Below are 121,896 nucleotides of genomic sequence, written 5' to 3'. Positions count from 1 at the left end.
CCCAAAATATGTCCCCCTCTGTCTCCCCGGCAAACATGCACACTTGTGGGGCTGCACTGCTCACAACCCCCTTGCCAAGGGGGGGGCTGTGCCACATAGAGGCCACAGGCGATGAACCCCCCTGTCCTTGGGGCCATACCGTGACACACTTGCCCTGGTTTTCCTCTCCACAGGCATCTGCCGCCGGCTGCCGTGGGATTCCTCTCTGCTGCCTTTCTCAGGGCTGAGTGGCTGCGGGCGAATGCTCAGCCAAGTGGAGGAAACAAATGAGCCCACCCTCTGCTCAGCCCGTGGAGCCGGAGCGTGGCCACCCCCAGCACGCGGGGGGTTCTCAGCTGCTGGGGTTCCCTGCAGCAGGGCTGCGGTGCTGAGCTGCCCAGGAGGGCTGTGTCCCGTGGGAATGCTGCCCGTGCTTCCTTGCTCGCCCAGCTGCAGCACAGTTAAACGTGATGCTGGTTGCCCATAGGACCTTTGCCAGGCCCTGAAGCCCAGCAGTGAGAAACACCGATGGCACCTCTGTGCCACGCTCCCCGGGATGATCCTGGGAGCTGGCTCTGCCCAGCACCAGCAGCCCTGCTGCAATGCTGGAACAACCCAGGCCTGCAGCTGCCCTGCCCTGGCTGACCCGCACCCTCAGGCTCTCACCCTCCCATAACCCTGTGGCCACTTCTGCTCCCCAGGCCCTGAGCAGCACCGTGGGGCTGGGGCAGAGCAAATCCCCCGGGGTTTCCTCCATCTCCCACGCTCTTGTCCCCCAGCTCCAGGGTGCTGAGCAGGGGCTGGGGGTGGCTCAGGGACACAGGGCTCCTCTCCTTTCCACCGCACAGTGGGTCACTTTGGGGTTTTTATTTCACTTTTGAAGGTGTCCCCCCCCCCCCCCCCTTCCCCCAGTCCCTTGCCTCCCAGCATTGGGCGAGGGGACAAGGAGGGTCGCAGCCCGAAGATGCCAAGGTGTGCCACACCAGCTGTTTCCCGGGAGGAGCGGGGAGCGTCTCGCTGGGCACCGGGCACCTCGGGCTGTCTGTGGTGACCCCGTGGGAGGCAGAGCCGGCTGGGTGGGGAGCGGGGCTGGCTGGCAGGCGGAAGGCAGAGGTGGCCCCGGGGGAGCGGTGTGGCCCATGCGGCAGGGCCCAGGCGGGAGGCCCCGGCCCCAGGCGGGAGAGTCCATGCGGCAGGGTCCATGCGGAAGGCCCCGGCCCCAGGGGGCGCGGAGGGCACCGGCAGCTACACGTCGGGGCAGCCCCAGCGGAACGAGGGAATATTTGCATAGCCCCACCCCCTGGGTGATGATTTGCATAATAACACCCCCTAGCAATACAGGCTCCGCCCCGCCGGGCTCCTTGTTTGGCGGGTCTCCCCCCGCCCCTCTCTCTGATTGGCCGTCGCTCCTGCCGCGCCCCGCCCTTTGGTATAAGATCGACGCTGGGGGCCGCCGCGCAGAGGCGCTCAGCGCGGGCGGCGGGGACGGGCGGCGGAGCCGCTCCCGCCCCTCCCGCCATGAGCAACAGCGCGGGCCCCGCGGCGCGGCTGTGCCGCCTGGAGCGGGGGCCGGACGGCTACGGCTTCCACCTGCACGGCGAGAAGGGCAAGCCGGGCCAGTTCATCCGGCTGGTGGAGGCCGGCTCGCCGGCCGAGCGCTCGGGGCTGCGGGCCGGGGACCGGCTGCTGGAGGTGGATGGCGAGAACGTGGAGCGGGAGAGCCATCAGCAGGTGGTGGAGCGCATCCGTGCCGCTGCCGGGGCCGTCAGCCTCCTCGTCGTGGACCCGGTGGCCGACGAGCAGCTGCAGAAGCGGGGCGGGGCGGGTGCCGAGCCCCCCGTGGGCGGCGGGCAGGCGGCGCCGGAGCCGGCGGAGCCCGCGGCGCGGGAGCCCAGCGGCGGCGGCCAGAGGGTAAAAGGGCGGCCGGGGGCAGCCGAGTTTTGGAGGGGGGGTGGGAGTGGCGTCCGGAGCGGGAGGGGGTCAGCGCCTTCCGGGACAGGCCCTGGTGGTCGCCTTCCAGCCGAGCGGGCGGGAGCAGCAGCCGCCTCGTCTGCCCCAGCCTCCCCCAGCGTGGTTTCGCTCTCGGTTCTTTCTTTTTCGCTTCGCTTTAAAAGCGGCTCCCCATGAGCACCGGGCGCCGCCGCGCCTTGCTGCTTTTCCTTTTTTATTTTAATTTTTCAATATTTCTTCCTTCTCTAATACTTTCCTATCCCAGCCGCCTCGGGCGAGGAGCGGCGGCTGGCAGGCACCGGTCTGCCGGGGCCCCTAACGGAGCAGCCCGGTGTCCCGGAGCCCTTCGGCCCATCCCTGTGATGCAGGGCTGGTAAAACGCGGTGAGAAAAGCACCAGGGAGTGTGGGAGATGCCCGGGGCTGGGCTGGCATCAACCGCTCCAAAATACAACAATAAAAGCTGTGGCAGAGGGTAGGTTTTGTCACTGCAGGTGTTGTTGGTGGTCACTCGTGTCCTGAGCGTGTCTGGTCTCTGCTGCGGAGCAGTGATGGTGGATCCCTTCCTGGGCAGGGGGGACTGATCCGGTTGGTCCCCTGAGTACAGACACACACTAATGCAGGAAGGCGTGGGAGTTGGCAGTTGAAACAAAGTGATGTAAAAAGGTGAGGAATTGAGAAATAGCTGACCTTTCCTGTCCGGAGCGGTTCCTAAGAGACGCTCTGGGCTGCTGAAGATAATACTGGGTTTTATTTATCTAGCAAAGACGTGTTTGTTGCTACAACAGAAATGCGGATGGTCTTCCCGGGAAGCAGGCTTCTGGTGTCCCTGAGGTGGGGGTCCCTCTCAGGACCTGCTCCCAAAGGCCAGCTGTGAGGGGTTGGGGCCATGGGCCCTTCCAGCACTGATGCTGAGCCCCGGGCAGGCCTTGGTGCCTTGCTGTGCCATTGTCACGCAGGGCTTTGCTGAGGATCTGGTGCTTTTTTGCTGTGTCTCCTGCTGGACTTCAGCCTCATGCTGGCTGCCCATTGCCCCTGGTGAGGCTGATCCGCTGCAGGGTGCTGGTGTCCTCCCTGCCTGGCACCTTGAAGATGGGCTTGTTCAGGTGGGAATAACCAGGTTCTGCCCCTGTTGCTGGCTCGCTGTCCCCCATGGCATCTCTGGTCCCTCAGGTCTGGCCCCATGCCGGTCTGCGGTGCTGGCCCACACCGGGGAAGCATGCTCTCTGTATGTCACGGTGCCAGTGTTCCCTCGGGTCGGTGAGACAGTCTGTGCTGTGCTTTCCACTCCCAGATCTCTCTGTGGGCTGGGAAAAAATAAAGGGATGTAGTTAATGAAGCTCGGGCAAGTCACCTGCCAGGCTTGGGGGGGCTGAGGGTGTGCAGTTCCTGGGGGCGATGGAGCCCCAAGACGCTGTGGGGTGGTTGCTTGCTCACAGGGGCTGTGCAAAGGGCTTGTGAAGCTGGAGATGCTTTTGTGGGGGGCCAGCCCTGGCTGGAGCTGCCCCGTGGCTCTGGGGGGACAGGCTCAGGGCGCAGCTGGTGCAGTTACCACAGGTGGTTTCTCTCTGCACGGGAGCAGGAAGTGGGTGGTGCGGGTGACATGGGGTGACGTTGCCACACAGCCCTGGACGGTTTGTCAACAGGTAGCAGGAAATCTTGTGGCTAGGAGCAGGGCCCAGTGCTCAGGGTGGGAGAGCAAAGACAAGCGGGTTTGGAGACACCCCACCAAGCAGGGTGGGAAGATGCTGGGCGGGATGCCAAGCCAGAGCAGGCAGAAAGGGATTTCTCTCTGGTGAGCCAGGAACACACTGGTGTGCCTGTTCTCTGTCTGCTGGCGGGCAGCCGGTGCCTGCCGCCCCATCCCCCCAGCAGCCCATCCCAGCCCCAGGGTTGGTGGGATTCCCCAGGGATCGCTGTGGTGGGGAGCGGGAGGTTTGCATGTGTCAGAGTCCTGTTTGCTTTATTGGGCTAGACTTGTATTTATTTGCTTAACGAGCCTGGAGACGCTTGGTGCACAGCACCCACACCCTGCCTGGGGCCAAGCTAGGCTTTAACATCTCCCACGGTCAGGCAGGATCTCTCCAAACTTTGCTGGGTTCTGTGCAGTCAGGACCCTCCCTGTGCCGGGGGGCTTGGGCACCCCCATGGCCCCCAGTGCTGGGCATGGGCTGAGAAGTTTTTGGAGGGGTCTTCATGGGCTCCCTTCTCATTCCTATAAAACCCTGGGCTTGCAGATCCCCCTGATGCTGGGGTAGAAGTGTTGGCTCCCCCTGAGGGCATGTGGGGAGCTGATCCATTCACCCTTCTTCTGCTGTGCTGAGCCAGCAAGGCAATGGTTTGACACCCCCAAGGCCAGCCCTGCTTCTGGGGGCCCTGTGCTGCAGGGACTGTCCCCAGCGCTCAGTGCAGAGCTGTGACAGTTTGTCCTCCCCCGCCTGTGTTTCCGGAGGCTTCAGCTGCTCAGGAGTGTCTTCAGAAAGCTTCATGCAAACCACACGGTGTTAGCGGAGCAGCACCGGCAGCTGCCAGCCCAGCACCCTGGTGTGGGCTGGGGCTGCTTTTACCAGGGTAAGACTTTTGCTGACAGTCCCAGGCTTCCCTCTAGCAAATTTAGTGCTAAATTAGAGCCCTCCCTGCCAGCAATGCTCGTTCTTTCTTGTAAAATCCACGTAAGCCTTCCAAAGCTGGGTTTGGGGGCGTAACAGGGGGCATATCCCCCTGCGTTTGGGAGCATTGCACTGGGGGTAGCTGGTGTTTAATTGGGAAGTGAATTAAATTTCCTCTCAAGGCAGCTGCATGAAAAGCAGCTCCAGTCAAACGGGACGTGACGGGGATGCTGCAAGGAGGCTGCTTTGCATCCCCTTTGTATGAAGCCCGAATGCGTGCGCCAGATTTCAGGATCCGTGTGAATTTGCTGGCCCAGGCGTTCTGGGAGCCGTTGTGTTTCTCTTTGAGTAACCAGGAATGCTGCTACTGAGGGCTTGTTGCTGCTTGCAGGGCTGTGGGGAGTTTCCTGGGACTTGGGGCTTCCAAAACTGTCCTGAATTTGCTGCTGGGGAGCTGGGAGCCAGGGAGTGGGTCCTGGCATATGTCCCCATGACCCTGGGGCCACTAGTCCTGCCAGGTGGCTGAAGGTGCTGGGAAGGGATGGTTTCGCCCACTTCTGGAAGGAGAAGGGTCTGGAGGTGTCCCAAGTCCTGTTCCAGGGCAGGATCAGGGGGATGCAATGCTGCCAAGCATCCCATCCCAAGTGGGCATCTCCGGGGGGAAGGAGATGTCCCTCTGCCACCCTGGAAGCAGAGGAGGGGGTTGGCACAGCGTGCCCATGCTGGGGGCTGTGTCCAGCTTCCCCCACCGGAGGTTGTAATTGCCTGGAACAAGGCTCTGCCGGCTAATCTGTGCCCCAGCACAGCAGGAGGGCGGCTGGCGCTGGAGGAGAGGATGCAAAAGCTTATAGAAATCAGGGGCAGTTCCGTTTTCCTGTGTTCCAGCTCCTGTCCCCACAGCTGTGGGGCTCTCTGCATCCTGGGTGTTGACCCCAAACCCTCTCACCTCGGGTCCCTTCTGACCAGGGGGACCTTGGGCTGGAGGGGTGCAGGGTATTCCCCCTGTGGACTGGCAGGATGAGGGTCAGATGCATTTATATTTTGCTTTTGGGTAGCAGAATGGTGGCTACCCATAGGGTTTCTGCTGGCATGGTGTGGGGGTGGGGGAGGGCAAAGGCAGACTGGCATGCTGGGCTGGGGGGGCTACCAGCCACTGGGGGAGCATGCGGGAGAGGCCAGGTCATGGCTTGGCTGGGCTGCTCTGGCACTGGGTGCTCCTGCCTTTGCCTTGGTGCTTCCCTGTTGCTGTGACCTGTCCCCCCTGCCCCGGGGCATCTACAGGGCTGTTGTGTGTCCTACACCCCCCCCCCCCCCCCCTCTTTATGGAGCCTGGGTGCCAGGGCTTTGTTGGTGCGGGTGGGAGTGAAGTCCTCCCTCCTCCTCCTCACCCGGGAGCACTGCCAGTGCCACTTGCTCCCTCTGGCTTTGTCCCAGGCTGCTGGCATGGAGCAGCCCCGTGGTGCTGCCATGGGTGCTGGGAGTGTGGGTGCTCACAGACCCTGAATCCCCTTCCCAGGGCCAGGCTGGGGCAGGCACCTGGGGAGATGCTGCCTTCCTCCAGGCTCCAGCAGCTCCCCTTCCTTGGCTTTGGTGCAGGTCTTCCCTGTCCGCAGTGTCACTAGGGATTGCTGCCGGCGTGGAGGGTGCAATCACAGCAGCCTGGGCACCCTGTGAGCCTGCTGCCACCTGGGACTGGGGCAGAGCCCACAGCTCAGCCCCTGGCATGGGGGACCAAAGGGTGGCTGGGGTGAAGTCGAGGTGTTGCAATCTTCCACCCAGGCAGGGAACCTGTGGGTGTGCCAGGGAGACACCGCTGGCTTGGGGTGCAGCCGGACTGTTGCACCAGGCATTGCTCATGCTGTGCCATCCTGGGCTGGCCTTCGCTTCCCGGCTGGGTGCTTACCTGCACCTGGGGTGCTGGTGAGTGGTGCTGGGTGGCAGCCGGCCTTGACTCTGCAGGAAGGCATTTGTGCAGGAGGATGGGATTTCATCACAGCGTTTGGCTTGGCGATTGCAAATGCATCACCTTGGCCCATGTGGGACCTGTGCCACTGCGGTGTTGCTGGATGAGGGGTGCCAGCACCCTGAGGACCAGGCTTTCCTGGCAGGGGTCAAAGAGGATTCTGTAGCACCAGGTGAGGGGTGCCAGCACCTTGAGGACCAGGCTTTCCTGGCAGGGGTCAAAGAGGATTCCATAGCAAGAAGTGATGGCGCTGTACAGGACGTAAAGAGCAGGAAGGTGGAGGCATGGTAGGGGAAATTCCTGCATTGTGTGCCCCTGGTGACACTATGGGTACCAAGGGAGAAAAAACAATCTTGGAAGGAAGAATAAATACTAAACCTCCTGGTGAGGGATATTTCAAGAGTTGGAATGTGGCTTGGCTGCTGGGAGAGCCCTACCAAAGCCCAGAGCTGGTGATCAAGGCAGAATCAAACCATTTTGTATATAAATACGTGAAGTGGTGGTTGGGTGCTGGGGTCAGAGCAGTTCTGTGCTGTGTGCAGGTGGCTGGCTCTTGTCACCTGGTTCCTGGGATGCTTCCTGGGCATCCCACTCCCCACTGGGCAAGCGAAGACAGCTCCTATTTGCCATGCTCCTGGGGATGCTCCTGCTTCTCCCTGCTGCTTGCAGTGTGGGCAGCTGTGCTCTTAAAGGACTCCTGGGGGCCACGGGCTTGGGGCTGTGGCTGCTGTTGTTTCCTGGCTCCGGGTGCTGGCAGATCCGTGGGTCAGGGTGAAACCGGGTACAGATGAGCTGGGTGTTGCCTCCTGGAGAGATGAACATCCCATGTCGTGCTGCCCCGGTCGAACTGGTTTCTCTTTTGCAATCATGGAGGGTTGTGCTGGGACATTGGAGCTTCTCTGCATCGGGGCTGCTCCGTCTGGATCCTGGCTCCCTGCCCAAGCCCTGTGTGCCCCTTTGCTGCTGGCAATGGCTGCAGGTTGCTTTGGGGTGGGGGGTCCCGCTGGTCTCACGGTTGGGTTTGCTGTTGAGGGGGTGATGGAGGGGGTGATGGAGGGGACAGGTGGGGTGGGGGTGCTTCCCAGCAGCCTGGGCTCCGTTTCCTCTTCCACCTTCATGTGGCAGTTGCAGCCCTGATGCCAAAAGGAAGAGCGTGGTCTGGGGACACACATAATAACAAGTTTCTTGAACGGTTTGTTGCAATTAGTGTGCCCTGCACCTAATTAGTTAAGTACAGCCTGGGTTCGTAGGGTGTTCTGACACCCTGTATCCCAGCTTGAGGTGTCTGGGGTGCAGGTGGCCACCTGAGCATGGTGCCCCTGCTACCTGAACGGATGCCTGGTGGTCCTGGTGCTGCCCCTGGGTATTTGGGGAGGGGGTCCAGGAGCAGCTCTCCCACAGGCTGTCCCCATTACAGGTGGAGCTGCGGCCTCGGCTGTGCCACATGAAGAAGGGTCCCAATGGCTACGGCTTCAACCTGCACAGTGACAAGAGCCGCCTGGGGCAGTACGTGCGTGCTGTGGACCCTGAGTCGCCAGCTGAGGCAGCAGGGCTGTCCCCCCAGGACCGCATCATTGAGGTATGCTTGGGCGGCAGGGGGTCTCACCAAAAATCAAGGTGCTCCCTTGCATGCCGGTGCCCAGGAGGGAGCTGCCCTTTGCTGGGAAGGTGTATGGTGTCCCTGGCACCACTGGTGACTCATACTTGCTGGTCCTCACCCAGGGACACAGCACCACGGAGGGGCTGGGGCTGGGCACTAAGTAGCTGGCTGTGGGTTGAGTGGTGGTAGCACTGTCCCCTGCCAGGAGCAGGAGTGTCCCTGAGCTGTCTCTGGGGTGGGGCAGGCTGAGGACAAGGTGCACCATGGCCCAAGTCCTGCTGCCAGCCATGACCAGGGTGGGGACAGGGACAGGGTTTGTGCCAGGCAGGATGATGACCTGTGAGCACAAAGAATGGCTGAGCCCCAGCCCTGCTGCTCACCAGGGTGTGGGGCTGCTGCCACATTTGGGGCAAAGCTTTGGGGTCTGTGGGGACTGTGGCATGGTGCCAGGGCTTCGTGGCTTGCCCATGCTGCCCATCTCCTGTGCCAGCCTGGGGTCCCTGCCCTGCTGGGTGCTTCCTGCCAGCTTTGCCTGTACGATCCTGTGCTAATCACTGAGAGGAAAATCTGCTTTTAATGAGGTTTTCCTGGCTTCACCGCTAATCCCTGCAAGGCTGCAGATACCTGCAGGGTGGCCGTGCTGGGGGTGTGACTGGTACCAAGGCTGGTACCCACCCCTTTGGCAGAGCTTCCAAGGGGCAGATGTCCCCTGGCCCCCGCAGTGACATGGTGCCATGCCCACAGGTGAACGGGGTGTGCATGGAGGGCAAGCAGCATGCTGATGTGGTGGCAGCCATCAAGGCGAGCGGTGACGAGACCAGGCTGCTGGTGGTGGATGTCCTCACAGATGAGTTCTTCAAGAAGTGCAAGGTGGTGCCATCAGAGGAGCACCTGACAGGTGGGCTGAGGGTTGTGCCACCTCTGCTGGCTCTGTGTCACTTTGTCACCAAACCTGGGGGTGCTTGGGGAGTCCCCAAGCCCTGGGAGGTGGAGGTCTCATCACCCTGGGGCCAAGCAAGGTCACCCGGCTTTGGCATCTCTCTGCCTGGCTGTGAGCCCTGTGCCCGGGTGGTGGGGCTGGCGTGGGCTCTGCATGAGGGCGGGTTTATGGCCCTGGTTGCACTTTGGCAGGGTTTATGGCTTGGGGAGTGAACAGGCAGCAGCCACCCTTCACTCTCCTCCACAATTTTGGCTCAGCTGTGGCCCCCCTCCCTGCTCTCCCAGTGGGGGACGAGGTGCGTCTCACTGGGCTCCACATCATGGCTGTCATTGTGGGGATGTGCCTGGTGCCTGGCAGCATCTCCCCATGCTGTGGGGTTGGTGGTGAGGGGTCGGTTAAAAAATCTGGGAGCCGGCTGGACCCTGGGTAGTGTCGGGTGAGCACTGGGCTCTGCTGTGCCGATGGTGAGGGGACAGAGGAAATGCATCCTCACCCAGTGCCTGTGTCCTCGCCCTGCAGGTCCCTTGCCAGAACCAGTTGCCAATGGTGATATAGGGAAGGTAAGAGAGCCTCATCTTGCTTTTAATTCCATCTATGCCAGTCTCCAGCCAGGGATCCTCCCTGTTCAGGTGTCCCCCCTGCCCATGGGTGGGTGGTGCCACCAGGGACTGCAATGCTCTGAGGGTGCCACACAAGAGCAGGTGCTACTGGGAAGGGGACTGGGAGCTGGTCCAACCCCCAGGAAGGGGATTGCTTGGAGTGCTGGATGTCATGGAGGTGGCTGCAGTGCCTGCCTTCCTCCTCTTCCTCCTCCATCCTCATGATGCTGCAGGGCCGGCAGCCCTTGTGCTGCTGCAGGGAAGTGGCATCCAGCCCTGCAGCCGCCCTCCTCCTCCTGTAAAGCTGGGGCAGTCAGGCTGGGGTTTAATCCTTCCCTGCCTCGGATGGGCAGCCCTGGAGGTATTTCTGAGCCTGGAGTTCATGGAGGATTATGTGTTGGGAGGACAGATTTCACAGCCCCCCAGGTGGGACTTGCAACTCTGGGGGCTGTTCCCAAACTCCAGGGCTGGAGCCCCCTGCTCACACTGAGTCCCTGCTCCCCGGCAGGAGAACAGCGGAGAGCTGCGGTCCAATTCGGTGTCTGAGAGCCCATCCAGCCCCGGGCTGCTGGCCGTGTCCCCTGACTCCGGCGAGACCCACAGCGAGGTAGGGCTGGGGGTGCAGGGTGGGGGGGGAAGCAGTGGCTGGGAAGCAGGGTCTGGGCTGAGCCCCCACCGTGGGGCTGTCCTGGGGGGCACAGTGGGGCTGACACAGCCTCTTGCCCTCCAGCCTGACACGCAGGAGGGTGACAAGCGCCATTCGGCATCTGGCTCCCTCCTGGACCTTGACATCCCGCTGGCAGTGGCCAAGGAGCGAGCGCACCAGAAGCGCACCAGTAAGCGGGCACCCCAGATGGACTGGAGCAAGAAAAACGAACTGTTCAGCAACCTGTGAAGACCCCAAGGCAGGGTGAGGGTCTGCTGGCCCCCCAGCCTCATACACCCCCCCCGCACCCCCCTCCTCCCTGCCATAGGCTCCTGGCAGGGATGCAGAGCTGCTCCCCACCACCCTGACCTAAGTGACGGGGCTCAGTGGCCAGCGAGCATCCCTGCAGCGGGGTCCTGGGCAGTGGTTTTAGGCTAAAGAGGGCCGGGGGGTGCCCCCTCCTCTGAGCCCAGCCCTGAGGTGCTCCTCCAGCCCTGCCATGAAGCCCTGCACAAGGGGGGGATCAAGGATTTGGGGTGGCCCAATGCTCAACACTTTTTGATCCCTGCTGTTCCCTGGTCCTTCCCCCACCCCAAACCCCATCTCCATTTAAGCTCCACCCCCCACCCCCCACCCCCCCCTTGCCCTTTAACTGCAAAACCTGAGGCTTCTAGTGACTTAGCAAACCCCACCTGCCTGGCCACTGACCACAGCGATTCCCCCCGGGGGTATTTGCCCCTGCCTGGCAAGCTCCGTCCATGATGACCCTGTCCTCAGGGTGCCCAGCATGGTGGGGAGCCCCCTGCCCCCGGGGCTATTTTGGGAGAGGAGAGGGTGTCTGGAGCCAGTGCAGCAGCAATAATCATCTCCTTTGCTCCCGCTCACTCCTGGAGACAGAGCCGATCAGGGTTTGAATCTGATACTGTTTAATTTAAAGGCTTCTCAATAGACTTTTTTCCAAAATATAAGAGTTTTCCAATCACACTGTTTATTTTTTTAATGTATTTTGTGGAAATTCTTCCTGTGGATGTTTTGTTTCCATGTGTTGCGATCAGGTGTTGTTGTACTGTCAAGCTCAAGAGAAATTCTGTTTACTGGAATAAACCTTCCTGACTTCATGTGTCTGGTTTAAGGCTTAAATCCTTCCCCAGCCCGCGGGCATGCGGGGGCTCGTCGGGGGGCTTGCTGTGCCATGGGGGCCGAGGGGAGAGCCAGGTAAAGCTCCCAGTGACAGGGGACACTGGGGCTGCTTGGGTTGCCCCTCGGCACTTGCTGGGGGGATCGGGGCCAGGCTGGGGGGGATCAGGGAGGGACCGGCTGGTCCCAGTATGGGTTAATGCCTTAGGGTGATTAAAGGGCTCTAATCCCCCCGGGAGTGCAGGGGGGTGATGCAAGGCTCTAATCTGTGTCTGCTGGCTGGGTGGGAGGGCGGCAGTTCTGCTGGGGGTAGCCCAAGTCTGCCCCAGCCCTTCGGGGGGGGTGGGGGGTTGGGGTGAGCCTGAGCCCCAGGGTTGCATCCTGGGTTGGGGGAAGGCAGGGGGGATGATGGGGAGAGGGTTGTTTGTCCCTCTGAATTGATGATCTTAGCCCTGCCTGGGGAGCGAGAACAGCAGGGCAGAGAGGGGTTTCAGTGTGGGGCTGGTGCAGCGGCTGGGGGCATAGTGTGGTGGGGCCAGGGCCCCCCCAGGGCTCTGCCACCCTGACGGCTGCCCAGGGCTGTTTTTAAGCCCCCACAGGGCAGCTCATACACAGCCAAGCTAGGCCTGCCTGCCACAGCAGGCGAGTGTGTGGGGGTTGTGCTGTGGCTCTGTGGCCAGGCTGGTGGCACTGGGGGGACAGTGGCTTCCTGAGGGCAAGGCAGGGCTGTGCTCTCAGCAGGGGCTAGGGAGAGCTGTGGACCCGCAGCCCTGGCCTCTGCCTGGCACCTTTGTTCTCTCCCCTTCTGCAAAGCCTTATTTCTTGCTCCAAACCCCTAGGCAAGCTCCTCTCTTTGAGCAGATGAGCGGTCAGAGGTCTGCAGCTCAACTGATAACTAAGTGACAAAGTACCACCACATCTGTGGGGGGTGTGCAGGCTCTTGCTCTCCCCTGGGAGCTGGGGGAACCCATTTCAATCTGCCTCATCCTCCAAAGTCGTGTGCTTTGTGGTAGGACTGCTGAGTAGAGTTGAGCCACTGTCCCCTTTTGTCACCCTCACCCTGCTGGGGCAAGCAGGGTGTCCCTGCCTGGGACCATGCTGTAAGCTGGGGCTGCTGTGCAGGTCAGCAGTGGGAGCAGCCAGTGGGTCCTGCAAGCATTTTTTCCCCTCTCTGCCTCATCAGAGCAGCCTGGGGACTTGGTTCCCTGTGAGAACCCTGGTTGAGCCCTGCTGGGGAGCCCTCCCACCCCCCCCAGCCCAGGGAAGGGCTGCTGCTCCAGGACAGACCCAACTTTGTTTGGGTTGCCAGGGCGAAGGCTTTTCCCAGCCGCCCATGGAGGCGGAGGACTGCAGCAGCGTTGCTGGGGGACCAGGGATGCCAAGTGGGGCGCTTACTGGCTCCGGAGCAACCAGCCGGGCATGGGGAGCTGTGGCAGGGCTGGGGAGGGCAGCGCGGTTTTGCTGTGCCCGCCTTGGCCCTGGCAGCAGAGGTTGAAAGTATTTTTTCCCACCTTAGTCACTTTTTAGGGGAGCAAATTCCACCCCAGCTACATCTCTCCTGCCAGTCTGACCTTGCCTCTTTGGAAGAGGGATGAAATGCTCTACAGAAGAAGCACAGAGCCAGCAGTTCACCCAGCAGGTTCTGCAAATCTTGTTCTGGGGGACAGAATCCATTCCTGCCTGCAGCAGGTGACGGAGAGCATGAGGATTAGTAGCCCTTGTCACGGTAATCCCAGCTGGAAGTAGAGCCGCTCTTCACTTTAGTACCACACAAAGCTTTCGCTACAACTAAATCCACATTAAATACTTGTTGTTTAAAATACCATGATACACTGTTCCCACGCTTGGTTTTAATATTGGTCAAGGAATGATGCATTTAAATTAACTAAAATTGGAAAACTAAAAACCCCAGGCCCTAAAAGTACAGGCACAGCCACACGAAAAATTCCATAGTCTACCAATTTCTGATAAAAACATCCCTGGGAAAATCTGAAAGCTGTTACCTGATACTGCCTAATTTCTGGTCTGGAATTAGCTATTATGGCTGCTATTTACAGTGGTAAAACACACAGGAGCATCAGTTATCCTCCTTGCCTTCTGTCTTCTCTTAGCAAGCTTCCCTGCTGTGGAAAGCTTGCTGTGTAGGGCAGGAAAGGTCAGGCTAAATAACTGCATTAAAAAGTCTGTCCAGTGGGAGTCAGGCAGTGCCTCTTCTTCAGCCACAGAGCTCCAACACAGCACAGCAGAGGCTGGCTGGCTAGCTCCTGCCCTAAATATATCTGCCCCCAGTTAAGAGGTATTTTTCTCCCCATTCATGTTACTGCAGAGCAGGGAACAGAGCCTCCAGGCTCAGCAGAGCAAGCCTGGAGTTCCCTGAAGACGGGGATTACTATACTGTTGTCTTTCAGTTGTGCTCTCCTCCTCCTTGCTCTCATAAAAGCAGCCTGGTAAAATGAAGTGCAATATCCCTTCAATGATGGTCTGAGGTTTCCAGGTCCAAAGCATGGCCCTGAAGCTCAGGGGGCTTTGTCTCAGCAGCCTCCTGCAGCTGCCAGCCCCTGTTACGCAGTGATCATGGCAAGGCTCTGCTCTAGTTTCAGTTTGCTGATATCAGTAATTTTTTATCATGTTAACTTGCCCTTTGGTTGTGCTCACCCACACCTGGGCCGCTCACTTCCAGCTGTACCCCCCCACAACCTGCCACACCCCGGAGAACAGGGTTCAAAGAATCACCGCTGTCCTTTACAACTTCTAACTACTCTTTCGGCAGCCAAACCAAGCAGCCGAGCCCCGCCGCTCCCAGATCGTGCTTGGGCACTTCAGATCTTTTTTTTTTTATTTAAGAGAAAACAGCCTAGCTACCAGCCTATTGACGCTGCCTCTGTTGAACTGATGAATCCTGTTCTAAAAGCAGTGGGTGCTGCTGATCCAGAAATTGGAGGCACTGCTTGTCCAGAAACTGCTGATGATTTTAAGCTCTGCTGGAACAGCTTGTTAAGGTTACAGTCATTCCTAGTCAAGCCTGTGAATCAGCAGCTGTTCTGCAGGTCCAAATTTCAGGCAGTACGGCTGGTGCAACAAGGTGCAGAGTTTACAAAATGACAAAGTAACCGAAGGGGACGAATGAAAAGTCCAGCAAAGTGTTGGCTCACCGGCATCGTCCCCATCCAGATCTCACAACAGCATCCAACTCCTCACGGGAAACCAGGCCTGCGTCTGGATGTGTCTGTCAGCTCTCCAGCACCCCAGCTGGCAGCGTCAGTTCAACATAGTTCTTCTCCTGCACGTGGTTTGTCTGTTCCAGGAGCCATCGTCTCTCCTGGTCACTGACATCCAGCCTCAGTGCCACCTCTTGGAAAACGCTGTTCACAGCAACCTGCATCACATAGAGGAAAAGCATCTCAGCCCCAGTCACAGGGCAAATGCTGCTCACGTTCTCTGGGTGTAAGATAAGTCTGTTACCACACCTCCTTAAAATGAAGCTTTTTGAACATGCAGATACTGGTTTCATTTTCCTGACCAATCTTAGCCTCAAATTTGGTGATCCCCAGGTTTCTCACTCCTGCAAAAGAAAGCAAAAAGAGAAGCATTCCTATCAGCTGCTCGGCTGCTACATCTATGAAAGCACAGGACTCCAACTTCTGGGGTTGCATCCCTTACTACTCTGTCTGTATCACTAGGAATATATGCTTCCAGATCACATCCTGACTGCTCCTGTGCATTGAGCCACCCTTACCATAGGACATCATCATCAGAGTTGCCTCCTTGCCAAACCCTCTGCCTCGGTAGCTGGGCTCTGAAAGAGACAGCCACAGAAGTCAGCATCCAGTTACACAAGACAAATTAGCTATGCCAGACACTTTTCAGAAAAGACTGTGACCTGGACCAGCAAAGGATGCTGATCAGGACTGGACAGCTATGGTAAAGCAATGAGAAAAAAAAGCTGCTGTACATAACATCTGTTTGCAGCTGGCTTTAGCCATGGTGACAAAGATCCGAGCTATGAAGCAGAACTTGACCTGCAATCATAATTTCAATCTCGGCCAAAGTCAGATCCTCAGGGTTGGTGAGGAAGAGATTCACGTCCCCCACCATGCAGTCCTCATCCGCACATGCCTGTCCAGACCACCGCTCCGTGTCCAGCACAATGAAGGTGCACTCTGGGGAAAACAAAAAGATAGTAGCATTTTCAGGGCATGCTCATAATTATTCACAGATTATTGAAGGATGAAATTAAAGGCATGCAATGGACAGAGGAACAACAGTGTGCACATTAACAGTAAGGAAGAATTAACAAGTGGGCTTCCCATGCCAAGTGTGCCTGCTCCCATCCATAGAAATCCAAGAATTATTTTTAAACATTGTGAGGGTGATGCAGACACCAAGCCTAGGAACAGCCTATTCAAGGAGCACGAAAACTTCCACCCCATGTCTGAGGTCTCCTTGCCTCGTCTCACTCAGCAGCAAGTTTGGGCAAAGAACTGTTTTATGCACAAGAGACTGAGACCTAGTGATTCACCTAGTCCACATTACTGCTGCTTTGAGTAAGGCTTTTAATGCCAGCTAAGACAAATGCTCCAGAGGTCTTTGCCAGCCTCAATATCTTCTAGCTCACTAAATTTCTACCAGGCTTTTATGGGAAGTGATTCATTACCTGTAGGAGAGCCAGGGAACCAATTCAGTCAACACACCTCAACCAGGTAATTATGAAGTCCTTTTATTTCTCAAGGAAAAATACAACCCCCTTCCACCTTTTTATGACAATCAGGCCTGGGGAGTGTTGACTGTGCAGGACCAGCTCAGCTCGTAATGCTATGGAAAGTAAATCACTGTAATCTTTGAAAAACTGCATAAAAAAGATACCAACAGCCCTGGCCACTCTCTACTTCCCTAGGCATATATCAGCTATAAATAGAAAGCCAGTCCAAAGCTACTATTACAGAAGGTCCCTCTGCTTCAACCAGTAGAGCCCACTCACCAGGCATTCTCAGGCCGCTGTGGGGTCTTTACAGGGCAGAAGGGACCTGCTCACCACTCCCACCCACCCTTAGAAAATGTTTAAGATTCTCACTGTCTGCGTCATCCCGCCAGCTGCACTGCATCTCATACTCCTGCTCCAGGCTGAGTGGTTCAGAGGCGGTCAGGCGCTGCAGCTCCTCTGACTGCATCCACTCATGGTACCTGACAAAAGGATCCAGAACCAGATCACTGCCTGAGCTATAGCATCGCAGGCTAATTTCCACAGGCACTCTAAGGATCAGGCTGTCATAAATCGGTTCCAGAAACACTAGCCTGGCATTCATGGCAACTTAAAAGTATCCACAAGCCTTTCTCCCTTACCTAAAAAAGGAATGAGTGTTCTCTGTGGAAATGTAGCAAGTTTCCAGACAAAGCCACAGCATGGACAGAGTTCCCAATGCAAACTTGGTATTTTAAAAAAGTACTGAGCATTGAGTTCCGGTGCATTTCATCCCAACTGCAAACGATACAGCATCTCCCGGACACTGACAAGAAGACCACTACTGGCATCTTTATGCTGAGGCTGCAGCTGCCCAGGCCAGCACTTTACAAACTGCCTGCTTCTAATTTATCAAACATCCATCTGGTTTTACACATCGAATTTTTGCTCTTCCACTGTTATTAGGGAAAGACATCAATAAACGAAAGTGTTGGTGGTTCACTCACAGCCAGGTATTTCCCTTTCCATGGGTACACAGTGGCACAGATGAAATTCTCTTTGTCAGCAGGCCTGGCAAAAGGCACACCTGCCATGGATGTCTGCTGCTGGGCACGGAGGACAGAACCGATTGCCTTTCTAAGAGTGCTCTTTCTGCTATGTGGTTCCCTGGGAGAAGAGGGCCCTGCTGCTGTCAAGCCAACACCCTTTCTGAACACCACACTCCGTTTAAAGAAAGTGAAATCAGATCGTGCAAGAGTATCCAGAGGACAAGAGCCACATACCGGGGCACATGTGCAGAAGTGTATGGCACCAGGGTCACCCTCTTTCCTTGCAGCACAGTGTTCTGGTTAATCTTCATGGCCTCTGCGCTGAGACCCAGCACCACACGCCGTGCCTCCAGCGAGGCTGAGGGATGGGACAGAACTCCCTGGAGCCCTTTGGGAGCCAGTGGTGGCTGCTCCCACTGTGCAGACAGACCCCAGATCACACCAATCCCCCCCAGAAACCTTCCCATCCTGCGCCTCCTGCTCCCCCACACCCCGGGCAGGCCTGTGTCGGTGCCGAGGCCCAGCAGCGGCCCGGGGAGTGCCCTAACAGGGGCCACTGAACACTTCATGACCCAGGTGGTGGTGGAGGTGCCCTGCTCCGACACAGTGCGGGCCTTGGGGCTGAGGGGAGAGCTGAAACTGAGAGGAGAACCGGGGCCTGAGGGGAGCCCCGGGGCCCGAGGGGAGATCCAGGCCTGAGGCGAGCCCGGAGGCCTGAGGGGAGCCCGGAGGCCTGAGGGGAGCCCTGGGATCTTCGGGGAGCCCCGGGACCCGAGGGGAGGCCGGGCCAGGGACTGAGGGGAGCCCCGAGCGCGGGAGGAAAGGTCTACCTGCCGCGTCGCTCTTCCGCGCATGCGCAGAGGCCCATCAACCTCCCCGCTCCGAATGGCGTCATCGCCCCGCCCCGCCCGTTCCCGCCTCCGCCCCGCCAATGCGCACGTGACTCCCGCGACCAATCGCAACCGGCGCATGCACCGCGCCCCGCCCCGCCCGCGGAGCCGGTCACGTGGGCGGAAAGTTCCCCGCGGGCGGCGCGTGCGCGGTAAGTCCCGCGATGAGGGGGCGGGACCGCCGGCACGAGCCGCCGGCGGTGAGGTCGCGGGGGTCCCGGGGGGGTCCCGCAGCGGCGGGGGGGGGCGGGCCGGGCCCGTAGGCTGCGTGTGGGGAACGGCCCAGTGAGGGAGAGCGCGTTGCGAGGCCTGGGAGGGATCCTGGTTCGGGGTGGAGCCTGCGGAGGGTCCCGGCGCGGGGCGGGGGGGAGCTGGAGCCACCAGGCCCTGGCGGGAGGAGAAGGGCCTGGGCTTCCGGGGGGCTCTCAGCGCTGTGGGGGGCTCCGTGGCGGGGGGGGCGGGCAGGGGGGTGGGCAGGCAGCGCTGCCAGCTGGGGGGCAGTCCGGGGGGTGCCGGGAGGTGGCGAGGCCGGGGGGATCTGGAGGCCCGGGCAGGCTCCGGGGCAGGGCCCCTCCTGGGCCCGATGGGTGCCCGAGGCCTGTTGGCGGGCCCGGGGTCCTGCGGCTCGCTCTGGCTGTGGTAAACTTGGCTTCAGGGCCTTGAAGTCCCTTATAAACAGATGTTTGGCCTCTTCTTCTGAGGGCCGGTCTAGTTCTGACCCCAGTGAGCTCTGCTGCCTGCTTATTTCTGTCATCTAATGTGTGTGTGAGCTTATGAACTGTTTGGTTTTTTTAGTGCTATTAGCTTGTGAAGCCTGTACTGATTTGTCCCAGTTGGGATGGCTAAGCGGGATCATATATAGAAGTATGAGGAATTTGATAAAGCTCTTAAATCAACTATGGCTAATTATTGACTCCGAAATCTTTCAGACGGCTTGGCTTCTCCCCTCCTGTAGTTTTGCAAAGACGATGTGAAGTTCCCCAAATACTTCTGCTTTGGAAGCTTTGGTATGTGTAACGGTGCGTCTCTGGGTGTTTTTCATAGGTCCAGTATCTTAATTTGCCTACTTAGGTCTGTATTTGAGATTGAGGACAGGCGGTAGGCTGTTTTTTACTGCTTTAATTTCCAGGAAGCACGTGCTTTCTAAGAGTAGTAAGTGCATGAGAAGCAGCAGTACCAGATCATCCTCAAGGCAGGCATTCTTCCTCTTGAGGTTTTAGTGTCTGAAACATCCCCTCTGGCTGTTTGGGGAAGGTGAAGTTTGGCCATCCCATGAAAGAGCAGGGCCTTTTGGTTACTTTTAAATTAGCTTGAACAGGTACATGACCTTTTCATGGAGTATTGAAACAAGTGGTGCTGGTGAGTGGGGTGTATCTGCCTGAAGCGCAAGGTCCTGCTGAAATGTTCTTTTGTCCAAATATCAGAAGACGGATGTGCAAAAGCTGACTCATGAGTTCCTCCTCTTTCTGACAAAGCTAACACAACTTTCTGGTGTTTCTCTAGGTTAAAGGCAGTAGAAGTTGAAAACACCCTCCTCACTCTGCTCTGAGCGTCCCCAGCATCTTCAACATGGCTGGTGGTATTACTGATACAGGAGAGCTTTACTCTCCCTATGTAAGTCCTGCTGTTTGTGGCTCTGCTTGCAAGTTTTTTCAAAATCCTCTTCTCTCAACGTTCTGTTTTCATTTCCTGCTTCCCCACGGACATAACATGAATGTTTCAAGAGATGATGGAGGTCAAAGGGTACTTAAAATTTCTTAGCCCTTATAGATGGGGGGTTTTTGCATCACAGATTGCTTTATATAATGTAAAGGGATGGTGTCTGCTTAAGGCATAGTTGTAAAAGTGTTAAAAAGAGCTTCATGTCCATACCAGCTAATGCATCCTTCTCCCCGCTTTCCTAAATATTTTCTTAATGTTTTCATCAATCTGAATTGTCACAGGAAGCTAGCATAAACGGGGGGAATAGTGACATTGAAACTTATCCCACTTTGCTTCTCTTTTTTTACTTTAAGGAAGTCAGGGGAAAACATTATGTAAAGTTTACTTATTTGTGGCTGTTGTAGTAATTTGTTTTAAACCACTTCATTTAAAATCAGTCATCAAGATGTTTCTTCCTTGTAATGTGGTAGCGGGTGAAACTGCAAAGCCAATTACTGCTTCCCTATGTTACTGGAAATACTGGTTTTCATAGCCACAAGTGTGTATAGTGTCAGCTCTTAAAAACGGTGCTTTGTAAACAAGGTTTAGTCTTTTTTTCTGGAATGACTAAATATAGAATCAGTCCTGAAACCTGTATGCTGGCTTTCAAATGCTTTAAAACTTTAATCCCGGTATTGACAATTGAGTTTAGAAGAACTGAATATTAGGCTGCAGAAATAGGTCACAACTGTGAAAATGGAGAACAAGACAGTAACTGGGACGTCTGGACTCTAAAGGATTAGTGTCACCTGTTCTTATGTTATTATCTTAGTGTTGCATGAATTTCCTAGAGTCTAATCTCAAAGGCTATGACTTTTTCCTCTTTCCCTGAAGATGTCTAGCCAGACTGAACACACGGGTACCATTTTCATCTCTGTCTACTTGACCAAATTCAAGGAAAATCACCTGAAGTTTTTTTTCAGCAGTCTTTCTCTGAAGAGTAAGTCATGGCCCTGGGCACTTGAGTTGTGCTCAGGGAATGACAGCTCTGCCAGGTGAATGTGAAGAACTTTCCTGCAAACTGCAATGGCTGACTTTTTTTGTTGTTGTAGGAGACTTGTTGAATAACGAGTTTTCTGTGCTTATGTCAGTGAATGAAAGGCTTGCAGGGTACCTGGGGAGCAATCCTGATATTAATTGCTCCACGCCCAGAAAAGTGTACTCAGACGCAGTTCTTTACTGGCTGTCCTCTGGAGAGACTCTGACCTATATAAAAAATAAAAAGAACTTTGGGGCAATTTTTGATCATGAATGCAGCTAAATTTATAGTCAAGGTGGGTGGGTGGGGGTTGTCTTGTCCAGGTGCACAGTTATCTTTTGCCCCTGGGTAGAAAAAAGCTTTCTGCCAGAGAGGATGAAACCCTTTCCCTTCCAGAAGTAAAATCCCTTCTTCAGAATACGCTCCGCTGCTTACTGGTAAAATGGCAAGCAGGCTTTGAATTAGAATTCCGTTTGAATGTTTCCTGCTTACGAAGAATAAAGAACAACAAGAGATTCTGAAAGGTATCTATGTACGTAGCCATAGCTACTTAAATGTTCAGGTCAGAAAAGGAGAGACCCCCAACCCACAGTGTAGACACTTCTGGTAGCAGGCAGTGGATTTGAAAACAAACAGACAAAAAGCTCGCGCGCTTTCTAATTCTAAAAGTTAGAAAGAAATACAATATTGTAAAATAAATAGAAAAATGGAGAGGAATATCAGCTTCTCCAGAAATGTTCTGACACTCACTGGGTTCTCTTTAGTTATCAGTCCCCTCCGATATTCATTTTTAGCCTGGGCTTGCTCCCGCCCTGCTTGCTCGAAGATTGCGCTTTCCATTTAAATCTGCACATGTGAGGTGTCCTGGATGATCTTTGGCACAGCTGCAAACACTCATGTTGGATTTTGTGAATGGATTGCAGGTTGGTCTGGTTTACATGTTCAACCTCATCGTTGGAACAGGAGCTCTAACCATGCCAAAGGCCTTTGCAACAGCAGGGTGGCTTGTCAGCCTTGTTCTCCTAATGTTCCTGGGATTTATGAGGTAGGACATGAGAATGTGTCTTTAGGGGGTTGTGGGGCTTGGCTGGGTGGGGCTGTAAGGACAGTGCTAAGACTTTTGGTACTTTTCTGAGTGATCCCATCCCTCTACTGCTTTGAGCGTCGATCTCTGCAGTCGTGTTGCCTGTGGACCTTATTTGGAGGGATGCATTTTCTGACTGCCTGCAGTATGGTGCTATATCCCACTCCCTGGCTGATGGGAAAGACTTTTTCTACAGTCCAGAATCTTCTGGGACCTTTCTTCCAGCTTTCTTTTTCTGCTTTGTGACTTGCATGTGTGATGCAGACCTGTTGTGTTACCTTTCTCTTGGCTTCTGGCAGTGCTCTTGGCTTCAGGAGCATCAGGAAAAATTACTGAAAAATTGTTGTATAGCTGGGCCTGTGTTATTCCTGCCCCTGCCCCATTCCTGCTTAAGACCTTGGAGCTGGTGTCTTGATTTTCACGCTGGCTGGCCATGAGCTTCTGCCCAGCTGCCTTCCTGCTGGAGCAGCAGGTGGAGCTGAAGGCTGTTGATACGGCACTGATGTCTAAGTAGTTATTAATAGAATTGCCATCTTCTGACGGGCTGTGAATCCCTGCTTTCTCCTTGCTTGGTTTTAAAATAAAATAAACCAAAATCCCCTCCTGCCATTTGTAAGAATGGAATTTAGAAGTTCCTTTCTTGTCAGTAACCAATTCTATCAGCCTGAATGTGCCTTTGATTTGGAGGCAGCACTTTTTGGATCTGTTAGGTACTGCTATACAGAGGTGCTGTATCATCAGTACTGACTGTAGTAATGCTTGTAGTTCTCCACCTCAAAGCTGTAAGCTGCAAAGGCTTGATAAAATATAAACTGTGGGAGTACAGTAACTGGAAGTTTTAGAAGCAATTCCTTTTAGATATATCAGTTTAAAAGCCTAAATTCAATGTATGAAACTCAGCGCCAGCGGACAATCCAAGGTCAGCAGAAGAGCATAAACCTCCAAACATACATACCAAAATTGCACTGGATTAATCTGAAAAGATGCAGCTCAAAGTACTACATACACGCCTTGGCAGCTGCACTGCCTTGTTGCTTTTGTTCTGGCGCTTGTGACTTCCTCGTGCCCGCTGGGGACCCTTCAGTGCAAGAAGAGTCTGGGTGGAAATTGCTACATGGGCCTTGGGACAGGCTGCTTGCTTTTATTCTTGCAAGACTAATCTCTTATTTGAGCTTGGTAAGGGAGTCCAGTTCGTGAAGCAGTGAGAAACCACTTTAAAGCCTTAAATAAGATTGATTTGAGATTGTTGGTTTGTTTTTTGGTTGGGTTTTTTTTCCATTTTTTTTTTTTATTATAGGACTGGTTTTAGCTGAGATAATGATATTCCTTCCGTCAGTGGCTCTTACTGTTTCCCTGGACAGCTTTTCCTCGGCCTCCAGCAAAGTGTATTTGCATGCCTGTGTGATCTGCTCCTTGGTCTTGTATTGCTGCTTTGCTTCTCATGCCATTTGTAAGATCCTTTAAGGGACCATAGCAGCTTTGCCACAGACCCTAATAGGTAAGCTTCAGAATAGTATTGTGTTCGTCCTAGGCTCTAAAAGGAGGAAGGAAGCTTGCTTTCTAGTAAAGGGGGAAGTCCTGTAGCCTTCTTCAACTCAGAAACAGTAAGAAGGTGCCTTCCAGATACCCTTATATTTGAAGGCATGTTATATTTTACAGCATTTTGTGGTCCACTTGAACACCTTAAGCTCAAGAACAGAAGGGAGCAGCAAACTGAGATGAAACGCTGTACCAAAACCAGCACGCGTGTGTGTAGCTGGTGAAAAGGTTGTTTTTGTTTGTTTGCTCCTACGGACAGGTGGGAATAATTCTCTGTCTCCCTTCAATGACAGTTCTTGACTATTATTGATATCAATTTAATTTCTCTAGCTATATGACTACGACCTTTGTGGTGGAAGCCATGGCTGCTGCAAATGCCCAGCTACGATGGAAGAGAATGGAAAAACGCAAGGTTCGTGTGGGGTTTAATTTTCCAGTTTCTCTTTTTCTTTTATCCTGTAGGACTTGCCTGAGATACCTCTGCATCTTGGCCTTGCCTGATTAGTAACTCTAAAGGAATAAATTTCTACTGTACTTAACTTTGCCATATAAAATATGTCTGTTAGTTCCCTGTGGGGTTGCTCATTAAAGACAGGATTTTATGCTCCTTCTTTGAAAAATCTCTTGTGCTGTTCACATTTCTTACTGATTGTGCTCTCCTTGCCCAGAAGCGCTGCTCAGTGAATGTGTAGAGGTGGCAGCCAATATATTGGTGCCATTTGGAATGTGCTGAGATCTGTAAATCCTTGCTGATCTCGGGTCACTTAACAGGGACAGGCTGAAATGTCCTTGCTGTCACTTGGGCTGTATCCCAGGGAGTGGACAGTCCTGAAGTATGTCCCTGCCGTAAAACTTACTTGTGGCTTTTTGGATCCTGTCTTTAGTGGCTTTTCTGGATCAGTGCAGGGCGTAATTGTTTGTGCTGACTTAAACCCCTGCCTGTGTGATGGGAGGTTGGAGTTAGGAGCTAGACTGTTGTGTTCCGACTAGCTAAGACTATAATGTTTGGATTTTTTTTCTACTAGTTCGGCAGCCCTGCAGATCTGGTAGTTTCTATCTTCCTTGTGCCACATATCACTACACAAATTGGACACTGTTGCTGTGTGCATGGCCGAGGCTAGGATAGCGGAGCCTGTCACTCACTTCAGCCTGCCCTGCTAGTGCTCTCCTCTGCTCCCTGCAGCACCCCAAGGCTGGGCCAAGGGCTCCCTGGTGTTGCCTTTGCTTGCATGTCCTGCCCATCCCTGTTTGACACCTACCTTTGAGTTTCTGGAAGTGAGACCACGACACTGGGTGGTGCCACAGCCTGCACTGTGGGTAGCAGACATCTCATCAGTGGTCTGGTCTTTCCTTCCAGGAGGATGACGAGGATGAGGATTCTTCCTCTGGAGTATCTGACAGTGATGTTCTCCTCCAAGATGGCTACGAGCGAGCAGAGACACGACCCATCCTGTCAGTTCGTAAGTACCTAGTTCGTGCTTTCACTCAATCCAAGATCTTTTCTCTGCGGACGGTGTTGCAGTGGGCTCCAGCAAGTGGGGCAGAACTCTTCTGTCCATTTCACCCTTAATTCCACGTGCTCACATCCCAAAGTCCTGAGCACTTGCAAGATAAGACTCATTGAGAATTCCGTTCACCTTCTACAGTCTGATAAAGATCTCTTCCTTCTAGGTCACTAAGATGAGAACATCTTATTTTCAAAACACTTTTAAACTAGCTTCGGCAGAGTAATTGGACCAGTGACTCTGCAGCTATGGAGTCATATATACTGTCCTTCAAACTGTTGCTAGAGCTTCCTGAGTGTCTTCAGATAGTCTGGCCTCTGGGTTTATTGGAGGGACTGGTTGAAATACTTCTTGTTTTCACCTTGCAGAGAGACGTGGCTCACCCAATATCTTTGAAATCACCGAGAGGGTGGAAATGGGCCAGATGGCTTCCATGTTCTTCAATAAAGGTAAGTGATTCACATTTTCAGAAGTCCTGTCTCAGTGCCTGCTTCTTGGTGTGGGTTTGCATCCTGAGTTTGTGATGATTCCACCCCAAAGTGTTGTTCCTTCTCTCTGTGTACTGTATTCATCTCCCTGTGTGGTGTTTCTACGAAGTGGATTATTTATGGACTGAGTGGGCCAGAACCTGCAAGGAGGGGAAGGTGCTGTGGTGGTGGTAGTGGAACTAGCCAAAATACTGCAGGTTATAGGCCCAGTTTCTTGAAACAGGCGAGTGTAAGTCAGTGCCTCTTCTGACTGCCCTCAACCTGACTCTGAACTGCATCTATCCTTTGTGATCTCTGCTGTCTAAAGGAGTAGAGCCCAGCTGTCGTGTTTGCCGGTTCCATCTTGGCTGTAGCATTTGAGAATGAGACTTTTTGGCTTCCCTGAACCCCATCAGTATCGGTCTGAAGGGAAGAGCTACTTCTGGGGAGAGCTGTTGCAAATTGCATGTATCTGGATAGTCACCAAGAGAGCTGCTGGGGCGTGAACTGCTGAGAGAGTCCCTGGTGTGCGTATGATTGGCAGCTGTCTTGTCTTTTTGCTTTTAAATGTCTCCTGTATGCCAGGGAACAAACTTGTAACTGTACTGCAGTAAAGCCATATCCATTGCTGCATGTGATAGAAATGCAAACTACAATGTTAGGTATCCTGAGTAAAACAGTACACTTTAACTGCTGTGCTGGGCCAGAAAATCATCAGACACAATGGTTGTGCAGTTTGGAGCCTGTCAGGCCCCATTTCTTGTGGAAAGCGACATTTTCTCTTGCTCACTGGCCACCTTACAAAGATGTGATGGGCTGGTTTTTTCCACTACCATTACATCACTTCATGCCAGTGTAAGACTGTTGCCTCTGAAGGACAGCTGGGCTTAAGGAGTGAAGATTCTTTGAACTATATTTCTAATTTTGAAGCCCAATTGAAAAAAAACCTTTTTAATTTCCCTGCATGCCTCTTCTGGGCCTTTGTAGGTTTAAATCACTTAAGACTATCAAAATAATCCACCTTGGATCAGGCTGCCACTTTTCTGGTCAGAGAAGAGGAGAGGTGACTTGAGTGCAAGTTGGGGACTCAGAATCTCCTTGTTCCAAGTCTTGCCTGTAGCACTGGGTTGCTCTGTCTTTAGGCAGGTTTTCTTGCTTGTATGCTTTGTCATCTGAAAAGCACTGCGAACGCTTCCTCATCTGTCATCCTCTGGGAAGTAATATTTGGGAAGTGCTTTGAGAAGCACCGTGTAACAGCGTAGCAGTATTGCTGATGATTCAGCTGTAGAGGCCAGTTTGGCCACAGGAGGGGTGCAGGGTCACAGGAGGCAAGAGTGCTCTCTCCCGTAAGCAAGTTCTGGAAGGCCCCAGCTGTGCTGTGCTTCACAGGGGCTGGTAAGGGCCCCCCAGGTGCCTGGGGCTGCTGCCCTTGGGCCACTCCACCTTGGTGGTAGCAAGGGCTGGGCCAGCACACTCTGCCTGCTCTGCTGTGTGCTCCCGGCAAAGGCAAGGACTGCTCTGTCCTGGCAGTCCTAATCCTGCTTCTTAACATGGCTTTAGCCAGAGCTATCTGATTTCTGTGTTAGAGATCCTCCCCAGGACCTACTCCATGCAAAGGGATGAATCCCTCTGTGGGAAGGCAGCTGGAGCAGCTGCAGGTCATAGCTTGAAACCACTTGTGACTTCCAGATGGGGTGAGATACACGCAGCAAAGGGGCTGGGGCAGCTGTAACTCGTTTGCTGCTTTCCCTTCTGTGCTCAGCGGTGAGGCTCTACCCCTGTACTGTTGCTGAGTCTTAGTTCTGAAACACTGTCTGGTCTGCTGAGCAGCTGCAGAGAAGAGACAAGCGGAGTGCCTCCCTCTGCAGAGCCTTGCTGAGGGGCTTCCTTCCGACAGTTGCACAGAAAGGCCTTCAGTTAGGGCAGTTGCTCAGTGACCAGTTGGTGCTGCCTAGTGCTGAGAAACTTGGCCACACTTGGGAAGTCCCAGCTCCAAGCACCAACTTCTGGTGGGTTCACAGCTACCAACTGTCTGGGTAGGTTTTTGCTTACAGTGTACAAAGCATGGATCCAAACCCAAGGTGTCTGAGGGCGTTACAGCCTTCAGAGGTAAGGCTGGTGAGAGCTTTGCAATAGTTCTCAAAGCCTCCGATTTCTAGCAAGTTCTCTGTTCCTTTTGACTGATTTTTATTTTCAGCAATCTGACAGGAGTTGAATCTGCAGTCCTGGGAGGTAAGCTGGGGATAAATCTCCATTTCAGACTGTCTACTTTCTTAAAGGGAGCTGACTTAGGTTTAGGCTGTGAAGGGCCTGTGTGCTCTTTTAAAAGTGCTGGCTCTGAAGCACTGCTTTTTATTTATTTATTTTGCAATGTTGGGTGCTTTCTTCTGGGACTGAGCAGTCATTTATTGCAATAATGGATTCTAGGCACATCTATCATGCTGTTTCCCCACAGGAAGTCATTGATTTTTTTTTCCCCCCCTGTTTTGTGTCCAGTAATGAAAGTATTGATTAGGGAGGGTCAGCAGCAGTTTATAAAAGAACTGATGCTAAAGTCTTTCTGTCTTCGGGAGGATGGGTTTGGGAGAGGACTGTTACCTGGGCTTCCCACAGACAGAGAAATCTGCACTGAAATGGGGATGTAGTGTGTGCTGGTGGGTACCTGGTGGTGCTGCTGTAGCTTAGCTGGTCATGTTGGCCTTATTTTGGGGGTGGGGTGCAGCTGAGGCCCAAGACCAGTAGCAGACCCCAAAACAGAATCTAGATCTGGGTCTGTGTAGTCCTGTGCTTAGTGTGTCTTGCAGCTTCTGTCCTATGCCAGATATCTGTTACAATAACCTTCAACCTTTCTTAATGGGAAATTGGAGAAGACTAATAGGTAGTTTGCCATCGTCAGAACAATGCAGAGACTCCTTAACCATCTTAAATCTTTCACAGAGGAAGAAAACAAGGGGGGAACTATATGAAGTGATCTGACAGTTCTTGCAAGGTCTCAGTTTGTTAGACAAACCCAGGAACAACTCTGGGAGTACTGGCTTAGTTTGCTGCTTTCCAGAAGTAAGGAAGATTCCTTGCTGCTTTCCCAATACAGGCCTTTTGTTTAGGAATATTTTATGCTAAGTAGGCTCAGCATATTGAACAATTTATTTAAACGAAGGAGAATGCCTATTAATGTTTTGTGACATCCAGAGATCCAGTGCCATCCAGTATGATGGCAAAACGTGGTAAAACTCTGGGGCATCCAAGCACTGTAGCAATATTAGACTGCATTCCTGCAGTGATGCTGTCCTTGTTTGATAGTTGTCACGTGTGAAGCTTGGAGAGGTGAACTGATTTACTGCAGCTGTATTGTGATGCCACCTGATGCTTAATCCTAACTTGAAAGTATGGGCAGGTTCCTTGAACTGTTTTGCTTCAGCTTCCTAAATGAAACAAATCTGAGGCTTTTTTTTTTTCTTGTAGCTCACCTGTCTCTGAACTAAAATATGTTCAGCTTTTCCTCAGTGAGATTTATACTGACAAGTTCGGAAGAAGAGAATCTTGGGGTGTCATTGAGCATTTTTTTTTCTCTCTGCAGTTTTTAGCTGTCCACAGCAGTGTTGTCTTGTGCCCCAGTAAGGCTATTCTATGCACCCAAGTAACTTGTGTAAGATGTTTTTAATAAGTGAAGGCAGGGCAAGCTTTAAAAAGCAAAAAATACCAACAAAAAAAACCCACCCAAAAAGCCAGAATGGGGCAGAAATAGCATGCATGTGGCAGTAGGGTAAAAGAGTTGCAGAAACAGTTTAAAGCTTTGCAGGTTTGAACTTGGCTCGAGTTGCTGACAGTAAGGGATCTCCCAAAGTAGTTCCATTTTCAGCCTTGTGGAACCTGAGCTCTGCAGGGCAAAATCCCTCATGTTAATAAGGTCCTGCAGGTTTGCAAGCAGAGGGTTTGGAATCGGCAGAGACTTAAAAACATTTCTCTTCATTTCGCCGTTTGTCAGGCTGCACTCAGACCAAGTCTGTGAGCATCAGCTAGGTGTTTGCCTGTGGCTGTTTCAAGTTGACACCTTCATCTGGCAGATGACTTATGTGAGACCTGTTGGTCTTGACCAGCAACTGGATGACAGGCTTGGACTTGGGGGCCTGGTGTCAGGGCCAGATATTGAAGGAAGCAGAGTTTAGCTCTGGGGCACCTCATGTCCTGTCAGTTCCTGTGCTGCGGCTAAGTTCCTTCAGTTGTTGCTGTGACCCTTGGGTGGAGTTTGCTGCAGAAGGTAGTAAACTATGGAGGAAAATGCTGGTGATTTATTTTTAAGACCTTGAAAATTTTTTATGTACTTGCAAGTGCAGAGTTTGATTCCCTGTGTACTCTGCTGTCTCTTTTCCTGCAGTGGGTGTCAACCTCTTCTATTTCTGCATAATCATCTACCTCTATGGAGACCTGGCAATCTACGCAGCAGCTGTACCGGTCTCTCTCATGCAAGTGACCTGGTAAGTGTGCTTACTGCTGTGGGATTGTGTACTGACAGAGAAGAGAACAGGCTTTTGGGTTTGATGGGGTGATAAGGCTGACTAGGATTAGCTCTACTTTCTGAACAACAGAGTGGAGAAGTGACTCAAGGATAGCTCATCGCTTGTGGGTGGTAAGGTGAAGTTGGTTTATATTCCCCACCCGAGTGCCTGCTGCCTGCCTGGAAAGTAGCCTGACCTGATTTCAGATGAGTCCTCAGGTGTGAAGAACTTGCAGCTTCAGTGGTTGCAGACACAGGACTTGTTGCTTAATAGCTTGACTGCACACAGAGTATTGCAATATTTTAGCTTTTCTGTTTCTTTGGGTAAGAGCTGAGAGGTGTGATGCTTACCAAGCTTATAACCAGTGAGTGGTGACACTGTGTGGCCTTAGGTCTGGACTGAGAGCAGTCTCTTTCTCAAAGAAACAGATAATGAAGCAGTTTGATTTGATCAAATCTGGACTGGGCTGGATTTGGTCTCATGACTTGGAAATGGAAAATCTCAGTGATCCATATATGACCTAAACTTGCTAGCTTGATGACCAAATGTCCAAACTTGCAAGTACTGCAGGCAGTCCAAGAATTTGCCTGTATGTGTGGTACTCAGTGACTTGTTCTGTTACACAGTCCAGAAAATATAAGGATGGAGGATGTTCAGGGAGGGAGAGGAGGAATGGATACTTCAGGTCTCTGATCATTCTTTTTCCTTGCATGCAGGAGAGGGGAAGACCTCTGGTAGGAGTTAATTACTGCCTTTTGTTTCTCACTCCTTTCCCAGTAGTGCCACTGGCAACCATTCTTGCAGTGTTGGAGATGGCACAAAGTATAACGACACAGACAAGTGCTGGGGGCCAATTCGACGGATTGATGCTTACAGACTGTATCTGGTGAGTTTGTGAAACTGGGCTGACAGTTATTACCATTTAAACTTTGCTTCTAGTGAATAGAGATTTTTTTTTTCCTGTAGGGGTGATGTGGCTCAAGTGAACAACAGAGGTGTGAAGCTTTTGGTTCAGTCTGACCTTTTTGGCCAAATACCCCCCTCTATTCTTGGTGACATGGCTGTGCATTAATTTGGTGGCCATTGGAATGATCCTTATGATTTTGAGTTTAAGTAGAGTTCTGTCCTTGTTGTGTAGTTTTATATTGCTTAAGCAGGTGATATGTCCGTGCCAAAGGGTGGGGTTTTTTTCAGTATTTGGCTGAGTAATTGTTGCTTTGAGGTAATTGTCAATATACTGGAGTATACTAAGCTCTCTTGACTGCATTCTTTATGTGACTAAAATTGTTCATGCTGCAGGAGAATCTGCTTTTTGAGAGATGATAGAAACAGTCCCCTTAAACATTATCCAGTGCTATATGCTGCTTTAGTAATAGCTTTGTCTAGTTTAGGGTTGTCTATTGCATCTATTACTGTGCTGTGGTGCTGCTGTGAAATGAAGGTTTTTCCCAAAGGATGATGAATGCTGCTTCTCTTGAGCTTGGGGAGAATTCAGCACTTGTACTTGGAGACAGATGTCAGCAGGGCAAAATGAGAAGAGGGAGGTATGCAAGTGCTGCATAGTGTGGCTTCTGTTAAGGGTCCCAGTGAAACTTAAGAAAAAAGAGTGAAGGTGGCTGTGTGTGTGTGTAGAGGACGCGGGGGTAAAGACTGTTTGAAGCAATTTTGCAGTTAGTACACTTTGGACATGCACTGGCTCACATCCCTGAGCGCACTTGTTCCAGCATTATTGCAAAAGTAAGAGCTGGGCCTCAAAAATATTAGTGAATGTCAAAGCCTAGTTAATTATTTAAGAGAAATATTGCTTTATTAAGTTGTGTCTTGGTCTGTTTCTTTAAAACTTCCAGAAGATTGAAGATTTCCTTCCTGAATTTCAATAACTCTCCCTGACCCAGCAGAAGGAGCTAGTCAGAAAAGGCAGACATGCATTAATTACTGCCTCCATCTCTCGGATATTATGTCTATAATTCATGAAGATAATTGTTGTTAAGGCTTGAAAAATTAAAAAAATTAAGACTGTGTAAGCATTAGACTTGCCGTCTGTGTACATAACTCAGAGGAGCTTTTCCCTCTGCTTGTCTCCTCTTGCGGATTTGGAGAATAAATATCTGCAAAGTCTTTGGTAGTGGTTAATCCTTCTCTGCTCAGTAATTGAGATGAGGGTTTTGGTGCTTTCCTCTGCTCGCCCTTAGAAGTAGGGAGGGGTTGTTTGTGGGAGAACATACCAGTCTGTAGCGGGTTACTGGAGTGGGGCAGTTCCCACAATCACTATTTTCAGGAGGCTGCTGGGTGTCAGCATTACCTCCAAGTTGGGGTTTTCTGTTAAGGTCTCTAGTGCTTCTTACTGGGTGAGTATGGGAGTAAACTGGTACTTGTTCTACCTCCAGCTCTGCTGGTCCCACTCCCTGCTTGACTTGTGTGGGTTTTATTCTCCAGAAAACAATGATGATGACAATTTCCCTAGAGAGGGATGAGAGATATAATTATTTATAAAATGTTCAGACCACAGTACTGATGCTGTCTTCAAGTTTGGGCTGCCTCTGAAGTGACTGCGCTGGTTAATATTTTTTCCCCTGCTGTCCTGTTTGCAGGGACTAGTGACCAGTAGTAGCTCTTAAACTCTCTGAGAAACCTGGGGATGGGAGGGCAGCCGTAAGAAGTTGCTTTTTGATAAATTTATCAATATTATCAGTAAAAATACCAATTTTTAAAAAAATTTGGTAGCAAAACGCTGTAACTATCCCTGCAAATTTTGTCCAAGCTTCTTGTGCAATAGAAGTGGAGTCTTGAACATGCAAGAAAAGCAGAACCCAGCCTGTCTGAAGGGGAAAAGGAAGCATGAAAGTGAGGAGCGGTGAGATTCATCAAGAGCATAGCTATTCTCTAGTTCCCCAGGGGATCATACGCATAAAGCGCTTGCTCTGTTTTCTTGACTTTTCCTTTTTTTAGAATTCTTGCTTGTTGGAATAATTCAGATTCCATGTTTCAGTGGACAAACAAGGTCTCTTTTTGCAGGCTAAGTTCCCCTGTGGCAAGGGGACAGATGGACACTGTGATCCCAAAAGAAAGCAGCCGAGTTTTTGGATCAGCCCTTTTGTCCTAGATGCCTGCCTCTAGTTTTCTCAGCTCTTCTTAGTACTGTATGTAGGTTTAAGTGACTTTTAGGAGCAAGATGGGTGGATGTAACTGGAACCTCTTTCTAGTTCCAGTGAACCAGGTCTCTGGATGTAGTGTTCTTTTTTTCAGTCTGTGCATGACCCCGCAGAGAGCCTTTTTTGGACTACCAGGAGAAATAATCTATTTGAGGTTTTCTGGGAAAATGGTGCCAATGGGAGCTCTCTTGTGCCAAGTACCACTAGTCTGCCAAAGATCTGTGCTGCCTTCCTCCTGTCAACTCTTTCTCTCCCAATGCTATGTCGTCTTTTCAGCAAAACCCATTTCAAACATTGACTCTTCAAGCTGGGGATGGAAAAGGGAATAATGACTGATGTAGAAATCCTATTTCATGCTTTATTGTCCAGAAAGGCCTCTGGAAGCTGTCTCTGCTCAGATCATTGTGAATGGAAGCTGAAAACTATGTACATAATGAGAATATTTAGACAGATTAAATTCTTCTCTTGAGACTTGCTTGTCTGTGCAGCATCTTTATTGCTATTCCAGAATTTCACACCTAAGTGTGACTGCAGTCTTCAGAGACCACTAGGCCCCTATTAACCTTTGTCTGAACAAATGGCTATCTTGCTTCTTGTTTGTAAATTGCCTTGGAAAATAAAGGCTTGCAAAACAAATAAGTGAAGGCAAGTGCAGCACATACCAAAATAGACTTTTACTCCTGTCCCATCACTTGCTGCTAATATTTGCCTCCTCTTTGAGACCATAGGAGTCCCAGGAGGTTTAAGAGGTGAGTCTTGCTGTGCTCACGCCTGTTGAGGGCAAGATCACGCAAGACACGTTGGCTGGGGGAAAGGCATGTGTTAGATGGCCCAGTGACCTTGTTGAAGGCAAGCACTGATTACAGTTAAAGCAGATCGATGGCTTTCTATCTTTGCTTCAGATCCATCACCATGCTGTCATGTCCTCGACAGCTGAAGTGACTCCTGAGTCCCTTGGCTGTCTGGATGGCAGTGCTAAGGACAGGGTTGAGTTCTCTGTGCTGAATGCACACTTCAGTACAGTCGCTTTATCATGCTTTCTGTAAGGTCAGCTGGGTATCTTCTGTGTAAGCTGCAGGGAAGGGGCAGCGGATTTAAGTTTCAGATCTTTCATCATAATACTTTCTTGTCTTTTTCTTCCAGTGATGTAAGAATGTGACATGATAGTCCCTGTTTCTAGAAAGCAGATACTGAGATAAATAAGAGATTAAATCCTGGGGATCAGCAGCCATTCAGTGTGTCTGATCCAAAATACATTCATGACCTGGCAAACGGCGCTTCTCTTCTGCACCAGGGCAGACATTGTAGCTGAAACCTCTACTCTCTTCTCAGCCCTCCTCTTCTGGCAGTTCGGGGCATCGTATCTTCCCATGATGGAAAGGAAATGGCTTAAATTCTCAGGGGGAATCGTATGCCTTTCAGAAGGGGCACTGGCACAGGTACTTCTGGTAGCCTGGCTCGGTAGCGCGTCAAAGCTACCAGGTGCATCTGTTCTGTCTGAGTCTCTGTTGGTTTTTTAGCTGATTGGGAAAGGGATGCGGCATCCACTTTTGCCGGTTCACAGATGCTGCAGTATCGTAGGCAGCCCAGCGGGTGCAGGCCGAGCGAAGATGGGAGCGCAGATGGTTTAATGGAGATTATCCCAGTTGGAAACGTGCTTGTGCAGTGAATAAAATGAGCGGGCTTGCAGGCGCTTACTGTCCCTCTTCAGGAGGGGACAATGTCACCCCAGCCTGACACTCTGATCAGAATACCCAGCAACCAGAGCGGGGCTGGGCTGCAGCTGCGGGAGGCTGTGCAGGGGGGTGAGGAGGTAGTCTGAGGACATGTACAATTGCTCAGTGCCAGCAGAACTTAATCGGCAAATGCAAAGGCTGAACCAATAAGTGTTGGTGTAGATCCTGTCTGCCTCGGTGCGGTGCTGCCTTCCTGGCCCTCTCCGGCTGTAGGCTGGAGTGCTGTGCTTTGTGCCGCTAGCGTATGTGCTCTGCCTCCCTCCTCAGCATTTCTCCTTCCTGACTGTGCCGCGTGTGTGTGTGCGCAGCCCCTGCTCTGGGTAAAAGTGTCTGACTCTTACTGTCAAAACGGATCTTTCCAGATACATGTGCCTGTGCTAGGGCAGTTTTACCAGCTTGTTCGGTGCCTGAGACTCTTGTGGCCTCTCTGTCTGTGGTTGCCTTTTGGCCTCCGTGGGCTTGCTTTGTGGGTTTTGGTTTTATTTCTTACCCCCCGGCAGTGATATGAGGGGAGCCCTCATGGCAGTTCTTGAACATCCATGCTTGATCTAAGCTGTCTCTTGCCAACTGGGAGCTGGAGAGACAGAGCTGGAGCAGCGCTGCAAGCAGAGTGCTTCTTCCAAGGACACCTGGGTTTGCTCCACTTGTTCCCTTTGCAGCAAGTGCTTTTCCTCTACCCTGCCTTCCTCAGCTGTGCCCTGCAGCAGCATCCGGTAATAAATGGGTCACAGCTGCTGTCTCCTGGATATTCTTACAGGTCTCGGTGTCTAGAGACCTTGAGAACCAGTAGTGGGGATGGTAGCTGCTTCAGTGGCAGGTGTCTGGAGCAGGGAGGGCTGATTTCACAGCACATCAATCAGAAAGGTTTGGGGTGCTTGCCTTGGCCTCCCAGAGTGAGCCAGGGGAAAGGAAGAAAAACTGGTGCAAGTTTACCCTGCTGGTGTGAAGCAATCATCTTGTTTAAATAAATTGCTTAAACTGTAGCATTGTTATGGTCCAGGTTACCCCAGCTTACAGTAAGGATGCAGCAGGACTTGGGCACTATTAGCATGTACCCTACATATCCTATGAGAAGTTATTCATGGCAAGACCTTCTTGCCAAAGATATTGCATTATATTCCTTACCTCAAATGCTCTGATGTGTTTTATTATGATACTGACGTGGAAACAGATGTATAACAAAGGCAGCTGCTACTTCTGTGCATAGATGCAGTTCTGAAAGCCTTCAAAATAAGGAAAAACCTCTCACGAGTCCAGATTATTATGCCATTTCTGTATGTACAGGCACCTGAATTTTGAGCTATTGCTGTCACAGCAGAGGAATTAGTACTGCATTAAGCATAAATATCAGTAGCCCTAACTGTTACAGGTGCCTCTGAAATACAGCTTTTCTTGGCTAAAAGCCCTGTCTCGGAGGCTGATTGGAGTGTTCTTACGCCTCTCATCTAGTCAGCTTCCAAAAAGTAAGGTCAGTTAAGCTGCTGCTCTGCTCTAGAGTGGCTGAAGAAGGACAGGAGCCAAGTTTGTTGGAAATAAATGGTGTCTGGACGTGGGATGGGAAGACAATTCTCATCTTTTTTTTTTTATGTGAAACTAATAAGGTTGAAATTGTTATACAGCCTTGTTAATACGGCATAAATCCTGCCTCCTTCATCCTGGTCTATTCTTCTGTGAGCTTGTCAATAAATTCTTTCAATTGCTTACTCATCATATGCCTGTGACAGATAAACTAGCTCTTTCAGAGTTTCCCACACCCCTTGTATTTCCTAATGCAAAGGGAACTTCAGATAATGATTGGCCTTGTATATAAGAGGTTTTTCCTGACCTGGCAGGAGGAGAGGCAGATGAGTGCAGTGTTGTGAAAGTAGAATATAAACTTCTTGTACTAGTGACCTAAGAGCTGGAGTTCAGCTTCTGATGTGTGATTTTTCTTGCTTTCCTTGTAACTGATGCATTTTGAGTGAAAAACATCTGCCAGAAGGCAAGGCTCCCTGCTGCTAGGGCTGGGCAGGAGGGTCAGCCTTTGGTACGATGGGAAAGCAACTGCAAGACCGTGGATTGAAGCAACAAACTTTAAAGGATTAGCTTGTCTCTTTTCTCTGGAAAATCAATAGTGCAGGGGACTGGAATGTGTTTTCTGCACAGAGCTGTCTGTTCATTTCACAATAACTGTTTTTTTCCTTAAGTGGAGCTTGGGTTACTCTGTCACTGGGATGCTGAGATTTTCCAAAGGGTCAGTCCTTCCTCTCTGCCATCTCCAGCTGGCTCGTGATGACTCTGTGGAAGGGAACTGAGGAAAGGAATAGGAAAGGAGCTGCTACCAGCCCTTAAGAGAAGCAAAAGGTAGCTGATGTGTTGGGCAGAGGCCATTGGTGAGTTCAGATGCACTTGGCTTCCCCAAAGAAGAATGTCCTGCATGCTTTAGTGCTTGGTTTGGCTTAGGTGATGGTGGGTGATGAGCATGAACCTTGGAAGCAAGCCAGCTAAAACAAATTGGGCAAAGGAGTGACCCAAGATATATCTCTGTTTGCTTTTGTGCGCTTTTCTGAAGTTATGAACTCACACCAGTGGTGTTTACCGGGCTCAGACTACAGCCCCTGATGCCCAGCAGGGCTGAGGGGTCATGCTGCTGCTTTTCCTAAATAAAGCTGTCCTTTAGAATAAGCTCACTTGGGCAGCGAGTTGACCAAAGCTGACACTGTTCTCTCTTGCTGTTGGAGACCAGGCTTTCCCAAACAGGGCAGGTGTCAGAACAGATCCCTCTTTGTGATCCCCTGTGCGCTACGCCAAGTTGTAAAGGTTTAAAAAGGTCTTTTTAAAACTCCTTTTTTGGACTAGACTGTTCAGGCAGACTCACAGATCTTTCATTTTTGGAACGCTTGTAGGAAATAAGTAATAAATGCATTTCCCCTGTGTGCAGTGTTTTGTACAGTGGTAGTGACAGCATCTAGAAAGCAGAGTTGGAGAAGACCTGTTAAGTCAGATAAGCACTCCTCTGGGAGATGCAATACAAGCTTTTTTCTCAACAGCATATTTTCCAGTATTTTGTTCAGTGCTTTAACATGTTTGGTTTTTATGGTTTGGGTGTTGTGGTTTGTTTTTTTTTGGAAAGAGGTCTGACCTTGCTGCCTGCCTGATTCACATCAGTGTTTTCATCAAGTAAGGCCAGCAGTCTTGATCTCTCCTCCCCTGAAATTATCCTTAATTCCTTAATAAACAGGTAGAAAGCACTGGGGTTGCAGAACCGTTTGGAGTGGTGTAACTGCCTATTACCAGGGGCTGTGGAGGAAAGAGCTCTGGACAGACTGGTATCTCTTTATACCCCTAAATAAGTCTGCAACTTCTTAACATCCTCCTAAATTGCGCTTTATGTCTGGGTGATATCACTGACGCTCTTGTCCAAAAATGTGGATTTTGGGACTACATCAGCAAATCCCACACGTGTCTCATGCTTCTGTAAGCAGGACTATAAATACAAATAATGCAGCTGGGATTTATCTTGTAAGTTGAAGTCGGTATAATGCTTTTGGGCAGAGCTGATCTCTGAAGCCTGTTGCGCCAGTTTGGTGTGCACTGTACTGGGAAGACAAAAAAGGAGGCTTGAAGCAAGCAGGGCTCCCTGCTAGCCCCAGGCAACAAGGCTTTATCTCATGCTTTTGTGCTGTTGCAAAGTAGTTAGTGTGGGACGATTCCTTTCCCTTCAAGCAACTCCTGCCTGACACAGTGAATGGGATAATGTTAATGTTGTCCCTGAAACTACATTCTCCGTGTGAAACTCAGCTGAGAAGTTTGTAGGGGAAAAAGAGGAAAAACAATGGCTTATTGGTGGAGGCAGTGTTTGTGTTGTGGCAGACGAGGGGTTAGCGGGCTTGAGGAGCAGTCATCCCTGCTGAAGCAGAGTACCTCCTAACCCTGGCATATTGTAGCTTGACATGTTTGCAGAGCCCTCTGTGCATCCATGTCACGAAGGTCCAAGTCTCCCTTGCTTTATGCTGTCAAACCCAGGGGCTTTGGTAGTCAATATAAATACTGTAGTTGCTGATACCCTGCCAGGAGAGGCTGTGAATATGCAGGGATTTTGGGCAGTGTCTGTGTATAATGATTACGCCTTTGTTGGGAGGGAACTCGTTAATCTCTCGTACCACAGTAATAAATTGGGGAGGCGGGGGACGTCTCTTCAAGGTTACACAGTGTCAGGAAGGAGGAAAGTTCCAGTTTCATAGCCCGTGGGAGGTCGAAGCAAGCTGGTGGTGGGGGGTACAGCCAGACCTGGCTCTGCAATTCCTCTGCTGTCCTTCCAAGTATCACAAACCAACCATTCAGCTCTCCTGCATCTATCCACTTTGCTGCTTTCCTTCTGCTTGTTCAGATGCAATTAGGAGATGCAGAATAAGGGGGAGCCAGGGGTCAAGGAGGCGGTAAAGTGATTACAAGATGCTGCAAATGGCTGTGCCATAAATACTCCAATGATGAAAAATTAGATGCCAGTCACCTCAGGGTTGTTGCTGGCCTCCATCTTTCTCTTGTTGTGAAAAATGATAATGGAAGTATATTTGCCCCAGAGAGTGCAAGCTTGCCTCTGGCAGTGGTCGTGCGCACCCCAGGTGTGCCAGGGACTGCGATCCTTGCACCAAATGACTTTCTGAAAACACTTTGTGCCTGGATTTCTTCACTTTAAGAAGAGAAAGAACTGGTTTTCCAGGGTGTTCTTTCCGAAGTGGAAAAGTTCCTGGTGCTTAGAGATGGGCCAGCTCCAGAAGCAGACTGCAGCCCTGAGTCAGGCTGGGGAGAGGAGAACAGCACCCTCTGGTACTGCCTTGCTGCCTGTCCGTGTGTTGCTTCTGCCTTGACCCCTCAGAGCTGCGTGTAGAGGCTGCCCAGTTCCTGGCTGGTCTGTGGTGTTGGATGCCCAGCAAGATCATAGCTTGCAAGGACATCAGCTGGGACAAATACACTTGTTTGCTGGATCGGCGGTCAAAACCAAAAGCTGGTGCTGGACTAAAACCTTTGAAAATTTTCTAGATAGCATTCGGATCTGCTGAAGTCAGTAGCTTTGGGGATACAGGTGCTTCTTTCCATCTCTTGCAGAAGGTCTTCCATTTTGGAAGAAGTGTTGGGAGCACTGTGGCACAGGAACCATGAGAAGCATCCAGCTTAAGGGGTACCATGGGTGCAGGTGGGTGAAATGGCACTTGCTTCGCTGGCAGAAACTGAGGTCTTAGTTCTTGGAGGATACCTCCTCCCTGCTAAATGCACTGGGGAGAAAGGTGGGTGAGGGCTCCTTCGTGCCAGCAATATGCTTCGTGTGAGTTATGATGATAAACCTCTGCCAGGTGTCCTGAGAGCAGCACGTTAATTACCGGAGCTGCTGTGGCAGCAGATGCCTGCTGTACTCAAAGTGTAACTGCCCTTGTTTCTTTATCTATAAATATTCCTTGTGGGATGTCTGGCGGTTGCATCCTCCCTCTGTTGTGACTTCCTGACTCTACAGGGGATCTGGAGGTTAAAATCCCTCTTGCCTCTCAACTTCTTTGAGCAGTCCTTGTTCTGTGGCTGGTTTATCTCTTTTCAGCCAACTTTAAGAGCTTCATAATCACTTGCTGCTGATAACTTGCTGCCTATCAGCACAGCCCCTGCTGCAGCCCTGCTTCCAGCCTTGAGAGGCTGTGGATCTTCAGCTTTAATTTTTTTTTCCAGCTCTCTAAAAAGCTCCTTCCTGAACAATCAGACTCCTTTCATGTATTTATATTTGTACTGTCCACTGCAAGGGGTAAAGCTTTACCAACGAAAGCTTGGATTGCCGCCCTCACTGATGTGCCATCTGGCTCTCTAACTTGAGATATGAGCTCATGCAGGAGAGAAACATGGCCTTGTCACCCTAGTGAAGGGGAGGAGAGACGGCAGAGGGGGCACTGCATTGCACTCGAGACCCTTTTCCCTTGAGATGTTTTAGCTGAAAAGCACTGGAGCCCTGGCATGAGTGACTGCAGTCCGCTGCTGGGTAGCATGGCAGTTGCCACAACTTGACACGGGTGCAGAGGAGCTACCAGAGGCTGCAGGTGGGTGTTGATGGAGCTGCAAGTAGCTCTGAAATGTTATAAAGTTCTTTTCTTTATCTAAGAGTCCCAGACAGGACTGGGGAAAGCACCTTGCATTTAATGTTTCTCTCCAAAGTCAGCCCTCAAAATTCCCTGAGGATATGAATAGGAACACCAGTTCATAAGAAACTACTCTACTGAAGATGATAGGTCTGGTTCAGGCTTCCAAACAGGGATAAAACCTCTGACCTGTGCCAATGCTGGTAAATGAAGTTTTGCTTTTTGGGTTGGTTTTCCCCCCTCCCAGATGTCTCTTTAGCCACAGTCTAGAGGACAGTACCTGCGGTGGGAACAGGGCAGCCTGGTTCTCCTAACATCTTGTTTGCTCCCTGTACTTGTGCAGTCTGGTTTTGCTGGATTGTTTTGTCTGTTCCCTCTATGCTCATCTGGGTTGTGAAATAGCTCTGAGCTCAGGGACATCTTGCAGAAGCAGAATGGGTGTCAGAATTGCCATTCCTGACAGCGTGTATGAAATGTCTGCTTTTTCCTACCACGCTCAAGGAGACTTTCCTTGTGTCTGAGCACTGAATCAAACAAAGCCTCCGCTGGGAGATGCTCGCTCAGAAGAGTTTACGTCTTTCTGTCAGTGTCTTGCTTTGTCGTGGGAATGTTGTGTACCCATAGTCCTGTATAAAGCAGTCAACTCTGTTTTCCAGCCAAGGTATCAAAGTCTACCAGGGAGAGTGATCCATTTTGTTAAACCAGTAACTTTCTTTTTAAATGTCAGCTTGCTCCCCATTAGTCGGGTTATTTGCTGTGCTGTGTATTGTGGGAGAGAAGTACTGTTGCTCAACAGTTGTGAAATCTAAACAGTATCTGCAGAGGTGGAGTTGATACTGTCCTAAAATGACGTTTGTCTTAGATGCTGGCGGGGAAGCAAGAGTGTCCAAGGAAGGATTTGGTTCGGAGTGAGCTCTGGTTTTGAATGAGGCTGAGGAGGAGGAAAGGAAAAGGAAGGGTGGCTGGGGCTTCAGCCCAAAGGGAGGTATTTAAAGAGTGAGCACTACAACATCTCTTCACCATCTTCTTATTAAAACTGAGGGATCCTTGCCCTGATATCTGAGACTTGATAACTTCATACTGGTATGATAGCCCTGTGCCACACAAATGCATTTATTAAAAAAAGCTCTCAAACTCTTCTGCTCTGCTGCTCTGCTCCTGGTGTATTTGCTGCATTTAACAAGGTTTATCTTCATGATCTCACTTTGCTGAGGTAAATACCCTGCTTCTCTTCAACCTGTCTGAAAGTTTCCATGCTCTGAATCAACAAGAAACAGTAGCCCCTGGTTTTAATTCACTATTCAGCAAGCTCCAAAGACAGATGCAATTCTTACAGATGAGTTTGTGGAGCATGAAAACAAGCAGGTTCTGATGACAGTTACGAATGATGCTGGCGTTCAGATGGTCCTCTTGCAAATGTATGCAGGCAGTAGCCGTAATGCTGTAACTACTGCATCTAATACATGAATCGGCTATGTTCGGGATGCTAATTGTGCTTCCTGAGCTGTATTGGCTTTGGCTGTGAAAGCCACATGCTGGGAAGCAGATGAAAGCTATTGAACTGTACCGGTTTCAGAGTGATAGATGGACCCTTCAGGTCAATAAAGAACCTGTTTGGTTAATACAGCCCTTTGACTGGCTTAAAACATGTTTGGATGGTTTGAAAGACTCTTGGCGTTAGCTGGCCATCACTTAGTGGTTGAGAGCTCTCTTGGTGGTCCTCTTGGCTGAAACTAAGCAGATAAAATCAGCCAGATGTCCTATTAACGCTTGATCTTACATTTGCTTTTTTTAAGATAAGCCAATAAACAAGGTTATGTAACCGAGTTTTAACATAAGAGCTTTAATAAAATATACTTTTAGAAATATGTAAACTTATATAAAAGTATATTCCAGACAATGGTAAGCCCTAGCTAGTTTCCCCTGTGGCAAGAAGACTCAAGTTGACCAGTCTGCTTTTTGCTTTGAAATACCAAGAGCTGACAGGTGCAGAGGCTGGGAAAGTGGGTGTCAGCTGAGTTGCCAGCTCAGAGGAGCTCCCAAGCCTTGGTGCCTGTATCGTTGTGGCTTGGCTTGGTGGGAGGAATGGATTTGAAGACCCTCCCAGGGGTTGAGCAAGCTGGTGTGCTACTCATGGCGCCTACTAGCCTGCAGGGAAGAGTGTAAGTCAGGGTGACAAGCTGCTGTTCTTCCCTCTACACTTGCTGGCTTCTAATTCTCTGACTGGAAATGTCAGTAAAAGCAAGAAAAACACTGGGTTTTTTGGTCACTAACATGCTGGATCTTTGTGCTGTTTTTCAGCATGAGAAAGGAGAGAAAAAGGAAGATTTTTGTGTCTGTTGCATTTATTTGTTGTGTGTGGGTTCCGTGTACCCTCCGCCACAAGCCTACCGACTTGTTTGGCCTTTCCTATTTCATGGAGGAGCTGGAAGAGAAATCAGGGAACCGCTCTTAATAGCCAGTTCTGTGCAACAACACAGCAAAGGTTTCTCTCTGCGCCTCTGCCATCCTGTGAATATAAACAGCATTTAATAGATGTGATCCTCCTCCTTAGCAGAAGGGAGGATTCCCTTACCTACTTTAAGTTCAGCAATGAATCAGCCACGTGCACCTGCTTGTTTCTAATAGGAAACTACTTCTAGTAGAAAGATCTTAAATCAAAGTAGACTATGCTCTGCCTTGGGTTAATTTGCTGAAGCTTAGGAAGAGAATGATAAAGTCCTAGAAAACATCTCGGCTAGCTCAAGAGGTGAATTGGAAAACTTGGGAGAGCTTTTTGATGTGCTGGAGCTCTGCATATTTGATTTCTGGCAGGGCTGACTGGTGCAGTTCTCTGTGTAGTTTTAGATTGTTTGAATTACATGTGTAATGAAGCACTTTGTAAATTATATCCCTCTGGGGAAGACTTGAGCTTGGAAAAACATCAGGTAGAAAGTTTGGGTGTATGTCTGAGGTGCTTATTTGAGCTTACCTTTTCCTTAGGGAGAAGTTATGAAACTAATTAACTTAATGGGTCGGAAGAGCATTTAGGTGTCTGGCACAGCAAGGTAGAGAAAGTAGACATCCTCCTTCTAAGCACTGTGGTCTCTTCTCATCCTTTCGGGGGTGGGGGTGTTTTAAAATAGGTTTCCTGGCCTTGGGACCCTTCTGAGGGTTGATAAGATTAGCTCTAATCCAGGGACCGAGTCCCTGCTTCTCATGTCCTGGCTATTGGTAAGGACCTGGCCTCTCTTTCCTGACTTGTGCTCAATCCTGTAGAGCTGCACACAGTTGCACTTTGAAGTGATGTTCGTCTCTCTGTGATGTCCTCTTCTGCCCTGCCTTTGTCCTGTCAAGCAGCCCAGTGTGTGCTGTGGCTTCCCTTCCTAAAAGCGATTGGTACAAATTCCTGCAGAGCAGAGCAACCTCATCTCATTGCAGGCCTTAGCATTGTTTGTATTGATCTGTGGATATCCATCTTGGATCACTAATGGGCATCAAGTGCGAAAGGTAATACATTTCTGTTGCACTTGAATTCATCTCTCGCTTGGTTCCTTTGGGCCACCTCCAGGATTTTGTTAAGAACAGAAGACACTGATCATCTTAAAGGATGGGAGTGGAATCCAGCCCTTCAGGCAGAATGACTTGTATGCCTTCCTCATGAGTTAAGCAGTAAAGCCCACAGAGGGGAAGAGCTGAAAGAGTAACTCAATGGATTTAGTTGTTTAAGATGCCTTGAGCACTGGAGAATAACTGCAGAAAGTGGAGTGGAACATCCAGAAGAATCCTTTCCACTTCATTAGTGGATGTTGGGAAGCACGTAGGAGACCCAGGTTCTTCCAGCACCTAATGATGCTTTTCAGCAGCTGAGCCCCAAATCCACCTTAACACACAGCTCGCTCTTCCATGCTGAAGATAAATCTAGGCTTCAGACCCAGCTGCATCTTGTGTCAATCCTGGCCATTGTTTGAGGTGCTGTTTTGCCAATTGGTTCTGGTGCATTCTAATTTGCAGAAGACACCTGTTCCTTAATTATCACCATCCTTCTTCAGTCTCTCTTTGTTTCAGCTCTTTCTGATGCATGAGCTATTAACGTGATTTGAAGGGAGGCTGTGCTGAGCAGCATGCATGTGTTGGGAGAGGAGGTTGAAAGAGATTAGTCACAAACTGGAGAATAATTTCCAGTAAGAGAGTTTCTGTCTGCTTTGGTTTGCTCTGGGTCCTTGAGTGATCTAAAGAATGATCTCTCTAACCTGAAGTTTTAGTCCTTTTTGGGGGTTGTGCGCTATCCTAGGATGCAGCAGCAGTCTGTAGAGGGCAGGGGAGCAAAGTTAAGCTCCTGGTTAGAAGAAAGGAGGAAGATGAGTAAAAAAAGAATTGTAGCTGGCTGGTTTGCTTCTGTGTTTAAAATTGAAAGTGTCTTAACTGTTAAGGCTGTTTTAGCTCAGAGTCCTGCCAATTATGCCTGTGTTGTTGTATTCTGTGTGACTTCAGAGTTCCAAGGGTCCTCAATTGCTTCACAAATCTGAATTCTGTGTGTGCTTTTTGTCCTTTTTTTTTTTTTTTTTTTTTTTTTTTCTCCCCCCCCCCCCAAGCTGAGAAAATGAGACTTGGTATAAATGAGCCTCATATCAGAATATGTCTTCACCGAGTGATGTGTGAAACCAAGGGTTCTCTCCTCTGGTCCCCTTCTGAGTTTACTTCGGTCATCTGAGAATACTTGTGATGTGAGGCATTTCCAATTTGCCTTGTAGATATTCTGAAACTGTCTCAAAAAAAGGTTTCTTGGGGTTGTACTAGTCTTAAAATAGCCTGGGTTCTGCTCTGTCACTGACTCTGTTGGGGTCATTGAGAGACCTTGAGACTCTGGCGCCTGCCCCTTCAAGTCCCAGTTCTTCCCTTCTGGTGACACCTTTTTTTGAACTGCTTTAAGAAGTCATGGAAAAGAGCAATGTGTAAATATTCATGTTGAATATTTGTCTTTAAAAATCCCTTTGGGATGCTCAACAAATCCGTACTGTGTGCTGTGACTTTCTCGATATTACTTGCTTACAGCTTTTGGACCTGTTAGTATATCGCTAGCCCAAGCCAGCCCATGGATGACAAGCAGGGCTCTCTTCTGTAACACCCATTTTGTCTCCCTGTCACAAGTAGCTTCTCTCAGTTCACATTCAGACCTCAGTCAGGGTCTGTTTGTCTTCCTGCAGTGAAGCCTTTTTTCTTCTGTCTGGAGTAGGTAGGGCTTGAGTGCTGCTCAGTACCTGGGTGATGGTGCTGCACAGGACACGGCTCCTCTGGCCGGCGGCTGATAACATGATTGCCTCGCGTGCCCTAGGAGAGTGCTAGAAGAAACTGGCATGGGAAGCTGTGTAGTCCTAATTTCCAGCTTTGTTAGATTTATTTTACAGCCCAGCTGAAAGAGATGCACCAGACTGCTACTGCAGCATACCTCAGTTTAATTTGCTAAGAAACACTGCTCTCTATGTATATATCTAAGAGGGCAGCGAAGAAAGATCTGTCTTCATTGACACTACCTTTAATTTCCACACTGAAGGAAGCTTGTTCTTATGAGTATCTCTTGAATTTCCTCCCTGCCTCACTTTGCACAGGTTTTCAGCTTCCAAGTCAACAGCTTAACTGTTAGGCTATAGCTTCCCACTGTAAAACAAGTAACTTAAATAATGGGAAAAAATGTTCCAGGCAGACCTGGCTCCATTCCTGTAGAGCCTGGGACACCCCGAAGCTGACCCGTCAATGTTAATGTGACCAGACTGGTCATGGCTATTGCTATTCAGACCTAAACTGAGCATGTTACCTGGTCAGGGAGGCCACAGTTTAATATTTGATGTTCTATAAGGCTCCACTGAGAGCTTTTACTGAAATGTGTCGGTAAAGGAGTGCTGTAGCAGTGATAGCAAGCGGCTGAGAGCCAAGAGGATCCTGTGCTCTACTTCTGCCTGAGGCATGTTCTCTGATACAGAGCAGTTTGCTTGACCCTCTGTATCTCAGCCAGCTTAGCTGTAAAATTAAGCAACAAAGAAAGCTCCATGACAAACAGATGTGTCTGGAGGTGAACTTTCAAGGCAAGCTTTGCTTTACTGATAAATTTGTCTTACTAGCAGAATTTCTGGATTTGAACCTAATACGTATTTTTATTGTCCTTCCAGGCAGCATTTACTCTCCTCCTGGGTCCTTTCACCTTCTTCAATGTGCAGAAGACGAAGTATCTTCAAATCATGACATCTCTCATGAGATGGATAGGTGAGTCTTGGCAGAATCTTGGCCACCTCTTTACCATAGATGGAACCCAAGTCACGCTACCAGTGCACCTCTTTGACAAGATATTCTTGTTCGGAAGCAAGTACTTGTCAAAACAACCTCTGAGGAAGATTGTCCAGGACTGATAAATTTTTGAGAAAAAGGATTTTTGTTCTAGAATGAAATTTCTGATTAAAACAAAACAATTTATTTTTCAATCAGATACGAGCTGATAGATGAAGTTTTAATCTGGTTTGTGTGAGAGGCAGAAGGGATTTGGAAGAGTCCCTGGGAGGGGGACCTAACTGTGATACCCACCAGTTGCTATTCAGCAGTAAGGTTCTCATTCATTCTCAGCATGTGTACAACAGACTTTGAACAATCTTTGTTTTGATCGGAGAACAAAAGGCACTTCTGTCAGACTTCCTAGCTTTAGTTTTATCATCTGCTTGCATTTTTTTTCTGAGCCTTGCTTTAGTTTAGGTTGTGCTGCATTGGAAACCCCGAAACCAATATGTGTTGTCCTTGGGAAGCCCTGCTCTCGTGAGTGCTCTCCAAAATCTTAGTGCCAGGAACTTCCAGGAAGACAGGTAATTCCTTTAAGGGAAATAAGACGTTGCTACTTTTTTTTTTTTTTTTTTTTTTTAGCGCCTTTGTCATCCAAAGATGCAGCTGCCTCACATGCTATCTTGTATGTGTGCATGCCCTCAAAGACTGAGAGGAGGGCACGTGTTATAGAGGCTTATGTTGAGGTTTGCCTTGTTTTGTGTAGCCTGGACTGAGTAACTGATACTCAGGGCTAACAGAGAGGGTGTTACAGCACGAGCAGCATTTCTGCAGGTTAATAGTTTCCTGGTTCATGGGTCCAGACCATTCAAGCACAGAATGAGCTCTGTTTATACCTACCACTGACCTGAAATAGGAAGAAAAGCTGCTTCTCAGACTGTTTCCCACCACACACATACACTTGACCTGACTTCAGTTCAGTATTGTCACTGTTCTGTAAGTTCAAAAGTTCCTGTTTGGAAGTGGCTGGCAGTCACTGCAGAGGAATAGAGATCCTCTGTTCTAGAGAACATCTGAGATGGAGTTAAGAAGTTGTCACCCAAGAAAATGAGGCTGGTTTTTAAGCCCTCAAGTTTTAGATGCTGAACAGCTTGAGTCAACAAATCCTGACCTCGGATAGTGTGAAAATCCTGAATGTCTGTTTTTCCCTTTTGTTGTCTGAGCACATGAAAGTTTGAAAGCCCCCATGTTCTTCAGAGAAAAAGGTTATCTCATTAAGGGGTATTAAAGGAAGTTGTTTTGGGGTTTGTTGTTTCTTTATTTTAAAAAAAAAGAGTAATCTCTGCCTAGCTCATTGGCTTCTTTCCAATCACCCTGCCTCCTCTTTTCTGGTAAAGACATCAGTCAGACCTCATCCTGTCTCTGTGGCAGCCTGACACCTGCCTGGTCTGCCATTGGTTTCCCTTTAGCTGGCTCCTTCCAGTATGAGAATTGCTAAATCTTGGCATAAAGGCTGAAACTGTTTCTCTTTTTCATCACTTGATGGAGAGGGACAAAGACAGTGTTTGGAGAAGTGTAGGGGAAATTCATACTTTAGCTTGATTGATTCCTGCATCAGCACGCTGGGGAACAGCTGCCCCAGATAATGATATTTAATGACCCTGACAGCACCTCAGTGGCTACTTAGAGCAACGGATTCTGTGTGTGTACAATGAGGGATAGATTTATTAGGAAAGACAATTTATCAAACAGCCATGTGATGCAGGGAACAGAGAAAAGCTCTTGCTGCAGACTCTGGTATAAGGATGGATCCCATACTACTGAGATTTATCAAGGTGGCTTCTCCTATGTCCTCACATCACTGCTGTCCCCTCCTCCAAAAGCAGGGCTCTGAGTTAACCGTGGACTGGTCTTTTGTTGGTGTGTAGAAAGCTTAGATTGTAAAGAATGGTCTGGGCTGGTGTCTTGTGGTCTCCTGAACTTTTCCTGCCTGAATGCCAGTGGCTAGATGTGGACTCTGTCCTGCTATAATCTGTGCCTTTTCTTGTCTTCCTTTAGCTGGTTTTAGCCATGTGGTGCTGAAAGTGGTTCTCCTGCAAAGCACTGAGTGGCAGAGCTGAACATTGGAGCTGCCAGCCTACCTGTTCGTTGTGCTGGGTAAAAACTTCCCACATAGTGGCTTGTTTAGCTTAACCTGTGCCTGGTGTGGATGGGAAGCTTGACCCATGGTTTGCATCATGATTTGAAAAAATCAAGCTTGTTTGAGCTGGGAGGTCAGTACAGTCTTTGCAGTGTGGCTACTGCAGGACCTACCATACACCCTTTTCCCCAGCCTGGTGAAAAGCTCCTGGATTTCGGAGCAGCAGTGGCTCGTGCAGAGCTGCACTGCCCCAGGTGTACTGGCGATTCAGATGACAGTGGCTGAGAGGATGGTTCTTGGCAGCAGGGAGAGCTAGCTGTGTGTGAAGGTCATTTCTGCTGGTGTCTGTAGCAGTGTCAGCCTTGCCTTTTAAAGTTGCTTTCCCCCTTTCTCCTCATCTAAGTGATAATCAAATGTCACTAGCCTCTTTCCAGAGCCTCATGCTCGTGGCAAGCAGCAGATCAGATAACAAAGCCTACAGCGGTCTATTTCCACACCTCATGGACAAGAACATTTCGTTCTGTCTCTGAAAAAATAGTCTTAAACGGTGGGGTCTGAACTGGAAATTAAAAATGGGCCAGTTCAAAGAACGTGGGGATGCAGCAGGGATCAGCCCTTCATTTGGCTGTGCTTTTCCTCCCAGGGAAAGGGACTAGGCAGGACAGGCACCTCTGAAGTCTCTAAAGGAGAAAGTTGAAGGAGGAGCTTGCAAGCCCGAGTGCCATACTGCTAGAGAGCTCAGACAGATGGGCTGTCGTCGTCTGGGCCTGCTGAACACGGGGAGCTCATCTGGACGTAAGGCTGGCATGGAGAGGTGTTTCCCTGTCAGGACTGGTAGGAGCACAGAGGGTGGATCTGCGTCTCCAGGTGGAGTGGGGCTCATGGCAGACAGAGGGCTTCCAGAGGCTGTTGGCAGTCTTGTGAAGAGTACAGCTTACCCACTTGGCTGCAAAACTGATACCACCTTGCCTGGGTAAGTGCCAATGGTTGAATTCACGCAGCAGTCGGTGCCTGAACTGCTGGCCTTCTCTGTGCTTCGGGATCTCTGGTCTCTTGGAGCTGGTGGGTGTGCAAGGCTTTGCTTACACAAGCTCTCATCCCTTTCCCAACTGTAAAAGCTCCTCAGGCTGCTTTGTCAGCCCTCTCCTGCTCTTGCCTGAACCGCCTTGGGAGACTGAGCACAGACACCCTGAGGGCTGCGACAGGGAGCCTCTCTGCAGTGCTTCCCTGGAAAAAGGGCTAGTCGGGAAAAATCCCTTGGTTTAAATCCTGGTAATGATGCTTATGGTGAAGCCTTGATTCGAACTAGGGATAAAACCTTGTTGACTCACCCAGCTTGAGCAATGCTGTTAAGAGCAGAGACAGGGCCCAGACTGGTTGCCCAGGTATGAATTGTCCCCTTGGGGTGAGGAGGGTTCCTTCCCCAAACTGTAATTTCCTTTTTTCCTTTCAGCTTCCTTCCCACCTCAGCCTCACAAAAGTGGAGAGCTGTTATTAGCCCAAGTCCTTTACCTGTTTTGGAGCCTGTTTCCAGGTCTCTTATAATGTTTTTGGAACAGGGTGTTTCCTGCAGAAGACTGAACCAACTAAGCCATCAAGAAATTAGAGCTCTTGGTATTTTCAGTTCTGCTGTTTGGACTTCAAGCTCTTTTTTCCTGAGGATTTAAATCTGTGATGATGACAGATTGCTCCCTAAAGGGACTTGAATATCATGTTGGGTTTTTTCCCCTCCTTTCCCCAATCCTGATCAAATGGGTGCTGTTAGGGGTGAGCTGCTGGAGGGCATGGCACAGCAAAAGGGACTGAGCCAAGCAAGTCTGATGTGCTTCTCGAAGCAGAGGGGACGCAGCTTGCTAGGACAGAGCCCTGCCTCTTTATTATTGGATAATAACTATCTACAGCATCACGGGAAAGGATATGGATTAGGAAAGATAACAAAAGGATGGGGCTTGGTGGAGCTCAGCAGCAAACATTGGTCTATTGTGTATTAAGCCACTAACCCGATTAATTGCAGCCTGTTACAGCCTGAGATGTCCAGCTCTATAGGTGAGGACTGTTGGCTTTAAAGACATCGGTAGCATGATTATCACTACTGTTATTGAATAGTCTCTGGCAAACATTCCCAGACAGCTCCCACGTGGGACATTTGCTCTATGTGCTGCTCTTGATGCTGTATTGTAGTTATTAGAAAGTATTGTATTTTAATAAAGAGACATTTTATAGAGGAATAAACTTCTGGGTTTGGATGCTGCAGGCTCAGTTCTCTCTCCCTGTAGCACAGTCAGATCATACCACATCTATTCAAGTAACTGCAGCATTCTTAACCCTGCCCAAACTACCATCTCACAATTATATGCCCAGAAATAAAATCTTTCCCCTTGGCCTTCCCCACCCAAGTAAGGTGGAGGGGAAAAAGGACAAGAATAGCCAGGAAATCTACATTAAGCTCTTTTTTTCCTTTCTTTTTTTTTTTCTTTTTTTGTTTTCTCTCCATACTGTCCCCATCCAGGATATCTGGTAGAAGGCTTCTAGGGAAGAAAGTAGGAAAGGGCTCTCCAGAGCATGCTGCTGAGGCTGAGTTTCTGTGTCTACTAATTTCTCTGATAGTTTTGCTCTCTCCACCAGAATCCTGCTCTTTACAGGACTCCCCAGTGCTCGTCTGCAGAGAACTGGTCTCAGACCATCTCACTTTGTGAGCACGTTTCAGCTGCTGTAGTAACTGTCACCGCCATCCTTAGCAGCCTTAACCAGCCATCCTGGAGCTGATTCAGTGCAGAAACCTGGAGTCACTCTGCTACATCCTTTCAGCTGCAGAGACTGAGAATTACAGAGGTGGCTAATATAGGAGGGGGTGACAATTATCTGAAGCCCTGTGTTTTCAGTCTCCTGCAGAAAGATTAGACTACCAGTGTCCACAGTCCTCAAGGTGGCCTCTTTTTGGCATCAGAAATGGAGCTTTCTGCAAACAGCTTAAGGAGGGACCCATCTGATCTGTGCCCCTTTCACAGAACAGGACATACAGGAGAGGCAAGGAAGAGAGGGAATTAGACCGTAAATGAGGACACTGTTGCATGTTCATTCTCTCAAGCTTCTTCAACAAAGTTACTTCATGTTCTTGCATCCCTTTTGGAGCAGAGAAAGCTGCTGCCAGAGCCCAGGGTAAATAATTCACTAAGAGAAGTGAATATATTTATGAAGAGTTAGTTAAAAGGCTGTGCTTCTGTCATACCTGCTTTCAGAGTTGTCGGCTGAGGAGCTCATTTCAGTACTGTTGGTGGGGGGCAGTGGGGTGAAGCAGTGTCTGTGTGAGTGAAAGAGCCTTGTTAGCTTCAGATGCAGATGCAGAGTGATGTGTGGTGCTGGACAGGGCCACTGAGATCCTGCCTGAGGAGTTGGTGTTCCTGAAAAGAGCACTTTACCCAGGCAGCAGGAGGCAAACTGATGGGTCTGAGAGCTGGAGAGGGGGAGCTGAAAATGTAAGGACACATTCAGCCCCGTGAAAGGGTCTGGATGATGGTGCCCATACAGGTTTTCAGAGTGGTGGCGTGGCATGCAGAGCTGCTGTCTGTTCAGAGTGTGTGTGGTTGGAACAAGATGATAGAAACTTTGCCAGGTGGGGCCCGAAGCAGGATGGGGAAGCTGTGGCTAAGGCTGCAGAGTACCGGGACTTCATGGGACATGGGTGCTCTGCACCTAGTGCCTTCTAAAGCATGCACAGATCTAGCTCAGGCTCATGGTGACACCAAAGTGTGTGTTATTCCCTTCTCACAGAAGAGTAGATTCTCACATGGAGAGCAAAGTGACTGTCAAAGCTGGTAGACCAAGTCAACAGCAGAGCTCAAAGCTGAGTCCCAGTTGCAGAGGCTTTATGGTGCTTCTGCCAAAGGTGACTGGAGGGGAGAGGACAATAAACTACACGGGTAATTTTCCACCAGAAGTAAACAAGCTTCACTGGCTGCTCTTTCCTTCCCATATGTTGAGATAAAGTACCCGTGATAAACACCAGAGTGCAGAGCCGTTTTTCTCCCTGTGAACTGTTGCTGGTGTGCAGATGTCTGTGGAGACCAGCTGATGTGAACTGAGAGGGGGCAGCTCCACTGGTTTCACAGCAGGAGGTGTTACCGCAGTCGGGGAGGATACCTGTAAATCTTGGTTATCACATAGCAGTCTCTGCCCCTGATGATAAAGAAAGGCAGGGAAATGATGCCTTTACAGCAGAGAAGCCCCGCTGAACTGCTTTTGACAGCCAAAAGGTGCTGGTGATACTTTTTAATAAAGTTTCCCTTTTGTGAACAAAACAGGCTCTGCCTGGCCTGAGGCCAGGGCAGCAGTAGCGTCTGAGATGGTTGCAGCAGGAGCTAGCCAACCCTGGCAGTGGCCAAGGTGGCAGGGAGAGTGGAGGTGCCCAAGAGGCTCTTTCTTGCCTTCCTGGTAAGCTGCATGATACTTCGGTGACATTAATGTGCCCAAACACGTGGCTGTGCTTCCCCTGCTGTATGAGCAGTCCCCAGCCACGCAGCCCCTGCCTTAGGCTTTGGGACAGGGAGGGTAACACTGTCCCTGCAAGTCCCTGCTCTCCATTAGAGGAAGGAGCCACACTGGTGTCCCACAACTTTTACTCATACCTTTCTTCTGGGAAGTAATTTTCTTCCTCTTCTCCTGACATCTCTCCAGAGAACTGCTGTCTTCTTGAACATACCCATCTTGCTTTTCTACAGTCTCCGTTTCATAAATCTTTCATCTCCTAGAGATGGTGTTTTAGGCTCTGTCATTGCCAAATCTGATCCTTAACTACCCCAGTTCCCACATCTGACGGAGCAAACCTGGTTTTCATGTTATCTCTTTACTTCCATTTCATATAGAAATCTCCTCTGAAGGTTGCAGAAACTTATCAGTTGCTGCTCTGGAGTTTTCAGAGAGCTGGAGGTCATGAACAAGTGACAGGATATGGCTTCTGCAGGAGAAACTGGTAAATGAATTTTAAATTTAAGAATCAATGTCTTAATTTCAGATGCTTCGTTCTGCCAGCACACTGAACTCCAGCCATGCTCTAATACTTCAGATACCACAGCATTCATAATGCCTGGCAGTTCCAGAGTTGCAGAAGCCTCTTAAAATTGCCCAAAACATAATGATGGAAGGCAGCTGGCTCTGAAAGGGGGTACCAGCATCCCAGAGAGACACTAGTAGTGAAGCAGACAACACAGTTGTTGGGTAGGGATGCAGAAGGTAGGACTGTCTTGATGTGATGCTGTGCCATTCAGTATATACAGGGCAGATGCTCTTGCTTTTATGCCCTCTCTCCTGAAAGAGCTGTCTAATGTTAAACTAAATGAGATCTGTTCTTGAGTGGTCTGCTGTGTTTTGGCTTGATGAAGGATTGGGATCAAGCCTGAAGTGGGGAGAGATCTTCCTCCTTCCAAAGAGAATAGGCTCAGGAAGCTCATGAAAATGCCTTCCTCTTGGAATCCATCGTGCCACCTAATGTATGAAAAGGGAAGCAAGTGGCATGCGCTGTGAAAGGGTGATTCGTTATCATTATTTCCTGGCATATTGATTCTCCGCTTTGACAAGAAAGCTCTGTCACACCCTCAGCTGGCAGTGACGGATGGCCCTGCTGCAAACGCGTCGGCAGCACAACGCGGTGCCTGCTTAAACAAATGGCTCTGGGGGAGGGGGGGTAGGGGAGCAGCCAGGCGTGGGCTGCTGTGCCGATAGCGGGGTGGTGTGGCTGCGTGCCACTGCTCTGGATCCCTGCAAGGGGTGGCAGGCAGCTACAGTGATGTTCTCAGCAGGCTTTCCTTGTGGAAGGAGGAATGACAGTAGGGACAGAGTTGAAGATGCGACTTGAGCTGTGGGTGTGCAAGATCATTCTTCCTCTGTCTTTACCTTTCTGGCCCTTAAAATGCAGGTGGTTGTCATGTAACCTTTGTTCCATTTCCCCCCCAGTAAGTCTTGTACTCATCCCTGGTTTGTGGCTGTCGGCCCCCATGCCTTCTAGACCCATTAAAACCATCCTTGTCTTAACTGGGACCAACACTTTGAAGGTTGAAGTCCACTGTTGAACCTGGGAGGCAACATCTGGTTTTGGCCCTCCTTCCTGCAATCCAGGGAAGTTACCCAGCACCATGGTTCTGCAGAACCTCGCTTCTGACCTTGCTTCCCCCTTGCTAAGCCACCTCCTCCTGAATTACATGACAGAGCACCTCTCTCCTCCCTGTTTCCATATGTGGAAATCCCAGCTCAGGATCTTCTCCATTATTTTCCAGGTGCCAATAGAGAGACAGAAGAGGGGGGGACCAGGTGAAACATCTTAAAAGCATAGTGTCTTGCCAGGGATGAAAGGGAGGGTTAAGCCAGAAACTCATTCTGTGCATTGGTTCTTTTAGAACCTGCCATGATGGGGGGGAAAAAATGTGTTTCAGTCTTGGACTTTGTCTTCTTTCTGCAATAGCCTTTCTGCAGAGAGATAAAGCTCACGTACAAACCAGCATTTTTCATTTACAAAGGTGTTTGCTCTGACTCTGCAAAACAATCCTTAAACTTAGAAGGGCTAAATTATGTTCACTGCTTCTCTGCAGCTCTGTTATATCAAAGTTCACAAAAATGTATTTTTTAATATCCCCAGAGTCCCATATTTCCCAAAGTGTTCTTATTTGGATGTGTGCTCATCCATATTAATCCTTCTTCCACCTGCAAGAACCACAGCAGAGCTGTCCTGTCTCTGAATCAGCATCTCCTGAGTCGAGCAGGACAGGCAGCAGTAGCTGTCTGCAAGGTCTGCTTTGTCTGAGAAGAGCCAGCATTTGCTCCTTGAAGAGTGAGATGGGGGGTCTGTAGGGGAGACGGTTGGACAGTTGTGATGAGATTTATCACTTTTCCATTATGGTATACCCCCTTTTTATTTTAGAAGCCTCACTTAACATCCTTCAGTAAAAATGATGCTCAAACATCTAGAGAAGATGAGACAAGGAGTGTCCTGTGCCTTGTTGACTGTCAAGCCTTTGTTTGGGTTTGGAGTGTGTCTGACGCTGTTGAAAAATCAGGATAAGCAAAACCCTCAATTGCTTTTTAAGCACTTTTATAAAACAAAGTTTAAAACAAAGTTTTCATGTAACCTACTAACAATCCATTGGTAGCATTGCTGTCTGCCTTGGCTTGTAGCTCTGGGTACTGTTGGTCATGGTATCTGAAGGTGTTTTATTCCCTGGAGCGTTTTTCTTATATCCTTTGTCCTGCATATAGAGGACCAGATGAAGGCTGAGATGGGGAACCGCTGACTTTAGCGTGAAAAAAATCATGTCTGACTTCACCAGGGTCCCTGTGGTGAAGGAACGCTGTTGGACAGTTCATGGGGCAACTGCAGCAACTTGCAATAGTGTAGTGCCGCTGCCTTCAGCCTGCCGTCCCAGGTAGAGGAGGATGTGAGCAGGAGCTCTGTGTGTGTCTGAGGATCCTGTGCTGCCTCTTGTCTGCTCAAAGCTGCCTGTCAGTCAGAGTCTGTCATCTTCTTTTCATCTTGATTTATCATCCAGCATAACTAGGTTTCAGAGTTTCATTTTTGGGTTTGTCTCCTCCCAGGGACAGATAGATAAATCTGGCATGTAAATGTTTTAGTTCTCCAGTTCCAGAAGTGAGAGAGACAGCTGATGTAGGGAGTGAGAGAAAGCATAACCATTGGGGCAGGGCTGCTGTTGTCTTCTCTGGGGCTAGAATTGTGCAGGGGAGGTTTCCAGTTTACCCAGCAACACCTCTCTCAAGGATTATGCATCTACAGAGCGCCGGTGCTAGGGCAGGGGGAGCACAGCTTGCCTTGTTGGAAACAGTACTAGCTTAGATCTTTGCACTGAATCATCACTCCTTGTAACTTTAATTTCTAAAAGAAGTATTTAAGGAAAAACAAAGGTTATGATTTCCAGCTGCTTAAGCCAGAGACTTCTGTCCATCATTTAGGGAATCCACGGGAGTTCTGTTCCTTCAGTGCTGCCTGCCAGAAAAGCGCACGTTGGGCAGAGAAGAGTCTGTGGGTCTCTAACTGAAGAGATGCTCTGAGGATGGGCTGCCAGCCTGGAAGTTCCCCATAACTGGTCCTGTTAGTGCTGGCACAGAAAGTGGGGCTTTGAGCGAATGGTGAGAGTGAGTTTGGGGGATGGAAATAGGTCACTTTTAGCTCTGCTGAGCAGGGCGGGTGGAGATTTACTGCCTAGTGTGCAGGGGAAGAGGTAGGGGACTTCTGCAGTTACATGTACTGCAAATACAGGACCAGCTCAGGATTGCACCGCAGAGGCTGACCACCTCTCCCAAGCGAGAAAGAACAGAACAGTCTCAGGGTATTCCAGAGCTGCCTAACCTGTTTTGTCTTATTGCTCAGGGCATCTTTTCCTCTTCTTTGTAGCCTATGCGGCCCTGGGGGGTGCAGCCATGTCATATCACCTGGAACACAGCTTTTTCCGGCTATCTTGCTGTAGCAGATACGGCTGGCAAGCATCTCTCCTCCCGGGAGCGATGGGGGAGGCACAACAACTGTACCTGTGTCCACAGTGCCCTTCACTTGCTGGCTTGAGTGAAGGTGTGGGGAATTGCACACCCCCCGAGCAGTGAGCTGTTGTTGCTTTCCATAGCCCCCTGTGCCTGCTCTTGGGGAAGTAAATAAAGCCCAGCACTCCCAAAGTGGCCTGGCCCTCGTGGTGCCATGGAGGAATGGATCTGCTGTCATCAATCCAGCTTTCGTGGTGAGCTGTTGGACTTGCCCTGTCACTGGCAAATGGCTGGAAGCGAGAGGTTTCCTGAGGCAGCACGAGATGAAATGCGGGGCGTAGCTTGGTAAAGGCGCAGCACAAAGGTGGGGTTTGCTGCAAGAATAAAAGGAGGATCAGTGAGAGGAGACACTGGCTCTCAGGGAGTGCTGGGGATGCGCAGGATGCAATGTTCGGTTAAGGTTAATCTGGTCTTGCAGGGGACAGAAGAGGCAGCGTGTGCTAACTGGTCTGTAACTATCTTCCCTAGTCTCTCCCATGTCTAGCTGCCTGTGGCAGGTGGAACAGTACTGGGCACAGAGCAAGCTAGTGTCCTTGTCACCCTGCCGCAAGCCTGCCCGGCTGGCAGCGCCGGTGGCCAGCCTCCTGTGAGCTTGGCTGCAGGACTGCACAGCTCTGTTTAATTCCTCTGTATTTATATTTATGACATTCAAAGTTCTCCACAGTAGTAGTCTCAGCATTTTGTTATTTTTTTCATCACCTGATAATTCACGGCTCTGCTCCAATGCCTCAAACCAGTGCAGGAGACAGCTCTGTGCAAGCCACAGTGGCCCATCCATTGCCAGCACCAGCCTGTAAATCTTGCTGCTTGCTGCCCTGCCAGGCAGGGGGTTTTTCCCCCCTGTTCCTTGTTAACTCCAGCAGCTGATGATCATCTTTCCCAGGTTGATGTGATTTCTGTGTCACCAGAATTAGTTTTCTGCTGGTTTTATGTGCCATGCTAGGAATAACAGTCTAGCAGTAACTGCTTCTGGCTCGTATTTCCACCAGTGGAGTAAATAAGGGCATTAACCCAATCTCCTCAATTAATTTTTGTCCATAACGCGTTGCTTTTTGTGATAAGCTTTGTAAAATGTTATTAGGCTTTTCCCTGACATAAGCAAAGGGTAGATGAGCAGACTTTGTGCCTAGAAGTGATGAATTTTAATAGCAGTCTTTCAGTTTTGCTTTAGTTGCTTCCAGACTGGCTTCTCCACCCTGGGATTAACTACAGCCAGCCTGTTCCTCCTGGCTAGGAAATGACTGGCTAGTTCTTGCTCTATCGTGCTTGACAGATCAGAGGGACAGGAAAGCCTGGTAGTAGCTGCTGCTCCCGCACATCTGCCTGTGTACATAGATGAGGTCTTGCAAACATTAGGCCAGTTGCAAATTGCGTAGGAATATTACTGGGGTTGACCGCAGCCAGGTTTAATTTTTTTTTTTTTTTTTTTTTTTTTAAATCTAGAGGTCAAAGCTCAAACATCTCCAAGCCATTTTTAAATGGTGCTGTTCAGCCAAGGTGCTGAAGCATCCGTGGACGTGAGACCCTCGAGGGCAATGGGCTCAGCCAGCTGTGTTAGGATTGCATTTCTGAAGGGCTGTTTGCTATGGGGGGTGGGAGCGTGAGTCCCTGCGGGAAGGAGACTGGAGGGAGATGCCTGCCAGTCCTGAGCCCATTCCCTCATCTGCTGCCAAGCACTGAAAGCAAGTCCTGATTAATTCCTGTGCATCTTGCCTTTGATGTACCACCTTCTCCGGAGATTAGGAGATGCTCTTGTGGAGCAGGACAGAGTGCTGGTGCCCATGGGAGGAGGGGTCACGGGGAGTGCAGACCTGGGCTTGACCTAGAACCTTCTCTCTCTCTCCAGCTTTCATCCTCATGATTATTCTGGCCCTCATCCGCATCAGCAGAGGCCAAGCTGAAGGTCATCCGTCCATGGCCCAGCTGTCGGGCATCCGCAATCTCTTTGGGGTGTGTGTCTACTCCTTCATGTGCCAGCACTCTCTGCCATCCCTCATCACACCCATCTCCAAGAAGAAGCACGTCAACAAGCTCGTGCTGCTCGATTACATCCTGATCCTGGCTTTCTACAGCCTCCTGTCCTTCACTGCCATTTACTGCTTCCGCAATGACACCCTCATGGACATGTACACGCTCAACTTCACCAACTGCGAGATCATCAACGTTGCCTTCATTCGTTACTTCTTGGGCCTCTTCCCTGTCTTCACCATCAGCACCAACTTCCCCATCATCGCAGTGACTCTGCGCAACAACTGGAAGACCCTTTTCCACAGAGAAGGGGGGACCTACCCATGGGTGGTGGATAGGATTGTCTTTCCTGCCATCACGCTGATTCCCCCAGTGCTGGTGGCTTTCTGCACCCACGATCTGGAGTCCTTGGTGGGGATCACGGGAGCCTATGCTGGGAATGGGATCCAGTATCTCATTCCGGCTTTCCTCGCGTACTGCAGTCGGAAGGACACTCAGCTGGTCTTTGGCAGCGGGACAGTTAACAAGCACCTCTCCCCTTTCCGGCACACCTTCTGGATTGTGTTCGTGCTCATATGGGGCTTTTCTTGCTTTGTGTTTGTGACTGCAAACATTGTCCTGAGCGAGTCAAAACTCTGACATGGGGGTGGTGACACGCTCCCTCCTGGGCTCCAGAGACTTTAACATTTCAGCCCCCGCTCTGGGACTGTGGAGTTGGGGGAGAGGTGACATGAAGGGAAGTTTCCAGGCTACCGGCTTTGTAGCACAGGCTAGACCTGGACACAGACTTTCTTCACTCCATTTTGGGTGTGGGTGGAGTGGACTCAGCCTTGTTCAATCCTGGTTCTCAGACCTGTTACACAAAGGCATGGGGCTGAGCCCTTGGCAGGCTGCACGATTAATCGGTGTCCAACCATTTCTGCCTTTAGCTCTGTTGGAGCATCACTTTCTCTGTCCCTACAGTGGCTCTCCATGTGCTGCAGGTCTCGGCACGCAGGAGAGCAGGCAGCCTTGGCTGCTCACTACACTAGTTGGCTAAATGTCCCTTCTTGCAAAGGCAGGGGTGTGCTGTGCAGGATCCAGCAAGAGTTTGGGAGAACAGAGTCTCTTCTTTCTGCGGAGACCCCTTCAACCCAACCTCCTGTGCCAGCTGAGGGAAGAAATCAGGGTGGAAATAGACCTAATTCAAAAGAAAAATAATTTTGTGCTGTTACATTTTCTTTTTCTAGAGCCATTAACCTGTTTGGGCACCATGGATTGCCTGGCATCTGGGATCTTTTGCTTAGAGCTGAATTTCTCCAGCCCAGGAGTTTACGTTGACACTTCTCATCCCATTTTCCTGTGCTGTGGCAGCCCCAGCCGGACAGAGCAGTGCCCTTACACACGCAGAGATACGGGTCTTCACCCCTTAGAAAGGAAACCACAGCCTTGCTTCCCTCGGCTCCTGCGTGCAGCTCAGTGGCTTCAGCTGGCAAGGGCCCTTCTCCCTTTCTCACCTTTGCCTGGGGCTGGTACAACCAGCCAGCCCCTGACTCCAGTGGTCAGGATTCGTGTGGGCTGGGGAGGTGCTAATTACCCAGTCCTGACACGCGTGAGTCCTGGAAGAGCTCCGGCTGTGCACACTGATGCGTTTCCAGCCTCCTGTGCTGGGTAATTAGCCTTGAAACAAGGTGGGTGTTAACTCAAGGGAATGGGCTGGTGCCAGGAGGACGCGGCAGTGCCCTGGCTCGGCCCTACCTGCCTGCGGGAGCCGAGCTCCTGGGTGCTGGGGGGGGGAGCAAAAACTGAAACCCGACTGGAACTGGTCTTGAATCCCACCTCTTCTCTTTCTGCACAGGGTTAAGGTGGGCTTTGGGCTGGTGCTGCTCAGCTTATCTGAGAATTGGGCTGACTGCTACCTGAGGCAGCTGGTGCTTTAGGTGAGTCTCTGCTTTTGAGGCTGCTGGTGGTCCCTGTAATACCACACAGTGACAGATGGCACTGGGTCCTGTGCTCTGAGGCCCTTGGGCAAAGATCACATGCGTTTTCCTAACAAAAGGCAAAACTTTACAAGTTTTCATCTGAAATATTTTAACCCCCCCCGCCCCCCTTATTAAAGCAGGTTCAAAGCCAGCTGCATGTCATTTATGTGAGATCCTCTTGCTCTCTGCACTTGCTGCAGTATTAAGTGTCACTGCTCACTAAAGCAAGCTTTGAACTGCAGCTCTTTTTAATCAAGCTCTGTTTTCAAGTAGGACTTTCTGGTTTCCATATGACCTGAAGTGCTCCTCCTGGGGGAATATGCGAGTACCTGGAGCTGTATAAAAACACTTCATGGTTTTTAAAGCAAAACCCTGCACCTCTCGAGCCTGAGCAGTGCCGTGTGTCCTTGCTGAGCTGCTTGAAGAGGATCCGGGGGGACTCTTTGCCTCCTCTCCAGTGTGATCCCAAACAGGCATTAGCCACCCTTGCTAGTGAGTTTAAACATCTCCAAGTGCTCCAGGGAAACTGATGTGGCATCTTCAGTGCCAAACCGACGAGTTATTTTACAGGTAGCTGCTGCTGGCGTCTCGTTTAGGAGAGGTAGGTTGGAGGGCAAGTTCATGGGGCAGCTGAGCTGGGAGCCACCTGCGAGGCAGCTGCGAGCTGGGCAGAGCCGGAGGGAGGAATTTAATGCTGATGAAATGAGCCTTTGGAAAGCTGGAGAGGCTGCGGGGGCTGTTCCTCTGCACAAGTGCACAGGTGTGGGTTTATGGAGGGGGCTGAGGCCTTTTCTGATGTGCTGTCTGCCCTCGGCTGTCTGTGCTTTGCAAGGCACTTGGCTCAGCCTCCATCCCTTTCAAGTGCCCATTTCAACCTCTTGCCTTCACATCTCATTGCCAGCCAGAGGCTGGGGCTGTTCTCCGTGATTTCATCTCCTCTCATCCTTCCTCTCTTAGGGCTGCCCTTGGTCTCCTTCCTTCCTGCCCCTGTTCCGTGCAGGGTAGCCGCCTGCCTACCTTGCCTGGGATGGGAGGAAGGAGGGAGCCCAGCCTCCCTGCCATCTCCTACTGTTAAAGATGTGCCTTCTCTTCCCTGGCTGGGGTGAACCTCTCCTCCTCGGCACGGTGGCAGTTCTGAGGGGCCTTACCAGGTTTTGGATGCGGCGGCACAGTGAGGGCTCGCATCCTGCCTCGGCCTTTGCCGTGGTACCTCGCTGAGCAGGACTCTGGTCCCCAAGGAGCACAAGTACTTCCTTAAATAAATAACCGTGAATTCCCAGACACCCACTGTCCTTGCACAGCGACAAAACAAATATATCCAAGAAATTGGGGTGATTAACGGAAAGAAGCTCTACGGCAGAGAACATTTTTCATATGAAACATGACATAGCAATGCCTTAAAAATTACTGGAGAAAGTGGGAAGGGGACAGCTCAGTGGAGCCAGCGCTGGTGGGGGGATGCTGGGTGACCCTGGCTCGGCGCGGGGCAGGAGCTCCCTCCTCTCACCCATCACGAACTAGTCTATTTTTATTTGGCTGTTATCAACACTAACAATTCATTATTACAAATTCTCACGTGATGCTTGTCCTGACTGTAATTAGTTTAAAAAAAATGGGATTAAAACAAATAAAATGCACATTATACGTCTGGTTTAGTCTGGCTGCTTTTTCCACCCCCTTCCTCCTCTTGAGCATGCACCAAGCAGCTATTCCTGGAGGGGATGGCTGTGACTGATAGGGCTGCAGGCCAAGGAGAAATGGCAAGCGGAGAGGCTAATGGAGACCCTCACCTCCTCTCTATTAGCCTCCTGCAACTCTGGGTGGTAGCTGCAAACTCAATTAAAACATCTGTACTTTCCCTTTCTCAATTACGGCTCCTTACACTTAAAACCAAACAAATTGAGTTGCTCTGCTGCCTCAGGCTGCGAAGGCAGTTTCTGCCAAGAAATTTATTATCACCATAAAGCACAGCTTGATTTATGTTAAAATATTAAACCAGATCTTTATGATGGAAATAAACAGTTTCTGCTGTGATTCTCTCGAAGGACCTCACAAGCAGTGGAGGATTTCAGGGCTCGGGCTGTAAATCTGAGCCCAAAGTGGCATCAGGGATGGATTCGGTCTTTGGCAGCACTTCGAAGAACGATGGCCAGGGAAGGAAAAATAGAAACCTCGAGCCCGAGAGGCAGGTTTAGGTGAGGCTTGAACATCCCCAGCAGCCGTGTGTCACTTGGGGGGGGTTCAGCTGTTTAAAGGTGTGTGAGAAGGTGCTCACCAGCCTTTGCCCCATGGGGGTTTGGGCAGCCAGGCGCTGACCCCAGGAGCTTGGGGAAGGGTGTCTGGCTGCAGGGGCTTGGCTGTGGGGGCTGCTGGCAGCATAGGGGGATGCCTGGGGGCTGGGGCAAGGGGCTGCTTCCACTGCCTTGGCACCCAGCTGGCACCCACCGACCTCGCTGGGGTGCTGCAGCGCCCGGGGCTCTCCCCAGCCCCGGGGAGGTGATGGGTGGCTGTGCAGCAGGGCGGGGAGGTGGGTGCCCCGGCTGGTGCAGGGAGGCGGATGGGACCCAGGGGAAGGTTTCGTGCTGCAGCTTTGCCCCAACAGGAGGCAGGAACCGGGAGGTGGCTGCAGATGCTGCTCCCTCGAGCATCCTTGGGCATGGCAACACCCTGCTGTCCCCAATGCTGGCCTCGTATTTTCTCTGGTTTGTGATTTAACCAGCTCCACCTGCCCTGATCTGAGCCACCAGCTCCCCATAGCAGCACCAGCACATCCTTACCATTGGAAACCTCTTCCCGTGGCTGACCCGTGCTGGCCTGCCATGTTCCCCCTTTCCCCAGCAGGATGGGTCTTGTGATGTCGAGCAATGGGGGCAGTAAAAATAATACGTGCTGTGGTGATGCTGGAGCCGTCAGAGGGGGGGAGGGTGCCGGGGGAGGCTGTCGGCCGGGGGGCGCTGACTGCCCCCTAAGCAGGGCTGAGCCCAGGAGGTGGGTGGCCAGCAGAGCGCCGGCCGTATTTCTCTTTGCACATAAACGGCAGCCCACAGTGTCCCAGGGCGGCACAGGTGCCAGAGCCGACTGAATTAAAAAGTGATTGATTAGACAATTTCACCAAAAAAGAAATATTCCTCAGTGGCTGTTAAACACTAAAGTACCCAACCCACTGCTGCCCAGTCAGAGGGTGCTTCCAGACTGCTGCTTCCCTGCAGAAGCCAGTCCCTGGGCTTCCCACCCGTCCCTGGTGTGCCCTGGGGCGAGGGGATGCTGCAGGAGCAGCTCAGCCCTTCCTTGGTCCGGGATGGGGGGGACTGGGGGGGTCACGCATCTCCCACCCGCGCCGGGCTGCTCATTGCTCCGTGCCCCATTCAGCTTTTCTCCCACCAGCGCCCAGGTTAGTGCCTGGCACCGGGAATGAGATAAAACTGGTGCTCTTCCATCTCAATTAACATATAAAGATGATTATGCAAATGCCACCATGCAAATGCACCCATCCCCAGGGCCACCTCCCCGGGAGCACCCCCAGCACCCCTATTTCCCTTGTCCCTTGCTGCCTTCAGCCTCCACAGCAAAGCCCTTCAATAAAGCATGAAGCAAATCCATTTGGCCTCTGCTGAGTCACCGGGGACATCACTAATTAATTTAAAACGTGGGTTGAGGATTTTTGATATTTTTTTTTCCTTTCTCTCTTCTCTGCTCCCTTTTGTTCTCACAGCCCCAACCTTGGCTCGGGCTGGCCCCCAATCCTGAAGGTGTAGCTGTGTGTGTTGGCTTCCTTGGGCCAGAAAGTCACAAATTGGTGGGGGGAAGGTTCCCCAGGACACACTGGAGCCTCCTGGGGACCAGCCTGTCACCCCTGGGGGCATCTGGGCCACCCACCTGGGGATAGCTGCCCAGGGCAAATGGGTGCCATCCCCTGGGGCAGCCTGGCAGGGATCCCCTTGCCTTCAACTGGGTTTATTTATTTATGGCCTTTATCTAATACACCAGCACCTCCCTCCCTCACCACAAGGCTTCAGAGGGGCTGCCAAAGCAATTAAGAGACAATTGCAATGATAAATAAGTAAAGGGAATTAAAGTGCTGGCACTGGTGTGTGATGGCAGGCTGGGGGCGGGGGAGGGGAAAACTGGCTGCATTTAACCCCAGGCAGATGGGTGGATGGGTTGTCAGACAGATGGGTGGCCAGATAAGACATTGCCAGGGCTTCCAACCCTGGGCCACCCGTGGCCAGGCCCTTCCTGACCTCTCCGGGGGTTTGCAACCACCCCTGGGATGGGGCTGGGGGCTCTGGAGCCACCCCTGCCATCGTCCCCTTGCTGTTACTGGCCCTCGGTGGCTGCCAGCAGCCCCGCCAGCTGCTCTTAAATAGGAAAAATAAATATGACGAAGCTTTAGAGCAGCTTCCTGGGGGAGGTTGTTCATCCAGGTAGGCAATGTCAAACCAGCCAGAGAGAAGGGCTGTGGGTTGGCATCTCCCTGGGAAGATACCATGGGCAGTTTTCCATAGGATTATAGCCCCAGGATGGGTCTGGTACCGGCGGGCAAAGCCGTGGCTGCTGGCCCCGGCCCGGCAGCCTCAGCTCCTGCTTCCCAAATCCCTTCTCCCCTGCCTGGTGCTGCCTGAGCATCACGGCTGCCCCTTGCCCGCACCCCCGCAGCCCAGCAGGGAAAGGGCTGTGTTAGACGTACATCAAGTGAAGAATTAAACCCAGCTCATCTATCGTACCTGATTTATGGCTCCATCAGCCCTGGGAAGGTGGGAGGATTTTTTTTTTTTTCTCTTTCTCATTCCCCCACAGCACACCTTCCCAGGGCTGCCACGCCATGCTGCAGCTCCCCGCTGGGCTGCTGATTTGGGAGCATCACTTACTGACCCGAGCTCACCCCCATCCCTGCCCAGCACCTCCAAACCTGGGCAGGGTGCCTTAAGTCCAGCTTCAGTGCTCGCGGTACAGGCTGATGTCTCCCAAGTAATTATCCCTCAGCGCGGTTTAATGAGTTGCTGTTTTCCTTGGCCTGACTGCTGCCGGTGGGATAAGCCTGTGTCGGGGCTCAACAGTAGAGACACAAATAGGGAGGCGGTGCACAGGACCACGAGCATCCCCGTGACAGGGGGTAAAGCCAAGGGCAGCCCCAGGCTCACCACCAGAGGATGGAAGAAGGGTCCCCAGCTGGTTGAAAATGTCTCTTTAATGACCTGGACATGGCATTTTGAGTCCTTTGAGTGAAAATAAAATGTGACGGCAACACGGCAGCAATGCGCTTGGCATCCCCAATGCTAGCCCTGCCTGTGGGGAGAGCCCGAGCCAGCACACGCCAGCCCTCGCCAGGCTCCTCTGACCCCCCCCAAAAGCGCACGGGACCCGCCGAGCCGCTTGGAGCATCCCGCTGCCGGCCACGCAGGACCCCGGGAGGCTGGAGCCCGGCCGGGAGCCGTTGGCTGGCCCGTGGGGCCACCCGGGCAAGGGGCAGGCAGAGGGGTGCGGACACCCCCCTGTCTCCCCCCGTCACACCTCCGACTCCAGGCTGGAGATCCGCCGCCAGGACCCACCAGTACAGGGACTTGTCACCCCATGGGCCACCAGCGGGTCCCTCCTCTCCGTCCCCGCCGCCCGCAGCAAGGCCAGCTCCCCACGCCTCCCGCAGTCTCTGCAGCCGCTGTCCCAGCGCCCAGCTCCCCGGCTGCATCCCGCTGGCACCCCGGGGTGCTCCCGGGGCAGCGGGGACCCCTGCGAGCGGTGTCCCAGGTAGAGGCCCCGGTTGGCATAGGAGTTCATGCAGGCGTAGGGCGTGCACGCCGGCACGGTGGCACGGGGGTTTTGCCGGCAAGCCTCCCGGTAGGATGGCAGCCTGGCCACAGGTGAGCGCGGTGCCAGCCGGCCAGCGGCCTGGGGACAGCGGGGCCCACAGCCGTAGCCGGCCTCAGCTTCGGGGAAGAGGTCGGGCACGTTGGCGCGGGTGGGCGCACGGGCAGCACCGCAGTGCCGCAGCCCCCCGGGACAGCGCTTCTCGCCCCGCTCCCCGGGCGCCCTGGCCGAGCTCGCCCATCGGCTTGGCTTCTCCCGCTCCACCACCGCAGTCTCCGGCTCTCCCCTGGCTCTGCAAGTCCTGGTGGCTTTTGGGAAGGCGCCGCGAGGGCAGGATGGAGGCAGGAAGGGGCTGCCCACCTCCCGCCTCTTCTCCGCTGCCGACAGCAGCCGGGGCAGTGTCCCCGAGCCCCCGTGTCCCCCGTCCCCCTGGAGCAGGGGGGGGTTCTGCAGTCGGTCCCCCCGCCCTGCCGGCCGCTTGTGCTCCCTGTAGATGTCCGGTGGTGGGAGGTCCCTGGGGGATGTGGGGGGCGGGAGGGGAGCCCCGACATGGTTCCCCACCAGCACCTGCTCCCCAAAATCCCCCCCTGGGGAGGTCTTCACCAGGAGGTGGGGGAAACCCACAAGGGCTTCATCCCCCACACAGCCACCCCGAAACTTCAGGGGGTGCAGGAGGCGGGGGACGTGCTCATTCGCCCCTCTCCACTTCTCCTCCCCAGGCAGCCGGGAGTCCACGGGGATGGGCTGGGGCAGCGGCAGCCCCAGAGGAGCACCCTTGGGAGGGCAGGCTCTCCCCAGCCTCTCAGGGGGGGCCAGGTCAGAGGGGGGGGCCCGGTGGGCACCGGTGCTGTTCTGCACCACGAGCTGGGGTGTCCTCAGGGAGAAGGTGGTCTGGAGGTGCTCACTGCGGCTGCTCCAGTCCTCGATGGTGCGGGTGGCCTGCTCCAGCGAGCCGCCCACACTGGCCGTTGACACCATCTCCTTGGCCGCCTGCAGCATCTTCAGCACATTGGCCTGGGCTGAGCTGGTGGTGACGTCAGGTGTGGGCGCCCGCCGGGGGCTCGCCAGGGTCTGCACTCCATTGAAGCAGCTGTAGATGCCCTGTGGAGGGAAGCAGGGGGACCCCCACCATCAGCAGGGTCACTGGGGTCCTGCAAACATGAACCCACCCTGATAAGCCGAGATGATGCTGCTGAGGCTGAAATGTCTTGACAGCACTGATGTCCCCTCCCCAGCATCCACAGTGCTGCCAGGGTGGGTGACACCATCCTCCATCACCCCCTTCTCCAGGGATGCTAATACGGGGTCATCCCCAGGGCTAAGCCCTTTCCCCAAATCCTGGCTTTTCTCCCCAACCATCAGCACAAACATCTTCAGCCCCTCCCATGTGGGTCAAAGGGATGATGTCCACCAAGCCGTGCCCAACCCCATGACACTGTGGGAGGACACTCAGGCCCCTCAAGAGCCCCTGGCAGCATCACTCACCCTGCTGATGGCCAGGAGAAAGTCAAGCTTGTGGGACTTGGGGACAGAGTGACGCAGCTTCCAGTAGACAAGGTGCTCCCAGGCAAAGACCAGCAGGCTCAGCCCCATGGCCACCAGCAGCATGTAGAAAACCCCAGCCATGTTGTCGATGTCCAGCTTGCTGCTCATCACTTCGTTCTTCTCATTCTGGCAGATCCCCGACAGCCAAACTGTCTCCAGCTTCTGGGTCTCGCCTGGGGCCAGACACACACAGCGATGGGGGGGGTGAATGTGCCCCCCCCCTGCCCTGGCATCATCTCCCCTAGCACAGCCCCTGCCCATCCCCACCCCTCCATGGCTGGAGGGACAGAAATCATCTCCAAGCCCCCAGAGCTGCTGCCCTTGGCCTGAGCATCCCACCAGCCACTTGGCTTCTCCAGGGCCCTCTCCTGCCTCTGTCCCCCACCCATGTGCCAGCCAGCTGTGCTCACTGTCCCCTTCCCTGGCTTCTCCTCCTGACCCTCAGATTTTGTGCGTGGCCATCTCCAGGATTTTGCAGCCTGAAGGAAGATGGGGGACCCCAGGGGAATCACACACACACACACTCCCCCCCCCTCCCCCCACCCCAGCAGCGGTCAGCTGGAGAGATGCTGCTGGAATTAATGTTCCCTGAAAGGAATTGGTGGAGAAGCCCCTCAGTGGCATCCTGCAAGGAACCATGGAGGCTTCACAGGGTCTGGGGGCCAAAGCCATGCCCCCTGGGTTAATGTGGAGGGCAGGGGTGGGGTGAGGATGGGGGGATGAGGACAGGGCTAGTGAGAAGCTCGCCCAGGCACTCACCATCTCCCAGGAACTGGAGCAGAGCCAGGTCGATAGCTCGCTTCCAACGCGAGTCCTTCTGCAGGGCGATGCCGTAGCCTGTGGTGGCAAACACCTTCCCGCTGCCGATGGTCACCAGCTTGCAGCCCTCGTCCTTGCCCGCCATGTAGTTGAGCACCGCCGCATCGTAGATGAAGGCGTCCAGCTTCCTGCCCCACCGATGGGAGGGAGAGTGAGGATGGGGCCGGGGTCGGAAGCCCTTTTTGGGGGGCTGTACCTCATTTGGGGGAGCTCTACCCGTTTTGAATAGCTGTAGTCCATTTGGAGGGGGTTGTGTCCTTCTTGGGGGGGTCTCTGCCCCATGTTGGAGAGCTTTAACTCCTCTGGGGGGGGGAAGTACCCAAGCTGGGCGGGGGGGGCTGTATACCTTTTGGGGGAGCCATACCCCACTTGGAGCTGTATGAGCTGCAGGGTGTCGTACCCTGTCTGGGGGGGCCCGTATCTCATGCAGGGAAACCACACAGAGCCATATCCCATCTGGGAGAGTTGTGTACCCAGCCTGGGGAGTCCACACCCCACTGGCGGGGGGCTGTACCCCAGTTGAGGAAGCCCTACCCCATCTGGGAGGCACTGTACCCCACCCCAGGGAGCTGTAGTTCATTTGGGGTCCTGTATCCCATTTGGAGGAGGTGTACCCCAGCTCTGGGAGCCATACCGCATGTGGGGGAGCCGTACCCCATTTTGAGGCTGGTGAGGGCATCCTCCACGGAGCGCTGGTTGTACTTCACCATGTGGGTGTGCATGTCAGGGTAGTTGCTGCGGATGTTCCTCTCGGTGCTGCCATTGGGGACGGTGCCGAAGCGGAACGGGGGGTACTGCTCCTGCGGCTTCTGGAACTGCAAAGGGGAGCCCCAGGGAGCGGCATCACATGGCATCCGTGTCCCTGCTGTGTTCCCTGCCGTGTCCCCTGCCACGTCCCTGCATGTCTCCGGCACGTCCCCCCTCCCCACCAGCAGCCCTCCACCCGCCCACCCATGCCCAGCCAGCTGGCAGTGACATGCAGCCCTGCCAAGTTTTCACCACCCCAAAAAAATTATTTTTTAGGGATCCCAGCCCGACCGTCAGCCCCACCTTCCTGTCACTCAGCCCTGACACGGTGTCGATGTACTGCTCCTGGATCATGAAGGCAGCCAGGTTGGCAGTGTAGCTGGCGAGGAAGATGACGGCGAAGAAGGCCCAGATGAGCACCATGATCTTGCTGGTGGTGCCCTTGGGATTCTCGATGGGCACCGAGTTGTTGAAGACCAGAGCCCACAGCAGCCACACCGACTTGCCAATGGTGAAGGAGGGACCTCCAGGCCCTGCGGGGACAGGGGACAGAGGGGACAGCCGTCAGCCCGGCTGGAGATGTGTGTGTCCCCCCCTCCCACCTCCTCCAACTCACTCTTGGCACTGGTGAGGTTCTGGTTGTAGCCGACGGGGCTGAAATACTCAAACACGAAGACAGTGACAGCCACCACAGTGAGGCACATCACAAACATCATGACCCACACGGCTGGACTGTAAGGCTCTGCAAAACAAGTGGGACTCCATCAGCTCCCCCGGACACTCTACAGCGCCCTGGGGACCCCCAGCAGCCCTCCCTGATGGATGGGGCTGTCCCTCCTGGGAGGGGAGACCGGGGCTGGCAGCACTGCAGCCGAGCAGATGATCCACAGGGAATCAGGAGGGAACGGGGATGCTGTGAGGTGGGGGGATGCAGCCATGCTTCTCTGCCTAAGCAAAATCAGCCTTTCATCAGTGGGGAGATGCTAATGAGATGCTGCCCGTGTCCAGGGTCATCCTCAGGAGCGTTTCCCATGGGATCATGGGTTGTCCCCCAGATGGCTCTGGCCATGGGACTGTGCCTGCACTGGGCATGGGACCAGCCCCTGGCTCTGCTCAGCCCCTGGGAAAGCCCCTGGGAGCTGGGGGTGGGCAGCGAGCCCCCGCCTGCCTGGGATGAGCTAGAACAGGGTGGCAGGAGTGGTGGAGATGCATCCAAGCCCTCAACGTGCGGCTGCCGAGGTCCATTTGTCAGCGCGTCCTTCGCTGTCAGGGAGGAGAGGCCTCCCCTGATGGGGATGCGGCTCATTAGCGCAGGAGGCAGGAGGCGCAGGGACCGCAGACCCTGGCCCTCCGGACCGGGGCGGGATGCTCCGTCTGTCCCCAGGGCCGGGGAAGGTGACCCCTGCTTCAGGGGGAGGTGGGCCCCGCGGTGTGCAGGGGACAGGAGGGGGAAGATGTGCCCAGGCTGGCAGTGTCCCATACCCCATGGCATCCCTGGCACCCACACCCCTGCGCACCCTCCCGGTGTGGGAGCCCTGCTCCAGCTGAGCCGGGATGCCGCTGCCGTGCCCTTGCCGAGGGCCGGGAGCCCTGCCGAGCTCTCAGGCTGAATTTCATGATGACCTTGGCCAGTCTCCTCCCCTTCCTAGGCTGCAGCTTTGCTTTTTTAAAACTCGTTAAATAAAACTTTTAGCAGCGGCAGTTTCCTGCCCCAGCTTAGCCACAGGCTCTGGTGACGGTGGCAGAGAAGGGGTCCCCAGAGCAGAGCTCAGAGCTGGCAAATACCCACCTTGTCTTCCCCCCCCCATCCCTGTCCTCCCTCCTCCACAGAAGTAACGAAGAGGAGGAAACCTCCGATCCCAGCTTCCATCTCCAATCCCAGCCTCCATCTCCATAATAAAAGGATTATTCAGGTGAGGGGCGGAGGAAGCCCCAAAGCCAGCAGCACAATCTCCTTCCCTTATGACTCGGTGGGTTTTTTTTCTCCTTACAAGTTATTTAAAACTGAATAATATTTCTAATTTGCATTTTCTGGAAGCATGGGATGAACCCACAGCCAGACAGAGGGAGGGGCGCACGGCTCACCCAGGAAGGCAGAGGGGGAGACGGTGCCGTTGCTCCTGGCCACCATGACGCTGATGCCCGTCTCCACGAAGGGCACGGAGAAGTCCACGATCTCAGAGCGCTCCTCGTTGATGGTGAGGGAGCCAATGGCCATGTCTGCACGCTTGTAGTACACCTGGAGAGGGGGCAGATGGTCTCAGGATGGGCAGATGGACAGGTAGAGGCACCCAGACCACCTTCCCCAGGCATTTCATCTCCAACATTACCAATCTTTACTTTTGTCTTTTTTTTCTTAAAACAGTAGCTTCTCAAATGACCAGAGATACTAACACAACCAGCTGTGGGAGTTGTAAATGTTTGGCTCATTTCCTCATTCTCCTGGCACAGCTCGTGCCAAACTGTCCCTTGCTCAGAGTCCCACCACAGACACCACCTCCAGCAGGAAAGCCGGAGGTTCTCTGGAGTGGTGCCCCCCAGGGAGGGCCAAAGTTGGGGTCTGAGCCATGCCCACCTCACCAATCATGCCGTTCCACACCCCACGGACAATCTTGCCATGTTTGCCGTTGGTCACCAGGTAGAGGTCATAGGAGAACTTCACCGCCTTGGCCAGCTTCTTCAGGATGTCAATGCAGAAGCCCTTGCAACACAGCTTGGTGTAGGGATCCACAAGGCCATCACCACTGAAACCATGCCGGGGAAAAAAGGGTTGGACCAATCAAAGATGCTCGGAGCACCCTGATGCCTGCTGGACACCACGTGCCTGGGAAGCAGTGGCCAGAATTGCCCAGCTCCATCCTCACTGCTCACCTCTGGGAGGAGTTGGTCTGCTTGCGGCAGGGCACAGTATTGCGCACGCAGACCCCGGTGCTGGGGTCCGTGTTCTCCACGATGACGAAGGGTCTCTCCTCCAGTGTGGCCACCGTCAGGTGGCGGTTATCGGCCACGGGCTGCAGGAAGGAGCCGTAGCGGGGCCATACCGGGTACTTCATGTGGATGATGCCTTTCTCCCACTTGCCCACCTGCCCCCAAGGGAGAGCGCACCGTCACCTCGGCGAGGGGCTCTGGGGGTCACATGGGGTCCTGTGTCCATCCTCCCCATGCCTTTGGGACTCGTTTCTCCTGGAGCATTGTCAGGCTGGAGCTCAGCCATGGTGAGACCCACCTCAGCATCCCTTCCCCATGCACCCACTCACCACAGGGTGAGGTGTTTCCTCCTGTGCCCCAAGCGCTGGGCTTGGGTGAGCACAAACCTGGCCAGATTTCACCCAAAATACTTTCAAACTAGAAAAAAAACACCCTCCATGCAGTTTGTTTCAGGTCTAGATGTTCCACTGCTGTTCTCCAGAGGTGAGCAGTTGCATTTTTGCCTCTTTTGGAAACTTTCAGCCAAATTGCAGGGAAAAAAACCCAGTTCTTGGCAGAGCTTTGGTGCCCAGCATTGCCACAAAGCCCCACCTTGCCACCATGGGTACTTTTGGTGCCAGTCACAGGTTTTGCAATGGACAACCTGCCCCAGGGTGGGACTCCAGCCTATGCATGGCCCCAGGCTCACCCTGCCCACCCCCCCTCCCAGTGTGCCCATCCTGGGGGGTCCAGGGTCCTACCATCTCCCAGAGCCGATGCTGGTTAAGCGAGATCACCACCATGGTGGGCCTGACCAGGTAGCCGCCTTCATTGAAGGAGAAGTCCCTGTGCTCCCACGTCACATTGAGAAGGTGCCTGGTGGGACACAGCACCCATAAGACTCTGGCTGTGCAGCTTAGCCCCGTACAGCCTTCCTCCTCCTCCTCCTCCGGCTCCACTGGGCTGCCACGGGCCCCATGGAGAGATGTGGAGCTGAGAGCTGGGGATCTCAGGTTTAGCCACTGTGCAAGAGGCAGCAGGGAGCTGGAGAAAGCCCTGCCAGCAAGGAGGCACTGCACAGACTGCCACAGCAGCCCCAAGCGCACATCTGCACTGTGAAGCAGTGCCATGAAACCCCCCCTGAGACCCCCATGGGTGCCGGGTCGGAGAGAAGCATGGGAAACTGCAAGGGCTGCTCTGGAGAGATGCTCCAGGATAAACCCAGCCAAGAGGCGTGGACCACCAGCAGCAGCTCAGCGAGCATCATCGCCCCAGCCTGCCAGCTCCATCCTCCACCTCCTCTGCCCCTTCCCTCTTTGTTTCCCCATTCTGTTTCATGCCCATCCCAGTGCCCCCCCGAGCCTTACCGGTAGAAGCTGCTGTTGGAGGTGGTGGCTCCACCAGGGGCCTGGCAGTCCCGTCCCACCTCCGGGAGGTAGCCATGGGCCCGGAAGAAGCTGGCTGCCCCCATGGCAATGATGGCCACCCCATCCCGCACCTTCTGCCGCAGGCTCAGCTTCCAGCTCTCTGTCACCACACTGATGAGGCCGACAGGGAAGGAGGCGGGTGGTACCTCCATGTTGCCCACTGACAGGCTGGGCACGATCCAGACGTAGCCCGGCCCCACCAGGCCAGCTTGCTCTGCCATGGCAAAGAGGTACTCAGCCTCCTCTCGTGAGCAGTAGACAATGAGGACCTGGGCATCGATCTGCCGCAGGAGCCGCTGCGTCCTAGAGCTGCTCCGCTCCTGGCTCATCTCGAAGGTGAGCACCTCCTGCAGCTCCCAGCCAAAGTAGCTGGCGTCCGTGAAGGAGCGGATGACGTCCAGGAAGATGTTGTAGCCCGGGTAGAGGCTGGTAATGACAGCAAAAGAGCCCCAGTCGTATTCCTCCAGCACCTTGAAGATCACCTGGATTTGCTGCTCGATGGAAACACCCAACTGCAGGAAAGCCGAGCCGGGCTCCTGTGGGAGGAGAAGGAGTCAGGGGCTGCTCTGGCACCATGGTCCAGGTGTCTTGTGCCCGTGCAAGCCACCTTGAACTTGCCATCATGAAGGGTTCAAGGAGCCATGATCTGGCATGGTCCATGGGCTGGAGACACCCAAAATGGGACAGATCCTGTGGCAGTCTCCAAGGAACATCATCCCATGCAAAGGGTCAAGCCCTGCAGCCTCTCCTCCATTTCTCAGCTTGTTGACCAAAAATTCGTCCATCCTCCAAAGGAGACCAACAATTTCTCCTTAAACCAGGAGAAGGAGGGGGACAAGGGCTCTGCCAGGAGTGTAAATCCCATCCCAGCTCCAACTCACTACCTGCTGCTGGAGCCTGTGTGGCTCCTTCCCTCTCACCCCATCTCCCCAGCCATATGGCCTCTCATTAGCAAACCTTAATTGATCTGATTCTGTCTTAAATGATTCAGCGAATAGCATTTGCAGAAGGTCTCGTGCAGGCAGTGGGGTTTTGCAACCCAGATCCCCTCCTCCTCCAGAGGAGGAGTTTTTCCAATGAGGCTGGTGGTCCAGCTGGAGGGGTGAGCCCCAGGGACTCCTTCTGGGGAGTGGGATCTGCTGGGATCCTTGGACGCATGAGAGGAGGAGGAAGAGGTCGAGCCTCAGACAGGCCCCTCCACCACCCCTGAAATACCCCTGGAGAAAGCTGCAGAAAAACATGCCGACCACAGCAAAGCCATGGCTGTTTTCCAGTTGCGTGGGGCTCCACCTGAGCCCCCTGCACCCACCTCAGCCTACTGCACCCACCCAAGCCCCCTGCACCCACTGCAGCCCCTGCCACCCACCCACAGTGAGCAGCACCTGGGGTGGTCCAGGAGCACCTGTCGGTGCAGCCAGTGCTGCCGAGGTGCCACCCAGGGGGTTCAGAGCCCCAAACCTCTGGGCGAGTGGAACATGAAAGCAGAGGAGCGGCAGGGTCTCCAGCCCTGGGGGCTGCTGCCATGGGAAGGGGCCAGCACTGGGACCCCTCCAGTGCCCAGGCTGGGATGAGCAGCCAGGGGACAGAACCCAGATCTCCCCCTCGGGAGGGACTGGAGCCTCACCACAGCCCATCGCAAGCTGCCCAGCACCCTCCAGCCTGGCTGCAGCTCTCCCTGCCGCCAGCACTTCCCGGCAGGCAGGTGACAGTGACTAGTTGACAGTGACAGTGTCTGATGCCAGCGAAGAGGAGAGAAGCTAAAAAGCCTTTTTCAGCCCGTGGTGCACCTGAGATTGCTGCCACAGCCGAGCGAGGCTTCTCCACGCTGCCTGCCCAGCCATTTCAGGGCTGGATTTGGCCCTGGCATCGCATGGAGGGAGGAGGATGGGGACGTGCCAACCCTGCCACTGCCCCTGCAGCCCCAGTGCCACTCCAGCACCCCACGGTCGGCACAGCCTGGAGGGGACAGCAAGCAGGACACCAGGGAGGGTCCCTCCACAGGGCACTGTAGTCCCCTCCCTGAAGTCCCCTCCATGTCCCACCGCCCCAGCCGGCCACGCTGCCACAGCCACTGCCTATTCCTGCCCACAAGCCCTGCACTGCAGCCTGGCAGCTCCTCTGCCCTCCAGCATTTCACATCCCATATCCACCCCTCTCTAAGAATCCCTCATTTCTCTCACCCCCCCCTGGAAATAACCCGTAGCGAATGCCTCACCTTCGGGGTCAGGACCACAGCAGACCCCCCGCTGATGCTGATGACGGGGACCTGGGTCTGGGAGGAGATGAAGTCCAGGATCTGGGCCACGGCCTCTGTGCCGACGTTGTCCTCAAAGACGATGCCGTGGATCTTGTGGCTGGCAAGGATGTTGCAGATCTGGGTGAGGAGGGTGCTGGGGTTGGTGTTGTTGACGATGACGGTGATGGGGTGGATCTCCAGGGGCATGTCCAGGAAGCTCTGGGGACTCAGGCGGGAGCGGATGTGCAGGGGGTAGGACGTGCCCCCAAACACCATGGCCACGTTGACCACCGGCTCCTCGGGGCTGGGCAGCAGCAGGTCTGTGAAGGCAGCTGAGCAGCCCAGCACCATCGACAGTAGCAGAGCGTGCGCCGGCGCTCTGCCCATGTCCACCGCCACGTCCCTGCTGGGACAGGACACAGCCCCTCGCATCTGGCCACCCACCAGGACCCCCAGCCCCACTCACCTCAGCCTGCCCCGCAGCAGCACCAGGGTGGGTTGACCCCAGGGAGAAAGGGGAACCTTCATCCTTTGGAGGCTGCATGTGGTGAAGGGACAACCACAGGGTTGTGCCCACCACCCACCATGCACCCAAGTGCCACATTCCTTGTCCCCAGTCCCACCAAGCACTAAACCTTCCCAGCTGGTTGCCCCTTCCCACCACCACACCGTCCCCATCCCACCACCACCATCCCCCTCCCAGTCCCATTGCCTTCCCACCCCATCCCCTCTCCAAAAGCCATCACTGCTAGGATGCTCCTTATTGCCCCTTCAACCGGGAATGGGGACAGGAGCGAGAGGTGACAGGAGGAGCTGGCAACTCCCTGGTGCCTCTCTCCAGAGCTGCCAGCCACCTTCCATATTTAAAGGCTTTGCCCTTGAGGGAGGGTTCAGCTCTGCAACCCCCATGTTGGGATTTTGCAAACCACACAGTCATCGGGGCAGCTGGTCCCCTGCCTGTCCCCCTGCCTGTCCTCTGCCCATCACCCTTCCCCAGGGCCCTTGCTCTCTCCCCACAAATCCCAACAAAAGCACCTGCCTGGCCCTTTATCTCCAAGTTTCCCCCCCCAAGACACCACCCTTCAGCTTTCCCCCCTTCATGCCTCTGGTGTGTGTCCTGCCTGGCACTGCCCACCCGGCTGGGACATGCGCCGCACTGCGTCTCTGCTGGCTGTACCCCAAAGCCAAGGTCTGGGGGAGCGGGGTTTGGGCACATCCCCCCCTGCCAGCTCCCCAGGTCCCCACTGACTATGATTGCTCAGCCCGCACTAGGCAGGGTGAGAGCCCCCGGGGGTTGGGGGGGAGCACACGTCCCTGCTCACGGTGATGCACCCCCGTGCTGGAGCTCACCCCTTCCTTGGAGCCTGCCGGCAAAACCAACCCACGGGAGACCTGTGGCCGGGGGGATCTGAGCCCCCCTGTGCCCTGTTGCACCCAGGGCCGTTGCTCCGGTGCCACACCGGGCAGCAGGGAGGGGGACAAGCAGCCCTCCACGGTGGCACCAGCCACACGCCAGTGTCGCTCCATGCAGCAAGATGCCAGCTGGTGCTCAGAAACGTCACTTGCAATTAAAAGCTGCTGTTGCTTAACGTGTTCCTCGGCATGGCCGGAGGAGTCCCTTGATGAGTCCCAGATGGTTTCGGGGTCTGCGCTGCCCTGGGGACCTGCACCCCAACACCACTCTGTGCCACAGTGATGGACAACCCCTCGGCACACTGCAAAAGCATCGCCAGCGTTTTGGACTGAAAACGCAGGAAATAAACCCAACCACTGCCCGGCTGGGGACTCTGCAAGAGCTGCTTGGTGTGGATTTGAGCACCAGGGCTGCCTGCTCCAGAGAGACGGGGGACATGAGCCCCACATCCCCCTCCTGCACCCCATGGGTACTGGGAGGGCTTGGGCACCCGGACGGGCACCAATGCTCACCAGGGAGCATCTCTCCTGGCCAGAGGGGTTTCAGGAGGGGGATCATCCACACCTAGCACCCGCCATCACCCAGGGGGGGTTCACCCTGCCCCGCTGCATCCCCCCCTGTCCCACACTGCAGCCGGCCAAGCTGCAGGAGCCACGACACCACACCGATGGCTGCAGCCAGGGCCCCTTGGCCGGAGAGGGTGGCAGGTGAGTCATGCCATGCTGGCAGCGTCCCACGCTCCGGCACGGCCAGCATAACGGCGGGGCAGCCTGCGCTGCCCGCTCCTCGTTGTGAATTCCCAAGTATTTTTAGTCCCATGATAAATAATTCATCGGGAATCCGGCATCAGCTATCCGAGCAGAGAGGAAGGGGAGCAACACACCACCCAAAACAAACAGAGCTGCTCTCCTAGCGGCTCTGCCTGTCTGAGCCCTCCTCAAGGACGTTTAAATATACCCTGGGCCCTTGTGGTGACTGATCGGGTTTGCTTGTTCCAGCCCTGGCACCTCACCCATCCCAGACCCTTATCCTCCTCTTCCTCAGCCCAGCTCTTCCCCGTGCTCAAGAGCCTTTTCTAGCACCAAGTAACCCAAGCACAGGCCAGCAAGCCCCTCCCGTGATGCCAAACACTGCTTCCCAAGGCGTTGCTCCACTCCTGGCTGTAACTGGGAGTGGGTTTGAGCAAACTGGTTTCCCGCCAGACTGAGCCGCAGGTGGAAAACAACCCTGCCCCTTGCAGCCAGAACACGATGGCAATGGCAGAGGGGAAGGTGGCATGGGCACATCGCATCGCTCAGCCATGGATGAGATAACCAGGAGGTTGGATTTCCATCCTTCCCCAGGAATCTGGTGCGGTTGGCCAGAGCCAAGCCGCTCGCCGCAGCCCTTGGCGGCTGTGGAGGAGGATGGAGGGGTTTAGGGCCAGCAAGCCCGTGGCTGGCAGGGGCTCCGTGCACGGGCTGGAGCCAGGGCTGCTCCAAAATGGCCGGATTCAGGATGCAAAGAGCAGCCAGCTCCTCCAGCCCAGCCGATTCCATGCACTTCCAGCTCGTCTTTTCCAGGAGCAAGCTAGAGGGGTGTAGGAAAATGTGGGGTTTGGGGGAGGATGAAGGTGAGGAAGGCAAATTGCAGGGAAGTGGTAGAGGCAGAGGAGAAACTGAGCCCATCCCTGCCAGAGCCGGGGCTGCTCTTGGGCTCCGCACAACACAGCAAAGCCCCCATGGACTTCAAAAAAAAAAAAAAAAAATAAAAATCACATTTTTCAACCTCTTGTCGCAAGCACTGCAGATTTGCTCCTTTGGGAAAAGGCCTTCCCAAAAGGGACGTTTTCCAGCTGGGCAAAGGGCTGGTGGCCAGGCTGGAGCAGGAGGAAGGTGGCCCCAGCTGGGAGCACAGGCAGGGCAATGCCACCTCCCGGCAGCCTCCCCAGGGACCAGGGGACACCCACAGAGCCACCCAGTAGCTTCCCCACTTGGGTTTTGTTGCTTTCAGGTGGGTTTGAACAGGTTAACCCCTCTCCTGGGCACGGCTTCACCTGACACACGAAACACTCGCAGAAACCTCTTGCTAAAGGCACCAATGGAGCCCTTACCCCCCACTACTCCCTGAAATATCATTTTAATGCAACAGGGAAAGTTTGCTCCTAATTTTAAACCTCCTTTTTGCCCTCCCTCCATCCCTCCCTCCCCTGCTCCAAGAGGGGGAGAGCTCATGCAGATATTTTGACCTCAGGAAAGGGAGAAATAAAATGCCAAAATGCAACATATCTGTAACGAAAGAGAAACCTTATCCCCCCCCCCCCAAAAAAAAAGCCTGCAAGCCCAAAACCAGAGGGAAGGCGCAGCCTGCACCAGGGGAGGGGGAACCACTGCCGATGGATGGAAAGGACGGAGTGAATCTGAACCTGGCAGGGGCCATGTGGGGAGGACAGGGGGCACTGGGGAGGCTACCGGGTTGTGCCAGGGCTTGTCATTGTCCCCAGTGGGGGACACCCCTGTGGAGCAAGAAGACCTCCGACGGAGCCCCCCAGAAGGAAGCAAAGCAGCAAAACCTCCCCAAAGCCAACTCATCACCATCCCCGTCCCCATGCAGGGAGAAGCACCGGCAGCCTCCGGCAAGCACCGTCTCCTTTCAACCTTCATCTGCCACCACCCAGCACCACCCTCCTCATCCTCATCACCCTCCTCTTCCTCGCCCGTGCCTCCGACAGCAACAGTTGCGGGCCGGGGGCTGCGGGCTGGGGCGATGGGGGGCCCCCCGCATACACACGCACCGAAACGCAGCTTAAAAAGGTCGAATATGGATTAACCAAAAATAAACGCCAAGTGTCCTGCCTGCCGCTGGGTTACGCAAGGTGGCGGGGGGGACACAGGGCTAGTGGCACCCAGGGAGGTCTCCCCTCTTTTTTCTGCCTCCCACCCACCCCAAACCCCCCCAGCACAGCGCCCGAATAGCGGCTCGTTCCCATCCTTGCCCGGGACGGGAAGTGGGAGCTCTTGGGGATGGGGGGATGCTGGGGTAGAGGGGAATGGCCACAGCAACCCCCCCGCCCCCCCAGCCCACCCCTCCAGCCCATCCCTAAAAGTTCTCGGCGACGGCAGAGCCCGTCGGGGGCCGGTTGCCCCCAGCCCGGCCGGTACTTACGGGACCGCCGCTGCTCGGTGCCTACATGCCCCGCGGCTCCGGCGGGGCTGCGCGTCCCCCCGGGGGCTCGGCCCCGGGCAGCTCTCCCCTCCGGCGAGGCAGCCCCCCCCGGCAGGATCGGCCCCCGCCGCGGCTGGCGGGGGGGACCGGCGGCTGCCGTCGGTCCCGGCTCGTCCTTGGCGGCGGCGGCGGCGGCTCTGCAGCGGCGGCTGGAGGCAGGGACGGGAGCGGGGGAAGGAGGGAGCGGGAGCGGAGCGGGTGTGCACGGGGGGGGGCCCGGTGGCAGCAGGTGTCTCGGCGGCCGCCGGGCCCCGGCAGCCATCTCCCCCCCCCACCCCGCGCCGGGACCGGCGGGGCTGGCCCGGGCGGGACGGCCGGGAGGAGCCGGCGACCGGTGGGGAGGGCTGAGGGGATGGGGGCACGGGGGGGGCACGGGGGCGGTGGGGAGGGCTGCGGGGATGGGGGCACGGGGGGGGCACGGGGGCGGTGGGGAGGGCTGCGGGGGTGGGGGAACGGGGGGAGAGGTGCGGTTATGGGTGCCCGGGGGGGGTGGGGATGCGGGGATGGGTGCCCGGGGGGAGAGGTGCGGTTATGGGTGCCCAGGGGGGGGTGGATGCGGGGGTGGGTGCCCGGAGGGGATGCGGGGATGGGTGCCCGGGGGGGGCGCGGGGGCGGTGGAAGGACAGGACGTGTGTCCTCCTGCCTCACCGCAACTTCGGGGCTGGCCGCCAGCCCCGGGGAGTGGGGAGGGGGAGGCGTGACGGGCAGCCCTCCCTCCAGAACCTGCCCGCCTCCCTTGCACCCAGGGCTGGCTCCAGCGCTGGGGAGGGCAGGGGGCAAGCCCCCTCCTTGCTTCGTCCCCCTTTTTCCCCAGGAGGAAAAACCCACCGCAAAATGGCACAGCTCTTACAATGCACCCACCCACCCTCCACCCCCCAGGAAGAGCTGGAGGGGCGCAAGCAGCTGCGGTTGGACACCCACCCACACACCCCCAATAAATAACCTCCAGCCCTTTGCTAACCGAACCGGTGGGGTCTGGCCAGGTGCCCCCCAGCTGGTGCAGGGCAGCCCCAGGGTCCCCATCGGTCACAGGGAGGGGGGGTGACACAGGGCAAAGCCCCCGCAGGCAGCAGCAGCCTCCAGCTGTCACCAGGGCCAGTATTAAAGCATCAGCTGATCCCGCAGCACTGGTTTAGAGCAAGCCAGACTGGGGTGGGGGGGTAAGGGGGGAGATCCAGCAAAGGAAGAGGGGGGAGACGGGCAGGGGCCTTGCTGGGGTCCCCTTGCCCCCAGCTGGGTGCTCAGTCCGCCCCCAAACTAGCCCATGCTCTGCAGCAGAGCTGAATTCCAGCCCTGCCAGGGGTGGGGGGGCAGCTGCTCCAACACCTCCCGGTGCCCCGGCTCAGAGCCATGGAAACACTGGGCATCGCCCTGAGAGCATCTGCCCGGCTGCCGGTGTGTGTTGCCAGCAGCACCCATGCCCAGGCACTGCCCTCCTGCCTTCCCCAGGGGCAGATGCCCAGCTCGGGGACACAGCCATCCAAACCCAAGTTATTTAGAGCTGTCGGGTGGCTGCCACCCAACCTGGCACCACAGCCACCTGCAACAGCATCCCTGTGGCTGCTGGGGCCTGGAAAGGCCGTTTACAGAGAGGTTTCAACCTACCTAAAAACCTGCTGCCTGCAGTTAGCCAGGAGCTGCCTGGTGCTGGAGCTCCCCAAGGCAGCCCACTGTCTGGGTGCTGAGGATGCCCCCGCAGTACCACAGGGTTGCCAGAGATGCCAAAAAAAGGGAGGAAAGGGAACCCCCCCACACACATTTTGGGATTCATTTTAATCCCTGTAAAAGCAGCACTCGGTCTCTCTTGCAGAGCTCAGCCAAATCTCCGAGGCTGCTGCAGTGCAGGGCTGGGGGCAATGGGGGATGCAGGACCTTGGACCCCTCTCTTGGCTGCTGTTGGCTGCATCCTGCTGCCCTGGCTTGGGCAGCCCTGGCTGCCCAGTGCTGCCCGACCCTGGCAGCTCTGCCTCTCTCTTGCCCAAGGATAGGAGATGTAAGGGTTAGCAACAGGTCCTCCCATCCATGGTCGGGTGTGACTGGACCTGGGGACCAGCTTTCCAGGGATCTGGTCCCCTGGAGCTGCCACAGAAACCCTGGGTGGCTCCTGTACCCTCAGTGCCCCCGAGTCACCCTTCCCAGGACCAGCTGCTCCCCGGGCTAGATCCCTTAGGGAGTCTGGGCTCACACCTATTTCAGCCCCAGTGATGCTTCATAGGGAACATATTTCTCAGCAGAGCCACCAGCACCCAGGTGGGACAAGGGGGCAGCAGCAACCCCCCGGGGACAATACCCAGCTCCTCCATCACACCCATGACCCTCCAGCATCCCCTGGGACATTTAACCTCCATCACAGCCCAAAACCCACACGTGGAACAAACAGACAAACCCAGGTCCGGTGCACAGCTGGAGGGTGTCTGCAGTGGGGAGAAGCAGTGAAGGGTCACTACCGGTGGTGACACGCATGCCCGCTCCCTACCCCCCACCCCCCCCCCACCCCCCACCCCCACCCCCGACTCCTCTCCCTTAGGAGTCAAACCCAGCCAAACCCCTGGCCCGCGGCTCTGGCTCCTCCTCGCAGTTCAAAAACAAAACCCACAACAGTTTTCTGGGGGAGCTGTTCTGCAACCATCAAAACACCTTATCTGAGCATTTAAACAACAAAAGACCTTTTTACGTTCAAAACAACTGCCCCGATGGATGCAGAGGTTTGGATTGAAAGAGAAGCACCAACAGCACCCGGGATGAAGCCCACAATCCCTGGAGGCGCAACTGGACTTTTCCTCCTGGTTGGAAACCTCTGACTTCCCCAGCCCCTCGGTGCCACCCTCTCCGGAGATGCTGTGCCCTCTTTGCCCGGCTTTCTGGGCTGGGCAGGGATAACAAAAGCACAAAGCTGCCTTCCCCCTCCTTCATGCCCCGCTCCAGACAGCTGGGTTGGTACCCTGGCACGGGACCCTCAGCATCCCAGTGAGTCCCTCACCCATGGCACAGCCCAAGAGGGACCTCAGCCAGCTTCTCCATCACCCTGTTACCTTTTCCCAGCATCTTTTCTTGCAGAAAGCTCTGAAAGCAGGTTGATAAATGCAAGGCGCCGTGCTCTGACAGCTCCTGGTGTGCAGCCACCTCCTGCAGGGAAGAGGCCAGGGGAGAGAGGGGGACGTGGGAGGACTGTGTCGGGAGGGATGTTAGTCCAGCTTTGCACTAACCCATCCAGCCCAACACCAGTGTCCGAGAAGTGCCTCAGACTCTACGCAGGCTCCTTGCATCCCGCTGCAAGCCCACCAACATCTTCCATCCCACGCTGCGGTAAAGCCCCACACGGTGCATCCCACCCCAACCCCCTCTGTTTAGGCCCCCCTGCCCTGCAGGGTCAACGGGAGCCCATCAGCTCCCAGGCCCCTATCCAAAACATCCACCCCCAAGGCGCACCCACAGATGAGGCAGCATCGCAGCTCGAGCCAGTGTCTTTAATATCTCCAGTTCTGCAGGGCAAGCCCCCGCCATCAGCCTCCTAACTGAAGGAGAAATTTGGCCAAAGGTTTTTAACTTGGTGCATCCTAAACCAGGAGTTTGGGAAGGAGAGGACCTGGATCTGTGCACTGCCAGCACAAAGCTAGAGCTGGCCCTGGAAGGGCAGGTGGCCAGCTGGGTGACACGGCCCGCTTGGGCTGTCCCCAAGGGTGTCTGCATCCCACTAACGGCATCCGACACCGGACAGGGCAAACAGCACCATGCCCACAGGTCCCTCTGCCAGAGCTGAGTCTTGCAGGTGACACTTGTGACATCTGAGATTAAGCCCCAGACCTGCACCCACCCCAGACCTGCACCCATCCCGGACCTGCCCATCGGCTGCCAACTCCCAGACGTCTGGCCAAAAATTAAGAAGGTCTGAGCCCAGCCGCTCCTACTCCTGGGCACCCACCTCGCCTTGTCCCACCTTCCCCATGCTGCCTTCAGCTCCTGGGGCCACCCCCAGGCACCATCCACACCCCCCAGGTCTGCTCCATCCCATAAGGGCATTCAGGGCTTTGGTGCTGAAATAGCCACACAGAGCTGGGCAGCATCTTGGGTCCCAGCAGCCACAAAAGCAATTGAGGCAGAAAGCAGAGCAAGGCCACAGGGATGGTGCAGTGCACGGTGCACGCATGGCATGGATCCAGCACAGCTCCGCTCCACTGCCACCCAGTCCCACCCTCACAGTCATTAAAGCGGCTGAAATAAACAGGGATGGTTTCATTCCTCGTCCTGGGGTGGCATGTGCCTGCAGGACTGCCCCTGAGGTTGGGGATGAGGCAGCCAAAGCCAGGGAGTTGAAAATGGAAATTTCCCAGGAAGGGAGGAAATCATATCTTTCTGGGGAGTTAACCAGCCCTTGCCCTCCAATAACTTTATTTGCCGCTGTCAGATCCCTAAATAGCTCCTAGAAAGCAGCTGCTGGAGTTTACATCTCCTTCACCTCTGCTCCCCTCCTGGCCTTGGGAGATGGATTCTTGCAGCCCCGATTTCCAAAGTAATTCACCCCAAGTGAAGAGAAAGCCACCCTGCTGCTGCTGCGGGACCCCCAGCAGCGCCTGCCCCAGCACAGTCCTCTGACCGCAGGCAAGACTTCGGCGAGCGCAGAGCCTGGGGAAGGTTGGACATGGAAACCGTGAGCTGCTGGTGGGTCTGGAGCCAAGGATGTGCTCGGGGTCCTTTCGGAGAAGGGGTGATGTTGTGCCAGGAGGGAAGCAGTTGTCTGGGTAACCCACTCCAGTGACCCCAGAGGTTGGTACCCTAACCCGTTCGCCATCCCTGCCCAGGGCTAGTGCTGGATCTAGAGAGAAGAACACATGAAGTATGAGAAGATGTGCCCGGGAGAGCAAGCGGCGAAGGGAGGGTACACGCAGGGACCGATGCTTGTGCTCGGCCAAAGCGCTGAAGTCAGCACTCTCCGGAGCCATCTGTTCCCGACGAAGCCCCGGCGCAGACGGACTCGTCCAGGCTCCCGGCAGCGGATGCCGCAATTCAGTGATTCATGCAGTGAGGGGACGGCATAAAGCCGGACACCGCCTCTGCGGCCGCGCTAACTCCAGGGATGGGGCTGGAAAATTATATATTAGCCACGCTGTGGAGAAGCTTTTATCAACTATTTTTCTGTTCGTGTGAGTTGGCTTTCAAATGACAGCACAGCTCTTCACTGCAGGGCCAGAGGCCTGATTCAAGCTGGTTATTCCCTTATTCCAGAGCACAGGTAACCTCCTGCTTCATGGCTCTAAATGCTCATTTGGAAAGGCCAAGTTCAGCAAGCTGCCTATTAGCAAAGCCAGCGAGAGCCTCTGCTCTTGCCTCCCAGGTGTAATTGCAAAATGCAGCATCAACAGGAGCTTCTGAGGTGTCTCAGACCTGCTTCTTCCCTGGATTACTCCAAGCTTCCTGGCAGCCCATGCAAGGCAGCACCCCAGGGCAGAGAAGAGCTAGCCTGCACAGCTCTGCAGACAAGGGAAACTGAGGCACAACAGCATAAAGCAGCAGGAGGAGGTTGCAAAGACCCAACTGAATAGCATTTACTGTCGAACCAGCCCACCCCAGGACAAGCTCTCTCTCCTCTGTACCAGCCTGGCTGCCTTTCAGAGCAGCACACACGAGGGCAAGGAAAGCGGCGCAGGGAGCTGCGGGAGGGGGCCTGTGCAGCCTTGCCTGGCCGGTCTCGAGGCCATCCCTCACCAGATGCTGATCTCCACCAGCTTTGTGCAGCCTCATTAAAGCTAGGCTGAGCCATAACTCACTGGAGCAGGGAAGTCCACATTAAGAGCTGGCGGTGACGACTTTCAGGCCTCCTTCCAACAGCAGACGGGTGTCACTCACAGCATCGCCTTCCCGGCTCCTTTATCCCCTGTGGAAAAAGGCTCTGGAGCTGCCCCTCCGCCTCCTTGGGAGAGTGGAGGGTGAGGGGGTGGCTGCCCTGCCAGGCTGCCCCCCCTTGCCCCTCGGACCACCATGGTGGGGACATACCTGCAGTAAAGACAAGGTTAATCATGCCTAAAAGCAGAACCCAAATGTGAGCTGGAACCTGCGAGGGCTCCCCAGCCCGCTCAGAGCCCCCCCAGCCTGCTGGTCTTTTGCGGTCACCAAGAGAGCTGGGTCCCCTCCCTCCATCCCCGGGGGTGCCAGGTCACCCCTCCATCCCCGCTCAGCCCCTCTTTGCTCCCCGTTACCGGCCTCCCAGCGCCACCTAACGACACGGCGACCAGGGATAAAGGACCTTCACAAGGAAGCCGGACACATTTTGGTCCCTGGAGAGGATGGAGAACACTGACAGCAAGGGGGAGGCAGCTGGATACCTGGCTGGGGCTTGGGGATGCAGGCAGCAAAGGGGGAGCTGGAGGTAGCGAATAAAGATTTACATTATCGTAACGATCCTGCCTCTGCCCATGAGGCTCAGTCCCCCATCCCCGCCCTTCACTGACCTTGATCATCCCACACCTTTCCCACAGCCCAGTATTAACGCCGGGGCCTTGGCCAAGTTCTGGCTTGAGCAAGGACACCAGGCGCAGCAAAGAAAGATGCTCCCCTTAATCTGTTATCCCAGCCCCAAAACTACCTGGAAGCATCACCACTTTGGGAAGGACCGTTTGCCATGCTCAGCACAAGCACGGTAGCCTCTGTCATGGCCACAAAACCACCCTGACATCAACGTTCAAGGCAACGTGGAAGAAAAACCTGGGGAAGAGCCAGCTCATCTCCTCCCAATACCTGCATATATGATGCAGCCACAAGCAGCCCTTCACCATCACATTTCTGGCTGGGCTATCGACCGAAACGGCTGCTCCCCACCCTGAGCACAGCCCCCTCACCTCCACACCCCTCTTTGCAAAGAGCTTATTCACCTCCAAAGCCAGAGCTGATGTAATCTCCTGCTCAAGAGTTCAGCATTAGGACTGCATCAGCCACGAGATGTAACGAGAGCCACATCACACAAGCAGCTGTTCGACAAAAGCTTTATTGCTCGTTTGCGTACAAGTTCCCAGTATCACATTTCCTGAGTTTCTTAATGAGTTTGCAAATGAGATTTAAATAGAAAAGGAAGGGGGGGGGGGGGAAAGGAAGAGAAGAGAGAAGCTGAAGATCTGCCTTCCCTAAGGTTGGGCCAGAGACGGGGTGAGTGCGGTGCCCGGTGGGCAAGCCCTTTACCATGGGAGGGCTCAGTGGCGAAGGAGGTTGGAGATACAAAGCCCTGCTGGCTGCCCTGGCCCAATTTACCCTCTGCCTCCATCGTGGAGCCTAATTCGTTTCTAATCCAGAGCCACCAGCAACTGCCATTGTCACCATTTACACCGGTCAGAGGAGCAGATGCAGTCTTGCAGAGGCTGGGGACAGCGTGGGTGGCAGGATGGCCAGGGGAGGGGGCCACGCTGACGCGGCCCCTGCGCCACAGATAAAGAGGAGATTACAGCTCACGGCTTGTAATCTGGCTTAAAACCTGACACCGTCACCATAGTCAATTTGGGCTAAAAGAAGCATTTAATAAGCTTCAAAACACACAGACCCAAAAAAACCCCCAGCAGCGAATGAAGCGAAAGGGCTCAAGGCATTGCTTGCACCAGTCAGTGCTGGCAGGTACCGGCGAACACAGGATACCTCATGATCCGGAACAAGGCAATTACACGCTCGTTATCCCAAACCACCCCACAAGATAAACCCCGGCAGAGCCTGAGTTCTAACTGTGGGAGGCAGAACGCAAATGAATGCCCTTGCCTAGAGCTCGCAACAAGCGAGATGAGCTGCCTTGACCTGGGATGTGTCGGTAGGAGACGCGGTGCTTGCCTGGCCACTCCGAGATTAAGGCAGTCACAGACAAAGAAGCCAGACTCAAGTGGTAGGTCCAATTTAGCTTTCCTGGAAAGGTTTATTTAAAAAACAATTATTATTAAAAGACGACTGCTTGGGCACAAATGACAAGGCAACCATTTGGCTGGAGGCTTAAAGGGGACGCAGCAAGACACAAGGAAGTTTCTGTGTGTGACTTGTCCTGGGGAAAGCACCTGGCCAAGACCCCTGCCAGGTGCACATCTCCCCTTGCCCGCGCCAGCCAATGCATTAATGCTGGAAGGACACAAGTGACAAGAATCACCCCCAGGAGCGGCAGCCAGCTGCAGAGATGCGGGGCCAGCCAGCAGCCTCAGATGTTTTGAGACATTCACTTTGGGAACCCAGAGTTCATCATTAACTGGAGAGGTTAAAGTGTCACACACCTCTCCAGTGGCCACCAGCCCCAGGGCACAAACCCTGCACTCCCAGTAACCTGCTGGCGCTCCCAGTAACCTGCTGGCGTTGCCACAGGATAGTACCAGCTGGACCAGTGCCATGCATCACTGCTGCTTTAGTGACCGATCAGCTGCAGCATCTCCTGAGGATCCACTATCTTCTCTCGGGGTTTGCCAGCAGCTTTGCCTCTTGCCACTTCAGCAGCATCTATCTTCTCCCAGTCCGAGAAGGAAACAGGACGGACCCCTGTGGTGATGGCGAGAGCCAGGAGAGAGAACTTAACTGTTAAGTAAAACTGAGCTCAGCCTCACCTCCCCATTAGCAGGGACCTGATGTGCCAGCAAACCCTGCCCTTTCCTGACACAGCATCCAACTTCAGAATCACAAAGGAATAATAATTTTTAACACCATGAGGAGCGGGATGGCAGGTTCCAGTTGGCTCGGTCAGCCAGTCCTTTGTGAGCCGTAACAGAAGCGAGCACAGCACCACCTCAGGGGACAAAACGCTTCCAGCTCATTGTTAAACCTCAGGCAGTTAAGAGGCAAACCACACACACTTTAAATGAATGCCTTTAAACACAGCAACAGCAAATTACTCTCCTGGGCATTTTAATCTTGCCCCCAACTTTCCTGGAAGGATTACTAGGAAAATCACTCAAGAGCAACAGTTCACTGTCTAGGCAGCTGACGGTGACACTTTATCCAAGGTCTGTGCTTTTAATGGCCCTTCCCCGAAAGCGGTCCTTAACCTTAGCAATGACACCGAGTTTGAGAGAATTAAGTCCTGCTCTTCCTGGGAGCAATGCAACGGCAGCACAACACATTTCCACGGTTCAGACTCCGCTCCCAAAACTGGCTTGCAGGACTCTCTACCCCAGGACACCCCGATCCAGGAGGAGCTGGGCTGCATCACACCTTCACGCCAGCTGCTATAGCAGCTCACACCCCCTCCCACTGACCTCGGCTGTGCAGGATGCTCTCCACGGCCCCAAAGCCTTCTCTGGAGGCGGACACGTCCAGCACGCCCATCTTGAGATCCTCCAGCACAGACTGGGCCGTGTCAAAGCTGTCATTCATGGTGGTGATGATCACGCCCGTGGGTCCTCTCTTCACCCACCCGCTGCAGTACAGACCTGCACGGGCACACAGAGCAGCCAGGCTCGGTCCAGCACGTGGCCATGGACCCTCCTGGCTGCAAGTCCTTGCCCTGTCCCTGGGTGTCACATCAAGCACTGGGTGGTGGAAGCATCCACCCCTGTGGTGGGAAGAGCGCAGCCCTTCGACAGTGCTGTCACAGGGATCTGTGTACCTGCAGACCAGCACTAAGCAGCCGTACGGGCTGTATCGCTTTAGCAACAGACCCCAAGGCCCAGTAAAACCACCCTGCATAAAACCAGACACCCCTAACACGAGCTGGGAACGGGCCAGGTCTCAGCGCCTGACAGAGATGGCTCTTTTCCTCAGCTTCCACCCTCCGACCGAGGCATGCAGCCATGTGTGCCCTTGGTGAATGGAGCTTCCCACTCCAAAGCCCCCGACCCACCAGCTGTGCTCAGCATGTCCCACGCACATCCCTGCGGATACAGACCTGGGACACCCTCCACTCTGCCTGAGCTGTTGGGGATAACACCACGCTGGGTGTCGAAGGGTACCGCCGGGTCCAGCGGCAGGCTCCGGTAGCCGATGCTGCTGAGCACCAGCCCACACTCCAGCTCCTCCACATCTCCAGTGGGGACGGCTTTGGCAGAGTCACCCGAGCCCTGAGAGAGGGAGGAAGAGGCTGCTGAGCACCGGTCACCAGATGCAGAGCAGCAGCCTCCTCTGGTCCTCTTTGGCATCCTTGATCCCTGGGTATTTGCTAAAGGTCTCTCTGCAGCGCAGTGTGGAAAGAGCTCCCTTTCGAAGGGGAAAGGTTCTTGTCAGTAATACCGGCTTCCCCGAGAGCCTGCCAGCAGCCACTCCAAGCAGCCAGGGAACACAAAGCTGTCTTTGGAGAGATTCCCAAGGGCCATACCAGCCTCGCCACCAGCCCGTACCTCCAGGCGGGTCAGGGCCAGGCGGATGCCCCTCGCCTGCCTCCCATCAGCAGTGGCCAGCACCTCCTGGGGGCTGCGCTGGAACTTCAGACCCCACTCCCGCGGTGCCGCTGCCTGTGCCTCCATAGTCTTCTCCTCAGGCTTCTCCAGGGCTGTTTTGATCATCAGCTCAGTCAGTCGCTTCCTGGGCCTGGGAGCATCTAGGAAGAGAGAAAGAATTTCAGGACAGGAACCATGGCAAAAGCCCCCTGGGGGACAGCACAGAGCCAAGGCCAAGTCAAGGCAGTGTCCGTTTGGTAAGCAGGCGTCTATTTGGAGTTTGTCATGCCACTGCGAGTCCGAGAACTTTGAGATGACCAACTGCAAGTCAAAGTGACCAGAAGACCTCTTGAGGCTTGGGGCCAGTGGGACACACAAATCAAAGCCTGTGATTTTGCTGTCTAAGTGGTACTCAGAGGCAGCAGCCTGTGGAGAACACCAAGTCTCTGGACACCCCTAAATTCAGTGTTTTCTTTTGAGCTCTGCAGTAAGCTCTTAAATCAACAGCCTTGGGATCTCTCCTGCAAGGTTCCCCCAGCCCTCCTGAACCTCCTGCTCTTATCACTCGAGCGTAAGTATCACTCACAAGCAGCAAAGTAGCTGCAGAAACAAGAGAAACAAGTTGTTCCCTTCTCTTCATGGTCTCCTAGCACTCTGAGGACAAGCCACACCATGCTCACGTAGTTTTCACATCATGCATTAAGCACAGGGCAAGAATTTCTCTGATGCACATTCTGAGCATTCCCAGATCGCTCCTGGACACTCGCCTGTCAAGGTGAGGCCCTGCCTGGAGAAGGATGGCACACTTCCCTCACCTTTAACAGCATTTTTGAGGCCTGTGAAGTCAGCAGGGTTCAGGACAGGTCTGGTACCAGGCAGGTTTATCATCTCCCGCAGCTCCTAGGAATTGCGGGCAGGAAGATGTTACTTCCAGCACAGAGAGGCCATCCAAGAGCCCCAGGCCCCCTTCCCCAGCAGTCCAGGCTAGGAGCCAGCATATGGGTGCAGGAAGGAAGATGCCTGGGTCCCCCACCCATCCCTAGACCACCTCTCCCCACCAGGGACAGGCAGCCTGGGGCTCCACAGTGGGAAACACAGCTGCCCTCCAGCACCCTCAGCCGTACCTTGATAGTGAAAGCAACTTGGAGAGGTCCCCTCCTCCCAACCAGCCAGACACGCTTCACCTTGCTGCAGGCGAGAGCTGCCAGGGAGCTGTCAGTGATGTCTGTCTTCTGCAAAACAGAGACAGGAGAATGGGACGAGGGCAGATCTGGGGGGAAGGCAGAGCCTCTGAAGGTGAAAAATCAGCAGAAAAGCAGGCTCTGCATGCAAAGAGCCTGGGCGAGGATGGAAAATAAGTCATCTCCCTTTGCACAGAGCTATTTGCACAGCTGGTCCCTCATCACTGAATGTATTTTCCAAGGCCATAATGCACTAGAGGTAACGAGCCAGCACCTCGTGAGATTGCCTTGGGGGATCCACCCAAGCAGTTAACCTTGGGGCTAATGGAGCAAAGCCTTCCAGTGATCTTAATTTTGGGGTGCCCGCAGATGCTGTTGGGTGACTTCCCAGCTCAGGATCTGCAGGGATTTGGGTGAAACCCACTGCAAACCACAGCTCAAACCACTGCCTGCCCACCCACCCCAGGCAGCTCCAAGCACAAACACAAGCATCACCAGGGCTCAACCAACAGTTGGCACCTCACAGCGACTCCATGCTCTGTTTCAAACATGTGTGTGTGTAGATCAGAAGATTTTTTCCAGAGAAAACACAATAGAAGGGACACCAGGTAACCAGAATAAACTATTTCAGACCAATATTCTTAATAGGAAACTGCCTGCACAGCCTGGCACTCATTTCCAGTGCCGTGTCCTTCACAGCACTGCTTCCCAGTTGGCTTTAGCCATTGGTTGGCATTGCCTCCAAGTTGTTTTGTTTGTAAATTTAATTTATATATTATTACAGGAAGTTGTTGCACAGCTGTAACAAACCTCATAGTGTTTCTCCAGGAGGGAGGGCCTTTCCTGCCAGCGTCTGGGGCAGCAGCTGTACAGAGCAGCTAGTGCACACCACCTCCCAGCTGTCTATAGGGGAGCACAGCAGGAGGAGGAAAGGGCCACCAGCCACCAGTGTGCCCAGTGCTACCAGCAGAAGCCAGGCTTCTGCCCCCAGCTACAGCAGAAAAAGATAATCCCAATAGGAGAAACTTCTAGTTTGGTGGGAAAGGGCAAGCAGCTCCTCCTTTGCTTCTTGTAGGAAAGGAAGGGATGAAGCTCAGTGCCCAGCTTTCTAGGTATCAGCAAGGCAACCCAGAGAGCTCTGCAGTGTTACCCACGGCACAGACACAGCCTGGGATCACTCCCTATGGACCGAGAATCCATGGGTGCACCCAAGAGGCAACAGCCTTCCCTGGGGAACGATCCCAAAGACAGGAGAGTCTGAAATTTTGCTGAGATGGGTGGGAACCAGCACCCACCCAGCAGGGAGTGAATTTGGGCCCCAGGCTGCCTTCATGGCATGGAGTACCCCTGTGACTCACCCTGAGGAGGCACAGCGGGGACAGGAGGATCCGGGCAATATCCAGCGCCACATTGCCGTGACCCAGAATCAGCGCCGTCTCACAGCTCAGGTTGGGCTTCAGCTGTGGGCAAAGACCCAGCTGTGAGCAAATCCACACAGCCTCCATGATATCCACCCCTCCAGACCTGCTCCCACCACTCAAATTCCCTTTCAACCCTCTTTTCCCCAAAAAGAGGAGATGCAGATGGGGAAATTCCACACCAGCCTCCTCCCCCAGCAGACTCAGCAAGGCAGCTGCTCTGGGCACCCCAGCCGATCCCGATCCCTCTCTTCCTGGGATGGCACCTCTGGGAACAGGAGCCGTTCTAACCAAAAAAACCTCCTCAGGCCAAAGCAGAGCATCACCCCCCCAGGTTCCCATCTGGCCCAGCCAAAACGTGCTGCCAACCTACAGAGCCAGCTAATCCGCTCTCACTGATGTGCAAATTGTTCACATTTCTACCATCTAAGAAGGATTTAACGTGGTGCCTGCTAATCTTTTCCAATTGCAGGCCTTTCAGGACTTAATCTGGAGCTGAATGCCTGCATTGGGATGCAGGACAGGGAAACACACAAAAACACACCGCTGTACTCACATCCCGGTTCTCGGGTAGCCCGTTGTACCAGCCCACGAACTCTCGGGCCGAATAAACACCGGAGAGGTTCTCACCTGGGATCCCCAGGACCCGGTTATCTTCAGCACCATAACTCTGAAGAGGGAGCAGGCATGGTCAGAGATGTTGCCGCGTGCAGAGTTTGATACCAAAACACAAATCTCCCCTTCCAGATGCTGCTGGGGACCCTGCACAGCTGCCAACCCTTCCCGGGGGCTGGGGCTAAACACAGCCCGAGCACAGGAGCTTCATTCCACCCCATCCCCCAGGGCTCCAGGGCCAAACTTGAGCTCCTCAGGCCAAGGCAGAGCACAACAAGCCAAGGACTGAACAGGAGAGACAAATCCATGTCAGGCTGAAATAGGTATCGACCACCCCCCCCATCATGGGGAAGAGGTTCCTCAACCACCGCCCCTTGCAGGGGGGTTTCAGGGAGCTGCATCTGATGCCACGCTCCAGCACATGCTCCGTGCAAGGCTTCAGACAAGCCTCCATAGCACCTGAGCTGTCCCAAGGCCGGGAGAGGCACCCAGAAATGCCTCATCCAAACCCCCTTCCCAAGATCCCAGCAGGGAACAACCCTGCAGACCTTCCCTGTGACTTCTGGGGAGCTCAGGCAGCCCCAGCTCTGAGGCACGGTACCCACCAGCACCACGGCGTGGTAAGCCTGCTGCAGCTCGGCCACCATGACATCCCTCCCCACGGTGACATTTCCGTAGTAGGCACAGCGCTCCGAGCGCGCTGTCTGCGTGAAGGCATTGATCACGTTCTGTGAGATCAAACAAGCACCGGGGAGTTATGTTCAAGCCACAGCTGGGGCCAAGGCCTGCTGCTGTCAGCAGGTCCCCATTCCTGACACCCCAGCCTTGAGATGCTTTACCCCCTCTTCGAGTCAGTTATTCTGAGACTCTTATCTAACAACGGCTGCAGATAATTCATGGGGAAGATAAGCACAGCTGCGACTTGGCGCTCTTTCCGACACCCTTTGCAGAAAGGGAAACCCATTTTTTGCACCCGCCTGGGGAAAAGAGGACCCTTTCCATACGTTCAGCCCCTCTGAGTAAACCCTACTGTAGGAGAAAACTTCCCAAAGGTGAAGCTTGCAAGGAGTTCCACCAAACAACCTCTTCCACTGAGGGTGCTGCCTGCCAGACCACCTCTGCCAGCCTCTCATCTCAGCCCTTCCTGAAACCTGTGTCATCAAGACAGAACACAGGGCAGGATGGTGCCGAAAACCTTTTGTCTGAGCAACTGGGGCCACACAGGAAAACAACCACTTTTCCCCTGCAGCCCCAGCCAGACTCAGCCTTGTAACAGGACGGATATGCTGCCCCAAATCCACATCCATTATGTCCACTCCTCCTCTCTCAGCTCAACGGGATCCAGGCATTTTGGTCTGAGGATCTCCAGGGATGAGAGGAAACCACCACAAGATATTGCTGTGCCTGGTTCTCCTGTGTCCTACCACTCCAGCCACCTCTACCCCAGCTCAGACACAGCAGACACCCCTGGGTACAACTCACACCTGCTGCACGGCAAATGAAAATTTCAAAGAGCAACTTGGTTCAACTTCTCCTTGCCCAGCCACCGACAGCCCAACTCCATCACCCCTAATAGCAGATCTGGGTGCTCCCAGGCACCCAGAATAGGTACGGACTGAGCAGAGGCAAACAGCAACTGCAGCGAGTTGTCAAGATCCTGCTGGCATAAAGCTTCCTGGTACAAAGAAACCCATCTGTGCTGCAGGCCACGCTCACCAGCACCAGGAGCAGCACTTCCCATCACAAGCCCCTGGTTTTGACCTGCTGTCCAGAGCCCTAATACCAGATATCCCATATCACCTGGCCATGGTCTGGCTGGGTCTCAGCACAGACACAGAGATTTGGACCTCCCCAGTGTGACGGCCCCAAACCACGGCAAGCCCTGAGGCACCACAAAGGACAGCGACTGCCTCGCCTGCAACCCACCTTCACCTCTGGGTGGTCTGGGGCCACCCCAAAACGGACGAGCCCAAAGGGAACAGGCAGCTTCTCATAGATGTCCACTTGGGCCCCGCCGTGGTGCTGCAGGAGAAGGAAATCATGGTTAAGGGATGAGGACAGAAAGGCCACGTGAGCCCAGCAGCTCCGCAGGGACACGCAGTGCTCACCCGCTGCTGGGGGAAATGCAGGGCAGGAGGGAGCACTGCACCAAGGCCAGAAACAGCCTCTTCCAGACTCTTCTATGCACAAGATGATGCTGTATCTGTTACTGCCAGCTCAGATGGCAAGGTGTAGCAGACAGCATGACTGCAAACACCATCAAGCAATCTCATGGGGGGCTCCATCCTCCAGCCCACCCCACAGTTCCTCTTCTACACTAAGCTGGTGGCTCCCCAGCACCCAGGGGGCTGACGGAAGAGCCCCCACACTGGCTGGGAAGCAGCCAGCACAGCACCCTGGGTGCTGGTGGACCTGCCAAGCTGTCTGCCAGCCCCTGGCAGAGGTGCCCATGCCCTGAGATTCCCCCTGAGCCGAGTCACCTCAGGGTCGGAGCTTTAGACAGATGTTTTGCCGCAAGGCTTTTGTTATCTTGTATTTTGAGTCAGCCTCTTCAGAGATTAAGCAGCCCTGAAATTTGTCCCTGAGGCTTAGTAAGAGCTATTTTCCAACACGTACCAGAGACAACACAGCACAGTTTAATGACGAGGTTAAGCTGCTGCATCTCTGGTCGGTGCCAGCAGCCCAGTTCTGTGCTCGGATCTCATTTTCCAACAGAGACCCGACTGCCCAAAGCGGGAGCGATTACAGACCCCAGGCGAAGGGTCACCCGAGGGCCTTAATTCAGCTGGGGGAGGAGGCACAGCAGGTCCCACACGCTCCCTGTCACCCACTGGGTGACAACAGCTCCGGGCGAGGCAGGTCTCTGTTGTTTATACGATTCTCAAAATATCGCTGGGGCTGAACTGGCAGCAGCCTGGCGAGGCCGGGGCCGGCCCGAGGGCCCAGGGGCAGGGCAGCAGCACCCACCCCAGGCCAATGGGCCCAGGAGGCCTCCGTGGGGCTTGGGCTGCCCCCCAACGCCGCCGAGCTAGCTGGGGGGGCTGGGAGCCCACCCCACCCCTCCCCGCCCCCCTCGGAGGCCGGCAGCCCCAGCGGGCAGGCCCCGGCCCTCACCGCCGCCCCCTCCCGCCCCGGTACCTTGAGGACGTGCTGAGCCGTGTAGAAGCCCGCGGGCCCGCTGCCCACCACGCAGAGGCGCGGCGCGGGGGCGGCCGAGGACAGCCGCCGCTGGAGCCCCGGGGAGGCCGAGGGCAGGGGGGGCGTCAGGCCGCGCCAGGCGCTGCCCCCCGGCCCGCCGCAGCCCTTCCCCCGGGCCCAGCACCGGCCCCCCACGGCGGCCATGGCGCGCAACCGGGCGGCGGCGGCAGGCCGGGGCTTATGTAGCGGCCCGCGGCGCGGCCCCGCCGCGGGGCTTGAGGCGGGAACGCCGGGAGGTCAAGGCCGGCGGCTCCCGCGCTCGGCCAAGCCCGCGGCCTTGGTGCTTGCGGCTGAGGCGGGACAGCAGGACCGGGGCCCGTGGCGCCGGAGGGGGGGGCACCATAAAGCGTCACACCGGGGTGTCCTGGTGCCGGCCCGAGGGGCCTCAGCGCGCACGGCCCCTCGCTGCCCCAGGGCTGCAGCACGGGCCTGCCGGGCACGGCTCCCGCAGCGGCCGGTTCCAGCTCCCCCGTAGCCCCGGTGCCGGCTGCCCCCGGGCCCCGCGGGCCGGGACACGTGTTCCCCCCGGCGCCGGCTGCCGCGGGACGCCGCCAGGCCCCTCCCCTCACCGCGCGGGGCGATACCGCCCCTTCAGCACGCCCCGCCCCGTCGCATCCCAACAGCTGCCGCCCCGCCCCTCCTCCTCGTGGACCAATCGCGAGGCGGCAGAACGCTATGCTTAGCATAACCCCGCCCCCGCAATGGCGTTTGGCCCCGCCCCCGCGCTGGCAGCCAATGGCGGCACGCCGTTGCCACCAGGGCTGTCCGGAAACGAGTCAAACCACCGAGAGGTAGGGAAGGAAAGGCCGTCTCATGGCCACCTGCGCCACCGCTCTCTGTGGCAAGGCCTCCGCGGTACTCTGCCTGCCTGGGGCTGCCCGCATCAGCATCATCCGTGCGGCTGCTAATAGCGTGCGCCCCTTTATTGCCACGAGTGGTTAACTGCAGAGTTCTCCCGGGGGAAAACGATGCTCAGACTGATTTTAACTGCCCCCTATTCAGCCATCCACCCTTTGCCAGGAGAAACCCACAGCATCCCCTCAATAAAGGGTAAAGCATTACTGCCAGAGGCAGCAGATAAATGCTGCTGCCAGAGCTCCTGCCCCAGCTTCCCCCACGGTCCCTGCTTTACTTCCTTCTTAATTCTCACCACTTGGCTCATTTCAAACGCTACTTCTTACACCTCCCATGCTAGAGCACCCCGTCTTGCTTCAGACCCAGTGTAATACAGCAGGCAACAAAATAATCTCAGCGGGCCCAGGAGATGTTTAAGGGTTGTACAGATGCCAAAGCATGCAGGCGAGCACTAACAGGGCTTTTTAAAAGCAATTAAGACTGAAAGGAGTTTACAGCTAGAAGCCGATTTTAATAAGGGTCATAAAACCCACATGCTTTCTTGCACAGTCTTGAAAATTAGTTCATGGCTTTCTGCAAAGGCATGCTGAGAACGGCAGCCGGCCATATGCCTCTGTCTGCACCCGCTTCTTCAGGGTGTTTGCAGCAGGGGCCAGGATTTCAGATGGCTTAAAGCCTGTGCCTGTGTTCCAAGCCCCCAGCCTGAGCTCAGCCCAGCAATTACCAACCCCATTGCCCAGAGAGGCGAGGCTGGAGGCTCAGTTCCAAATATCGGCATTGGTATCATCCACAAAAAAAGAGCCGAGTTTAAATGTGGAGCATCTTTTGAGGCAGAAATCTGGGGGGGTCTTTTCCCCATTAACCTCTGCTGTGTCTGTCACTTCTGACAGGGATTAATCCAAGTGTTTCACAAATCACAAGTCATGTCCCGCTGGCTGAAGGACCTGTTAACACTTGCCTTTAGATGGCACTGCGTTAAAAAATATCCATGAAATCCAGCTGTGAAAAGGGCTCTTGCTCCCACCAGTACTTAGAAACGTTTTGGAATTTATGTCTTTGCAACAGGGGAGGAGAAAGTGCATTTTGTGGCCACAAGCGGGGACACGTGAGGCTGAGATTACCCTGTCTGAACTGCAAGCACCGCTAACGTGTGCTCACCTCCCCCCTCTCTGGAGCCAGGAGTACCATTAATTTGGTGCATTTAGCATAATTCAGATGCTCAATTAAGAAATTAATCACGAAGGCAGGAGGGCAGCTCTGGGGAGGGTCTCTGCCATCCCTGAGCCTCAGCTGACCCCCCCAGGAGCACTTGGCCCATTTGGTCCAGCCACCTCCCCCGGCTTCCCCCCACCTATGGACCCAGTGTAACCCATACTCAAAGGGCAAGAATTTGCCCTTTGAATGTTTCACAATGTCCTGGATCGATAACCTGCATGGGGCTGGTTAGAGGTGACATGGCAATGCCACCAGCCCAGGGCAGCAGCATCCCCCGGGCCCCAGCCCAGAATAAATGAGTAATTCCCTGTTTCTGATTCCAAAGGGGACACACTGCACTGGTCCAGGGCCAGCTTTCCCCACCCTGAGTCTGGGTCTGGCTAGACAGGGACATGCTGTGGCCATCCCAGCTCTGGCCCCATTTCACAGTGGGCACACAAGGATACTTCTCTAGTGGGAGCGAGCATGAACTCGCACTTGGTGAAGGAGAACAGGGTGTGTGATACCCCTGGGATGGAAAACACCACGGGCTGCCCGCTGCAGCCCTCAACCTGCCACGGGCCAAGACCAGGGCAGAGCACCCCTGTGCCTCAGGTCACATTTGCAATGTGGAGCCTTATAAATCCCAGCTGGGCTGGGAGGGGGTCCAGCCCTGGTGGGGGGACAGCACAAATCAGAGGGCAAAACCCCAGGCTCAGAGCAAAACCTCACAAACCCAGAGCCAGCACTGACTCCTGCACTGGTCCCAGTTGGACTGGTTGCCTTTTTCTGCTGCCAGCTCCCCACCACGACACTGGCCTGGACTTTGTCATCAGTTTTGCAGGTCTGGGACAGCAGAGCGCCCAGGGAAAGCCAGGCACAGCGTCCCAGAGTGGGCTGGAAGCAGCCACGTGAGCATCCTGCCCACTGGCTGCAGCACAGTGGGCTGAGTTCACCCTCCCTAAACAGGGAAAATCTGGTTTTTAGCTCTGATTTTGCTACTGAATTCTTGCAATAGCAACAATCAGGTATGGGGTCACCTCTGGCACCCCAACACAGATAATGCCATGTGGGGCAAGGGTCTTTCCCCAGCCCTGCCTTGGGCATCGTGGGCACCAGTATGACTTGCTCCAGCAACAAAACCCAACAATACAGAAGATCCACCTCAACATATTAAGGCTGAATTTGCCAAATCGTTGGTCCTAGGAGGGACTGATTTACTCCAGTCAGGCAAAGCACAGGCAGCAGTGATTGCAACCCCCTTCCCACGATCCATCCCTTCACTGAGCTCCTGACCACACATTTGCAGCTCCATCCTACAGATCCTGGTGGTTCTCAGCCATGACCCAGCTCCAGATGCCCCAGACACAGCGCCACATCCCACCACATCCCCCATGGTCCGGCTGCAGCGAGACCCCAGCCAGCAGATGGGGGGGTTCCCCGCCCCAGGCATGAAAGCAGAGTGGATAAAACTAATCCCTGGCTGGGAATAACGGGGGGGGACCCCCCCTTTTTCTGTCCCCAGCACTGCACCTCCCAGCTCGCCTCCTGCAGTGGCTCCATGCATCACTATCTAGCCAAAAGCAAGACATCGGGGAGAGATGTTTCCTACACGATGGCTTTATGGAGGCATTTGTCTGTGTAGCCCCGATCCTGCTAACACCAACCCTGATGCAAGCCCCCCAAGTCCTGGGTCCCTGTCCTCACTGGATGCCCACCAGCTCCGTGATGGGGGGAGCGTGGACCATCAGCTCCTCATATCTCTGGAGGAAAAGTTGGAGCCTGGAGGCGTAGGTGTCCTCATTGTATGGCAGCTTCTTCTGCTTCAGGTACTGGGAGACGATGGGTTTGATCTACAAAGACAAAGGCACAGTCACCTCTGTGTGGCACTAGTACAAGTGTCCCAGCCTGAGGCATCGCTGAGCTCCCTGCAAGGTGCCCAGAAAACCCATCCCCCATGCCCAAAGCAGGGCTGGAGCACCAACCATAAGATCTTTGCATGAAAATTAAGAGGAAGGTAGTTTCCAGTTGCAGCAACACAGGGATTCCACCCTGGCAAAATGCCTTTGCAGGGCTCTGGATTAGGTGAGATGCCCTAATGAGGCTTTTAATGAGGGCCAGCCACGCATGCTCATCACTTGCACCCATACTTATCCTCAATGTGGACACACAGCCAGCTCGATGGCAGGGCTGGGAGGCTGCCGCCAACTTAATTACTCCTTCTCTGCAACACGCCTCTGCAGGAGGCTGGTCCTACCAGCCCCGTGAGCTCAAGCAAAGGGCAAGACCTGAAACCCACTGGTGCTCCTGCTCCCTCTGTTCCTATTACTTATTTTTCCCTGTGACTTGAGACTGAAAATAAATGCACAGCACTAAATGAGGAGAGATACCAAAGGGCAGCAGATGGATCTGCCTTGGGACCCCCTCGAGCCGGGGCAGTGCTCAGAGTCCACGTTTGGAACACACGCCACACCTCAGAGCAACAAGTAAGGGCACGACCAAAATTATAGGAGGTTTGCCTGGACGTTGGCTGAACCAAAAGCCAGACTGTGCAGCACTGGAGATACTTTCCCAAGGGAAGAGTTGGGAGGATCCTGGGAGGCTGCTGCAGGCTGAAACTGGGACCAGGGGTAGGAGCAGGGAGTGGAAACCCAGGAGAAACTGGAGTGGGGATAGAGGGAGGTGGGTTAGGGGCTGTTGTGAAGCAGCGAGAGATCTCTAGCATGGTGGGGACAGCACAGGGAGGTCTGGTGGCAGGGAGAGGAGGTGGTGGGGAGATGGCTGGTCTCGTCCCCATGTCATCTCACAACATGTTAACCCACCCCAGGGGGCCATCTCACCTTCAGGCACATGTTGTCGGAGAGGCTGGGGAAGAGGTGATGCTCCACATGGCAGCTGATGAGCGAGTGGCCGAAGGACCAGTCCAGCAGGATGTTGCGGGGCAGGTTGAGGACTCCCAGACTCATGAGGTGGATCCGCTTGGGTTTCCGATCGGCCGCAAACATGGGGAGGCCGATGTGCTGCGAGAGAGGTAGGATGGGGACCCTGTGACACCCACCATCTCTCCCCTTCCCAGCAGGGGCTCTGGCCATGCCAGGACACAAAGGTGCTGGCCAGGCTGAGCCACATTTTGGGGTTTGGCTGCCAACCCCAGAGCTGGGTTTGCCCATGGAGCCACCAAGGAGCACCCAGGCTCTGTCCCTGCAGTGCACCCACACTTTGAGCCACCAGCCTCCCTTCATCCCAGCACCTGTAATAGCACCTGCAAACACACCACCCCCGCCCCCTGAATCCTGCAAGCCACCGCAGAGGACATCACCCCGTGCACCCACCTGCCCTGATGTTCTCTCAGGGCCACCACTTCCCACCCCAGCACCACCAGCCTGATCCTCCCCATGACGACATCATCATGAGGGAGGCAATGCTGAGCCTGCTTGCCTTAAGCTGACACAAGCTCCAGCCAGCAGTGTCAGGGCTCTGTCACCAGCGCCGGGTGGTGGCTGGCCTGTCTCCAGCACCATTGGGACATCTTGGAACCTCAGGGCTCTACCTGGAATATGTTGACGTGGATGTAGGGATGGGCCAGGAGTGAGCGGGTGAGCAGCATGCAGAGCAGTGCGGACCATGATGACTGGAAGCCTGAGACGTGGAGCAGCAGCCAGTAATGGCAGTAAAGACCTAGAAACATGCAGCAGAGGGTCCGGAGAGCTGCTTTCCACTTCACGTTCCTCAACAAATCTGCACAAGGAAGAAGAGGCAGCACATGGGAGAGGTGCTGACGCTTCCCTGCCATCACTGCTGCTCCAGCGGGCAGGCTGCCCAGCATGCCAACGACACTGCAGCCCAGCCTAGCCCATTCCTTATCTCTCCTTCCCCATCCTCCAGGCTGACCCCAATCTCCCAGCCCTGCCGACCTGCTGGGTTCTGGGCCTGGAGCCCAGAGCCCGCCAGGGCAGTGCCCTGTGGGCTGCAGGCCTGGCAGTGGGTCCAGCTGTGCATCATCACACAGGGATTTGGATGCGTCTTCGTTTCTTACAGTTTGCCAAGCAATTGTCTGCACTTTTGGCATTGTCCAGAGCTGTGTTGTTCAGCCCAGAGGGCTGGGCTACCTCAGCCTCTTAGTATTTTCTGGGCTTTTCTCCCTGATTGTTTTCTGGCACCAGTATTTCCTCCGAGTCACTGCTTTGCCTGCCTGACCTCATTGTATCCTGCCCTCCACAACCCCATTCCATGTGCAGTCATCAGAGGCACCCTGTGTGATGCTCTGACCAGCCACGGACCTACGTGTGATGCTGAACCCTGCCTTGGCCAAGGGTCTGAAATAACGGAGAGCAAATCTGGGGCACTTCAGGCTCAGGATGGCTTTTGCCAGAGCTTTCAACATCCAGCACAGGAAAATATGAAGTGTTTTCTGAGCACCAGCAGAAAGGAGAGATACAGGAGATGCCCTCCCCAGAGCAAGTGCAGCATCGCCTGCCTTCACTGCAGACCTGTGTCCTACAGGCTGGCATAGTTAATATGATGCCTCCAAACCGAGCAGGACCTTTTGGTGGGCTGAGACCTGGACAGAAAGGAGCTCAGCATACCCAGCACCCCGTCCCAAGGTGGCTGGGACACGTACCAAGTGCAACCAGAGGGGTTAGGATGGGCACTGTGAGAGGTGCGATGAACATGTAGACATAGCGGTTCAGGAAAGGAAGCTTCCAGGTGCTGGAGTCCCCCAGGCCGATGACATTGGTGTAGCCGTGGTGGATCTTCACATGGTTGTAGGTGGCCTGCTCGACTGTGAAAGCTGAGCAGAGCTAGGAGGAAAGAGGAGAGGTGATGCTTACAGCCACAGCGCCAGGGTCAGGCACTGCCTGGCTTGGGCTCATGGGAGAGGCACCCAGGGGAGATGCTCCGCACCCAGTAAGAGGCACCCAGGGGAGATGCTCTGCACTCCATAGGCTCTAAACCAGTCTGAGAATGGACTTCTTCAGAGTTAAGCACTGGAAACCATTCCCACCGTTCCCCACAATGTATTGCCCTGTGCTCTGCAGCCCCACAGCCAAGGGGACCAGCACAAGCCTAGCGCAAGACCCACAGGCAGGGATGTTCCTGGTGCTCCTGGTCAAGTGTTGCTTTTCATTTAATTCTCCCACACATGAATCAGGAAGGGTTTGGATCCATCTTGTTCTCCAGTGGCTGTTCCTGAAGGGCTCAGGGGGTGCTGGCAAGGCACTGATGGGACTTTTGGGGGGGCTGCCACCCAAACCCCATAGCCCTGCTAACCTCAATGAAGAAGATGGCCCACACTTTGCTCCAGGACTTGGACTCGGTCAAGGCATTGTGGCTGGCCAGATGGCTGCCCTTCACCGTCAGGGTGTGATGCACCACGCCGAGGGTGAGGACACCCGCCAGGAAAGGGATGGCCTGGGATGACCGTAGGCACAGGAGCCCTGTGGAGAAACCAGCCAGGCAGGAGCTCGGCCACGCACATGTACTGCAGCCCTCCTTGCATCTGAGCCGGGCTGGAGGTGTTGCTACACCCAAACCTGCCAGCCATTGCCCTAAACCTGTTTTTCAGATGTTGTTACAGGTATTTAAACTACCTGAGCCAGAAAGCTTCCCCCCACCGCCCTGCACAGCTGGACGAGCCAGGCTCGCCATCCTGCTGAAGGTTTGCCCATTTCCAGCCACGACGGCACCGGGTGCTGCTGGTGCCAGGTCGCATCCTGCAGCTCTGGCTGGGATCCCACTGCTGACAAATATGACTCTGCCAGGATTTCAGCATGCCCAGGAGTTCAAAAGCAGGAGAAGGCACCAGCTGCATTTTTCTAACCATGCTGCTGGAGTCCCGCACTCGACCGTGTCCCCCTGCACTCACCGTGGCTGGGGCCACTGCCACCAAAACTGCCAGGGTTTCTCTGCCCCATGGCAGGGCATGCCACTCACTGTCCTGCCCTGTGCCCATCTGCTGGGCACTGTCCCCCACTCCAGGCTGTACCCTGGGTGCCACTGTCACCTGCTGTGGCTTCCCAGCAGGGTCAGAGTGCCCCGTGGCACGGGGTGAAGGGGTAATTGCAGCTCTGTCTTAGGCTTAATAGGCTGCTAATAGGCTTCCAGCACAAAGTTGTACCAGCAGTGCAAAAGCTGTGAGGAGGCAGTGGGACACCCCCCCAGCACCCCTCTGGCCGCGGTTTAGGGGGGTTGAGCCAGGTTACCTGCTGGGAGCAGGAGGAAGCTGCAGGCGAGGATGCTGACGTCCACCCCGTGCCGTTCCCACCAGCTGCTGCTCTTCACCACCTTCCGCACCAGCTCCGAGAGCTCAGCCATCAGGGCTTCCTCGTGTCGCTCTGCTTGTGGCGGGGCCCCCTTGGGCGTCACATCCCTGTCACCCAGCGCTGGCTCCAGCTCCCAGCACTCTGCCGTCACCTCCATCCTGCTGCCATTGGGCGCTGGCATGCCCTGGAGCAAGGGGTCCCCCGTCGCCCTGAGGCAGGGGGTACTGCTGACCTCACCGCTGGCCTGCTGTCCCCTCTGCCTCACTGGGTCCCCTTCCTCCAGCGGCATCTCCCTGCCGAGCAGAGGCCACCCAGGGTGGCACCCGCAGATGAGCACCCGCAGCACCCCGACCCACCGCAGACAGGCTTCCCGGCTCCCGCTGCCTCCGAAGGACGTGGGAAGGACAGGGATCCAAAAAAGCAAACAATCCGAGGAAGACGCAGCCAGCAGAGATGGCCAGAGAACCACCCAGCCTCCCACCCCAGGGACACCCCGGCCACCCCAGCCCCCTACTCACGCCAGCCCCGGCACGGTGGCTCTCCCAGCGTTGGCTGTCCAGGGCGGCCAGCCGGAGCGGCACCGCACAGGGTGCTGTGCAGCAACGATTTGGGGAAGGGAGGAGCAGGGGAGGACGGGGAGGAGGGAGAATGCAGATTAGCGATGGCAATAATCTGCCTTGGCGGCCCATTTCAGGGAGCAGCCGTTGTGGCGGGGCCGTGGGGAGGATGCTCGGCGGAGGGCACGGGGAGGCGAGAGCAGCGGAGGAGGGAAGGAGTGGAAAAAAGATGGAGAGAAGCAGTGGAAACGCTGGAGGCGAAGGAGCCAAGTGCCAGAAATAGCTGCGAGAAACCCAAGCGGAGCACTGAGGACAGGGATAGGGTTTCGCTTCTGCCGGAGAGCGGGAGCAAAGGTTGCCTGGCCCACAAGGGAAGGATTTTGGGGAGAAAGGCAGCCTTACCGGCAGCAGGGAGCCGGCTGCGAGAAGGAGGGGCAGCGCACGGCTGCGCGGCTGCCTGCCCAAACTGCTGCTGCTGCGGAGCCGCTCAGCACCCTCGTCTATGCTGGGGGGGATTGCTGAGCCCCGGGACACCTGCCAGGGACCAGGGCACCCCAAATCTGTGCCCAGCAGCTGTTGCACCCAGCCCTGACACCCACAGAGTCTCTCTTCCCCTCTGGGCTGTTTTTAGGAATTTCTTAAGAATTTCCTCCCTTTTCTATCTCTGCCTCGTAACTAATCACCCAGACACAGCACAGGCTCCCCAAAAGCTTTGGGGATGCCTGTGCACAGACCGGGACCTTCTGAGCCCCATTTCTTTATGGAGGAAGGCTAAAAACACTTTGATTCTTGGTGTGGCACTGGATGTCTTCTTGCTTTGTTATTTCTCCTAACCAAAAACTGAATCAGCCCAACTGATCCTCCAAAACCTTGATGAACACTGACATTAGCAAATCCATAGGTGGTTTGCTATACCCATCACCGGGTTACCCCAGCCCCAAACTGGCACAGGCTCAGCACGTCACTGCAGCAGCTCGCAGGAAAGAAAACCTTGCACCCAAGTTTTGCCAAGTCCTAGGGGATTGTCATCATACCCTGGGGGAAAAAAAACCCACAAACAAAAAACCAATTTAAAAAATCACATCTACCGCAAAAGGGACAGAGCTGAGGGTGCGTTAGAGACCTGCTGAGGTTTCATTTCTGCTGTAAGAGCTTGTATTACGAAAGATCATTTCCAGAGCCAGGGGTACTAACGAATTACAGCAGTGTTTGAAGCCCAGCAAGCTGCAGGGATGGCTGCAGCTGGCCAGGTCAGGGATTCATTCTGATACACAGCACAACTCTCATCACCCACTTGCTAGCGAGGGAAGTCTGTGGCCGGGAGAGCACCTACGGGTGCTGCTGGGCCAGGGGGAGGTGGGTGTCAGACCCAAGGGGTGCATCAGGTGGGGCTGCTGGGTCTGATGCCTTCGTTACCTTCATCACACCTAGGACATCACCATGAGGGACGGCAGGGTGATGAATCTCCGAGGGTGCTGGGGCTGCTGCTGTTCAGCAGGGCTAAAGGTGGGTGGTGGTGGAGCTGCCATTGCACAAGTGCAGGACAGGGCAGAACTGGTTATGTGGTGGCAGCTGAGGAGGAGGTGGGGATCAGCCCCACATCCAAGACCAACATGAGCCAGCAGGATCCCACCGCAGCTTGTAGGGAGCGTGCCGGTGTGCTTGGGCAGAGGCAGGCACATGGCATTGCTTGGTCCTGTGCTGCTGCTGGGACCAGGGACCACCTGGGAGAAGAGGAGAAATAGTGGGCTGAAAACCCTGCGGGGGAGGCTGAGTTTTGGTTTCTGGGGAAAATTGTCAAATCCCTAAGAGCCTCTTCCTTTGAACTGCAGCAAAGGTGGGAGTCACGATGCTCACAGCAGAGCAGCAGCCATAAAGGGAGTTTGCAAAGCCACAAGGCAGGCCAGCAGATTTGGGGTTGTAGCCCTAAAGCTGCTTCCTTGCTGAGTTCCATTTTCAAAAAGAAACTTTAACCTCAATTTACATCTGATTTTCCACCACACACAGGCAAAGCCATGCAGTCCCACTGACCCAGCTGAGATTTTAGGGATGAAAGGAGATGCTGACTTGCCCCTTGCGCTGTGGATGCAAACACCTCCAATTTAGCAGGAAAAATACGTTAAAGACTCAGAAATCCTGCGGCACGCAGCAGGGCAGCTGGAGGGGATCAGCATAATCCCTGGAGCAGCAAGCTCTCGCCAGTGGCTGCCGACCCTGCAGCCATCCCTCACCCCAGGCAGCATGGGGGTCCCGTGAGCGGACCCCACTGCCTCCACAGGCAGCTGCTCATCCCAAAGGAGCCCTAGGGATCGGGCCCCTGCTGCTGCCCTCGTCCAGCCTCCAGCCCCTCTACCCACAGGACAGAGCCCAGTCCCAGCTGGCACCTGGAAAGGCCAAATCTGGCCCCCAGGGTGGTCCTCCCATGTCACTGCCCCTAAACAAGGGGAAAACTGCCCATTTTAGCGTGGCACAAGGACACACATACCAGGCTGGCAGGACCCAGCAGCCACAACTGCTCCCTGCTGATCCCTCTGAGGTTCCCTCAACCTGTGGGGCAGAGCACACCGCAGCCCCCAGAGGGGCCTTTTCCAGCCCCAAATCCAGGAGCTGTTTGCAAAAGTTGCAGTATTTGCACCCCAGGGCTGTGGTGGGGGGCAGAGCCCCCACGGTAGCCCCTCTGTCCCTACAGACACCCACCCTGCGCACCCTCCTCCTCCTCCTGCTCTGGGGAGGAAGGAGCAGGCTGCAGGAGCTGGCAGTGGGGCACCATCAGCTCCCCTGGTGCTGCAGCCAGATACCCCAAAACCACCATCCCCTTTCCCCTGGCATCACCAGGGCTGCAGAGATTCACTTTTTTAATACCTGGATTTGGGTGGGGTTTCCAGCCCCCTCTTTCAGGCCAAGCACATTTGAGTAATTAACTTAATAAGGATTAATTATCACCATCCTCTCCCCAGCAGGGAAAGCTTAAACACTGTCCTCTTTTCTTTTGGGGGTCTGGCAGAGCCACGGGGTCCTCAAGAAGGAAAAATGTGTGTGTTTAACACCTCACCCCAGTCCTCCTCTGAGCCCGACGGCCGAACCAGCAGCTCCATCTGCAGGCAAAGCCCTGTCTCCATCACCCCGAAAGCAGCTCCGTCCCCCCAGATTCAGGCCCTGGCACAAGGATGTTTGGCACATCCCAGGTTCCGTGGCCAAGCAGCTCCCATGGCTGCTGCCAGGCTGGGAGCTCGGCTCTGGTTCCCCCTCACCCACCCGCAGTGGGGTTGCCCCACGGCCAGCCAGGCCATCCCAAACCCTCCATCCCTGTGGGGCTGTGGGATGAGGAAAGAGGGATGAGCTCGGGAGCCTTGGGGCAGGCACCAGAGGGAGTTGCAGCTCCGTGCAACGGCTGCTCTTGCTGTCATTTTGCCAAAAGAGCAGGATGCTCAGCACCGGGCTGGTGGGCTCCCAAAAGGCGAGACCCAGCCTGACCCCTGTGCTGGGGCAAGGAGCTCTCAGCAGGTGCCGGGGGTGGCACAGCCAACAAGCCCCAGCCCGTGGGGTGCAAAGTCCCCTCCCAGGGACCAAGACCTTGGGTGCAGCCCCAGCCTACCTCCAAGCTCCAGCGGTGCCTGGCTGGGACGGGGCTGGCAAGGGTGGTAGATGCCGGATCCGTCTGGGGCCATTCAGTAGCTCACATGCTCCCAGCCCTGCTGGGACGTGGCAACGTCATGCTTTTTAGCCTTAAATAAGTACCCTCCTGAGATGTCCCGTTGTTTGCAGGGCACAAAGGGCCACTTCGGGCGATGGCAAACTTCCTGCTTGTGCTCGGCAGCTCCGGGAAAAAACTGGATCCCAGTGCTGGCTAATCTGGCCGATCTGTTTGCGCCAGGCGGCACGGCACAGACCAGACTGCGGTGAGACAGAGCAAGCAAAGCCATGTTGCCCTCTCCCAGGTCATGCATGGGCTGCCAGGGAGGCACCATGGACGGAAGCCAATGGTCTTATCCAGGCTCTGTGTTGGTCCAGCGCTGCCTTGCACCGCCCAGCACCTTGGGAGGGAAGCGGCTAAACAACAGAGCCCCGCAAAGGGTACTGCCCAGCCAGAAGGGGGGTGCAAACCCCACACCCCCAGTGTCATTCACACCATCCTTTGCATTGCTGCCATGTTTTTCTCATCCCTGTTTGACTCCCAGAGGGGTGCTGGGGGGTCGCACGTGGGGAACGGCTCTGTTAGCCCTCAACGATGCTCACTTTGGGGTGAGAACAGTTGGGATTTACCTACCAGCAGCAGGCAGGTATGGAGGTATCAGTTTAGCTCCTTGGTGCTGCAAGCTTTAGGGGCCACAAGGCATGGCAGGACTTGAGCCCTCCCAGCTCTGCGGATGGGACGATGGTTCTCCAGGTCCTGGCCAGGGCAGCGTGCTGCTGTGCCACAGGGATGGACCACCATGAGCATCCCCCACCTGCAGAGCAGGGATGGACCCACAGGACTGCCCGTGCAGAGTGGGGGGCTCTTCCTTGTGTGGGGTTGGACACATGGCGGATACCAGCTACACCACGGAGGGGAATGCAGCCACCTTCCTTCTCCCCTTTTCAGCAGCCATCTGCAAACACGAGAACCCTAAGGCTCAGGACAAGCCCCAGGTGTCAGTCCCTGCCTTCCCAAGGCTGCAGGGCCAGGTGAGACCTGCAGCAGCAGCTGGTGCAGGAGGTTTACTCAAAGCATATGAAAACCAAACCCGGTGTAAATCCCAGCCCCGAGCCCTCAGACTCAGACTCTGCCCAGGGCTCAGAGTCACAGCACCAAAACCCATCCTTGCCCATGAGCACCCCAAATGCCTCCAGTGACTTGCTGCACATCCACCACCGCCTCTTTCAGCCACCACCGCTGGAATATCCCGATACCGTACCCAGACCATGTTTTCAGTTTTATATATCAGCAGTGAATAAAGCAGTTGTCATCCACCCCCTGCTGCAGCCTGGCTTAATTTCCAAAGCCTGGCTGGAGGTGTCAACTAATCACAGACTTCCTCCACTTAGCAGCTCAGGGTGAAGGTAATCACTGGTTTGGGTGCCTCTGCTCTTGCCCGGACCGAAACTGCTTGCCCCCACCCCTCGGTCCCTGGCGTCACTGCCTGGCCTGGTGTTACCCAACACGGGCGCGCGGTGGAGATGCCACGAGCTCTGTCCCACTCTGCTTCCAAAATGCCGAGTCTGCTGCTGGTGGTGCCACCAAGGGATGGCCAAGCCCTCTTGCTCACCAGCCTGGCAGCCCTTCTGCGACCCTGGAGGACTGGAGGGTCCTATCCTGGCAACGATGGGTCCCAAGGAGGGAACCAGCCATTGCTCCAGCGCCAGTCATCATCCAGCGATTGGAAAAACACTCCTGGGAGCAACATTGCACCTCCAGTCATCAAAAATGAAATACATTTTCCCTTGCAATCACAGAAATGCCCAGCCCAGCCCCCAGCTCCCAGGTGTCCTCTTGGTCCCCAAGCCAAAGCCACCAGGGCCATCCATGCACGTGTCCCCGTGGGCAGGCACCCAACCCGGCAGCTCCCTGGCAGCCGCCCACACGAAACTTTTACCACTCGGTGCAGGTAGGGTAACTCCAGGCTCCATCCTCTGCCCTCTCTAGGAAAGAGGGATGTTCCCAGCCTCCTCGGCACGTGGAGGGAGGATGAGGACCCTGGCGAGGTTGTGCCGGGGGGAATGGCACTGCCCGGCACTTGCTGCCTCGGGCTGATCTGCAGCCGAGCGAGGGCTGTTTGCTGGGGTGACTCCATGCCACTATCCACAGCTGCTTTTCAGGGCCAGGTCTCCCTGCCAGCTTCGTGGGCCAGAACTCTCTTGCTTTCTTCCCCAGGAGTACTTGGACACGCTCTGGCAGGCCTGTTGCACCTGCCCAGTTTAAGAAACCACAGCTAAGGTGGGTGCAGACCAGTGCCTGTCTCTTGACTCCATCGCTGCTCTCTGTGGGATCAGGAGATGTTGAATTCATGGAAACCAGGAATTCCTGCAAGACAAAAAGCTCCCCACTCATTAAGAAGCCCATGCACGGATTTAATTAGCAAGAGGAGAGATTGCACGATGCTACTCCTGCACCTGGGATGGGCACTACCCTCTGCCGGGCACAGGACTGTGCTCTGCCTCAGCATCGGCTCTGCCCTGGCATGGGTGGTTGGTGCCATCCTGGGTGCCAACAGCAGCTGGGTGCCGTGGTCCTGGGCTGCTCCAGCCAGAGGGGAAGCGAGGGCAGCTGGGGTGTGATGTAACCTGGCGTGCCTGGGAGGCAGTGCCTGGAAGGGAGTGAGCCGCCCAGCTGGGGTGGGAAGCCAATGTGCTGTGTCACTCCTTCGGGCTGGAAATTTGGTCGGGAGCCAAATGGCTGCCCAAATCCAGCTGGACTCCAAGAATGTGCCCCCATCTCCCCAGGTCTCGCACAGCTGTAACCTACTTCCCCGCTTTTGGCTGCTGAGGGGAGGTGATGGTTGAGCTGAGGGGCCTGGGAGAGGGTCTGTTGTCCCAGCTCCGTCAAAAATGGCTCCATCTCCCTGCCAGGCTTGGGGACTTGTCCAGCCAATACCCCGTGTGCCCACCTTGCCCTTTAGACATGGGGCACCCCCCCGGGGCAAGGGGGACTGACCTTCTGGGGCTGAGCTGTCCCAAGCCCACCCTCCCTGGGCAAAAGCCCATCCTTCCCCAGGGAAGAGCCCATCCTTCCCAGTAGGCACAGGCAGCCCACCGGAGCCCTGCCGAGCTTGCCTCCTGCAGGTGCCACCACACTGAGGGCAGTTTTTGTTTCTCCTTCAAGACGAGCTCCCAGATGCACCCTGCCAGCCAGAGGGATAACTCACACACCGCCTGGCAGCTATTTCATCAGCACGGCCGGACCCATAAAACCAGTTAGCTTGGAAAAACAGGGACTCTTCTAATGATACCTTTGGAGCAGTGGTGCTCCGGATCCCAGTCCACCAAGGGAATATCTGGAGGAGCCTGGAGGACGTTGCGGGTCGGCTCTGGCTGGCAGGCGGCTGCAGCCCCGGCCCTGCCAGCAGCACCAGCCAAAGGAGCCGTCCTCCAACCCCAGTGCCCAAAACCTGGCATTTTGCAGCCTCCTAGGAAATCGCAAACACCAGGAAAGCTGCTAATCCCGCAACCATTTTTGCCACAGAAGAAAAGTCTCCCCAACCCCGTTCCTCCAGCTTTCCCCCTGCCACCATGAGCCGTTGCAGGCAAATCCAAGGTGCTGCTCCTTAATCGCAACCTGGGGAAGCTGGAGCCACCCTGACCCAAGCAGCTTCACTGGTGCATTTTATTACCGACTTCAGCGAGGCCCTGCTGGGATCGGGGTCAGCGGCAGCCGGAGCTCATGGCAGGAGGGCAAAGTGGGGCAAAGCAAAAGAGGGAGGAGGCCCATGGAAAAAAAAAAAAAAGGGCTTAGAATAGAAACCAGGTTAGGGCTAAACTGTGGGTGGTAGGAGCTGTCGCAGCATGTAAAGCTGGCTGCCACTGCCAGCCCAGGGAACCTGGGGGGCCCTGAGCCATCCTCAGCATCCCTCACCAGGTCTGCAGGGGTGCCCGTCTGCCAGCCCTGGGAGTCGAAGGCTGGAGGGCACAGGGGTAGAGGGGTGGTGGGTATGAGCCTGAGTGCAAAATGAACGAGAGCTCAGCCCTAAAACCACCCTAAACCAGCCCCTTCATCCTGCAAGGGCTCTTCTGGTCCATTGGATAACCTTGGTTCAGGACTGCCCTTCCGGAGGGTCCTTGCTGGGGCAGCTTGACAGAAACTCAGATAGCACTTCTGCAGAAAAAGTAGGTTGTTTTTTTTCTCCTTTCTTCCTGAATGGGAAAGGAACAATCAACAATGAGCCAAGCTTAGCACAAGGCGAGATAAGACCCACCTCCCACAGCACTCGAGGCAGCAGGGCAAGTGTCACCGGGCACTTGGCACAGTCCGGAGGGTTCCCCCAAAGTACACAGAGGGTTCACAAGAAGCCACCAGCACCACCCTGGCACCTGCCAGCCCAGGGAGCCCACGGGCAGCTGGATCTGCTGGCAAATACAGGAGCTGTTGCGTGACCCTGTCCCCGGCTGGGCCGTGGCCAGCTGGAGCCAGACAGGGAGCTGATAGCGGGATTTACTGAGCGAGGCGGGAGGTGGTTCTGGGAATAGCCCCACTGCCTGGCACGAGCCCACTTCCAGACCAGGATGTTGCCTTCCAGTATGTGGCATAGGTGATGCCCTTGGAAAACCAGGCAATTTGTTGAGGGAGAGGTGACTTAGACTCATGTTTCGTTGGAAAAAGGCGTGAAAACGGCCTCCTTGAAGCTGATGAAAGCTCCCCATGGAGCACTAGGTTCAGCCTGCACGTGGACTGATGGCTTTCCCTAGCCCATGGACCACTTGCCATCCAGGATTTCACCCCATCTGCTCCAGACTGGGAAAAAAACCTGGTCAGCCATGGCAAAAAATATGCCCATGACCTCTGTTTCCTCCAAACAGCAGGTCTCCCTTTCCTATAGTAAAAAGTCCTGTGGTCAACAAAATCACCTTTCCAGAAAAGTCCATAATGATATCACAAGTGGGTTCCTGTGCCCATCCCATGCCCCACCGAAGCACCAGGCTCGTTGCCGTCAGTCCCTTGGGAAGGCTCTGCTAGTAGCAGGGCTGGTGGGGAGCCGGGGGTGGCGACAATGTCTAGGGCGAGGTGGCAAGTGCTGCCAGCTCTCCCTCCTTCTTTATATACAAACTCATTTTGGAGAACAAACAGCATAAACAGTTGGGGTTTTTTTTGGCCTTCAGTCCCAACATGGCCTTATCGTGCTGTCAAGGCTGGGGCAATTCTTGGCATCATCCGTTCCTGGGGTGGTGAGAAAGGAGCTTATGGTTGCCTTTGGAGAGGAAGGCAGGCAGCCTGTGCCACCTCCTCCAGCCCCTGGTGTCCATGGGATGCCTGGGGAGGGCTGGGGACCTGCTCGACCCCTACCCAGCATGGAAAGCCACCCAGGAGGCACCCACAGCACCCAGCCCCTTCACCTCCAGCAGGGTCGAGCCAGCCCCAGCTCGGGGACACTGTCCCTGGCCACAGGGCTGGTGCTCCCTGGGGAAAGGCGGTTTGAGCACGTGGCATTCCTGCCCAGTGGAGCTGAGCGCAGCCCCGGGCCGGGTGACTAACGCCTTCGGCCAGCTGTCTGGAATACCGGGGGCTGATCTATCACCTGGTGCCGGCAGGCAAGGAGGTGTGCTGCTCCGCTGGCACCCAGGGCCCCTCTCGGCTCTTCCAAAGTGCCTCCTGGGGAGGGTCAGAGAGCCTCTCCCTGCTCCTGTGAATGGGGCTGACCCAGCTCAGCACCGTGTCCCAGCGCCATCCAGGCTCCCTTTCTTTTCTGTGCCCTCTCCCACCCACTCACTCCAGGCAAGGGGTCTCCCTGCCCTCCTCCTGCCATGGCCATAGGACGCTGCTGTCCTCCACCCCAGCCACCCCCAGGCAGAGCTCTTGGGCACATGGACACCACCAGACCATCTTCACCCCTCTCCAGGTTGGCTTTTGTCCCTCTATGGGCTGCCCGGCCCCACCGTGCTCCTCTAGGAACCCTGTGCATACTCCGTGGGTATTGCTCTGGGGTGCCACTGCCACCCAGAGCTTTCATGAGGGATGCCCCGCACAGGGCAGGGGGACGGGCTGTCCCCATTCCTGCAGGCGTTATCCCGCAGCCAGAGCAGGGCTCCTGTCACAGACATGCCGATGTTGCTGCCAGCACCCTGCCCGCACGGGCTTGTGTAACCTCTTACGTCAGGCAGCGCTGGGCCACGGCAGAGCCAGCTCCTGCTTCTGTCCCTGCCTGTGCTGGCCCAGCACCACCGCTGGTTCTGGGGACCAAAGCTCCGGTATCCCTCTCCCTGGAGATCCCCACACCTGCTGGGTGCCCCATGGGCCCCACTGCCCAGCAGCCTTCCCATGGGGATGCTGGCAGGCACTGTCACCTGGTCCCCACAGTGACCCAAGGATGCTTGTCCCCCACCTCAGGACCCTTTGGGGCACAGTCCTGCTTTACATGGAGCAGCCTTTGCCATTGTCTTCAAAAGCAACAACAAAACAAAAAAAAAACAAACCAAAAAAGGGGGGTGGGAGGGTGTTTTTATGCTTCTCCCAGGAGAAAGGGGGCAGGATGGGGGCAGGATGCGGCCAGGGCTGTTCCCTGACCAACAGCAGAGACAAGTCCAGCAGAGCCCAATGGGTGCCCAGAAAGCCTCCACCTCCCCAGCCATCCCTGCCCTGCTTTCCAAACCCGACCAGCTGGGTTTCGGGGTGCTGGAGCTGTGCCAAAGCACCAGGCCAGTGGGGTGAAGGCATTCCTTAGCACCGGAGTGGGCAGAACACTACGCCAAGAACAGCACATGCTGCTCACTGCCCCCTTCCCAGCTCCCAAAACACGAGCAAGACCCCTGGGGAGATGTTGTCTGGGAGTGCAACCAGTGGCCAGCTCATGGCTGCGTGCCAGTACCCTCGAGGGCTGTGCAGTGCCTGCAAAACCCACAGCGAGGGTCCGTATGCCCCTGGGCATGGGTGGCCAAGCCCATCCGCTGCTGTCGAGCAGCCAGTGTTGCCCCTTGGGCATCACTTTTGGGTTGCCAAGTGCTGCGGGGTTTGCTTTGGTGCTCGGTGCTCTTATGTAAGGAAGTGGGAGAGAGGTGGGGGTGAGCCCTGCTTTATAGGTCAGAAAATGGAGGTGCAGGGCAGTTAGGGGATTGGGCTAGGTCAGCCCATGAGTCAGTGGCAAAGGAGGGACCGGCGCGGCGGAGGCTTTATTAGCGGGTGAGGGGTGGAGCAAGGCTCCACAGGCAGGCGAGGAGCCACGGCATCGACGGAGCAGGGTCACGCTCTCCCACCTGGCACGTCCCCCACCAGCACCCCAACCTGCCGGCGATGCGCCCCCAGCCCCGCTCCTCCTCCTCCTCGCCGTGCCCCTGAGGGGCGGCTGAGCCGCTCGCCCCCCGCCGCAGCCCCGCACTCACCCACGGCGCAGCCAGGAAGGCGGTGATGGAGCAAGGTCAGTGAAACAGGTTTCTCCTCCTCGGTCCCTCGAGCAGGCGTCCTTCCCCGTGCGGGCTGGGGAGCTGCAGACTTGTTGACAGCGGCTCTCGTTAGCTCGGTTATTGAGTGGGGCCGAGGGCTGGGCTCTCAGCTCTGCAGGTAGCGGCTCAGATGGGGCTACAGCTGCCCCATGCATCTCCCTGCACCTCCCCGGGTGGGTGGCTGTGCTGCTCAGCCTCCCCTGGCCCTGTGGGACCCCGCGGGAGCCCCCCGCTCCGGGAGGTGCACTCCGAAACACCAGCAGGGCCAGGATGGTTGAAATAACGGGTATCTGCGTGGGAGCTCTGCTGTGCCGGGGACCCCGACGGGTTTGGGACCCCGGTGCCGTAACCCCCAGCTGCCAGCACACCAGCCGAGCGGCCGGTGCCTGGCTCAGGGGTTGTTTGTGGCTGTGGAGAAGGGTCAGGCTAGGGGATTTATCACAACAGAGGTAAAAGGCAGTGCCCAGGCCAGCTGCCAGGAGCCTTCCTCTGCCCCCATCAAGCCTTTCGCCGTCTTGCTGGAGTTCCCGCATGCTCCTCTTGCTTCCCACCAGCACTGCCCACGGCCGATGGCACGGCATGCCAGGGACAGGGAAACGCAGAGGTCAGCCATCCTGCCCATGGGCGCGTTTCCAAAACTCAGCTGGAGAGCCCGGGGCAGCGTCCTGGCAGGGTGAGCGTGGGCGAGGGTCCCCGCTGCCAGCACCAGGTTTTGCTGTGACATGACCGCGCCAGTCAGGCTCTGCTGCCGCTTCCCAGTGGTGAGATAATGGGTGGGGAACAAAGGGATCTTGTGGCAGCCAGATCTGTTCCTGGCGCCTCCTGCGAGGGCAGAGCTCGTCCTTGGGCGAGAGCAGCGTCGTGTTGAGCCCAAGGCGCTGCTGGCAATGCCTTGCTGCAACCTCCACCTGGGCACCGGCAGGCTGCAGCCTGGCCAGAGCCGGGGAGGGGATGCCAGGGAAATCCATCCCACCACAGCTTAAACGCTTGTGTAGGACGTGCTGGCTGGGTTTAGGTGGTTTCTGGGCTGGATTCCCTCCTTGCAGCCCTGCACTGGCTGCTCCAGCCTAGCACAGTACTGTATGGGGTCGGGTGGTCCAGCCTTTGCCCGGGTGTCTCTTCTGGTGACGGCTGCTCCTGGTCCCACCAGGACCTTCTGGGCTGGGCGGCTCTGCCGGCTTGGAGAGCGCTGGTGAGTTGGAGCTTGGTGTCCTGCATCAGGAAAATACGGTTGTCAAAGCGCATCCTAAAAGCTTAAAACTTAGACACAGACCAGGGAGCAGGAGCGGTCGGAAGGTTGGCCCTGTCCTTCCAAAAAAGTGAGAGATGACGAGGAAAGCTGGGATCGCTACCCTCAGAGCCACCCTGGGGCCCAGGCTGGCATCACAGGGCTCCGCCAGGAGCATGGGCTCCTGGTGCCCCAGGGCAGGCGGTGCATCTGGCTCCACACCAGCTGAGGGTCCCACTGTCCCCCCACTGTCTTTGCCACCCAGATTTCTCCCAGCAAAGCACCCAGGGCTGGACGTACAGGCTGTCAGGTGAACCGATCATGCAGTGCTGGTGCTTGCTCCATCCGACCACAGGGTCTCAGCCAGCAGCACTATGGAGGAGCTGGTGCTGGCATTGTCCCAGATACTTTGGGTTTCCCATTGCAGTCACCTCCGGGACCCACGTCCCCCACCACTGAGCTGGTCCCTCTCTCACGCGGGAGATGCTGTGTCACTGGGGGCTGTTCAGAGCTGCTCAGTGCCCTCACCCCAGCATGTGAGGGGGCACGGAGCCAGCTCTGTCGCTGGGGTTGGAGTTGAGTCCTCCCAGAACACAGTTCCCCATCCTCACCGCTGGTTTCAGGGCCATGCCAGTGGGAGCCAGGAGCCTGGCTGTCGTGGGGGACCAAGGATTTCAGCAGCTGAGGACAGAGATCAGGCGGTGCCTGTGCTTGGAGCACACTTATCCCCAGCAGTGCCGTCAGTGCTCAGCGGGATGAATCCAGACTAATGCCACACTTCACCCCAAGCAAAGGTCCCCCCAGCCTGAGGTCCCCAGCTGTGAGCCCTTAAATCCCTCCCCCTCTCTGTGCTGGTGGGGCAGGAGCCTGGGAGAAGACATCTGGCTCTTCCCACTCCAGGTGACCCCGTAGCTGCCCCATTAGCCTCCAGCTCACCCATCTGAAGCACCGAGGGGCCCTGGGGGGGTCTCGTGGTGGGGGCATTTCCTTGCATGCTTCTGCAGAAAAAGCTCCATACCCCTGCTGAAGCTGAAAAAAGTTATTGCAGCCACAAGTCCCCAGTTACAGAGCAAACCCACGCTCTGGCCCTGCACTGAGTCCCGTGGGAGGTGCTGCCCTGCTCCTGACCCTCATTCAGCCACACTTAGGGATTTTAGCTTAACACCCAAGAGGGAACGTGTCCCTGCCTTGAGCAAATAGCCTGCCTGCTCCAGGCACTGCAGGGCAGATGGGCCTGGGGCACCAGCGATGCCCCACACCTTGCTCTGCCCTGGCTCCCCCCCCAGGGATACTCAGTGCCATCATCTGGTGCATCCCTGTGCTCCTCTGGCCACCCTGGCTGAGAGCAAACTGGGGTGATAGGTACCAAAATGATGGGTACCAGGGGGCTCACTCCAGCCCTGAGATACTTGGCAGAGCCCATGGCATTGCCAGGTATTTTGCTAACATTTATGAAAACAATTCGCCCTGTTAATACCTAAAGCCAGCATTAAAAGAAAACAACACTCCACTCCTCCTGCTTTCCCAACCCACTCAGCAGCTCGCTCTCAGGGAGGACATGCTGAGCTGTGTTCATGTTGTTGCCTTTTGGGGCACTTTGGTTTTGGGAACAGCCATGGAGAGTTCCAAAAGCTGTTGCAAAGCCCCTGTGAGGTGCTGCATCCAGCCCAGGCTGTATTAGTGCCATGTCCAGCCCTGTGCGTGGCTGCCAGGAGGAACTGTGCAAGGCATGGTCAAGCTAGAACGTGCCACAGGTGGTCTGCATGGAGCCCCTTCCCGCTCTTCTCCATCCTGGCCGTCCACCTTCCCACAGCTGCGCGTTACTCAGCCGCCCAGCCAGGAAGTGAATCCCTGGCGGGATGGGCAGGAAATAGTTAAGCAAGTGGCATGCAATGGCCCCTGCTGATGTGGCAGGTCCTGGACCCCATTGTCACCCTGTCACCCTTGGTGTGGGCACCACAGCTCTCACCAGCTCCAGGTGAGGCTGGAGGAGAGGACCATCAGGCAGGGCTGAGGACTAGGTGCTCCAGCCCAAGGGAGATGCGTCCCCGTGGTCCTCTCTGCCCATAGGACATACCTGGTATCCTGCAGGTGATGTCCTTTCTGTGCCCATGCCAGCCCCGTGTGGCATGACTGAGCACACTTGTCACCCAACGGGAGCAGCCCATAACCCCGGTGCTGCTAGCAGCCTGGGGAAGCAGCCGCATCCCACCCCAGGCCAGCCATGGTACCCAGCAGGTGAGCAGGGATGCTGC

At 54.7% G+C, this 121,896-nt stretch overlaps 6 protein-coding genes across 12 annotated transcripts; 2 read left to right on the top strand and 4 right to left on the bottom strand.

Annotated features, from left to right (window-relative positions):
* Window positions 1–1,431: 1,431 nt before the first annotated feature.
* Window positions 1,432–11,402, top strand: NHERF1 (NHERF family PDZ scaffold protein 1). Of its 2 annotated transcripts, none has more exons than XM_055725227.1 (6): window positions 1,432–1,890; window positions 7,917–8,078; window positions 8,844–8,997; window positions 9,559–9,599; window positions 10,144–10,245; window positions 10,369–11,402. In XM_055725227.1, exons 1-6 carry the CDS (start codon window positions 1,498–1,500, stop codon window positions 10,531–10,533), a joined length of 1,017 nt encoding a protein of 338 aa, XP_055581202.1. In that variant the 5' UTR covers window positions 1,432–1,497; the 3' UTR covers window positions 10,534–11,402. The 2 variants fall into 2 exon arrangements, with proteins under 2 accessions (XP_055581202.1, XP_055581210.1); XM_055725235.1 differs by having other exon boundaries at window positions 1,433–1,890; window positions 10,147–10,245.
* A 1,812-nt stretch (window positions 11,403–13,214) lies between these two features.
* On the bottom strand, window positions 13,215–18,039 carry NAT9 (N-acetyltransferase 9 (putative)). Of its 2 annotated transcripts, none has more exons than XM_055725255.1 (7): window positions 17,979–18,039; window positions 17,383–17,506; window positions 16,493–16,602; window positions 15,441–15,581; window positions 15,158–15,217; window positions 14,889–14,983; window positions 13,215–14,797 (listed from the first exon to the last, which is right to left on the bottom strand). In XM_055725255.1, the coding sequence occupies exons 2-7, from the start codon at window positions 17,457–17,459 to the stop codon at window positions 14,651–14,653; spliced, it is 630 nt and encodes a 209-aa protein (XP_055581230.1). In that variant the 5' UTR covers window positions 17,460–17,506; window positions 17,979–18,039; the 3' UTR covers window positions 13,215–14,650. The 2 variants fall into 2 exon arrangements, with proteins under 2 accessions (XP_055581230.1, XP_055581220.1); XM_055725245.1 differs by having other exon boundaries at window positions 17,383–17,564; window positions 17,979–18,033.
* Window positions 18,040–18,188: 149 nt separating this feature from the next.
* Window positions 18,189–63,294, top strand: TMEM104 (transmembrane protein 104). Of its 4 annotated transcripts, none has more exons than XM_055725219.1 (11): window positions 18,189–18,238; window positions 18,968–19,045; window positions 19,542–19,652; window positions 21,642–21,763; window positions 23,672–23,753; window positions 24,699–24,801; window positions 25,215–25,295; window positions 29,689–29,788; window positions 30,590–30,695; window positions 46,942–47,035; window positions 59,563–63,294. In XM_055725219.1, exons 3-11 carry the CDS (start codon window positions 19,608–19,610, stop codon window positions 60,321–60,323), a joined length of 1,494 nt encoding a protein of 497 aa, XP_055581194.1. In that variant the 5' UTR covers window positions 18,189–18,238; window positions 18,968–19,045; window positions 19,542–19,607; the 3' UTR covers window positions 60,324–63,294. The 4 variants fall into 4 exon arrangements, with proteins under 4 accessions (XP_055581194.1, XP_055581169.1, XP_055581176.1 ...); XM_055725194.1 differs by having other exon boundaries at window positions 30,587–30,695; XM_055725201.1 differs by having other exon boundaries at window positions 18,968–19,057; window positions 30,587–30,695.
* Window positions 63,295–66,797: 3,503 nt separating this feature from the next.
* On the bottom strand, window positions 66,798–82,108 carry GRIN2C (glutamate ionotropic receptor NMDA type subunit 2C). The gene is made up of 13 exons (XM_055700978.1): window positions 81,690–82,108; window positions 77,111–77,534; window positions 74,836–75,431; window positions 74,230–74,344; window positions 73,433–73,644; window positions 73,137–73,305; window positions 72,647–72,800; window positions 71,178–71,303; window positions 70,865–71,094; window positions 70,469–70,629; window positions 69,755–69,942; window positions 68,936–69,168; window positions 66,798–68,551 (listed from the first exon to the last, which is right to left on the bottom strand). The coding sequence occupies exons 2-13, from the start codon at window positions 77,516–77,518 to the stop codon at window positions 67,151–67,153; spliced, it is 3,993 nt and encodes a 1,330-aa protein (XP_055556953.1). The 5' UTR covers window positions 77,519–77,534; window positions 81,690–82,108; the 3' UTR covers window positions 66,798–67,150.
* A 7,501-nt stretch (window positions 82,109–89,609) lies between these two features.
* On the bottom strand, window positions 89,610–99,033 carry FDXR (ferredoxin reductase). Its single transcript, XM_055698990.1, has 11 exons — window positions 98,421–99,033; window positions 97,209–97,304; window positions 95,888–96,010; window positions 95,224–95,337; window positions 94,608–94,709; window positions 93,193–93,300; window positions 92,884–92,968; window positions 92,030–92,229; window positions 91,582–91,753; window positions 90,953–91,126; window positions 89,610–90,239 (listed from the first exon to the last, which is right to left on the bottom strand). Exons 1-11 carry the CDS (start codon window positions 98,622–98,624, stop codon window positions 90,109–90,111), a joined length of 1,509 nt encoding a protein of 502 aa, XP_055554965.1. The 5' UTR covers window positions 98,625–99,033; the 3' UTR covers window positions 89,610–90,108.
* Window positions 99,034–102,133: 3,100 nt separating this feature from the next.
* FADS6 (fatty acid desaturase 6) lies at window positions 102,134–107,441 on the bottom strand. 2 transcript variants are annotated; one of them, XM_005447322.3, is made up of 7 exons: window positions 107,311–107,441; window positions 106,733–107,085; window positions 105,801–105,967; window positions 105,151–105,331; window positions 104,080–104,267; window positions 103,370–103,549; window positions 102,134–102,382 (listed from the first exon to the last, which is right to left on the bottom strand). In XM_005447322.3, the coding sequence occupies exons 2-7, from the start codon at window positions 107,079–107,081 to the stop codon at window positions 102,233–102,235; spliced, it is 1,215 nt and encodes a 404-aa protein (XP_005447379.2). In that variant the 5' UTR covers window positions 107,082–107,085; window positions 107,311–107,441; the 3' UTR covers window positions 102,134–102,232. The 2 variants fall into 2 exon arrangements, with proteins under 2 accessions (XP_005447379.2, XP_027672655.2); XM_027816854.2 differs by having other exon boundaries at window positions 106,733–107,001; window positions 107,311–107,424.
* Between the last annotated feature and the right edge of the window lie 14,455 nt (window positions 107,442–121,896).

Source organism: Falco cherrug, chromosome 1 (assembly GCF_023634085.1).
Source record: "Falco cherrug isolate bFalChe1 chromosome 1, bFalChe1.pri, whole genome shotgun sequence".
NCBI classification, from domain to species: domain Eukaryota; kingdom Metazoa; phylum Chordata; class Aves; order Falconiformes; family Falconidae; genus Falco; species Falco cherrug.
This window is presented reverse-complemented; position numbering and strand designations above follow the sequence as displayed.

Excerpts from the sequence above, each read along its gene's own strand:
- NHERF1 (XM_055725227.1), top strand. The coding sequence starts at position 1,498 with ATGAGCAACAGCGCGGGCCCCGCGGCGCGGCTGTGCCGCCTGGAGCGG. Across the intron at positions 8,079-8,843 it reads CCCAGGACCGCATCATTGAG|GTGAACGGGGTGTGCATGGA; the intron begins GTATGCTTGGGC and ends CCATGCCCACAG. Across the intron at positions 10,246-10,368 it reads CCGGCGAGACCCACAGCGAG|CCTGACACGCAGGAGGGTGA; the intron begins GTAGGGCTGGGG and ends CTTGCCCTCCAG.
- NAT9 (XM_055725245.1), bottom strand. The coding sequence starts at position 18,002 with ATGCGCGGAAGAGCGACGCGGCAG. Across the intron at positions 17,565-17,978 it reads GCGGAAGAGCGACGCGGCAG|TGGGAGCAGCCACCACTGGC; the intron begins GTAGACCTTTCC and ends CTGTCTGCACAG. Across the intron at positions 15,582-16,492 it reads CTGGCGGGATGACGCAGACA|AGTGCACCTTCATTGTGCTG; the intron begins GTGAGAATCTTA and ends TGTTTTCCCCAG.
- TMEM104 (XM_055725194.1), top strand. The coding sequence starts at position 19,608 with ATGGCTGGTGGTATTACTGATACAGGAGAGCTTTACTCTCCCTAT. Across the intron at positions 30,696-46,941 it reads ATGCTTACAGACTGTATCTG|GCAGCATTTACTCTCCTCCT; the intron begins GTGAGTTTGTGA and ends TTGTCCTTCCAG. Across the intron at positions 47,036-59,562 it reads ATCTCTCATGAGATGGATAG|CTTTCATCCTCATGATTATT; the intron begins GTGAGTCTTGGC and ends CTCTCTCTCCAG.
- GRIN2C (XM_055700978.1), bottom strand. The coding sequence starts at position 77,518 with ATGGGCAGAGCGCCGGCGCACGCTCTGCTACTGTCGATGGTGCTGGGC. Across the intron at positions 72,801-73,136 it reads GGAACGGCATGATTGGTGAG|GTGTACTACAAGCGTGCAGA; the intron begins GTGGGCATGGCT and ends CCCCCTCTCCAG. Across the intron at positions 71,095-71,177 it reads GAACCTCACCAGTGCCAAGA|GGCCTGGAGGTCCCTCCTTC; the intron begins GTGAGTTGGAGG and ends CTGTCCCCGCAG.
- FDXR (XM_055698990.1), bottom strand. The coding sequence starts at position 98,624 with ATGGCCGCCGTGGGGGGCCGGTGCTGGGCCCGGGGGAAGGGCTGCGGC. Across the intron at positions 92,969-93,192 it reads AAGTTGCTTTCACTATCAAG|GAGCTGCGGGAGATGATAAA; the intron begins GTACGGCTGAGG and ends CGCAATTCCTAG. Across the intron at positions 91,127-91,581 it reads CAGAGTGGAGGGTGTCCCAG|GTCTGTACTGCAGCGGGTGG; the intron begins GTCTGTATCCGC and ends GTGCCCGTGCAG.
- FADS6 (XM_005447322.3), bottom strand. The coding sequence starts at position 107,081 with ATGCCGCTGGAGGAAGGGGACCCAGTGAGGCAGAGGGGACAGCAGGCC. Across the intron at positions 104,268-105,150 it reads AACCCCTCTGGTTGCACTTG|ATTTGTTGAGGAACGTGAAG; the intron begins GTACGTGTCCCA and ends TTCCTTGTGCAG. Across the intron at positions 102,383-103,369 it reads CCGACAACATGTGCCTGAAG|ATCAAACCCATCGTCTCCCA; the intron begins GTGAGATGGCCC and ends TTGTCTTTGTAG.